At 66.2% G+C, this 132,482-nt stretch overlaps 7 protein-coding genes across 10 annotated transcripts in view; 6 read left to right on the top strand and 1 right to left on the bottom strand.

Moving 5' to 3' along the window:
• The window catches only part of CCDC22 (coiled-coil domain containing 22), a 10,611-nt gene extending 8,875 nt beyond the window's left edge, over positions 1 to 1,736 (bottom strand). The window contains 3 exon segments of the mRNA XM_054014947.1: positions 91 to 268; positions 662 to 744; positions 1,680 to 1,736. Coding sequence (XP_053870922.1) covers positions 91 to 268; positions 662 to 711 — 228 coding nt within the window. The 5' untranslated portion in view covers positions 712 to 744; positions 1,680 to 1,736.
• A 2,511-nt stretch (positions 1,737 to 4,247) lies between these two features.
• Positions 4,248 to 61,044, top strand: CACNA1F (calcium voltage-gated channel subunit alpha1 F). The gene is made up of 46 exons (XM_054014912.1): positions 4,248 to 4,346; positions 4,988 to 5,127; positions 5,458 to 5,600; positions 6,312 to 6,464; positions 6,774 to 6,970; positions 7,676 to 7,779; positions 9,281 to 9,465; positions 10,441 to 10,509; positions 11,231 to 11,318; positions 11,439 to 11,465; positions 11,844 to 12,004; positions 14,997 to 15,222; positions 22,091 to 22,298; positions 23,136 to 23,256; positions 23,485 to 23,575; positions 23,941 to 23,995; positions 24,629 to 24,686; positions 25,147 to 25,279; positions 31,961 to 32,090; positions 32,368 to 32,427; positions 32,545 to 32,651; positions 37,036 to 37,123; positions 37,392 to 37,499; positions 38,617 to 38,669; positions 40,993 to 41,139; positions 41,365 to 41,566; positions 42,323 to 42,481; positions 42,811 to 42,921; positions 43,163 to 43,246; positions 43,977 to 43,997; positions 44,294 to 44,422; positions 45,331 to 45,396; positions 46,083 to 46,174; positions 47,006 to 47,165; positions 47,946 to 48,073; positions 53,227 to 53,323; positions 53,440 to 53,542; positions 54,928 to 55,029; positions 55,335 to 55,465; positions 56,217 to 56,339; positions 57,343 to 57,575; positions 57,971 to 58,111; positions 58,524 to 58,687; positions 59,123 to 59,235; positions 59,964 to 60,263; positions 60,438 to 61,044. The coding sequence occupies exons 1-46, from the start codon at positions 4,263 to 4,265 to the stop codon at positions 60,708 to 60,710; spliced, it is 5,868 nt and encodes a 1,955-aa protein (XP_053870887.1). The 5' UTR covers positions 4,248 to 4,262; the 3' UTR covers positions 60,711 to 61,044.
• Positions 61,045 to 63,009: 1,965 nt separating this feature from the next.
• Positions 63,010 to 78,836, top strand: GRIPAP1 (GRIP1 associated protein 1). The gene is given in 27 exon segments (XM_054014948.1): positions 63,010 to 63,128; positions 63,646 to 63,712; positions 64,181 to 64,242; positions 64,505 to 64,531; positions 65,472 to 65,579; positions 65,702 to 65,782; positions 65,784 to 65,853; positions 66,595 to 66,779; positions 66,867 to 66,914; positions 67,035 to 67,066; positions 67,481 to 67,528; positions 68,435 to 68,534; positions 68,694 to 68,771; positions 69,616 to 69,708; positions 70,674 to 70,808; positions 71,171 to 71,266; positions 72,469 to 72,681; positions 72,942 to 73,055; positions 73,223 to 73,300; positions 73,455 to 73,550; positions 73,647 to 73,703; positions 74,006 to 74,105; positions 75,452 to 75,579; positions 75,874 to 75,990; positions 76,462 to 76,555; positions 78,248 to 78,399; positions 78,506 to 78,836. Coding segments are annotated over 27 exon segments (2,748 nt in total). The 5' UTR covers positions 63,010 to 63,086; the 3' UTR covers positions 78,833 to 78,836.
• A 330-nt stretch (positions 78,837 to 79,166) lies between these two features.
• KCND1 (potassium voltage-gated channel subfamily D member 1) lies at positions 79,167 to 98,707 on the top strand. Of its 3 annotated transcripts, XM_054014961.1 has the most exons (8): positions 79,167 to 79,183; positions 80,950 to 81,077; positions 84,160 to 85,718; positions 90,991 to 91,153; positions 91,285 to 91,368; positions 92,818 to 92,913; positions 96,528 to 96,769; positions 97,147 to 98,707. In XM_054014961.1, the coding sequence occupies exons 3-8, from the start codon at positions 84,604 to 84,606 to the stop codon at positions 97,346 to 97,348; spliced, it is 1,902 nt and encodes a 633-aa protein (XP_053870936.1). In that variant the 5' UTR covers positions 79,167 to 79,183; positions 80,950 to 81,077; positions 84,160 to 84,603; the 3' UTR covers positions 97,349 to 98,707. The 3 variants fall into 3 exon arrangements, with proteins under 3 accessions (XP_053870936.1, XP_053870938.1, XP_053870937.1); XM_054014962.1 differs by lacking the exons at positions 79,167 to 79,183; positions 80,950 to 81,077 and adding an exon at positions 83,379 to 83,422; XM_054014963.1 differs by lacking the exons at positions 79,167 to 79,183; positions 90,991 to 91,153 and having other exon boundaries at positions 80,911 to 81,077; positions 97,147 to 97,244.
• Positions 98,708 to 101,735: 3,028 nt separating this feature from the next.
• On the top strand, positions 101,736 to 119,977 carry OTUD5 (OTU deubiquitinase 5). Of its 2 annotated transcripts, none has more exons than XM_054014887.1 (9): positions 101,736 to 102,463; positions 107,483 to 107,576; positions 115,517 to 115,581; positions 115,921 to 116,077; positions 116,582 to 116,730; positions 116,990 to 117,175; positions 117,434 to 117,644; positions 118,275 to 118,388; positions 118,719 to 119,977. In XM_054014887.1, the coding sequence occupies exons 1-9, from the start codon at positions 101,915 to 101,917 to the stop codon at positions 118,835 to 118,837; spliced, it is 1,644 nt and encodes a 547-aa protein (XP_053870862.1). In that variant the 5' UTR covers positions 101,736 to 101,914; the 3' UTR covers positions 118,838 to 119,977. The 2 variants fall into 2 exon arrangements, with proteins under 2 accessions (XP_053870862.1, XP_053870864.1); XM_054014889.1 differs by having other exon boundaries at positions 102,356 to 102,463; positions 107,486 to 107,576.
• Positions 119,978 to 121,704: 1,727 nt separating this feature from the next.
• Positions 121,705 to 127,558, top strand: PIM2 (Pim-2 proto-oncogene, serine/threonine kinase). The gene is made up of 6 exons (XM_054014883.1): positions 121,705 to 121,874; positions 124,163 to 124,269; positions 124,926 to 124,976; positions 125,602 to 125,974; positions 126,172 to 126,348; positions 126,804 to 127,558. The coding sequence occupies exons 1-6, from the start codon at positions 121,835 to 121,837 to the stop codon at positions 126,971 to 126,973; spliced, it is 918 nt and encodes a 305-aa protein (XP_053870858.1). The 5' UTR covers positions 121,705 to 121,834; the 3' UTR covers positions 126,974 to 127,558.
• A 1,548-nt stretch (positions 127,559 to 129,106) lies between these two features.
• Positions 129,107 to 132,482, top strand: part of SLC35A2 (solute carrier family 35 member A2) — a 9,001-nt gene continuing 5,625 nt past the window's right edge. Inside the window, exons 1-2 of the mRNA XM_054014760.1 lie at positions 129,107 to 129,169; positions 132,101 to 132,283. Coding sequence (XP_053870735.1) covers positions 129,118 to 129,169; positions 132,101 to 132,283 — 235 coding nt within the window. The 5' untranslated portion in view covers positions 129,107 to 129,117. The remainder of the gene's footprint in view (positions 129,170 to 132,100; positions 132,284 to 132,482) is intronic.

The following is a 132,482-nucleotide window of genomic DNA, read 5'->3' on the forward strand; positions in this document are numbered from 1 at the left end:
CTGGGTTCTCTGCCCGGCTCTGGGAGGGGAGTGGGGGCCTGGTGGTTAGAGAAGGTGGGGGCTGGGAGCCCGGACTCCCGGGTCTCTCACCTGGCAGGCCTGGGCCAGGCTGGTGCCGACGCGGAACCGGGCCGACATGCCGGGGGGCAGCACGTGGCCAAGGCTGGCGCCCAGCGACGGGTGAATGACGCGGAGGCATCGCACTACCGACTCCACGATCAGCTCCGTGGTGAACTCCTGCAGGCTCTGCACCTCCTCAGGGACCTGCCTGTGGGGAGCCGGGAACCGCCATCACACAGCCCCCACGGCGGGCAGGGACCCGGCGCCACGCAGCACCCACCTCTGGGGCGCGGCAGCTAGGAAACAGCCGCACAGAACGCCGCAGAGGGATGGCTCGCCCAGCACTGGAATTCGACCAGCACTGATGGGTGGGGAGAGCACCCCCTGCCGAGCCCCACGCCCTGCCCCATGGCACCCCCCAGCCCCACTGAGCCCCCCACCCTGCTTCCTGCCCCATGGCGTCCCCCAGCCCTGAGCGCCAGGGGAGAGTCCCCCGCTGAGTCTCATGGCATCCCCCAGCCCCACTGAGCCCCCCACCCTGCTTCCCGCCCCACGGCACCGCCCAGCCCCCCAGCGCCCCCCAGCAGGGGGCAGGGCTTACGTTCCGGAGAGGCGGAGTGAGTGGATGAGGATCTTGTCAACCTCGTCCATAATGGGCGGGGAGGGGCCCCCAAGCAGCGACCCCTGGGGGGGGGGGGGAAGAGAGAGAGAGAGAGTGGGATTCGCACCCGGAACTGGGGGGCACAGCGGGGCTCAGGTAGGCGGAGGGATCTGGGGGGCACAGCTGGGGGGGGCTGTGCCGAGGCTGGGGGGCCGGGGGGCACAGCTGGGGGGGCTGTGCCGAGGCTGGGGGGCCGGGGGGCACAGCTGGGGGGAGATGTGCCGAGGCGGGGGGGCCGGGGGGCACAGCTGGGGGGAGATGTGCCGAGGCGGGGGGGCCGGGGGGCACAGCTGGGGGGGATGTGCCGAGGCGGGGGGCCGGGGGCACAGCTGGGGGGAGATGTGCCGAGGCGGGGGGGGCGGGGGGCACAGCTGGGGGATGTGCAGAGGCGGGGGGGCGGGGGGCACAGCTGGGGGGGATGTGCAGAGGCGGGGGGGCGGGGGGCACAGCTGGGGGATGTGCAGAGGTTGGGGGCGGGGGGCACAGCTGGGGGGGCTGTGCAGAGGCTGGGGGGGCGGGGGGCACAGCTGGGGGGGATGTGCAGAGGCGGGGGGGCGGGGGGCACAGCTGGGGGATGTGCAGAGGTTGGGGGGCGGGGGGCACAGCGGGGGGGCCGGGGGGCACAGCTGGGGGGAGATGTGCCGAGGCGGGGGGGCGGGGGGCACAGCTGGGGGATGTGCAGAGGTTGGGGGGCGGGGGGCACAGCTGGGGGGGATGTGCAGAGGCGGGGGGGCGGGGGGCACAGCTGGGGGATGTGCAGAGGCGGGGGGGCGGGGGGCACAGCTGGGGGATGTGCAGAGGTTGGGGGGCGGGGGGCACAGCTGGGGGGGCTGTGCAGAGGCTGGGGGGGCTGTGCAGAGGCGAGGGGGCGGGGGGCACAGCTGGGTTCAGGGGCGGAGGGATGTGGGGGGCAGAGCTGAGGGTCGGGGGGGTCCCGGGGGGGCTGGGTCACACTCACAGGTTCCCTCTTTGCGCTTCTGCGGCCACGGAGTCACAGGAGCTGCTGCAAGGGCCGCTGGGATGTGTAGTCCGGCCCCGCCCCCAGCCCGGTGCATGCTGGGATGTGTAGTCCGGCCCCGCCCCCAGCCCGGTGCATGCTGGGATGTGTAGTCCGGCCCCGCCCCCAGCCCGGTGCATGCTGGGATCTGTAGTGCGGCCCCGCCCCCAGCCCGGTGCATGCTGGGGTGTGTAGTCCGCCCCCGCCCCCAGCCCGGTGCATGCTGGGATGTGTAGTCCGGCCCCGCCCCCAGCCCGGTGCATGCTGGGGTGTGTAGTCCGGCCCCGCCCCCAGCCCGGTGCATGCTGGGGTGTGTAGTCCGGCCCCGCCCCCAGCCCGGTGCATGCTGGGGTGTGTAGTCCGCCCCCGCCCCCAGCCCGGTGCATGCTGGGATCTGTAGTCCAGCCCCGCCCCCAGCCCGGTGCATGCTGGGGTGTGTAGTCCGGCCCCGCCCCCAGCCCGGTGCATGCTGGGGAGTGTAGTCCAGCCCCACCTCCCTACCCCGGTGCATGCTGGGATTTGTAGTCCAGCCCCGCCTCCCCAGCCCAGTGCATGCTGGGATTTATAGTCCTAGTTATGGCCATGGTTGCTTAGTGAGCTCTTGGCCCAGGAGCGCCTGGCACGGGCTGAGTGCCTGGTCCCGGGTGCGAGACACGGGGCCGCCTCGGCCGGGCTGACCCCCGGGTGCAGCCAGAGCGCCAGGCTTGGGAGCTGGAGGCCCCGGGCAGCTCGCCCCAGGGGACCCGACGTCCCGCCCCGCGCCCGGCTCCTTCGCACCCGCTTCTTCCAGGCCCCGGGGGAACGGGGGTACCGAGTCCCCCCCACAATCCCCTTCAGGCCCCCAACTTTCTACCCTCGGCCTCACTCCCGCTCCTGGGCTCAGGGGCTCCCCCGTCAATTGAGAGGAGGGGGCTGGGGTCGGGGGGCCCAGCCCCACTTGTCCCAGGGCTGCCCATAGAACCAGTTCTTTGAGGGGGAGGGGATCGAGGCTCCCACAATGCACTGGGGCCAGCAAGAATCCTGGAGTGTGTGTGTGGGGGGTCTCCACTGAAGCTCCCAGAATGCACTGGGGCTAGGGTGACCAGATGTCCCAATTTTATAGGGACAGTCCCAATATTTGGGGCTTTTTCTTATATATGCACCTGTTACCCCCCCCACCCCCGTCCCGATTTTTCACACTTGCTCTCTGGTCACCCTAACCAGGTGAGCAGGATGTGGGGACCCAGGGGGCTCCCAGAATGCACTTGGGGGGAGGATTTGGGGGACCTGGGGGTTCCCAGAATGCACCGGGCGCGAGGGGGAGTGTGGGAGGCACATGGAGGATGCCTTTGCCCCCAGCTTTCACCACCACTCCCCCCCTCGGTGCCCGCCACCACCTAGGGAGGGGGGCCAGCTGGTTCCCCCCGCCCCACACTAGCCCGCGCTGGCCTCTGAAGCTAATCCCCCTTAATCCGCAGCCGAGCCAGGGACAGCGACGGGACGGAGTCGGAGGGAGAGCGGAGAGAAAGGGGGCACCAGGGGCTGCCGGGGAGCAGGGCCTGTGGGGCACCGGGGGGTATCTGGGGGAGAAGCCGGCACAAGGAACACCTGGGGGCACCCTATCACCGGCTCTCACCCCCCCACACCTGGGCCGGCTCCCCATGAGAGGTAGGGGGCTGGCAAGAGGCCGGCAGGAGTGTGGGGGGGTGTAGGGCATCAGTCGGGCTAAGAGGTTAACCCCCCCACCTGCTTCGTGGCCCCCCAAACCCAGGATGCCGGAGTTGGAGGAGAACGGGAGGGGTAAGCGACCCTGATGGGGGGGACTGGAGGGGGAGGCAGGGAGCTGGGGGGGGCTTCATGCGGAGGCACATACACTGACCCCCCCCTCCAGTGCCCAGCACCTCTTGGGCCCCCAGTTGGCACTAGGAGGGGAATTTATGGAGGGGTTGGGGGGCTATCGGGGCATGGGGGGGTGGAAGGGGAGGGGGCATGGAGGAGGCAGGGGGCCCTCAGGGGGCAGGACGGGGGGCTCTGGGAAGGGAGCTGGGATCTCTGCAGTGGGAGGGGTCTCTGTGGGGGGAGGGGTCTCCGGGGTCACCATGGGGGGAGGGGTCTCACCATGGGGGGGAAGAGGGCTTGGCGGGGGGGCACACCCTGACCCCTCTCCTCTCTGCCCCACAGCGGTCATCCCCCCCGACAGCCCAGGGTGGGCAGCGGAGGTCGGAGGGCCGGGGGCCGAGGCTGGCAGCCCCCCGCCCACCCCCCGCCGGCGCTTGCCCTCCGCCAAGCACAAGGCTCAGGGCAGCCCCACGGTGCCGCGCTCCCCCCGGGCCCTCTTCTGTCTCCGGCTCAGCCATCCCCTGCGCCGGGCCGCCATCAGCATCGTGGAGTGGAAGCATCCGCCCGGCTGGGGGCTCAGGGGGGCGGGGGGAAGGGATGGTGCTACAGGGTGGGGGAAGCCGGGGGAATGTGGGGGGGGCCACGCAGGCTGAGGAAGGGGGCACCCCCCCTGTTCGGATCCTTAACCCGCCCCCCCGCCCCAGGCCCTTCGACATCCTTATCCTCATGACCATCTTCGCCAACTGCGTGGCCCTGGGGGTCTATATCCCCTTCCCAGAGGACGACTCCAACACCGCCAACCATGACCTGGTGAGCCCCGGGAACCCCGGCGTCCGGCTCGTCCGGCTCCGCCCGGCCACCCCCGCGCCCCTCCCGGAGCCGGGCGGGGACCCCGGCGTCCGGCTCCCAGCCCCAGGGCAGGCCCTGTGAGCCCCTTGGTGTTGGGTTTAGCCTCGTTAAGAGCTCAGAGCTAATGACTGTCCTTAAGGAGTGCCGGGTCCCTGGGCAGACGTCATGGGAGTGGGAAGGAATTAGCGCGGGCGGGGGCAGGAGTTCCCCCCTGGGTTCTCTCACCAGCACTGGGAGGGGAGTGGGGTCTAGTGTTGGCGGGGGGGGGCTGGGAGCCCGGACGCCTGGGTTCTCTGTCTCCTTGTTTGTCCCAAGCCACGAGCTCTAACCTGCGAACTCGGCGGGGGGGTTGGGGGGAGCCATCAGTTCCCCTGCATGGGATTGTCCACCCCCTCAAGGCTCGGGGCCTGCCCGGACACCGGGGTTCCCCCACTCCTGGACACCCGGATCCGTACCCCAGCAGGAAAGCCCCCCAGCACACCTGGGTTCATTCTCTAGGATGCAGGGGGTGGTTTGGGTGTGGGTGGCTGACGGCCGGGGGTTGGTGCTGCCCGGACGCCTGGCTTCAATCCCCATCTCCGCCCCCCCCGCCCCCCCGACAGGAGCAGGTGGAGTACATCTTCCTCATCATCTTCACGGTGGAGACGTTCCTGAAGATCATCGCGTACGGGCTGGTCCTGCATCCCAGCGCCTACATCCGCAACGGCTGGAACCTGCTGGACTTCGTCATCGTGGTGGTGGGGTGGGTCCCCCCCGTCCCCCCCTAGTCCCCCCGTGCCCCCCTGTCCTCCCCAGCCCCCACCCCCCGTGGCTCCCCCACCCCCTGCCCGGCTCCCCAGCGCCTACATCCACAACGGCTGGAACCTGTACTGGACTTCGTCATCGTGGTGGTGGGGTGGGTCCCCGCCGAGCCCCCAACCGTCCCCAGCTGCCGTGCTGGGCCCCCGCCCCCCACGGGTCTCCCCAACACCCCGCTGCACCTCCTGCCGCCCCCCACCGCTCCGCTGGGCCCCCGCCGGCCCCCCCGTCCCCAGCCCTTGGGGCCCCCCCTCACCCACCCGCTCTCCCGCAGGTTGTTCAGTGTGGTCCTGGAGCAGGCGTCCCACAAGCCCGGGGACGCCCACCACATGAGCGGGAAGCCGGGCGGCTTCGACGTCAAAGCCCTGCGGGCCTTCCGCGTACTGCGGCCGCTGCGCCTCGTCTCCGGCGTCCCCAGTAAGGCCCGAGGGGGGCAGGGGGCTTGGGTTGAATGATGTCCTAGGACGCTGCCTCACTGCACACGTGTGCGTGGCAGTGCATGCCGTCGCATCGGCGAGTCGCAGTGCGTGTTGGCTCATTGCACGGTGGTGACGTGCACTGCGTTTTGCATGGCGTGACACTGCACAATGGTTCCCTTCACTGCCTGCAGTGTCACTGTGCAATGATGCATTGCACTGCATGCCAGTTTGTTGCACCCTGCTCTCATGCACTGCAACCCATTTTTCTGCAGTGTTGCATTTCACTGCATTCCTATGGGGTCACACCGCCCCGTGGCGTGTGGCACTGTGCGGTGTGAGGTCGCGCTGCCCCCTGGCGTGTGGCACTGCGCGGTGTGAGGTCACCCCCCCCGTGGCACGTGGCACTGCGCGGTGTGAGGTCACCCCCCCCCCGTGGCACGTGGCACTGCACGGTGTGAGGTCGCGCTGCCCCCTGGCGTGTGGCACTGCGCGGTGTGAGGTCACCCCCCCCCCGTGGCACGTGTCACTGCGCGGTGTGAGATCACCCCCCCCCCGTGGCACGTGTCACTGCGCGGTCACACTGCCCCAGTGCATTGCACCCCGTTTCGCGGCACAGCGTTGCCTTGTGCTGCACACTGCACACCTCTGCCGTGCTGCACCACGGGAGCCGCCCCCAGGCCTGACCCCCCCGCGCCCCCCTCCCCCGCAGGTCTGCACATCGTGCTCAACTCCATCATGAAGGCCATGGTGCCGCTGCTGCACATCGCGCTGCTCGTCCTCTTCGTCATCATCATCTACGCCATCATCGGCCTGGAGCTCTTCATCGGCCGCATGCACAAGACCTGCTTCATCCTCGGCTCAGGTACCCCCCGCCCCCCTGCCCCCCCGCCTGCCCGGGGCCCCCGCAACCCCGCCTGCCTGGGGCCCTGCGCCACTCTGCCCCCCCGCCTGCCTGGGACCCCCCGCCCCTCCCACCTGCCCGGGGCCCCGCTCACCCCCCACCCCCCCACCTGCCCGGGCCCCCGCTCACCCCCCACCCCCCCGCCTGCCCGGGCCCCCCGCAACCCCACCTGCCAGGGCCCCGCTCACCCCCCCACCCCCCCACCTATCCGGGGCCCCCCTGCCCCCCCCGCCTGCCCGGGGCCCCGCTCACTCTCCATCCCTCCCCCAGACCTGGAGGCCGAGGAGGACCCTTCTCCCTGCGCCTTCTCGGGGCACGGCCGCGAGTGTCCCCTCAACAACACCGAGTGCCGGGGCCGCTGGGAGGGGCCCAACGGCGGGATCACCAACTTCGACAACTTCTTCTTCGCCATGCTCACCGTCTTCCAGTGCATCACCATGGAGGGGTGGACCGACGTGCTCTACTGGGTGAGCCCCCTGCACCCCAAACCCCGGGTCCCCCTGCGCCCCAAATCCCCTGGAGCCCCCTGCACCCCAACCCCCTGGAATCCCCTGCACCCCAAACCCCAGGTCCCCCTGCGCCCCAAATCCCTGGGACCCCCAAACCCCAAATCCCTGGGTCCCCCCAACCGCCAGGGACCCCCCCTGCACCCCAACCCCCAGGTCCCCCTGCGCCCCAGCCGCCGGGTCCCCCTGCACCCCAAATCCCTGGGACCCCCCAAACCCCAAACCTTTGGGTCCCCCCTGCACCCCAGCCGCCAGGTCCCCCTGCACCCCAAATCCCTGGGACTCCTGCACCCCAACCCCCAGGTCCCCCTGTGCCCCAGCCGCCGGGTCCCCCTGCGCCCCAAACCCCAGGACCCCCTGCACCCCAAACCTCTGGGACCCCCTGCACCCCAACTGCCAGGGACCCCCTGCACCCCAAATCCCCTGGGACCCCCTGCACCCCAAACCCCTGGGGACCCCCTCACTCCCCAAACTCCCAGGAGTTCCCCTGCACCCCCTGCCCGCAGGGATCTCCCTGCACTCCAAACCCCCGGGGACCCCTCCAACCCGCCCTGGGGTCCCTCCTGACCCCCCTAGGCCACTATCCACAGTGGATCCCCCCGGGGGCTCCATGGGTGCCAGTCTCCCCCGCCCCCGGGCCCCCTCTGATCTCTGTCCCTCCCACAGATGCAGGACGCTATGGGGCACGAGCTGCCTTGGGTTTACTTCGTCAGCCTGGTCATCTTCGGCTCCTTCTTCGTGCTCAACCTGGTGCTGGGGGTGCTGAGCGGGTAAGGGGGGCGGCCGCGGAGGGGATGTGCCCAGCTCTGGGGAGGAGCTCAGGGAGGAAATGGGGCCCTTGTGTGGGAGGTGGCTTGGAGAGGCTCTGGGGGCCTGTGCAGCGGGGGAGGCATGTTCTAGGCATGTTGGGGGGGGTGCAGAGGAGAAGCAAGTTCTAAGCATGTTGGGGTGTGTGCAGAGATGTGTGTTCTAAGCATGTTGGGGCGTGTGCAGTAGGGAAATTTGTTCTAAGTGTGTCGGGGTGTGTGCAGAGGAGAAGTGTGTTCTAAGCGTGTCGGGAAATGTGCAGTAGGGAAATTTGTTCTAAGCGTGTCGGGGCGTGTGCAGAGGAGAAGTGTGTTCTAAGCGTGTTGGGGTGTGTGCAGAGACGTGTGTTCTAAGCGTGTTGGGGCGTGTGCAGCAGGGTTCTAAGTGTGTTCTAAGCATGTCGGGGTGTGTGCAGAGGAGAAGTGTGTTCTAAGCATGTCGGGGCGTGTGCAGAGGAGAAGTGTGTTCTAAGCATGTCGGGGTGCTGTCACGGGGTCCCCGGGCGATGCTGGAACTGCTCCCTACGAGGCTGGGCAGGACTCTGGGAGTCTCCTCTCGGAGCAGACCGTCTCCGGGGCGAGCAGCTCCCACGGCTTCACCTCCTGGGTCTGACCCCGGAGCCTTTGGCCTCCCCTGCCCCCCCGGGCGCCCCCACAGCGAGTCGCCCGGGTGGGGGCCTGGGAAGGCCAGGGGGTCCTGCCCCCCAACTCCGCAGTCAGTTGTGACTCTCAGCCCACCGGGGACACAGAGGTTTATTAGATGACAGGAACAGGCTAAACCAGAGCTTGTAGGGACAGAGACCAGGACCCCAGCTGGGTCCATCTTGGGGGGCAGGGAGCTTAGACCCCAGCCCTGGGGCTCCCTCCCCTTCCCCAGTCAGCTCCAAACTGAAACGCTCCAGCCCCCCCGACCCCTCCTCTGGCCTTTGTCCCCTCCTGATCCCTTTGTTCGCCAAGACCTTTCGCATCCCCTTGCCGGGGGGCCCAGGAGACAGGGCGTCGGCCATTCTCTGTGCAGACACCATCGCACTGGCCCTCTCGGGCTCTGCACCAATCACCCCCCCGATCCCCCACCTAGAGATCATGGGGGAAACTGAGGCACCCACACAGTATTCAGAGGAAACATTAAGAACAGTCCCACTTCGTCACAGGTGTGTACAGAGGGGAATCATGTGATAAGCGGCTCAGGACGTGTGCAGAGGGGGAGCGTGTTCTAAGTGTGTTGGAGGGTGCGCGGCTGGATTGTGTGTGCCATTGGCATGTCAGTTGTGTGGGCGGATCATACGCATGTGACAGGCCATGCAGCCAGATCGTGCGTGTCATTAGCATGTTGAGGCGTGTGGCTGGATCACGCAGGTGAGGTGCATCTCAAAGCACGTGCAGCTGGATCCCATGTGCGCACAGCATGTGCGTGTGCTTAGCATGTTGCTGCATGTGCCGGGGGTTAACCCCTTGCTGCCCACAGGGAGTTCTCCAAGGAGCGGGAGAAGGCCAAAGCCCGGGGCGACTTCCAGAAGCTGCGGGAGAAGCAGCAGATGGAGGAAGATCTCAGGGGCTACTTGGACTGGATCACGCAGGCCGAGGACATCGACCCCGACGACGAGGAGGGGGACCCCGAGGACAAGCACGCCCGTAAGGGACCCCCAGCCCGTGGTGCCCCTCACTCCCGAACCGCAGCCCCTGCTAGCCCAGCCCTGCCCCCCCCAGCTCTGCCAGTGCCCCTCACTCCCGACCCGCAGCCCCCGCTAGGCCGGCCCTGCCCCACCCAGTCCCGCCGGCGTCCCTCACTCCTGACCCGCAGCCCCTGCTAGCCCAGCCCTACCCCCCCCAGCTCTGCCGGTGCCCCTCACTCCCGACCCGCAGCCCCTGCTAGGCCAGCCCTGCCCCCCCCCCCGCCAGTGCCCCTCACTCCTGACCCGCAGCCCCCGCTAGCCCAGCCCTGGGTATCTGGGCCAGCGATTCTGCGCCCAGGCGAGGGGGGGTTAGCTGTAGCCAGCTGTGGCCAGGGGATTAGCGGGCAGAGAAATGAGATTTCCAGGCTGGGAGATTAGTGGCACCCGAGTCAATTGCCATCTGGGGGGAGATCCTGGCAGTGGGGGTGGGGCCGGCGGGGAAGAGATGGCGGGGGCAGAGCAGAGTCTGGTTTCTCTCAGCAGAGCAGGGCGGGGGCTGGGGACACTGCAGAGTTGTGTGTCCTCCCCCAGGGGTAGCAGGGGTGTGTCCCTGCCTCCAGTCGCCCCCCGCCCCCAGCCACGCAGAGTTCATTAACTCCCCGGGGCCTCCCTCGTTAGCCTCTCTGGATCAGGGACACTGCGGTCAATTGTACACCCCCCTCTCAGGGCCAGAGAGAACCCAGGAGTCCTGGCTCCCAGCCCCCCCTGCTCTAACTGCTGGGGCCCCTCTTGTATAGCGTGGGGAGCTGTAACAGGTGGGGGGTGGATCAGTCCCTGGGTCCTGTCACAACCCATGATGCCCTGGGGTGGGGTCACCTCCCTTTGTCACAACACTCACATCTGTGTGTCTTGTCTCTCATTCCCCACCCCCGCACATCCTCCTGTCCGTCCGTCCCTCCATCCCGTCCGTCCGTCCGTCCGTTGCTCCCTGGCGAAGGGGTGACCGTGGAAGACCTGACGGAGAAGAAGAAAGGCCGACTCCGATGGCTCCGTCACTCCAGCCATTCCACCGACACCCACAGTAACCGGCGCCTCCATCTCTGTCTGTCTGTCTGTCTGTCTGCGCCCGTGTGTCATCGCTCGGGGGGGGGACTCATGTCTCCCGCTGCCCATTAATATTCTGTTCCCAGCTCCCCGCCCTGGGGTCAATCCAGAGTCACCCGACTGCAATGGAGCCAGGGCCAGAGGCTGATCTCAGCTCCCTTGGGGTCAATCCGGAGTCACTCCTGATTGCAGTGGGGTCAGGGCCAGAGTCTGATCTCAGCTCCCGTGGGGTCAATCCGGAGTCACTCCTGATTGCAGTGGGGCCAGGGCCAGAGTCTGATCTCAGGTTGCGCAGGGTCAATCCGGAGTCACTCCTGATTGCAGTGGGGCCAGGGCCAGATTCTGATCTCAGCTCCCATGGGGTCAATCCAGAGTCACTCCTAATTGCAGTGGAGCCAGGGCCAGAGTCTGATCTCAGCTCCTGTGGGGTCAATCCGGAGTCATTCCTGATTGCAGTGGAGTCAGGGCCAGATTCTGATCTCAGCTCCCATGGGGTCAATCCAGAGTCACTCCTAATTGCATTGGGGCCAGGGCCAGAGTCTGATCTCAGCTCCCATGGGGTCAATCTGGAGTCACTCCTGATTGCAATGTGGGCAGGGCTGGATTCTGATCTCAGCCCCCCCCCAGGTCAAACCAGAGACACCCAGCCAGCCGTGGGGGCACTGATGGGGGAACTCACCCGTACATCTCTCCCCCAGCCAGTCTCCCCGCGAGTGAAACGACTTCCGTCAACACCGAGAACGTGGGTGAAGAGGAACATCATGCCACCTGCTGCGCCGTGTACCTGTGAGTGCGCGGAGGGGCCCGTGCTCCAGGGGCTGGGGGTATAAACAGGCCCCAGGTCCCACCCCAGAAGTGGCTGCGTTTGATTTGTCGTTTTGTTTCTTTTCTCTTCTCTTTCTCCAGAGGCAAAATCTCGAAGACGAAATTCTGGTGAGTGGGAGCGAAGGAGGGGGCGTCTCCGCCCTTCGGGGGGGGTCTGTATGGGGCCCAGCCTGACTGACCCCCTGGGGGGGCTCTGTCCCAGCTGTGGGGGGAGGGGTCTCTATGGGGCCCAGCCTGACTGACCCCCTGGGGGGGCTCTGTCCCAGCCGTGGGGGGAGGGGTCTCTGTGGGGCTCGACCCGCGGGGGGTCTCTATGGGGCCCAGCCTGACTGACCCCCTGGGGGGGCTCTGTCCCAGCCGTGGGGGGAGGGGTCTCTATGGGGCCCAGCCTGACTGACCCCCTTGGGGGGCTCTGTCCCAGCCGTGGGGGGAGGGGTCTCTGTGGGGCTCAGCCCCCCTGACCCATCCCCCTGCTTTGCCCCCCAGCCGCCGGTGCCGGCGCGTGAACCGGCAGCTGCGGAAGCGGTGCCGCCTGGCCGTGAAATCCGTCTCCTTCTACTGGATGGTCCTGATCCTCGTCTTCCTCAACACGCTGACCATCGCCTCCGAGCACTACAACCAGCCCGACTGGCTGACCCAGATCCAGGGTGAGCCCCGCACGCCGGGGTCCCTGCCCGGCTCTGGGAGGGGAAGGGGGGCTGGTGGGTTAGAGCAGGGGGGGCTGGGAGCCAGGACTCCTGGGTTCTCTCCCCGGCTCTGGGAGGGGAAGGGGGGCTGGTGGATAGAGCAGGGGGGGCTGGGAGCCAGGACTCCTGGGTTCTCTCCCGGCTCTGGGAGGGGAGTGGGGGCTGGTGGGTTAGAGTAGGGGGGCTGGGAGCCAGGACTCCTGGGTTCTCTCCCCAGCTCTGGGAGGGGAGTGGGGGCTGGTGGGTGTCATGGAGTGTGGGGGAGTCAGGGCCCTGCACCCCTCTTCCTGCAATTCCCCGGGACTCTCAGCCAGCCAGTAACACAGAAGATTTATTAGATGACAGGACCACAGTCCCAAGCCGAGCGTGTAGGTACAACCAGAACCCCTCAATCAAGTCCTTCTGGGGGGTTCAGGGAGCTTAGACCCCAGCTTGGGGTTCCCTGCGTTGCACTATCCAGCCCAAACTGAAACTACCCAAACCCCTCCAGCAGCTCTCTCCCCCCTCCCCTCTGCTCCTCCTCTCCTCTGTCCAGGTGTCACTTCTCCCAACCCCCCTCCTGGCTCAGGTAAATTCCTTCTCATCCCCAATGCAACCCCCCTGCAACATTCCCAGGTCAGTCCGCCCCACTCCCTGCTCGTCACACTGGGTTAGAGCGGGGGGGGATTGGGAGCCAGGACTCCTGGGTTCTCTCCCGGCTCTGGGCAGGAGTTTATTCTAGCTGCAGAGGTTCATAGCTGTGTGCCGGAGCAGGGAGGGGGCGGATTGACCTGGGGATGTCGCAGGGGAGTTTACCGGGACTGTCTGCAGAGGGGCTGGGATCTTGGGGTGACTTCACTTGAGGGACGATACCTGAACGTAAGTTGAGCGCGAGTGAAAACCCGGCTGACCCGGGGGCACTTCCCGGTACGCGAACAGCAGGAGGGGTAAGTATGTGTCCCAGTCCTGCGGGTGCTGGTCCGTAAAGGTTTTCAGCATCCTCTGTAGCGTCCCGTTGAACCTCGCCACCAGCCCGTTGGACTGTGGGTGAGCCACCGAAGTCACCCCGAGATCCCCCCCCCAATGCAGACAGTCTCAGCAAAACTCCCCTTCGACATCCCCAGGTCAATCCGCCCCACTCCGTCCCCCCCACCCGTCCCGGTCCCGATCCCACACTAACCCGACCTCTCGTATCCTCAATCCCAATCCCCATCTGTGATTCCCAGCCCAGTTGCCCGCCTGGGGTCTGCAGTGACCCAGCCCAGCTCCCCGTCACGACCGGAAAACCCCGTGCCAGTGGGGCCGGATCCCGGACAAAACCAGGCCTCGGGGATCTTCCATCTCCCCCCATGTCCCCGCCAGCCGATCCTAATCCCAGCCCCGATCTGCCCCCCAGTCCGGCAGTCCGCCAGGCCTCGGGGATCTTCCATCTGCCCCCATGTCCCTGCCAGCCAATCCTAATCCCAGCCCCGATCTGCCCCCCGTCCGGCACCCCGCCAGGCCTCGGGGATCTTCCATCTCCCCCCATGTCCCCGCCAGCCGATCGTAATCCCAGCCCCGATCTGCCCCCCTGTGACAATGCGGTTCTGGCGGAACCCAACTGAGAGTGCCAACTCAGGACAAATTGCTCAAATAGGGCAGTTACAGCCCAAGGCTGGGGTTTTTCCACCTCTATGGCACCAAACCAGCCAGACTAGGAGGACTTCGGTCTCATCCCACTGGCTAACCGCAAGTCTCACAAGCAATCTCCTTAGACACTCCAGTTTCCCAGTATCACCACCAGTGCCACTCGTTATGGGGACAAATGGTTATAAAAACCAATACCCCAGTAAAAGAAAAAGGTTCTCCTGATCCCAAAGGACCAAGCCCCAGACCCAGGTCAATGTACAAATCAGATCTTACCCACAAATCACGCTGCTGCCAATCCTTTAGAATCTAAAATCTAAAGGTTTATTCATAAAAGGAAAAAGATAGAGATGAGAGTTAGAATTGGTTAAATGGAATCAATTACATACAGTAATGGCAAAGTTCTTGGTTCAGGCTTGCAGCAGCGATGGAATAAACTGCAGGTTCAAATCAAGTCTCTGGAATACATCCCCCGCTGGGATGGGTCCTCAGTCCTTTGTTCAAAGCTTCAGCTTGTAGCAAAGTTCCTCCAGAGGTATGAAGCAGGATTGAAGACCAGATGGAGATGAGGCATCAGCCTTATATAGTCTTTCCCAGGTGTAAGATCACCTCTTTGTTCTTACTGTGGAAAATTACAGCAAAATGGAGTCTGGAGTCACATGGGCCAGTCCCTGCATACTTTGCTGAGTTACAAGGCGTATCTGCCTTCTCTCAATGGGTCCATTGTATAGCTGATGGTCCTTAATGGGCCATCAAGCAGGCTAGGCAGAGCTAATCTCAGCTTGTCTGGGATGTCACCCAGCAGCATAGCATAAGTTTGCCATACAGACAGTATAGAGCCAATATTCATAACTTCAACTACAAAACTGATACACACATATAGACAGCATAATCATAACCAGTAAACCATAACCTTGTCCTAGACACCCCATTTGACCCCCTTTATACAAGATTTGGTCCCAATACAAGACCTTGGTTGCAACAATGATCTATATGGTCCCAGTTTATGTCAATAACGTCACACCCCTGTCCGACACCCCGCCTGGCCTCGGGGATCTTCCATCTCCCCCCACGTCCCCGCCAGCCGATCCTAATTCCACCCCCGATCTGCCCCCTGCTCTGGCACCCCGCCAGGCCTCGGGGATCTTCCATCTGCCCCCATTTGTGTCGACTAGCCCCGGTCCTAGAGAACATGCCCGGCCTCGCTCGGAGACCCCCCAGATTACCCTAATCCTGGCCTTGACCGTGCTAACCCGGCAATCCCGGTTCGAGGCGCTGACCCACCCCGAGCCAGCCCCTCCTCCCCCGGGCGTCTGCCCCCCGAGTGACCCCCCCTCTCGCCCCCCAGCCTACGCCAACAAGGTGCTGCTCTCGCTCTTCACGCTGGAGATGCTCCTGAAGTTGTACAGCCTGGGCCTGCAGGCCTATTTCGTCAGCTTCTTCAACCGCTTCGACTGCTTCGTGGTGTGCGGGGGCATCCTGGAGACGGGCCTGGTGGAGCTGCAGGTCATGGAGCCGCTCGGCATCTCCGTGCTCCGCTGCGTCCGCTTGCTGCGCATCTTCAAAGTCACCAGGTCCGTGGGGGGAACCGGGCATCGGGGCCGGGCGTGGGGCTGGGTGTCGGGCGCTGGGCGTGGGGCCGGGCGTGGGGCTGGGTGTCGGGCGCTGAGCGTGGGACTGGGCATCAGGGCTGGGCGTGAGGCTGGGGGGCGGGCTCTGGGCTTGGGGCCGGGCGTGGGGCTGGGTGTCGGGCGCTGGGCGTGGGACCGGGCGTGGGGCTGGGTGTCGGGCACTGTGCGTGGGGCCGGGCGTGGGGCCGGGTGTCGGGTGCTGGGCGTGGGGCTGGGTGTCGGACGCTGGGCGTGGGGCTGGGTGTCGGGCGCTGGGTGTGGGGCCGGGCGCTGGGCGTGGGGCCGGGTGTCGGGCGCTGGGCATGGGGCCGGGTGTCGGGCGCCGGGCGTGGGGCTGGGTGTGGGGCTGGGTGTCGGGCGCTGGGCGTGGGGCCGGCCTGGGACTGGGTGTCGGGCGCTGGGCGTGGGACCGGGCGTGGGGCCGGGTGTCGGGCTGTTGCGGAGTGTGGGGGAGTCAGGGCCCTGCACCCCTCTTCCCGAGATTCACTGCAACTCTCAACCAGCCAGTAAAGCAGAAGGTTTATTTAAGGACAGGAACACAGTCTCAAGCAGAGCGTGTAGGTACGACCAGACCCCCTCAATTAGGTCCCTCTGGGAGGTTCAGGGAGCTTAGACCCCAGCTTGGGGTTCCCTGCGTTGCACCACCCAGCCCCAACCGAAAACTAAACTCCCAGCCCCTCCCGCTGCTCCTCTCCTTTGTTCAGTCTCCCGGGCAGAAGGTGTTAATTCTCCCCACCCCCGTTCCTGGCTCAGGTTACAGCTCAGGTAGCTTCCTTCAAGGGAAGTCCCACATCCCCACTGCAACCCCCCTGCAACATTCCCTGGTCAAATCTGCCCTGCTCCCTGCTCCGTCACATCTCTCCCCCCTTCGAGACTGAACTGAGCGGGGTCACTCTGACCAGTGACCTGGGGAAGTTCAGGGCTCCCTCTCCGGGACAACGCGTCCGCTATCAGGTTGTCAGGTCCCTTCACATGGACCACGTCCATGTCATAATCCTGCAGGAGCAGGCTCCACCTCAGGAGCTTGGCGTTGGCTCCTTTCATCTGGTGCAGCCAGGTCAGGGGAGAGTGGTCGGTGTGCACGGTGAAGTGACGCCCAAAGAGATATGGCTCTAGTTTTTTGAGGGCCCACACCATGGCCAGGCATTCCTTCTCGATGGCCGCGTAGTTCTGCTCCCGGGGTAGCAACTTCTTGCTCAGGTACACGATGGGGTGTCTCTCCCCCTTTTCGTCCTCCTGCATTAACACCGCCCCCAGTCCTGTGTCTGAGGCGTCGGTGAACACCATAAAGGGCTTGTCAAAGTCTGGGTTTGCCAGAACTGGGCCACTGACCAGAGCCTCCTTCAGCGTCCGGAGAGCCTCCTGGCACTCCTCGGTCCAGACCACTTTGTCTGGCTTCCCCTTCTTGCACAGCTCAGTGATGGGGGCGGCTATGGCGCTAAAGTGGGGCACGAACCTCCGATAGTATCCTGCCATCCCAATAAAGGCTTGGACCTGCTTTTTGGTTTGAGGAGCGGGCCAGTCTCTGATCACCTCCACTTTGGCTGGTTCCGGCTTTAGGCAGCCGCTTCCCACCCGGTGGCCTAGGTAGGATACCTCAGCCATCCCCACCTTGCACTTCTCCGGTTTTACGGTCAGCCCAGCCTTCTGGAGTCGGTCCAGCACTTGTCTAACCTGGGATATGTGGTCCTCCCAGGTCTGGCTAAAGACACAGATGTCATCGATATACGCCACGGCAAAACTCTCCATCCCCCTCAGTAGCTGATCCACCAGGCGCTGGAAGGTGGCCGGCGCTCCCTTGAGGCCGAAGGGCAGGGTCAGGAACTCAGAGCCCCAGAGGGGTGACAAAGGCCGATTTCAGCCTGGCATCTGCATCCAGCGGCACTTGCCAATAGCCCTTTGTAAGATCCATGGTGGTAAGGTACCGAGCACCTCCCAGCTTGTCTAGGAGCTCGTCCGGCCTGGGCATGGGGTAGGCATCGGCTACAGTGATGGCATTGAGCTTCCGATAGTCCACACAGAACCGGATCGACCCGTCCTTTTTGGGGACCAGCACAACCGGCGAGGCCCAAGGGCTGGAAGACGGCTGGATCACCCCCAAAGCCAGCATGTCATTGACCTCTCTTTCCAGGTCCTGAGCAGTTTTCCCTGTGGCTCGGAAGGGGGAGCATTTTATAGGCGGGTGCGATCCTGTCTGCACCCGGTGGACAGTCAGATTAGTGCGTCCAGGCTGGTTGGAAAACAGCTGTTGGTACAGATGCAGCACCCCTCCGATCTCAGCTCGCTGGGCAGGGGTTAGCCGATCAGAGAGGGGAATTGCTTCCAGGGGGAAGCCAACTCTTGTCCCAGGGAATAGATCTACTAAAGGGTCATCTCCCTGCCCCTCCCAATGTCCGCACACGGCCAACACCATATTCCCCCTGTCATAATATGGCTTCATCATATTCACATGGTACACCCGGTGGTGGTGTGCCTGGTTCGACAGCTCCACCACATAGTTTACCTCGTTTAGTTGCTTGACAACCTTGAAGGGCCCTTCCCAGGCGGCCTGGAGTTTGTTTTTCCTCACGGGGATGAGGACCATCACCTGATCCCCAGTGGCGAAGGCGCGGGCCCGTGCTGTGCGGTCATACCAGACCTTCTGCTTCCTCTGGGCTCTGGCCAGATTCTCCCTGGCCAGGCCCATGAGCTCGGCAAGTCGTTCCCGGAAGGTCAGGACATACTCCACCACCGACTCTCCCTCGGGAGTGGCCTTCCCTTCCCATTCGTCTCTCATCAGGTCCAGGGGCCCCCTTACCCACCTTCCATATAGCAGTTCGAAAGGCGAAAACCCGGTAGACTCCTGGGGTACCTCCCTGTACGCAAACAGCAGGTGAGGTAAGTACTTGTCCCAGTCCTGCGGGTGCTGATTCATAAATGTTTTCAGCATCATTTTTAGCATCCCATTGAACCTCTCCACCAGCCCGTTGGATTGGGGGTGATATGCTGAGGCCCAGTTGTGCCGGACCCCACATCTCTCCCACAAGCACCGGAGTAGGGCCGACATGAAGTTGGACCCTTGGTCCGTCAAGACTTCCTTGGGGAACCCCACTCGGCTGAAAATGGTCAGCAGCGCATCCGCCACAGTGTCTGCTTCGATGGACGATAAGGGCACTGCCTCGGGGTAGCGGGTGGCGAAATCTACCACCACCAGGATGTATTTCTTCCCAGACCGGGTCGTCTTGCTGAGAGGTCCCACTATGTCCATGGCCACCTTCTGGAAAGGCTCCTCTATGATGGGCAAAGGTCTCAATGCTGCTTTCCCCTTGTCCCGGGCCTTCCCCACCCTCTGGCAGGGGTCACAGGATCGGCAGTACTGCCGGACGTTGGTGAAGACCCCGGGCCAGTAGAAGTTCTGTAGCAGCCTCTGCCTGGTGCGCCGGATCCCCTGGTGCCCTGCGAGAGGGATGTCATGGGCCAGGTACAGTAGCTTGTGGCGAAACTTCTGGGGAACCACCAGCTGCCTCCTGATCCCCCACGACTCCACTTCCCCCGGGGGAGCCCACTCTCGGTACAGGAACCCCTTCTCCCACAGGAACCTCTCCTTGCATCCTCTCCTCATGGTCTGTACCACACTGAGGTCAGCCAGGCCCCTTAGCTTCCGCAGGGAGGGGTCCTTCTGCAACTCGGCCTGGAACTCGGCGGCTGGGGAAGGGATGGGGACCTGCTCCCTCTCGTCGGCTGGGTCGGAAGCCCCAGCCACCCCGAGGCCTGTCCTTGGGTGTTCCCTCCCCACCCGGGAAGGGTTCGGTGCCTCCGGTTGGACATCCTTCCCAAGGTCAGGGCGTAGTGCCCCTCGCCGGCTCTGGCTACGGGTCACGACTAAGGCGGTCTGGGGGCTGCTTGGCCAGTCCTCTAGGTCCCCCCCCATCAACACCTCAGTGGGCAAATGGTGGTGCACTCCCACGTCCTTGGGGCCCTCCTTGGCCCCCCATTTCAGGTGTACCCTCGCTACGGGAACCTTGAATGGGGTCCCGCCCACCCCGGTCAGGGTCAGGAAGGTGTTGGGCACCACCCGATCTGGGGCCACCACCTCGGGCCGGGCCAGTGTCACCTCTGCGCCCGTGTCCCAGTATCCATAAACTTTCTTCCCATCCACCTCGAGGGGAACAAGGCACTCGCTCCGCAGGGACAGCCCCGCGCCAACCCTGTAAACGGAGAACTTTGAATCCGGAGCATCTGGCCCCCTAGAGAAGCTGGCCTGGGGCCCTTCTCTCTCTTGAGCAGTTGATAAGCTGCCAGCCCCTCTTGCGTGAGAAGCCTGTCCCTCGTCCGTCTGGGCCTCTACCAAGTTAACCCGGTGCGGGTTCGGTCTGCTCAGTCTGTCCTTGAGCTTGGGGCACTGGGCCCGAACGTGGCCTCTTCGGCCGCAGTAATAGCAGCTCATGTCCCGTGGGTCCCCTCGAGCCGGTCGGTTGTCCCTGACGCTGGGCATTCCCCGTGGGAGGGGATTCCCCATATTCCCCCTTTGGGAGGCCCCAGGGTGACTCTCTCTCTGCATCGCAGCGGGCCTGTTCCTTTGGGGCTCCTCCCTGCCACCCCCTGACCGGCTCTTTACAAACTCATCAGCCAGCTGCCCTGCGTGTCGCGGGTTCTCTGGCTTTCTGTCCACCAACCACAGCCTCAGGTCGGATGGGCACCGCTCATACAGTTGCTCCAGTACCAGCAGTTTAATCAGGTCCTCCTTCGCCTGGGCCCCACCAGCCCACTTGCTGGCGTATCTTTCCATGCGGGCGGCTAGTTACAGATATGAGATCTCAGGGGTTTTATCCTGACTCCGGAACCTTTCCCAGTACATCTCAGGAGTCAGCCCAAACTCTCGTAGCAGGGCCTTTTTGAATAGTTCGTAGTCCCCTTTCTCTGCCTCTCCCAGTTGGCGGTACAATGCCACGGCTTTGGGGTCCAGTAAGGGGGTAAGGACCCGGAGTCTGTCCGCGGGATCAACCCGGTGCAGCTCGCAGGCCGTCTCAAAGGCCTCCAGGAAGTCATCCATGTCCTCCCCCTCCTTGCGTGGGGCCAGGATGCACTTATCAAAGCTCCGTGCAGTCCTGGGTCCCCCCTCACTCACCGCAGCCGGGGGTTCGCTGCCCCTCAGTCTCGCCAGTTCCAGGTCATGCTGACGCTGTCTCTCATTCTCCTGTCTCTGTCTCTCATTCTCCTCCCGTTCCTGCTGACGCTGTCTCTCTTCACGCTGATGCTGTCTCTCTTCATGCTGTCTCTGTTGTTCACGATCCTCCAGCTCTCTCAGTTTTAGCTCTTTCTCCCATTCCAGCCAATTCCGCTCCCCGGATGCCGAACGTCGCCGGGAGGATCCTCTGCTGGCCGGCGAGCTTCGCCGGGAGGATCCCCTGCTGGCCGGGGGGGTCACGGCGCCTTCGGTATTTGCTGGGCTCCTCCCCACCCTTCCCTTAGGCATAGGAAGGAGGGGTCTCGGGAAGCCCTCAGCAGCCGGCTGACCACTCCCCGCTGGGACAGACACTGGTGCCTGCGCTGCATTTGCCAGGCTGCTTCCCTGAGACACAGGGATCAGTTCATTCGCGCGATCTTCCGCCTCCAGCCGGGCAATGAGCTGTTCTTTGGTGAGCCTCCCAATGCACAGCCCCCTCTGCTTGCACAGCTCCACCAGGTCGCTCTTAAGCCGCTTGGCATACATCTTCCTGCTGGCCACTCACCGGCCTGTGTGCTCACAGCTCCCCACAGTTCCCAGGGGGACCCCTAGTGTGCCAGCCCTTCTCGAGGTCACCACCTCTCTGCCAGGGTCGAGCTGCAGACTCCTCCGCCCCTGGGACCACTCGCTGCGATCCCCCCGGGGGACCCTGTTACTGCAAAAGTCCTTCTCGCTGGTCACACACTCCCAGGGGTAATAACCATCTCTCTCTCACTCTTCAGCACGCCTGGTCCCCGTCCATCCCCCTTCGTTTTACTGCTCCCCAGTCACTTACTGCAGGAAGCGCCGTCCACGGGGTGCAGTAGATCCCACCTTTGCCACCAGTTGTTGCGGAGTGTGGGGGAGTTAGGGCCCTGCACCCCTCTCCGAGATTCACTGCGACTCTCAACCAGCCAGTAAAGCAGAAGGTTTATTTAAGGACAGGAACACAGTATCAAGCACAGCGTGTAGGTACGACCAGACCCCCTCAATTAGGTCCCTCTGGGAGGTTCAGGGAGCTTAGACCCCAGCTTGGGGTTCCCTGCGTTGCACCACCCAGCCCCAACCGAAACTAAACTCAAAACTCCTCCCACTGCACCTCTCCTTTGTTCAGTCTCCCGGGCAGAAGGTGTTAATTCTCCCCACCCCCGTTCCTGGCTCAGGTTACAGCTCAGGTAGCTTCCTTCAAGGGAAGTCCCACATCCCCACTGCAACCCCCCTGCAACATTCCCAGGTCAAATCTGCCCTGCTCCCTGCTCCGTCACACGGGCGCTGTGCGTGGGGCCGGGCGTGGGGCCGGGTGTCGGGTGCTGGGCGTGGGGCTGGGTGTCGGACGCTGGGCGTGGGGCTGGGTGTCGGGCGCTGGGCGTGGGGCCGGGCGTGGGGCCGGGTGTCGGGCGCCGGGCGTGGGGCCGGGCGTCGGGCGCCGGGCATGGGGCCGGGCGTGGGGCGCTGGGCGTGGGGCCGGGCGTGGGCCCGGGTGTCGGACGCTGGGCGTGGAGCCGGGTGTCGGACGCTGGGCGTGGGGCCGGGCGCGGGGCTGGATGTTGGGCGCTGGGCGTGGGGCCGGGCTGGCCACGGGCTGGGCCCCCTAACCGGCCGTGGGTCGCGCCGTCTCCCCCCCAGGCACTGGGCGTCACTGAGTAACCTGGTGGCCTCGCTGCTCAACTCCATGAAATCCATCGCATCCCTGCTCCTCCTGCTCTTCCTCTTCATCATCATCTTCTCCCTGCTGGGGATGCAGCTCTTCGGGGGCAAGTTCAACTTCGACGAGACCCAGACCAAACGCAGCACCTTCGACACCTTCCCGCAGGCCCTGCTCACCGTCTTCCAGGTACCCCCTGCGGCCCCCCCGCACCCTCTGGGACCCCCCCTGGAACCCCCACCTTCGACACCTTCCCGCAGGCCCTGCTCACCGTCTTCCAGGTACCCCCTGCGGCCCCCCCCGCGCCCCCTGGGACCCCCCCTGGAACCCCCACCTTCGACACCTTCCCGCAGGCCCTGCTCACCGTCTTCCAGGTACCCCCTGCGGCCCCCCCCGCGCCCCCTGGGACCTCCCCTGGAACCCCCACCTTCGACACCTTCCCGCAGGCCCTGCTCACCGTCTTCCAGGTACCCCCTGCGGCCCCCCTGGGACCCCCCCTGGGACCCCCACCTTCGACACCTTCCCGCAGGCCCTGCTCACCGTCTTCCAGGTACCGCCTGGGGCCCCCCCGCGCCCCCTGGGACCCCCCCTGGGAGCCCCCACCTTCGACACCTTCCCGCAGGCCCTGCTCACCGTCTTCCAGGTACCCCCTGCGGCCCCCCCGCGCCCCCTGGGACCCCCCCTGGGACCCCCACCTTCGAAACCTTCCCGCAGGCCCTGCTCACCGTCTTCCAGGTACCCCCTGCGGCCCCCCCGCGCCCCCTGGGACCCCCCTGGGACCCCCACCTTCGACACCTTCCCGCAGGCCCTGCTCACCATCTTCCAGGTACCCCCCCCCCCCGGGACTGCCCAGCCCCCTCCCCCCAGCCCCCCTGGGACCCCCACCTTCAATATCTTCCCGCAAGCCCTGCTCACCGTCTTCCAGGTACCCCCCTGCCCCCCAGGGCCACTCCCCCGGGACCCCCTGCTCCCTCCAGGGGGACATGGCAGCCCCCTGCCCCCACTGACGGCTGCCTGGCCCCCCAGATCCTGACGGGCGAGGACTGGAACGCGGTGATGTACGACGGCATCATGGCCTACGGGGGGCCCTACTTCCCCGGCATGCTGGTCTGCGTTTACTTCATCATCCTCTTCATCTGCGGCAACTGTACCCGGGGGGCTACAGGGGGCTGGTGGGGGCTACAGAGGCCGGGGAGGGGGCCGGGGGAGTTGACAGCCAGCTGGCGAGTAGTGGGGGCAGATCCCGGGCTGGGGGGTGGATCAGGAGCTGGTGGCAGGAGGGAGTCAGGCAGTAGCATGTGCGGGGGTGAGTGGATTTGAGGGGGGCTGGGACAGGGGTTCCCCCTGCACCCCCATTTCCTGAGCCCCCCCCCAGATATCCTGCTGAACGTCTTCCTGGCCATTGCGGTGGACAATCTGGCCGATGGGGACAACATCAACTCGTCCAAGGAGGAGGAGAGCAAAAAGTGAGGTGCCCGGACGCCTGGGTTCTCTCCCTGACTCTGGGAGGGGAGGGGAGTGGAGGCTGATGCGGGGCGGGGATGGCTGGGAGCCAGGACTCCTGGGTTCTCTCCCCACATCTGGGAGGAGAGTGGGGTCTAGTGGTTAGAGCAGGGGGGCTGGGAGCCTGGATGCTTGGGTTCTCCTCCAGCTCTGGCAGGGGAGTGGGGTCTAGTGGTTAGAGCAGGGGGGCTGGGAGCCTGGATGCTTGGGTTCTCCTCCAGCTCTGGCAGGGGAGTGGGGTCTAGTGGTTGGGGGCGGTGGTGGGCTGAGCGCCCGGATGCCTGGGTTCTCTCCCCATCTCTGCTCCGAGCCCCCCTGTTCCCCGCAGGGGGAAGGCGGCGGACGAAGGCCAGGGCAGCGGCACCCAGGACGGCAGCGTGATGGTAAGAAGTGCCCCCCCCCCCCCCGTTTCCCCTCCTCGCAGCCCCTTCTCTGTCCTCAGTTGGGGCCCCCTCTCTTCCGCCCTCTGGCTCCCCACTGGCCATAGTCCGGAGTCCCGGGTGCCAGGCGGGGACCCGGGGTCACACCCCCTCTCTCCCCACCTCGTTGAACACGCAGCACATGGGGGAAACTGAGGCACGCCCAGCGCAGCGCATTCAGACACCCCCCCACTTGGTCCTGCCCCCGGCGCGTGGTCGGCCCCCGGGGTCGTTTGGTACCAGGGGGTGAACAGCCGTTTTCGGCATGGGGGGCCGGGCCTCAGACAGCCAGGAGTGGGTCATGCCTGGGTCTCTGCAAAGAGCAAGCACCCTGTCGTCCCGTCCCCCCCCGCCGGTTAACCAGGCAGCATGCCAGGGAAACTGAGGCACACGCACAATACTCATCCAAAACTTTCTGAACAATTCCCTCTCCGTCACAATGGGGTTTGGCCTGGACGCTGGGGTTCACGCCAGGGGCAGGGGAGCTGTAATCCCCTGGCGGGGGTCTGGCTACCCCACCACAGCGCAGGGCTCAGCCCCTCCAGCAGGGGGGGCAGGGACACACACAGACCTGAGCTCCTACTGCCCTCTGCCCAGGTGCCGTGCGAGGAGGAAGAGGAGGAGGAGGACGACGACGAAGGGAGCGAAGAAGGAGGTAGGAAGGGCGGGTCTGACTTCCCAGCTGGGGGCGCCGTGGGGCAGGGCAGGGGGCAGGGCAGGGGGCGCTGTGGGGTAGGGTGGGGGGCTTGGGGGCACCGTGGGGTAGGGTGTGGGGCAGGGCAGGGGGTCGCTCTCCCCTCGGGCGCTGGGACCTTTGATCCGTGGCTGCTGGTCTTGACCCTACTGTATTTTTAGATCCTATCATGATGAATAGGAACCCGGACTCCTGGGTTCTCTCCCGGCTCTGGGAGGGGAGTGGGGGCTGGTGGTTAGAGCAGGGGGGCTGGGAGCCCGGACTCCTGGGTTCTCTCCCCGGCTCTGAGAGGGGAGTGGGTCTGGTGGTGAGAGCGGGAAGCTGGGAGCCAGGACTCCTGGGTTCTCTGCTCGGGGAGGGGCTGGCTGAGCCCAGCGGGGCCTGGCCCGGTCCCCACACCCGCTGCCCGTCTGCCCCGCAGGGGAGGAGACCGAGGGGGGCGACCAGGAGAGCCTGGCCGAGTCCCACCTGGACAAGCTGGAGGAGGCGCCGGCAGAGAAAGTCCTGCCCATCCCGGCCGGCAGCGCCTTCTTCATCCTGAGCAGCACCAACCCGTGAGTGGGGCCTGGGGCCTTCAGGGGGCAGGGAATGGGGTCTGAGGCCTGTCCCCTCTGGGGGGCGCCGGCTCCCATCGGCCCCAGGGCAGGGACTGGCTGGCTCAGGGGGGCTGGGAACGGGGTCTGAGGCCTGTCCCCTCTGGGGGGCGCCGGCTCCCACCCGGCCCCAGGGCAGGGACTGGCTGGCTCAGGGGGTGGGGAGTGGGGCAGGGGCCTGTCCCCTCTGGGGGGCGCCGGCTCCCATCGGCCCCAGGGCAGGGACTGGCTCGCTCAGGGGGGCGGGGAATGGGGCAGGGGCCTGTCCCCTCTGGGGGGCGCCGGCTCCCATCAGCCCCAGGGCAGGGACTGGCTGGCTCAGGGGGGCGGGGAATGGGGCAGGGGTCTGTCCCCTCTGGGGGGCGCCGGCTCCCATCAGCCCCAGGGCAGGGACTGGCTGGCTCAGGGGGGCGGGGAATGGGGCAGGGGTCTGTCCCCTCTGGGGGGCGCCGGCTCCCATCGGCCCCAGGGCAGGGACTGGCTCGCTCAGGGGGGCGGGGAATGGGGCAGGGGCCTGTCCCCTCTGGGGGGCGCCGGCTCCCATCGGCCCCAGGGCGGGGACTGGCTGGCTCAGGGGGGCGGGGAATGGGGCAGGGGTCTGTCCCCTCTAGGGGGTGCTGTTGTACTTAAAGTCCTGCACAGGATCTTTTCAGGGGGAATAAGACAAAACGCCACATTTATTAGTGATACATGTATTCATTAACACTGTATTATATGTATATAATATATTACACTTACACTCACACACACACACACACACACACACACACTCCGTTTTGTTGTTACCAATTAGTTGCTCCCCTTAACTTCACTGGCCAGGTGAGTTAGATGGGGGAGGGGGTGGAGCCGGGCTTCTGCCGATCCGGATCAATGCTCCCATGTTGACAAGACGAGACCCGGGGTCCTGTGCAAGACACCTCACTTTTATAGCAGCTTCCCTCTTATGCAAATCTACAGTTGAGGCTGTCTGGAGGTGTTGCCTTCCATGCCTTGCTCATCCACACCTCATTCATTCAACAGGGCAATTGATTAAGAGGGGGGGGGGGGGAGAGCTCTTGTTCTACTGCTAGCAAACAGAAATTTTTCTTCTATCTTATTCTATCCTTAGGGCTATAATATTATACCAAGGGCAATGCAAAGTTTCTAAATGAGGCTTTGATACAAAGTCCCATGAAAACAGAGGTTACATGTGGGTAGACCCACCACAAGGTTATATGAAGAGGCACAATGTAAAGTCATATGAAAATTATCAGAGATTTATCTACATTGTCCCCCTTTTGACCTCTCAAGAACAATTCTTGAGTGGTCACCATATAATTTTTTTTGTATTTGTTGCAAACAAACCAAACAATTATAACCAGGTGAATATAACTAAAACCATTAAAATTGACTAAACACCAGATATAACATAAACACAAATGCAAACAATTATAATTATAATAATTGGAAATACAACAAAACCATTACCATTACAATAATTGGGTACATTGACAAACAAAATGAGGCCCAAGTTTGATGCTGCAACAGCCATCAAACAATAAAAGTCACTGAGGTCAGGACCTTCTTGAGCACACACAACAAATAAGATTTTGTAGGAGTACCACAGTTGTTATGCAAGGTTAAGCTAAAATGTTGTAGAATTTCCTATTTTTAACAGTTGTTTGCAGAGGTTTCTGGGGACCTGAAAGATGGGGCCATACAATTATGGACCAAGGTCTTACAGGTTATGGGGGCCCAAGAACTACCCTTCAGGGCTTGGGGAAATAGAACCAGAGTGCATAGAGGAAAGTGTGGAATTAATAATAATACAAGCAAATGTAACTAACAATACAAATGTATTAATAACAAAAATTAACAACACAATGACTATTAGAGAACCTAACAAAAAATAAACCTGATGCCCTGGGGACCAAAGTGTTTTGGACACAAGTGGTGATTGATAAGTTGGATGGAGATGGGGGAAGAAGAGAGAGGAAAAGACATTTGCCCTGTCTAGTGTAGTATCCCCCCTCTCTCTCTGGACCCAATGCTAGCACAGGACACCACCAGAGACAGACACAGAACATGCAACACAGAACACTGAACACAGACTTTGTCATGACACTAGAACCATGGTATTTTATAACTCTTCAGCTGGTACCAGCTCTCCTGATGTTCTGGTTCAGAGCCTGAAAGATAGAAGCTTGGAAACAAATTAGCACAGTGCTTTCACCCTGGCAGAACCTGCTTGGTCTCTGCCACAGTGTGTTTGGTACTTGGGGCTGCACAAATGCTAATTAAGTGGTGTATTGCTTGTGAGTGTAAATCCTCCCTTTCTCTCAGTAAAAGGGCGTTAACACTCCATCTAGAAAAAAAATTCTGTTTTAAAATCTCCAGCCATTTTGCCATGGCCTGGAGATCTGAGGCACAAGCAGGCACTGTTGTTAACTGTTTCAATGGCATTCTGGCCCTGGGAGGAGGAATTTACCCAAATATCCCAAATATCCCCCTTCCCAATCTCCAGAGGGGTCCCAAAGGTCTGCCCCCTTCTGGGGTGTTAAATGTTTCTTCTCCTGATGTTACTGCTGCTGTAAGATTTGAGAGTGCTGTTTTAACTCTCTGTACCCAACCTGTTTTCGGTTTCTCTATCTGTTGCTTGCCTGGGCCCGATCCTGCTTTTTCCAATAAACAGTTCCTTTCCATGGGCACAAGCCTTGTTCCACTACCAATTTAGCAAGGAGGGTGGGCTTTCCAACTAGCCCCCACCCTTCCTGGTCCCATTTCTTAAACATTTTTTTTTAAATTGTGAAATTACCACAATATTACTTACAAAACAAACAAACATAAACCACACTACACTGCCCAAACTCCTATATCCTTCAGAGTTTGGTTTAACAGAACAAGATCTGTATCTTTAGGGTTACCATACGTCCGGATTTTCCCGGACATGTCCGGCTTTTGGGGGTTCAAATCTCCGTCCGGGGGGAAATCCCCAAAAGCCGGGCATGTCCGGGAAAATCGGGAGGGAGGGATGGAGGGCTCGGGCGGGGCCTCTTTGGCCAGGCCGGTGCGGGGCCGGGCCGGGGTCGCGGGGCCGGGGGCATGGTGCCGGGCCAGGCGCGGGGCCGGGCGGGGAGCCGGTCCAGGGTAGCGGGGGGGGGGTGCGCCGGGCCGCGGGGCCGGGCGGGGAGCCGGTCCAGGGTAGCGGGGGGGTGCGCCGGGCCGCGGGGCCGGGCGGGGAGCCGGTCCAGGGTAGCGGGGGGGTGCGCCGGGCCGCGGGGCCGGGCGGGGAGCCGGTCCGGGGTAGCGGGGGGGTGCGCCTGGCCGCGGGGCCGGGCGGGGAGCTGGTCCGGGGTAGCGGGGGTGTTGCGGAGTATTGGGGGACTCAGGGCCCTGCACCCCCGGCTTCCTGCGATTCACCATGACTCTCAGCCAGCCAGTAAAGCAGAAGGTTTATTTGGATGACAGGAATACAGTCCAAGACAGGTCTTGCAGGCACAGACAACAGGGCCCCCCTCAGTTAGGTCCATCTTGGGGTCCCCGGGCATCCCAGCCCAGCCCCCCTTGGGAGGTCAGAGCCATCTCTGCCCCACAGCCCTCTCTCCCTGCCTGCTTCCAGCACTCTCCTCCAGCGACCCCTCCCACAGCCTTTGTTCAGTTTCCCGGGCTAAGGAGTCGCCTCCCCTTCAACCCCTTCCTGGGTTCTCATGTTACACACTCAGGTATGCGCCCTCGGGCAGATCCCATCCTGCAATGCAGACTATCCCAGAACACTCCCCTGTCAGCATTCACAGACCACCGTGAGAACAGGCCCAGTTCGTCACAGGGGGGGTGCGCCGGGCCGCGGGGCTGGGCGGGGAGCAGGGGGTGCGCGGGGCCACGGGCCGGTCCGGGGTCGCGGGGCCGGGCCGCTGGGGGGTGCGCGGGGCCGGGAGCCGGTCCGGGATAGCGGGGGGGTGCGCTGGGCCGCCGGGGGCCGGCAGTGCTGGGCGGGCCGGGGGCGGTGGGCCGGGGCCGGCACCCCAGGGCCCGAGCCGACCCAGGCTGGCGCCGCCGGGGGGCCAGCCTGGGCCGCGCCTGCTCCCCCCACACCCCCCCTTACCAGCTTCAGGCTTCCCGCGAATTTAATATTCGCGGGAAGCAGGGGAGGGGGCGGAGACTTTGGGGAGGGGGCGGAGTTGGGGAGGGGGCATGGGCGGGGCTGGGGGCGGGGCCGAGGCCCCGTGGAGTGTCCTCCATTTGGAGGCACAAAATATGGTAACCGTATGTATCTTATGTTTTTAACCCACTTTGGGCCAGAGGGAGAGACGCTAAGCTTCCCTCTGTGGTTCATACACCAATTATACAAATCCTTCCCCGGATCAGAGTGAGAAACACTAAGTTCTCCTCTTTAGCTCAGTCTTGCTACGGCTGAGGGTGTATGTACCTCTACAACACAATTGAAACCTAAACTCCTATATCCTTCAGAGTTTGGTTAATTAACTGAAAGTTTACGCTCTTTTTCCTCTAGTGCCAGGCTTGCTAAAGCTGGCGGTGTGCACACCAGTTTGATAATAACTGTGGGTTCTATGCTTGCTCCCCATTTCGCATTCTCCACCAAAATGTTGTACTTAAAGTCCTGCACAGGATCTTTTCAAGGGGAATAAGGCAAAACGCCACATTTATTAGTGATACATGTATTCATTAACACTGTATCATATGCATATAATATATTACACTTACACTCACACACACACACACACACTCCGTCTTGTTACCAATTAGTTGCTCCCCTTTACAATGTAGATAAATCTTTGATAATTTTCACATGACTTTACATTGTGCCTCTTCATATAACCTCGTGGTGGGTCTACCCACGTGTGACCTCTGTTTTCATGGGACTTTGTATCAAAGCCTCATTTAGAAACTTTGCATTGCCCTTGGTATAATATTATAGCCCCTCAGGATAGAATAAGATAGAAGAAAATTTTCTTTTTGCTAGCAGTAGAACAAGAGCTCTCCCCCCCCCACTCTTAATCAATTGCCCTGTTGAATGAATGAGGTGTGGATGAGCAAGGCATGGAAGGCAGCACCTCCAGACAGCCTCAACCCTTGGAGAGGGGCTGGGAGCCAGACCCAAGGACAATAAAACGTGTCAAGTGGGCTCATTAAAGACAAGCAGACATACCGACGGCCTCGGGGGTTAGAAGCGAGCACCTTCTTTTGGAAACACCCTCTTTGCAGCATTGGGACAACACTCAAAAAGAAGAACAGGAGTACTTGTGGCACCTTAGAGACTAACACATTTATTAGAGCATAAGCTTTCGTGGGCTACAGCCCACTTCTTCGGATGCATCTAGAATGGAACATATATTGAGGAGATATATATACACACATACAGAGAGCATGAACAGGTGGGAGTTGTCTTACCAACTCTGAGAGGCCAATTAATTAAGAGAAAAAAAACTTTTGAAGTGATAATCAAGCTAGCCGAGTACAGACAGTGTGATAAGAAGTGTGAGAATACTTACAAGGGGAGATAGAGTCAACGTTTGTAATGGCTCAGCCATTCCCAGTCCTTATTCAAACCGGTGGCTATATTACAACAGAAAAACTTCAAAAACAGACTCCAAGGAGAGTCTTGCATCTGAAGAAGTGAGGTTCTTACCCATGAAAGCTTATGCTCCCAATACTTCTGTTAGTCTCAAAGGTGCCACAGGACCCTCGGTTGCTTTTTACAGATTCAGACTAACACGGCTACCCCTCTGATACAAGGAGAGACTGTTGAGCTGGAATTGATATGCAAACTAGACACAATCAACTCTGGTTTGAATAAGGACTGGGAATGGCTGAGCCATTACAAACATTGACTCTATCTCCCCTTGTAAGTACTCTCACACTTCTTATCAAACTGTCTGTACTGGGCTAGCTTGATTATCACTTCAAAAGTTTTTTTTCTCTTAATTAATTGGCCTCTCAGAGTTGGTAAGACAACTCCCACCTGTTCATGCTCTCTGTATGTGTGTATATATATCTCCTCAATATATGTTCCATTCTAGATGCATCCGAAGAAGTGGGCTGTAGCCCACGAAAGCTTATGCTCTAATAAACGTGTTAGTCTCTAAGGTGCCACAAGTACTCCTGTTCTTCTTTTTGCGGATACAGACTAACACGGCTGCTACTCTGAAACTCAAAAGAAAGCAGCACAAAGGACCAATGGACACAGACACAGAGTTTGAATCTGGTATAGATTTGCATAAGAGGGAAGCTGCTATAAAAGTGAGGTATCTTGCAGAGGACCCCGGGTCTCGTCTTGTCAACATGGGAGCATCGATCCGGATTGGCAGAAGCCCGGCTCCACCCCCTCCCCCATCTAACTCACCTGGCCAATGCAGTTAAGGGGAGCAAAACAGTGCCAGCTCCCACCCAGCCACAGGGCAGGGACTGGCTGGCTCAGGGGGCGGGGAATGGGGCAGGGGCCTGTCCCCTCTGGGGGGCGCCGGCTCCCACCCGGCCCCAGGGCAGGGACTGGCTGGCTCAGGGGGGCGGGGAATGGGGCAGGGGCCTGTCCCCTCTGGGGGGCGCCAACTCCCACCTGGCCCCAGGGCAGGGACTGACTGGCTGGCTGGGGGGGGCGGGCAGGGGGCGGTTCTGGTTCTGACCCGATCTCTCCCCTCCCCCCAGGCTCCGGGTGGGGTGCCACGCCCTGATCCATCACCACATCTTCACCAACCTCATCCTCGTCTTCATCATCCTCAGCAGCATCTCGCTGGCCGCCGAGGACCCCATCCGGGCCCACTCCTTCCGCAACATCGTGAGACCCCCGGGGGTGGGGGGCGGTACAAGGGGGGAGGGGGAAGGAGGAGGATGGGGGAGGGGCACAGGAGGGGGATGGATGGGAGGGAGGCGTGGGGGGGTGAGGAAGGGGGCTGGATGGGGCAGGGTGGACGAGGAGGGACACAGGGGACGGGGGAGGGCGCTGTGGTGGGGCAGACGGGCAGGACAGGGCAGGGAAGCAGGGTAGGGGGGGCTGCCCCACGTTGGCCGTTGACTCTCCCCCATGGCCTTGTCTCCCCCCCATCCCTGCTCAGATTCTGGGATACTTCGACTATGCCTTCACCTCCATCTTCACCGTGGAGATCCTGCTCAAGGTACTACCGGGGGCTGGGCGCCAGGACTCCTGGGTTCTCTCCCGGCTCGGGGAGGGGAACGGGGCCCAGGGGTCAGCACAGGCCTGGATTGACCCTCTTCCCCCACCGCCCTCCCAGATGACAGCCTACGGCGCCTTCCTCCACAAAGGGTCCTTCTGCAGGAACTGGTTCAACCTGCTGGATCTGCTGGTCGTGAGCGTCTCCCTCATCTCCTTCGGGATCCAGTGAGTGGGGCAGGGAAGACCGGCTCCCGGTGATAGGGGGGTGTTGCGGATTGTGGGGGAGTTAGGGCCCTGCACCCCTCTTCCCGAGATTCACTGCGACTCTCAGCCAGCCAGTAAAGCAGAAGGTTTATTTAAGGACAGGAACACAGTCTCAAGCAGAGCGTGTAGGTACGACCAGACCCCCTCAATTAGGTCCCTCTGGGAGGTTCAGGGAGCTTAGACCCCAGCTTGGGGTTCCCTGCGTTGCACCACCCAGCCCCAACCGAAACTAAACTCCAAGCCCCTCCCGCTGCTCCTCTCCTTTGTTCAGTCTCCCGGGCAGAAGGTGTTAATTCTCCCCACCCCCGTTCCTGGCTCAGGTTACAGCTCAGGTAGCTTCCTTCAAGGGAAGTCCCACATCCCCACTGCAACCCCCCTGCAACATTCCCTGGTCAAATCTGCCCTGCTCCCTGCTCCGTCACATCTCTCCCCCCTTCGAGACTGAACTGAGCGGGGTCACTCTGACCAGTGACCTGGGGAAGTTCAGGGCTCCCTCTCCGGGACAACGCGTCCGCTATCAGGTTGTCACGTCCCTTCACATGGACCACGTCCATGTCATAATCCTGCAGGAGCAGGCTCCATCTCAGGAGCTTGGCGTTGGCTCCTTTCATCTGGTGCAGCCAGGTCAGGGGAGAGTGGTCGGTGTGCACGGTGAAGTGACGCCCAAAGAGATATGGCTCTAGTTTCTTGAGGGCCCACACCATGGCCAGGCATTCCTTCTCGATGGCCGCGTAGTTCTGCTCCCGGGGTAGCAACTTCTTGCTCAGGTACACGATGGGGTGTCTCTCCCCCTTTTCATCCTCCTGCATTAACACCGCCCCCAGTCCTGTGTCTGAGGCGTCGGTGAACACCATAAAGGGCTTGTCAAAGTCTGGGTTTGCCAGAACTGGGCCACTGACCAGAGCCTCCTTCAGCGCCCGGAGAGCCTCCTGGCACTCCTCGGTCCAGACCACTTTGTCTGGCTTCCCCTTCTTGCACAGCTCAGTGATGGGGGCGGCTATGGCGCTAAAGTGGGGCACGAACCTCCGATAGTACCCTGCCATCCCAATAAAGGCTTGGACCTGCTTTTTGGTTTGAGGAGCGGGCCAGTCTCTGATCACCTCCACTTTGGCTGGTTCCGGCTTTAGGCAGCCGCTTCCCACCCGGTGGCCTAGGTAGGATACCTCAGCCATCCCCACCTTGCACTTCTCCGGTTTTACGGTCAGCCCAGCCTTCTGGAGTCGGTCCAGCACTTGTCTAACCTGGGATATGTGGTCCTCCCAGGTCTGGCTAAAGACACAGATGTCATCGATATACGCCACGGCAAAACTCTCCATCCCCCTCAGTAGCTGATCCACCAGGCGCTGGAAGGTGGCCGGCGCTCCCTTGAGGCCGAAGGGCAGGGTCAGGAACTCATAGAGCCCCAGAGGGGTGACAAAGGCCGATTTCAGCCTGGCATCTGCATCCAGCGGCACTTGCCAATAGCCCTTTGTAAGATCCATGGTGGTAAGGTACCGAGCACCTCCCAGCTTGTCTAGGAGCTCGTCCGGCCTGGGCATGGGGTAGGCATCGGCTACAGTGATGGCATTGAGCTTCCGATAGTCCACACAGAACCGGATTGACCCGTCCTTTTTGGGGACCAGCACCACCGGCGAGGCCCAAGGGCTGGAAGACGGCTGGATCACCCCCAAAGCCAGCATGTCATTGACCTCTCTTTCCAGGTCCTGAGCAGTTTTCCCTGTGGCTCGGAAGGGGGAGCATTTTATAGGCGGGTGCGATCCTGTCTGCACCCGGTGGACAGTCAGATTAGTGCGCCCAGGCTGGTTGGAAAACAGCTGCTGGTACAGATGCAGCACCCCTCCGATCTCAGCCCGCTGGGCAGGGGTTAGCCGATCAGAGAGGGGAATTGCTTCCAGGGGGAAGCCAACTCTTGTCCCAGGGAATAGATCTACTAAAGGGTCATCTCCCTGCCCCTCCCACTGTCCACACACGGCCAACACCATATTCCCCCTGTCATAATATGGCTTCATCATATTCACATGGTACACCCGGTGGTGGTGTGCCTGGTTCGACAGCTCCACCACATAGTTTACCTCGTTTAGTTGCTTGACAACCTTGAAGGGCCCTTCCCAGGCGGCCTGGAGTTTGTTTTTCCTCACGGGGATGAGGACCATCACCTGATCCCCAGTGGCGAAGGCGCGGGCCCGTGCTGTGCGGTCATACCAGACCTTCTGCTTCCTCTGGGCTCTGGCCAGATTCTCCCTGGCCAGGCCCATGAGCTCGGCAAGTCGTTCCCGGAAGGTCAGGACATACTCCACCACCGACTCTCCGTCAGGAGTGGCCTTCCCCTCCCATTCGTCTCTCATCAGGTCCAGGGGCCCCCTTACCCGCCTTCCATATAGCAGTTCGAAAGGCGAAAACCCGGTAGACTCCTGGGGTACCTCCCTGTACGCAAACAGCAGGTGAGGTAAGTACTTGTCCCAGTCCTGCGGGTGCTGATTCATAAATGTTTTCAGCATCATTTTTAGCGTCCCATTGAACCTTTCCACCAGCCCGTTGGATTGGGGGTGATATGCTGAGGCCCAGTTGTGCCAGACCCCACATCTCTCCCACAAGCACCGGAGTAGGGCCGACATGAAGTTGGACCCTTGGTCCGTCAAGACTTCCTTGGGGAACCCCACTCGGCTGAAAATGGTCAGCAGCGCATCCGCCACAGTGTCTGCTTCAATGGACGATAAGGGCACTGCCTCGGGGTAGCGGGTGGCGAAATCTACCACCACCAGGATGTATTTCTTCACAGACCGGGTCGTCTTGCTGAGAGGTCCCACTATGTCCATGGCCACCTTCTGGAAAGGCTCCTCTATGATGGGCAAAGGTCTCAATGCTGCTTTCCCCTTGTCCCGGGCCTTCCCCACCCTCTGGCAGGGGTCACAGGATCGGCAGTACTGCCGGACGTTGGTGAAGACCCCGGGCCAGTAAAAGTTCTGTAGCAGCCTCTGCCTGGTGCGCCGGATCCCCTGGTGCCCTGCGAGAGGGATGTCATGGGCCAGGTACAGTAGCTTGTGGCGAAACTTCTGGGGAACCACCAGCTGCCTCCTGATCCCCCACGACTCCACTTCCCCCGGGGGAGCCCACTCTCGGTACAGGAACCCCTTCTCCCACAGGAACCTCTCCTTGCATCCTCTCCTCATGGTCTGTACCACACTGAGGTCAGCCAGGCCCCTTAGCTTCCGCAGGGAGGGGTCCTTCTGCAACTCGGCCTGGAACTCGGCGGCTGGGGAAGGGATGGGGACCTGCTCCCTCTCGTCGGCTGGGTCGGAAGCCCCAGCCACCCCGCGGCTTGTCCTTGGGGTTTCCCTTCCCACCCGGGAAGGGTTCGGTGCCTCCGGTGGGACATCCTTCCCAGGGTCCGGGCGTAGTGCCCCTCGCCGGCTCTGGCTACGGGTCACGACTAAGGCGGTTTGGGGGCTGCTTGGCCAGTCCTCTAGGTCCCCGTCAATCCCCCTTCGTTTTACTGCTCCCCAGTCACTTACTGCAGGAAGCGCCGTCCACGGGGTGCAGTAGATCCCACCGCTGCCACCAGTTGTTGCGGATTGTGGGGGAGTTAGGGCCCTGCACCCCTCTTCCCGAGATTCACTGCGACTCTCAGCCAGCCAGTAAAGCAGAAGGTTTATTTAAGGACAGGAACACAGTCTCAAGCAGAGCGTGTAGGTACGACCAGACCCCCTCAATTAGGTCCCTCTGGGAGGTTCAGGGAGCTTAGACCCCAGCTTGGGGTTCCCTGCGTTGCACCACCCAGCCCCAACTGAAACTAAACTCCAAGCCCCTCCCGCTGCTCCTCTCCTTTGTTCAGTCTCCCGGGCAGAAGGTGTTAATTCTCCCCACCCCCGTTCCTGGCTCAGGTTACAGCTTAGGTAGCTTCCTTCAAGGGAAGTCCCACATCCCCACTGCAACCCCCCTGCAACATTCCCAGGTCAAATCTGCCCTGCTCCCTGCTCCGTCACAGGGGGCTCAGAGTGCAGTGGGTGAACGGTGCTGTATGGGGCTGGGGGGGAGGGAAGGGAGTAGCCAGGCCCAGGAAATGGTTTGGGCGCAGGAGTGATTGGTGGATGCAGTGGGATACGCCGGGCATGGGAAGGATTGGTGGGGGCCTTAGGATACACCGGGTGTAGAAAGGAATGGTGGAGGCGGTGGGATACGCCAGGGGCGGGAAGGAGTGGTGGAGGCGGTGCGATACGCCGGGGGCGGGAAGGATTGGTGGAGGCAGTGGGATATGCTGGTGGTAGTAATGAAAGGGGGCAGCAGGTACCGGGCAGGGGAGTTGGGGAACTCTCCCCAATGTCTCTGATCCCCACTCCTTCCCCAGCTCCAGCGCCATCTCTGTGGTGAAGATTTTGCGGGTGCTGCGCGTACTGCGGCCTCTCCGAGCCATCAACCGGGCCAAGGGGCTGAAGGTGAGGGGGTGCTGGGGGGGCAGCACTGGGGAGGCAGTGCTGGGGGGGGCTGTGTGCAAGGGGCTGGGAGGGGGTGCAGGCGAAGGGGGTGCTGGGGGGGCAGTGTGCAGAGGGCTGGGATGGGGGGCAGTGCTGGGGGGGCAGTGCTCGGGGGGAGGGGCTGCAGGCCCGGGGGCGCCGTGATGGGGCGCCAAAGGGCCGGTGTGTCCGAGGGGGCTGGGGGGGGGGTCGCTGTGTGTCTGGGGGTCTCACTCCCCTGCCCCCCCAGCATGTGGTCCAGTGCGTCTTCGTGGCCATTCGCACCATCGGCAACATCATGATCGTCACCACCCTGCTGCAGTTCATGTTCGCCTGCATCGGGGTGCAGCTGTTCAAGGTGAGCCTCTCACGGACTCCCAGGTCGGCCCCACTCCTGGCCCCGTGCGATCCCTGGGGCGAATCCCCGTCAGAGCGACAGCCCTTCTCAGGGTCCCCTCTCTCCCGGGGTCAGGCCCCTCCACCTCCTGGAGCCGCACCCCTCTGAGCCTTAGCACGTCTGTCTCTGCCGTGGGCCCCCCAGGGAGTCCCCTCGCTCTGGGGCCCCCCATCTCCCCGCTCCCAGAGGGAATAATGCCCCCCCCCGTTCTCTAGCCCGGAGGGACTCTCAGCCAGCGTCGCACAGGAGAGTTATCGAGTGTCTGACCCCAGCACAGGAAACTCTCAGGCCTGGCCCCCCTCAGCCCAGCACATCCCAGTCTCCCTGCATCCAGGGGGGCTCTGCCTGCTCCCCCTCTCCAGCCCAGAGCCCCCCTGCTCCCCAGCTGGGCATCTGATACCCCCGGCCCCAAGCCAGGGAAACAGGGTCACCTGGGCCCCTCTCCCCTCTTCTGTCCTCTGGCCGCTCGGGCTGGGACCGGCTGGTCCGGTCACCGGGGTCCTCTCCCTGCAGCCCATTGTCCCCCCACTGGCCAGAGCCGGCTGCGACTCCAGGTCACCAGTCGCTGGGGTCTCCGTTCTCCAGGCCGTAGGCCGAACTCCCTCTCCCCTCCCCTCGTTAAACCAGGGACACTGAGTCACACCCCCTCGGCGTGCAAACCATTGAAACCCCACAGAAAACAAGGAAACCCCCCACTTCGTCACAAGCCACCCACGGGCCCGCAGCCCCCCCCACAGTGCCCCACCCCCCCATGGGCCTCCAGCGCCCCACCCCACTGTGGGGCCCCCAACCTAGTGCCCCAGCGACCCCCCCCCCACGGGCCCACCCCCTGTGGGGCCCCCAGCCCCCCGCTGGCTCCCAGCCCAGCCGAGCCCCCTGCGAGAAGGTGGCGGAAGAAGAGGCAGGGGTGTTATGTGGGGCTGGAGGTGTGGGGCAGGTGGGGGCGGGAGGAGGTGAGGGAGCAGAGGGGGGTTATGTGGGTGTGGGGCTGGCGGGGTGGAGGGCGGGAGGTTTATGTGAGGCTGGGGGTGTGGGGCAGGCGGGGAGGGTCTGAAGCCAGCCCCATGGCTCTCCCCAGGGCAAGTTCTACAGCTGCACGGACGAGGCCAAGCACACACCAGAGGAATGCAAGTACGTCCCCCCCACAGCTCCCTCACCCCCCAGCCCTGCCCGCCCCCCCCGGCTCCTTCAGCCCCCCCACAGCTCCCTGACCCCCCAGCCCTGCCCGCCCCCCCCAGCTCCCTCACCCCCCCCCCCACAGCTCCCTCACTCCCCAGCCCTGCCCGCCCCCCCCGGCTCCTTCCGCCCCCCACAGCTCCCTCACTCCCCAGCCCTACCCGCCCCCCCCGGCTCCTTCAGCCCTCCCACAGCTCCCTCACTCCCCAGCCCTGCCCCCCCCAGCTCCTTCAGCCCCCCCACAGCTCCCTCACCCCCCAGCCCTGCCCGCCCCCCCCCGGCTCCTTCAGCCCCCCCACAGCTCCTTCACCCCACAGCCCTGCCCAGCCCCCCCCGGCTCCTTCAGCCCCCCCACAGCTCCCTCACCCCCCAGCCCTGCCGGTCCCCCCCCACGGCTCCTTCAGCCCCCCCACAGCTCCCTCACCCCCCAGCCCTGCCCGCCTGCCCCCCACGGCTCCTTCAGCCCCCCCACAGCTCCCTCACCCCCCAGCCCCACCCGCCTGTCCCCCCCAGCGGTGTCGTGGTCCCCGGGCGATGCTGGAACTGCTCCCACTGGCCTCAGGGCCAGCAGCTCCCACGGCTTCACCTTCCTGGGTCTGACCCCGGAGCCTTCGGCCTCCCCTGCCCCCCCCGGGCGCCCCCACAGTGAGTCGCCCGGGCGGGGGCCTGGGGGGACCCCTCCACTCCACAGTCAGACGTGACTCTCAACACGCCGGGGACACGCGGGGGAGCCAGAGCTCGTAGGGACAGAGACCAGGACCCCTCAGCTGGGTCCATCCTGGGGGTGGGGAGCCCAGACCCCGTCTCCCCAGCCAGCTCCAATCTGACCCCCACCACCCCCCAGCCCCTGCTCCAGCCCCCCCCAGCCGTCTCCTCCAGCCCTTCCAGCCCCTCCTCCGGCCCCCCGCCCCCTCCTCCAGCCGTCTCCTCCAGCCCCTCCTCCAGCCCCGCCGATTCCTCCTCCAGCCTTCGTCCAGTGTCCCGCCCCACTCCGTCACACCCGGGCAGAAGGGGTCACCTGGCCCCAGTCCCCCTGGGCTCTCATGTTACCTGCTCAGGTGTGGCTCCTCAAGGAGAGCCCCCCAGCCCCATGCAGCCAGTCCCAGCCAGACCTTCCCTGGTCCATCCGCCCCCCAGGAGTCAAAGAACCTGTCAGGGGTCGTGGGCAGGGGCTGGGATCGGGGGCTGGTTGCGGGGCTGTCAAGGAGTATTGGGGAACTCAGGGCCCTGCACCCCCGGCTTCCTGCGATTCACCATGACTCTCAGCCAGCCAGTAAAGCAGAAGGTTTATTTGGATGACAGGAATACAGTCCAAGACAGGTCTTGCAGGCACAGACAACAGGGCCCCCCTCAGTTAGGTCCAGCTTGGGGTCCCAGGGCATCCCAGCCCATCCCCCTTTGGGGGGTCAGAGCCATCTCTGCCTCCCAGCCATCTCTCCAGCCTGCTTCCAGCACTCTGGCTTCAGCGACCCCTCCCACAGCCTTTGTTCAGTTTCCCGGGCCAAGGTGTCACCTGGCCTCCAACCCCTTCCTGGGTTCTCATGTTACACGCTCAGGTATGCGCCCTCGGGCAGATCCCATCCTGCAATGCAGACTATCCCAGCACACTCCCCTGTCAGCATTCACAGACCACCGTGAGAACAGGCCCAGTTCGTCACAGGGGCCGGGGGTCAGAGTTTGGGGTCTGAGATTAGGGGCCGGGAGTTGGGCTGTTGTCGGGGTGACGAGGCCGGCGGGAGCTCAGGCCGGGGGGGGCGGGGGCTCTGGTTGTTAGGGTGACGGGGGGGGCTCAGGCCGGGGGGGCGGGGGCTCTGGTTGTCGGGATGACCAGGCCGGGGGGGGCTCTGGTTGTCGGGGTGACCAGGCCGGGGGGGGGCTCAGGCCGGGCGGGGTGGGGGCTCTGGTTGTTAGGGTGACGGGGGGGGCTCAGGCCGGGGGGGCGGGGGCTCTGGTTGTTAGGGTGACGGAGGGGGCTCAGGCCGGGGGGGCGGGGGCTCTGGTTGTCGGGATGACCAGGCCGGGGGGGCTCTGGTTCTCGGGGTGTCCAGGCCGGGGGGGGCTCTGGTTCTCGGGATGACCAGGCCGGGGGGGGCTCTGGTTCTCGGGGTGTCCAGGCCAGGGGGGGCTCTGGTTGTCGGGGTGACCAGGCCAGGGGGGGGCTCTGGTTCTCGGGGTGTCCAGGCTGGGGGGGGCTCTGGTTCTCGGGGTGACCAGGCCAGGGGTTGGCGCATCAGGGTCCGTCGTCCCCACCCCCGCCTGACACCCGCCCGCCCCCCAGGGGCACGTTCATCGTGTACAAGGACGGGGACGTGGGGCACCCCATGGTGCGTGAGCGGGTCTGGCACAACAGCGACTTCAACTTCGACAACGTCCTGTCCGGCATGATGGCCCTGTTCACCGTCTCCACCTTCGAGGGCTGGCCCAGGTGCGCCCGGGGAAATGGGGATCAGGGGGACCTGGGAGGCTGGGGGAGATGGGGGGGCTGGGGAGATGGGAGACCGGGGGGCTGGGGGGAGATGGGGGGCTGGGGAAAATGAGAGGGAGTTGGCAGGTCCCAGGGGAGCTGGAGGGTGGGGAGATGTGGGGCACGGGGAATGGGAGGAGCTGGGGGGATCCCTGGGGGTCCCCATCTCATCCCCCCACCCCCCAGCCTGCTGTACAAGGCGATCGACGCCAATGGGGAGAACCTCGGCCCCATCTACAACTACCGGGTGGAGATCTCCGTCTTCTTCATCGTCTACATCATCATCATCGCCTTCTTCATGATGAACATCTTCGTGGGCTTCGTCATCATCACCTTCCGCGCCCAGGGCGAGCAGGAGTACCGCAACTGTGAGCTGGACAAGAACCAGGTACTGCCCCACGGCCTGCCCCATAGCCTGCCCCCCGCCTGCCCTACGGCCTCGTCAGCCCCCCGTCACCTTCCGCGCCCAGGGCGAGCAGGAGTACCGCAACTGTGAGCTGGACAAGAACCAGGTACTGCCCCATGGCCTGCCCCATAGCCTGCCCCCCGCCTGCCCCACGGCCTCGTCAGCCCCCCGTCACCTTCCGCGCCCAGGGCGAGCAGGAGTACCGCAACTGTGAGCTGGCCAAGCACCGGGCACCACCTGTCCCCTGTCCCCAGTGTGGCAAGTGTGGGGGAGAGGGGCCTGTTTCAGGGGCAGGGTGTGGGGTACCCCATTGCCCCAACCCCATCCCCCAAGATGCAGTGCGTGGGGAGGGGTGCTCAGTGGGGGGGACCAGGCATGGAGGTGGGTCTCAGTGAGGGGGTGGCTCAGTGGGGCGTGGATGGGGGGGCCAGGCGGAGGCGGGCGGGGGCGGGTATGGGGCACTGCTCAGAGGGGGGCCGGCGGAGGCGGGCGGGGGGCCTGGCTCAGCGGGGGGCCGGCAGGGGCGGGTGTGGGGCACGGCTCAGCGGGGGGCGGGCAGGGGGCACGGCTCAGCGGGGGGCCGGCAGGGGCGGGCGTGGGGCACGGCTCAGTGGGGGGCGGGCAGGGGGCACGGCTCAGCCGGGGGCCGGCAGGGGCGGGCGGGGGGCTCGGCTCAGCGGGGGCGGGCGTGGGGCACGGCTCAGCGGGGTCCCGCCCCCCCTAACCCCTGCCCCCCAGCGGCAGTGTGTGGAGTACGCGCTGAAGGCCCAGCCGCTGCGGCGCTACATCCCCAAGAACCGGCACCAGCACCGGGTGTGGGCGGCCGTGAACTGCTCGGCCTTCGAGTACGGCATGTTCCTGCTTATCCTACTCAACACCATCGCCCTGGCCGTGCAGGTGCTGCCCGCGGGCGGGGCGGGGCCTGGCCTGGGGGCGGGGCCTGTGCTTTCATCTGGAGAGGGGGTGGGGCCTGGCCTGGGGGCGGGGCCTGGCTGGGGGAGGGGTCTGTGCTTTCATCTGGTGAGGGGGCGGGGCCTAGGGAGGGGCCTGGCTGGGGGAGGGGCCTGTGCTTTCATCTGGGGAGGGGGCGGGGCCTGGCTGGGGGTGGGGGCTGTGCTTTCATCTGGAGAGGGGGCGTGGCCTGGCTGTCTGGGGGCGGGGCTTGTCTCTCTGTCAGGGCAGGGGGCGGTGCCGGGCCCCCCTCACCCTGCCCCCCCCCCCCCCAGCACTACGAGCAGTCGCAGCCCTTCAACTACGTCATGGACCTGCTCAACATGGTCTTCACCGGCCTCTTCACCGTGGAGATGGTGCTGAAAATCATCGCCTTCAAACCCCGGGTAGGCGGGGCCGGGAGCTGGGGGCGGGGCCTGCTGGGGGGGCACCCGGCGCAATGTAGGGCGGGGCTGGACACAACGGGGCGGACCCTTGTGTGAGGGGGCAGGTCCTGCAATGATGGGGGTGGGGCCAGGCACAACAGGGGCGGGGCATTGTGTGAGGGGGCATGGTCTGGCAAGACGGGTGGGGGGGTGCGGGGACGGGGACATTCCCCCATGGCTGACCCCCCCGCCCCGTTCCCAGCACTATTTCTGCGATGCCTGGAACACCTTCGACGCACTGATCGTGGTGGGCAGCGTGGTGGACATCGCCGTCACCGAGGTCAATGTAAGCGCTCACCCTTCCCCCCCAAATCCAGAGCGTGTACCCCGGCATCCGGGCCACACCCCGGCACTGGAGAATCAGCCCCCACCTGGTCCCAGAGGGGTCCCCACGTGAACATCCCCCGCCCCGGAGGGGTCCCCGTGAGATTGGCCCCCGCCCCGGAGGGGTCCCCGTGTGAACCGCCCCTCGCCCCGGAGCGGTCCCTGCGTGATCACCACCCCGCGTGAACGTTCCCCGCGCCCCGTCCCAGAAGGGTTCCTGCGTGATCGGCCCCCCACCCCGGAGGGGTCCCCATGTGATCGGCCCCCGCCCTGGAGGGGTCCCTGTGTGAACCGCCCCCCGTCCCAGAGGGGTCCCTGCGTGATCGGCCCCCCACCGCAGAGGGGTCCCCATGTGAACGATCCCCGCCCCCCGCCCCGGAGGGGTTCCCGTGTGATCGGCCTCCGCGCCCCATACCAGGGGGCTGCGTGTCGCAGCGCCAGGCCAGGGGTCCTGGTGTAAAATGTTTGGGAATCCGCAGGGGTGGAACATGATGGAGAAATACCCGCCCCTCGGTCCCCCCCCACACACCCCCATCCTCTGTCCGTCCCCCCCCAACCCCCATCTGTCCATCCATCCATCCATCCCCCCACGTCGCTGTCTGTCTCTCATCTCTCCCGGGGCGGACGCCGCGTCTCATGGCTTCATCCTCCTCCTCCTCATCGTCATCATCACAACTCTATGTCCCCACTAGAATGGCGGCCATGTCGGAGAGGTAATGCCCCAGATCCCCCCCACGGGACTGGGGGGCCAGACCCAGACGAGGCTCTGGAGCTGGACGAGATGGGGGGGTGCAGAGGGGATGTCGGAGGGAGTTGTGGGGTAGCTGTGGGGCCTGGCGTGGGGGTCAGCAAGGGGCTGGCGTGGGGGTCGGGGGGGTGTCGAAGCCGGCGTGGGGGTCAGTGAGGCAGCGGGCGGGGGGGTTGGCGAGGCGGCCAGCATGCGGGTCAGCGGGGGGTCAGCGAGGGGTCTGCCGTGGGGCGCCGTGACCCACCCCGCCCTGCCCCACAGAGCTCGGAGGACAGCTCCCGCATCTCCATCACCTTCTTCCGCCTCTTCCGCGTCATGCGCCTCGTGAAGTTGCTCAGCAAAGGCGAAGGAATCCGCACCCTGCTCTGGACCTTCATCAAGTCCTTCCAGGTGGGACGGCGCCCACGGGGGGCGGGTGGACCCCCGGGCAGGGCCGAGGGGGTGTCCCGGAGTCCAGCCCCCCGTTCTCACCGCGCCTCCCGCAGCTGGCGGGGCCCTGGCCCCCCACTCCACAGCCCGCATGGGAGACCTAGCAAAGTCCATCTGGGGGGGACCCCAGGCCTGGGGCCCCTGAACCCTCCCCCCGAGTCCCAAACCGGAGGCTGCCCGGCCCCAGACCCGCCGGTTCCCCTCCTTTCCCGGGCAACAGGTTGCCTGGGCTGCACCAGCACCTCCGGCTGGGCCCCCAGCCCTCCGTTGCCAGGAGATGGGGTGTCGGCCACTGTTGGGGCCCAGGCGGCCACTCGGGTCACGCCTGCCCTCTAGGGGTCGCTGCACCTATCACACACGCTCATCCCCCCACCTAGGGACTTGAGTAACACGGAGGGGAAACTGAGGCACGCACATGGTGTTAAGAGGAAACATTCAGACCGTTCCCACTCCGTCACAGGGATGAGGGGTGTACACCTGGGAGGTTGTGGGGGTACACCCGGGGGGGGGATGGGGTTAGGGTTATGGGGGTACACACATGGGGGAGCAGGGGATACACTCAGGGGGAATGAGGGCTACACCAGGATGTTATGGGGGTACACCCAGGGGGTTATGGGGATAAACCCATGGGGGTATTGGGTGTACAGCCGGGGGGTTATGGGGGTACACCTGTGGGAGGGGCCTTCACGCTCCTTGCCCGCTGGATTGCCCCAGAGACAACCCTTCCCAGCATGCATCGCATGGCACCGCTGGGGGCCGCCCAGATGGAGCAATGCATGCTGGGAGCAGCCCTGGTGGACTCAGCAGGGGCTGGGTGGGGGGGCCGTGACCCCCCCATATTCTGACCCCCACCCCGTGTCTTTCCACAGGCCCTGCCCTACGTTGCCCTGCTGATCGCCATGATCTTCTTCATCTACGCCGTCATCGGCATGCAGGTGAGCGGGGGAGGAGCCTCGCACGGCTGTGCCTGTGCAACGCCCCAAGTGTGAACTGCAAGGCGGTGCCTCTGAGAGACGCCTGAGTGCAAGTCGTGCACTTGTGCAAGCCTGCAGCTGGGCAACACACTGCCCTGCGTGTGCAACGTGCACCCTTGTGCATGGCCCTGATCATGCACCAAAGCACGTGTGGCACATTTGTGCAAGGCTAGGACCGAGCGAGAAACGCTGGAGCATACACTGAAGACTTGCACACACCTCTGAGTCTGCAGCCCATTCGTGAGCATGCGTCACACACTTGTGCATGGCTCTGATTGTGCGACATGCACCCGAGGGTATCTCTGGCACATGCACATTGTGCTGTGTCTGCCTGTGCAAGGTGGAGTGTGCCTCGCACACCCAGTCCTGGGCTACACTAGTATCTATCACGATCAGACCCATGGGTGCTTGTGCAGGCCCTGAGTGTGCAACACATGCACACGAGTGTGCCTCCACGTGCACCCTGTGCTTAGGGCTCCAGTCGTGCGTCGTCCACGGGTCTCTGCCTGGCACGCAGGGGCGAGGAGCTCAGGAGAGCTAACCTGCGTGGCAGCGGGGAGCAGGAACGGTGGGGGTGGCGGGGTGCTGGGGGGCATTGGCCCCTTTTGGGGTGCCCCCGCCCCCGGTGACGTCCCGGGCTGTTTCAGACCTTTGGCAAAGTGGCGCTGCAGGACGGGACGCAGATCAACCGCAACAACAACTTCCAGACGTTCCCCCAGGCCGTGCTGCTGCTCTTCAGGTACCCGACGCCCCAACTCCCCCCTGGGGCCCCCAACTCCCCCCTGGGGCCCTGCCACCTCCCCCTGGGGCCCACGATGCCCCAACACCCCCCTGGGGCCCCCAACACCCCCCTGGGGCTCTGCCACCTCCCCCCGGGGCCCCCGACACCCCAACTCCCCCCAGAGCCCCCAACGCCCCCACTCCCCACCTCCCCCCGACGCCCCCAACTCCCCCCTGGGGCTCTGCCACCTCCCCCTGGGGCCCCCGACGCCCCAACACCCCCCTGGGGCTCCCAACTCCCCCCTGGGGCTCTGCCACCTCCCCCTGGGGCCCCCGATGCCCCAACTCCCCCCTGGGGCTCTGCCACCTCCCTAACTCCCCCCGATGCCCCCACTCCCCCCTGGGGTTCTGCCACCTCCCCCCGGGGCCCCCGACGCCCCAACTCCCCCCTGGGGCTCTGCCATCTCCCCAACTCCCCCCCCAGGGAGCCCTGATGCCCCAACTGCCCCCAGGAATCTGCCGTCTCTCCAACTTCCCCCCTGAGGCCCCCAATGTCCCAACTCCACCCCAGGGCTCCACTGTCCCCCCAACTCTCCACCCTGGGGTAGGCCTGGGGGGCGGCGTGGAGCTGGGTGGGGCTGGGGGCTGCTGTGGGGCTGGGCTGGGCCGGGTGCTGGGAGCGCCGTGGGGCTGGGCCGGGTGCTGGAGGGAGCAGGGGGTACCATGAGGCACCATGGGACTGGGTGGGGCCAGGTGCCGTGGGGCTGGGCCGGGTGCTGGAGGGGGCAGGGGGTACCGTGGGGCGCCACGGGGCTGGACGGGGGCCCAGCTGACCCCCCCGGCCCCCCAGGTGCGCCACGGGGGAGGCCTGGCAGGAGATCATGCTGGCCAGCCTGCCCGGGAAACGCTGCGACCCCGAGTCGGACGTGGGGCCTGGCGAGGAATTCACCTGCGGGAGCCACTTCGCCATCGTCTACTTCATTAGCTTCTTCATGCTCTGTGCCTTCCTGGTGAGCCCCCCGGCGCCCCCCACCTGCCCCCTGGGAACCCCTCGTCCGCCGGAGCCCCCTGCCCCCGGGCACCCCCCACCTGCCCCCTGGGCACCCCCCGTCCGCCAGAGCTCGCTGTGTCCCCCATGGGCACCCCCCGCCCTGCCCCTTGTCCGCCGGAGCCCCCTGCCCCCCGGCACCCCCCACCTACCCCCAGGGACCCCCCGTCCGCCAGAGCTCGCTGTGTCCCCCATGGGCACCCCCCACCTGCCCCCCGGGGACCCCCTGTGTTCCCCATGGGCACCCCCCGCCCTGCCCCCCGGTGCCCCCACCTACCCCCGGCGACCCCCCGTCCGTCAGAGCTCGCTGTGTCCCCCATGGGCACCCCCCACCCTGCCCCCCCGGAACCCCCATCCGCCGGAGCCCCCTGCCACCCGGCGCCCCCCACCTGCCCCCCTGGGACCTCCAGTCCGCCGGAGCCCCCTGTGTCCCCCATGGGCACCCCCCACCCTGCCCCTCGTGGGACCCCCTCATCCACCAGATCCCGGCCCCCCGTGGGCACCCGGCTCCTCCACCATGGGATCCCCCCGTCATCTGCCAGAGGGCCCAGGGCTCCCCATGTTCCATGGGCACCAGCCCCCCCAGGGCTACGCCCCTTTCCTGGGAGTCATTTGCCCCCTCAACCCCCCAATCTGCCATAATCCCCCAGTGCCCCCTATGCTGTATGGGCACGAGATGTCCCCCCATGGGGACCCTGCCCCCCCTCTTTTCGCTGCTTGACCTCTGACACCCCACCCCCAGATCATTAACCTCTTTGTGGCTGTGATCATGGACAATTTCGACTACCTGACCCGGGACTGGTCCATCCTGGGCCCCCACCACCTGGACGAGTTCAAACGCATCTGGTCGGAGTACGACCCCACCGCCAAGTAAGGGCCCTGCCCTGGACCCCCCAGCCCCTCAATGGTTCCCCCAGACCCCCAACCCCCCAATTCCCCCGGGCCCCCAACCTCCCTCAGCCCCCCGATTCCCCAAGCCCCCCAAATTCCCCTGGGACACCCCAACCCCACAATGACATCTCCAGACCCCCCCCAACCTCCCAATTCCCCCAGGTCCCCCACACCCCCAAGTTCCCTGGGACCCCTGTTACAGACTCACTGCTCGTGCCCCGTATGGTCCCTGGGGGGAGCCCCCTTCACTGTGACAGCCCTTCTCAGGGGTCCCCTCTCTCCCGGGGGTCCAACCCCTCCACCTCCTGGAGCCACATGTCCCTGTCCCCTTGCTCTGGACCCCCCCATCCCCCCGCTCCCAGAGGGGGTAACGCCCCCCCGTCCCCCCGCTCCCCAGAGGGAGTAACACCTCCCTCCCCATCCCCCCATTCCCAGAGGGGGTAACGCCCCCTTGGTCCCCCCCGCTCCCAGAGGGAGTGACGCCCCTCCCCCGTCTCCCTGCTCCCAGGGGGAATGAGCCCCCGATCTCTAGACCGGAGCCAGCGTCACACAGCAGGGTTTATCCAGTGTCAGGAAACTCCGGCCTCAGGCCTGGCCCCCCTCAGCCTAGCACACCCCGTCTCCCCTGCATCCAGGGGGCTCTACCTGCCTCCTCCCCCCAGTCCTGAGGCCCCCACCCCCCGCCCCAGCAGCTCCTCTCCTGGCCTTTGTCCTCTGTCCCAGGTAAACAGTTCGCCGGGCCCCTCTCTCCTCCCTCCTTTGTTCCCTCTGGCTGGAACCGGCTGACGGCTGAGCTGGGGTGGCCTCGTAGTCTCCAGGTCAGGAGTAGTTGGGGTTCCCCATTTCCAGGCCGTTGTCCGGGGGTCCCGGCTGCTAGGCGAGGTCACACCTGGTCCTCTGCACCAACAAACCATCTCCCACCACCTTGTTACACACGCAGCACACAGGGAAACTGAGGCGCACATGCTAGTCATGTACAACACTACAAAAATCCCCGGCTTCGACACCCCCCCCAATCCCCTGACTCCCCTGGGCCCCCAAGCTCCTCAGTCCCCCAGGAGCCCCACAACCCCCAATTCCCCTGGGCCCGTAACGATGCTGGTTCTGGTGGGACCCAACTGAGAGTGCCAATTCAGGACAAATCACTTAAAACAGGGCAGTTACAGCCCAAGGCTGGGGTCTTTCCACCTCTAAGGCAAACCAAACCAGCCAGCCAGAAAGGACTTTGGTCTCACCGCAAGTCACACAAGCAATCCCCTTACACACTCCAGTTTCCCAGTATCACCACCAGTGCCACTTGTTGTGGGGACGAATGGTTATGAAAACTGTCACGGACTCACAGATCGTGCCCACTCTTGGCCCCGTGCGGGGTGCCCCTTTCAGTGAGACAGCCCTTCTCGGGGTCCCCTCTCTCCTAGGGGTCAGGCCCCTCCACCTCCTGGAGGCGCACCTCTCTGAGCCTTAGCATGTCTGTCTCTGCCGTGGGCCCCCTCAGGGAGTCCCCTCGCTCTGGACCCCCCGGGGCCTCCACCCCCGAAGGGGTTGATGCCCCCCCCCCCCCCCCGTTCTCTTGCCTGGAGCGACTGTCAGCCAGTGTAACACAGGAGGGTTATTGAGAGTTGAACCCAGCACAGGAAACTCTCCGGCCTCAGGCCTGGCCCCCCTCAGCCCAGCACATCCCAGTCTCCCTGCATCCAGGGGGGCTCTGCCTGCTCCCCCTGTCCAGCCCCGACCACCCTGCTCCCAGCTGGGCATCTGATACCCCCGGCCCCAAGCCAGGGAAACAGGGTCGCCTGGGCCCCTCTCCCCTCTTCTGTCCTCTGGCCCCTCGGGCTGGAACCGGCTGGTCCGGTCACCGGGGTCCTCTCCCCGCAGCCCATTGTCCCCCCACTGGCCAGAACCGGCTGCGTCTCCTCAGCTGGGCCTCTGGGTCACCAGGTCGCCAGGTCACCGGTCGCTGGGGTATCCGTCCTCCCGCCATCGGCTGGGTCCCCACGTCCTCTCTCCGGTCCTCTGCAAAACACACTTCCTCTCCCCTCACCTCGTTACACCAGTAACACCCAGGGAAACTGAGTCCCACCCCCTCCGCATGCAAACCATTGAAACTCCACAGAAAACAAGAACACCCCCACTTAGGGTTACCACACGTCCGGTTTTTCCCGGACATGTCCGGCTTTTCGGCAATCAAACCCCCGTCCGGGGGGAATTGCCAAAAAGCCGAACATGTCCGGGAAAATGCCGGCCAGGCACTTCCCCTCCCGCGGCGGCTCTGCTCCTCCCCTGACTCTTAGGCTCTGTTTAAGAGCCGAGCGGTACGGGCTTTGGGCAGCCCCCATACCTTCGGACCCTGCGCTGACGGAGCCCGGGAGGGGAAGTGCCTGGCTGGGGGCGCAGGGTCCGGAGCCATGGGGGCTGCCCGAAGCCCAAGCGCTACCGGCTTCACGGTTTGCCGGGCAGCCTCCAGATCCTGCGCCCCTGGCTGGGCGCTTCCCCTCCTGGGCTCCAGCTGCGCTGGGGAAGCGCCGGCCGGGGGCGCAGGGTCTGGGGGCTGCCCGGCAAACCGTGAAGCCGGTAGCGCTCGGGCAGCCCTTTCCCCCTGGCTGGGAGTGGGAGGGGGAAGGGGGCGGAGTTGGGGCGGGTCTGGGGGCGGGAAATGGGCGGGGCAGGGGGGGTCCTCTTTTTTTATTTGTTAACTATGGTAACCCTACCCCCACTTCATCACAAAAACCAATACCCCAGTAAAAGAAAAAGGTTCTCCTGATCCCAAAGGACCAAGCCCCAGACCCAGGTCAATATATAAATCAGATCTTACCCACAAATCACGCTACTGCCAATCCTTTAGAATCTAAAATCTAAAGGTTTATTCATAAAAGGAAAAAGATAGAGATGAGAGTTAGAATTGGTTAAATGGAATCAATTACATACAGTAATGGCACAGTTCTTGGTTCAGGCTTGCAGCAGTGATGGAATAAACTGCAGGTTCAAATCAAGTCTCTGGAACATCCCCAGCTGGGATGGGTCCTCAGTCCTTTGTTCAAAGCTTCAGCTTGTAGCAAAGTTCCTCCAGAGGTAAGAAGCAGGATTGAAGACCAGATGGAGATGAGGCATCAGCCTTATATAGTCTTTTCCAGGTGTAAGAACACCTCTTTGTTCTTACTGTGGAAAATTACAGCAAAATGGAGTCTGGAGTCACATGGGCCAGTCCCTGCATACTTTGCTGAGTTACAAGGCGTATCTGCCTTCTCTCAATGGGTCCATTGTATAGCTGATGGTCCTTAATGGGCCATCAAGCAGGCTAGGCAGAGCTAATCTCAGCTTGTCTGGGATGTCACCCAGAAGCACAGCATAAGTTTGCCATACAGACAGTCTAGAGCCAATATTCATAACTTCAACTACAAAACTGATACATACATATAGACAGCATAATCATAACCAGTAAACCATAACCTTGTCCTAGACACCCCATTTGACCCCCTTTATACAAGATTTGGTCCCACTACAGGACCTTGGTTGCAACCATGTTCTATACGGTCCCAGTTCAAATCAATAAAGTGACAGACCCCCAGCCCCCTAACGACCCCAGGCCCCCAAACTCCCAATTCCCCCACACCCCAATTTCCCTGGGACACCCTGTGACGAAGTGGCCTTTATTCATCTGGTTATGTTGCATGTGAGTCTTACTGTCCTATACTAATACTGTGTGTGCCTCAGTTTCCCTGTGTGCTGCCCCAGTGCTTCGGGGGTGGGAATTGGGGGGGGTGATTTTGCTGAGGCCCTGGGGCAGGTGAGGCTGCCCAGGTGTCTGCACCTGTTAACCTGAGACCCAGGAGGAGGGTGCGGCCAGGTGACACCTTTGGCCCGGGAGGAGGGTCAAAGGGGGGTATCGGGGGGGGTCGGAGGCTGGCCGTCTGCGTGGGGGGCTGGACGGGGGAGCCCAGGGCGTCTGGTGCAGGATTCCCAAGATGGGCTTGGCTGAAAGTCCCTGATTTCTGCGCTAACGAGCTCTGCCCTACGCCGTGTTCCTGTGTTCCCGGCGGGCGGACAGTGGCGTCTGGCTGCGGAGTTGGGGGGCAGGGCCCCCCCAGGACCCCACCCGGGGGAAGTGCACGGGGGGCAGGGGAGGCCAAAGGCTCCGGGGTCAGACCCAGGAGGTGAAGCCGTGGGAGCTGCTGGCCCTGGACACAGTCTGCTCCGAGAGAGGAGATTTCTCCAGAGTCCTGTCTGGGTTCGTAGGGAGCAGCTCCGGAGCATCGCCGGGGACCCCGTGACACCCCCCAACCAGGGCCGGCTCTAGGCACCAGCCGACCAAGCACGTGCTTGGGGCGGCACCTCAGAAGGGGCGGCCGAGGGTGGGGTGGCGGGGGACGCTCGAGGGGTTTTTTGTTTTTGTTTGTTTTGGCCAGGCAGCGTGGGGGTGTTTCGGCGGCGCGGCACTGGGGGGGAGGGGGGGGCTTCGGCGGCGCTCAGGAGGGCGGGAGTTTGGGCAGCCCGGCCCGGCGTGGCGCTTGGGGGTTTGGGCGGCCTGACGTAGCGCGGCATTGGGGGGGGGGGGGCTTCAGTGGTGCTCGGGGGGGGCAGGGGTTTGGGCAGCCCGGTGCGGCAAGGCGCTGGGGGGGCGGGCGGGGGTTTGGGCGGCCCGGCCCGGCGCTCAGGGGAGGGGGTCAGCGGCGCGGCGCTGGGGGGGTGGAGGGTGTTACGGCAGAGCGGCGCTCTTCTTTTTTGACTGGGGCCGCAAAAAAGTTAGACCCGGCCCTGCCCCCAACCCCCAATTCCCGAGACCCCCACAACCCCCAGTTCCCCCACACCCCCAATTCCCCTGGGACCCCCCAATTCCCCTGAGACCCCCCACAAGCCCCAGTTCCCCCACACCCCCAATTCTCCTGGGACCTTCCAATTCCCCCTGGCCTCCCACACCCTCAATTCCCCTGGGACCATTCCCCCAGGCTCCCCACACCCCCAATTCCCCTGGGACCCCCCCAATTCCTCCAGGCCCCCCACAGCTCCCCTCCCTACTCACAGCCCCAGCTCTATCCCCCCCCCTTGCCACTCCCCCATCCACCACCAGGGGCAGCAGGCCCCCCACGTGGCACACAGCTCCCCTCACCTTCCCCCCACCCCATTTCTCTCCCCAGGGGCCGCATTAAACACTTGGACGTGGTGACTCTGCTACGCCGGATCCAGCCGCCCCTCGGCTTCGGGAAGCTCTGCCCCCACCGCGTGGCCTGTAAGGTCAGGACGCCTGGGTTCTCTCTCGGCTCTGGGAGGGGAGTGGGGGCTAGTGGTTAGAGTGGTGGGGGCTGGCTGGGAGCTCGGACACCTGGGTTCTATCCTTCCTCTCTCCGCAGAGGCTGGTGGCCATGAACATGCCCCTCAACGCAGATGGCACCGTCACCTTTAACGCCACCCTCTTTGCCCTGGTCCGCACCTCGCTGAAGATCAAGACCGAAGGTGAACCCCAGGGGTGTGGGGCAGGGGTACTGTGGGGGTCTGGTGTCTCTGGGCCCGGCCTGGCTCGGGGAGGGAGGGCTCGAGCGAGCGCTGTGGCGTGATCCATAGACCTCTGGGTCCGTACACAACCGGAGTCGATGGGGGCTGGACATGCTGGGGGGCAAAGAGTTAACTGGAGATGGGGGGGACTGGGATTCCCCCACCAGCCCCCTGGGAAAAATAATTTTTTTGGAGAACCGTTGAGCTACGAAATGCTGCAGGGGAGCATCATGGGAGTTGTAGTTCAGCTGCCTACCTTCTCGCATTCTCCTCCATGGGCTGGGAGGGGGTGGATGGACTACATCTCCCATGATGCACCACAGCCGCCTTTCTTGGTGAGTTCCTGCAGGGCATCATGGGAGTTGTAGTTCAGGGGCTTCATGGGCATCGTTCTGGTGCCTCACATTGCAGGGTCTCTCTGAATCAGGGTTCCCGGATGGACTACATCTCCCATGATGCACCACTTTCTCAAATGCAGCCACTGTGGCCCCATGCAGCCACCAGGGGCTTTTCTTGCGGCCACAGCCTCCTGGGTGGTGATGCGGGGGAAAAGCAGTGGCTCCTCCCATTGGTTCCCCACCTTCCCGGGGGCGGGCTTTGGGCTCCAGCCCCGGGCTCAGTCCCCCCCATCACCCTAACCCCCCCCTGCTTACGCCAGCCCCCCATCGCCCCGCGCCCTCCCCACCTCGGGCTTCATTTGTCCCCCAGCTTGGCTGCTGGGAAAAGTGATCGTAACAAACAGACTGATTTACTAGCCATCAAGTCTTAAGCGCCTTATTTGGGTTTCTATCGCGTGTGGGGCCAGTAACGGACAGAGACAACGGGACGTTATTGTTATCATTGAGTCTGCAAAAAAACCCTACACAAAGAACGTGCGGTGCGGTGGACGTGTTAGTATGTCAGGGCAGCCACCGGCAAGAGTCGGCCACCAAAAAATGTGACCTGAGAACTCCAAGTGGAGAGTCACTGCAAGGCATGATGGGAGTGGTAGTTTGGTGCCTCTCAGTCATCTATGAGTTGGGATCCCAGCTGGAATTTCATCTCCCAGGAGGCACCATGGTGTAGCCTCTAGGAGAGTCACTGCAAGGCATCACGGGAGTGGTAGTCCAGGGCCATTGTGGGAATTGTAGTTTTTTTTTGCCTCATTCCAACCCCTCCACCCCATTCTCCTGACCCAGCTACAACTCCCATGATGCCTCATGCTCTCCCCTCTTAGCTAGGGGAGACCGTCCCGCCACCGGCCAAAGTGCATCATGGGAGTCCCGCCCAGGAACCCAGCCCCACAGGGGGCCATGGGGCCTCTGACCTGTAGCTCACGGTGCCGGGCCTCCCATGTCACCCCCCAGGGAACTTGGACCAAGCCAACAAAGAGCTCCGGGCCGTCATCAAGAAGATCTGGAAGAGAACGAAACCCAAACTCCTGGACGAGGTGATACCTCCGCCAGAAGGTGAGAAACACCCACCACGACCACCACCACATACAGCCGGGGAGAGAACCCAGGAGTCCTGGCTCCCAGCCCCCCTGCTCTAACCACCAGCCCCCACTCCCCTCCCAGAGCCTGGGAGAGAACCCAGGAGTCCTGGCTCCCAGCCCCCCTGCTCTAACCACCAGCCCCCACTCCCCTCCCAGAGCCTGGGAGAGAACCCAGGAGTCCTGGCTCCCAGCCCCCCTGCTCTAACCACCAGCCCACACTCCCCTCCCAGAGCCGGGGAGAGAACCCAGGAGTCCTGAGCCCCCTCTCTCGCCCTGCAGAGGAGGAGGTCACGGTGGGGAAGTTTTACGCCACGTTCCTGATCCAGGATTATTTCCGGAAGTTCCGGAAGCGGAAGGAAAAGGGGCTTTTGGGGCCGGACGCCTCCCCCAGCAACTCCACTGCCCTGCAGGTGAGACCCCCATCCTGGGGACACAGGGCCGGCTGGGGGCGATGGGGGGGACACGGGGCTGGCTGGGGGTGGCGCCGGGTGAGTGGGACAAAGGGCCGGCTGGGGGCGGCGGGCAGGCGTGGGGGACACTGGGCCGGCTGGGGGCGGCGGGCAGGCGTGGGGGACACTGGGCTGGCTGGGGGCAGCGGGGGGCGGCGGGGGGGGACACGGAGCTGGCTGGGGCGGGACACGGGGTCAGCTGGGGGCGGCGGGTGGGGACATGGGGGTGGCAGGAGGGGCACCGGGGGGGGACAGGGGCCGGATGGGGGCGCCGGGGTGGGGGGGGACATGCGGGCGGGGGGGGACATGGGGGCGGGGGGTGACACCGTGGTGGCGGGGGGGGCGGGCGGACACAGGGGCGGCGGGGGGGGGGACATCGGGCCGGCAGGGGATGGCGGGGGACGGGACACGGAGCTGGCTGGGGTGGGACACGGGGCCAGCTCGGGCGGGGGGGACACGGGGCTGGCTGGGGTCAGCGGGCAGGCGGGGGGGCACTGGGCTAGCTGGGGGCGGCGGGCAGGCGTGGGGGGCGGGACCCAGGGCCAGCTCGGGGTGGCCGGGGGGGGACCTGGGGGCGGCGGGGGGAGGACACGGGGCTGTCTGGAGGCGGAGGGGGGTGGGACCCGGGGCCGGCTGGGGGCAGCGGGGGAGGACACTGGGCTGGCTGGGGGGGCACACTGGCAGCCGCCCCACGGATCAGGTCTCCCCCCAGGCCGGGCTGCAGACCCTGCAGGACCTGGGCCCCGAGATGCGCCGGGCGCTGTCCTGCGACCTGGAGGAGGGGGAGGAGGCGGCCGGGGAGACCCTGTGTGAGGAGGAGCAGCTGACGTGCCAGGTGAGACCCCCCCGTTCCCCCCCAGCACCTCCCGCCACGGCTCCCGGTACCGCCCCCCGTCTGCCCCCCTCCCCAGCACCCCGTCCCCCCCCCAGCACCCGCTTTCCCCTCCCGCCACGGCTCCCGGTACCGCCCCCGTCTGCCCCCCTCCCCAGCACCCCGTTCCCCCCCAGCACCCGCTTTCCCCTCCCGCCACGGCTCCCGGTACCGCCCCCGTCTGCCCCCCTCCCCAGCACCCCGCCCCCCCCCAGCACCCGCTTTCCCCTCCCGCCACGGCTCCCGGTACCGCCCCCGTCTGCCCCCCTCCCCAACACCCCGTCTCCCCCCAGCACCCGCTTTCCCCTCCCGCCACGGCTCCCGGTACCGCCCCCGTCTGCCCCCCTCCCCAGCACCCCGCCCCCCCCCCCCAGCACCCGCTTTCCCCTCCCGCCACGGCTCCCGGTACCGCCCCCGTCTGCCCCCCTCCCCAGCACCCCGCCCCCCCCCCAGCACCCGCTTTCCCCTCCCGCCACGGCTCCCGGTACCACCCCCGTCTGCCTCCCTCCCCAGCACCCCCCCCCCAGCACCCGCTTTCCCCTCCCGCCACGGCTCCCGGTACCACCCCCGTCTGCCTCCTTCCCCAGCACCCCCCCCCCAGCACCCGCTTTCCCCTCCCGACACGGCTCCCGGTACCACCCCCGTCTGCCTCCCTCCCCAGCACCCCCCCCCAGCACCCGCTTTCCCCTCCCGCCACGGCTCCCGGTACCACCCCCGTCTGCCCCCCTCCCCAGCACCCCGTCCCCCCCCCAGCACCCGCTTTCCCCTCCCGCCACGGCTCCCGGTACCACCCCCGTCTGCCCCCCTCCCCAGCACCCCGTCCCCCCCCCCCAGCACCCGCTTTCCCTTCCCGCCACGGCTCCTGGTACCACCCCTGTCTGCCTAGCCCCCCTGGGTGTCCCCCAAGCCCCCCTTTCCTGCAGCGAAGCCCCCACCCCCAATTAACCCCTCCCCCGTGTTCCCACAGATCCCAGAGGGACTGCTCGGCAGCGCCCCCGACCACCACCCCACGGCGCCCATCTCCGCCCCGTCCGAGGGGGGTGGGGAGCCCCTGGCCAACAGGCTGCTGGACCCCCGGCGCCCCTCTTCCGCCAGTCTGGCCAGGACCCCCAACGGCCCCCCCAGCTACGAGGAGAACGAGGGGGGGCAGGAGGAGCTGCCAGAGCTACCCCACATCCCCAGCAGGTGCCGCATGAGCAGGTACCGGACACCGGGGTTCTCTCCCTGGCTCTGGGAGGGGAGGGGGGCTGGTGGGTTAGAGCAGGGGGGGCTGGGAGCCAGGACTCCTGGGTTCTCTCCCCGGCTCTGGGAGGGGAGGGGGGCTGGTGGGTTAGAGCAGGGAGGGCTGGGAGCCAGGACTCCTGGGTTCTCTCCCTGCCTCTGGGAGGGGAGTGGGGGCTGGGAGCCAGGACTCCTGGTTTCTCTCCCTGGCTCTGGGAGGGGAGTGGGGGCTGGTGGGTTGGATCGGGGGGCTGGGAGCCAGGACTCCTGGGTTCTCTCCCCGGCTCTGGGAGGGGAGTGGGGGCTGGTGGGTTGGATCAGGGGTGGCTGGGAGCCAGGACTCCTGGGTTCCCGATGTCCGTGTGTCTGTCCAGGCGGAGCTCCGACGGGAGCTGTATCCCCCCGACGGTGCATGAGGAGCCCACCCCAGCCGAGGAGGACAGCGAGGGGACTGCGGGGCAGCAAGGCTACAATAGCCGGGAGGAGGACTCAGAGAGCCTGGCTTCTCGGGACAGGTGGGGCGCTGAGATGCAGCCACCTCTGGGGCAGGGCGGCTGGGGAACAGCCGCACATAACGCCTCATGGGGCGGACTCTCCCACGTTGGGATTGAGCTCGGACGCCTGGGTTCCCGCCCTGACTCTTGTGGGTTGGAACTGGAGTGGGGCTTGGGTTTAGCCCACCTCCTAGTGATTAGGGAGCACCCCCCACATTGCCCCACGGGGGAGCTGGACGGGGGGCGGGGCTCACTGAGGTGTTTTCTGTCCCTCTCTCTCCTGCTGCGTCCTTCTGTCCGTCTGACACTTTTTTGTCTTCCCTGCCTTCATTTTTGACCCCCTGGGGTTCGGCCCCAGATGCCGGGGTTCCCCCTTCCTCTCTTCCTCTGCCCCCTTCTTTCCTTTATTTCTTTCATTCCTTCTCCGGCTCAGGCAGCCGTGTCTGGGGGACGCCCGGCTCTACCGGCACCGCTGGAACAATGGCTATGGGGGGTCCCTGCCACTGCCACACCGCCGCCTCTCCAACGCCCACCCGGATGGGGGGCCTGGGGGCCGCCTGGCCAAGCGCCGACGCCTCCTGCCCCCCACGCCCGCAGGTAGAGGACTGGGGGGGCCAGGGCTAGCAAAGAGGAGGGTGAGGGGCCACAGGGATGGGGCTAGGGGGGTGGGGCAAACAGCTGGAAGTGGTGCTGGGGGCGGGGCAAGGGACAAAGATAGGGTGGTGGGTGGAGCTTGCGGAGGGGCTGGAAGGTGCAAGTGGTGGATTGTAAGGGGCGGGGCTAGGGGAGGGGCTGGAAGGTACATTGAGGCAGGATAAGGGGCGGGGCTATGGTTGTGGGCGGGGCTAGGGGAGGGGCTGGAAGGAACATTGATGCGGGGCAAGGGGCGGAGTTAAAGTGGGCAGGGGAGGGGAGATTTGGGGCTGGGGCAAGGTGGGAGGGGCAGGGGTGGGGCTTGATGGGGAAGGGGCGGGGCCTGTGCTGGGGGTGTGTGAGCGCTGGGGAGTAACGCCCCCCCTGTTGCCCCCCCAGGCCGGAAGCCGCCCTTCCTCATGCAGTGTTTGCAGAGCCAGGGCAGCTGTGAGGACATGCCCATCCCGGGCACCTACCACCAGAACGCCCCGGCCCGGCGCCACCCCCCCCAGGTACCCGGGGGGGCGGGGCTGTGCACAACCTGCACCTGGGGCCGCCTCTCGCACGGCCATTCGCACGAGGCGGCCTGCCCAGACGATCTGTGGCCGGCAGGCGTGCGAGGTGGCAGAGCCGGTGCAGAGCTCTCTCGGTCGCGGTGTCCCGGCTGGTCAGTGCTCGGGCCAGGCCCGGCTCTAGGCACCAGCACAGCAAGCCCGTGCTCGGGGCGGCACAATTCCAGGGGGCGGCACTCCGGGCAGTTGTGCTCTCGGTGCTTGGGGGTGGGGCAAAAAACCTAGAGCCGGCCCTGCTGGGGACGGGCACCTAGTGCCCGCTGGGGGGTGGGTGCCCCCTTTGGTGCCACAGGTCGTCTCCCAGCCTGTGTCCATAACAGCCAGAGGGCAGATGCTCTGCACGTGGGGCTGAGCTGCCGGGCGTGTGCGTGCGACGGTGCAACGGGACATTTGATGGTGCGATGGGGGGCTGAGTGCCCATGATGGTGCGACGTGGGGCGTGTGCAGGCGATGGGGGAGCATGTGTGTGCGATGGTGCAACGTGGGGCTGAGTGGCCATGATGGTGCAATGGGGGGCATGTGTGTGCGATGGTGCGACAGGGGGCGTGTGCGTGCGATGGGGGGCTGTGTGTTTGCGATGGTGCGACGAGGGGTGTGTGCGTGCGATGGAGGGGCATGTGCGTATCTGCTCCCCCCACATCCCCCCTCACCCCGTTCTCCCCCCCCAGGGCTACGGGAGTGCCGCCTCGTGGCACAGCACCACCCCCCCGGGGGACTCCTCGCAGGCATGGGCGGCGCCCCCCAGGCGGGGCCGGCTGCTCTACGCCCCACTGCTGCTGGTGGAGGAGGGGGGGCTGACGGTCAGGGGCTGGGGGGAGAAGAGCAGCAGCCGCAGCCTCCCGCCCCCCTCCCGCGCCCGCTGGGGGGCCCCCGAGCCGGACCTGCCCTGGCCCCCCTACGCCCATCTCCACGTGCCCAGCCCCGGCTACCACGACCAGCGGGGCAGCGCTGACAGCCTGGTGGAAGCCGTGAGTCGGGGGGCGCCGGCTGGTGGGGGGGCGGGGAATGGGGCAGGGGCCCGTCCCCTCTGGGGGGCGCCGGCTGGCTGTGGGGGGCGGGAAATGGGGCTCTGGGGGGCAGGGACCGGGGGCTGGCTGGGGGCCGGGCGGGCGCCTCGTCTCTCTGACTCCCCGTCCCCCCAGGTGCTGATCTCCGAGGGCCTGGGGCTCTACGCCCGGGACCCCAAGTTCGTGGCCTTCGCCAAGCGGGAGATCGCCGACGCCTGTCACATGACCATCGCCGAGATGGACAGCGCCGCCTCCGACCTGCTGAGCCGCGGGCGGGGGGCCGGGGGGCGCGGGGGCCCCCTGGGCAGCGATGGCGAGGGGGGCCCCCTGGGCAGCGACGAGGAGCCCTTCCGCTCACGGGCTGAGGACGAGCTGGCTGACGAGATGGTCTGTGTGGCCTCGTATTGACCGGGGCGGGGGCGCGAGGACCCCTCCGAGGAGACCGCCAGTCCCCCCCAGGACTCAGAGTTACGGCTGGACCCGCCCCCAAGGGCAGGGAGCTGTGGGAGACCCCCCCCCGGGGGCTGCAGCCAGGGGGAATGGGGGGCAGGAGAAGACACAGCAGAGGAGGGACTTCCCCCCCGAACGCAGCCCCCCCATTGCCGAGGCGGGCTACTGCCTTAGGGGTGGCCGTGCCAGCAGCCCCCCCACTTTGCTGAATCCACGCCCCCACCCAATGGGGAGCCGCCCCTGGGTCAGGGGGGCGGAGCTAGGACACTCCAATAAAGTCTCTTTGGAAGAAGTGAGGTCTGGGGTCTCCTGGTGGTGGTGGGGGGGGGGCGTCGCATGGACCCCCCAGCACAGGATATTTGGGTGGGGAAATCGCCTAGAGGAACAGGAGTGTGGCTGCATCTACCCCAATGTGAGCCCCCACTCCCAGGGAGCGAACTCAGGAGGCCAGCTCCCAGCCCCCCCTGCTCTAACCGACCAGCCCCCACTCCCCTCCCAGAGCCGGGGAGAGAACCCAGGAGTCCTGGCTCCCAGCCCCCCCTGCTCTAACCCACCAGCCCCCACCCCGAGATGGGGAGAGAATGGGGAGGGGGGATCTAGAGCCCCTGGAGGCCGCCAGCCCAGTAGCCGCCCCCAGAACAGACCCCTGGGCCTAGCCAGTGTTGTCGGGGGGGGGGGGGGGCTGCCCTCGCGAACCGATGGACAGTTGGATCAGACGGGTTCTTATCTCGTCCCAGCGCTGGGGGGGGGGAATTAGAGGGGGGCTCTCCCTGGCCCCAGTTAACCCTCTATAAATACCCACAATTCCTCCCTGATCCAGCCCCCAGCCCCCACCCCACATCAGGCCAGGAATGGAGGGGGCACATCTGGGGGTGACCCCTGGGGCCAGGAGTCCATCCAAATGCACCCGCCCTGCAGGGCTCACACAGGGATGGTTTGCCCAGTGCTGAGATGCAGCCAGCTCTGGGGCTGGGTGGCTGGGGATAACACTGCATGAGAATGGCTCGCCTGGCACTGAGATGCAGCCAGCTGTGGGGTGGGGTAGACCGGGAACGGCCGTGTATAATGCTGCACGAGACTGGCTCGCCTGGCACTGAGATGCAGCTGTCTCTCGGGTTGGGTGGCTGGGGAACGGCCGTGTATAACGCTACACGAGACTGGCTCGCCTGGCACTGAGATGCAGCCGCCTCTGGGGCAGAGCAACCTGGGAACAGCCGTGTATAACGCCGCCGGGTTTACTTGGCACGGAAGTCAGCGGGTCGCGGCGCCCGCGGCCCAGGGTGAGGCACGGGGAGGCAGGAGACGGGCGGGTGGTTCCCGGGGACGTGGCGAGGGTTGCGCCCGCTGGCTTGTGCGGGGCTGTGCCCGAGGCCCCTCGGCCGGGCAGCCCAGTGCCTAACTCCTCCCCTCCAAGGCCTTTGGGGACGCGGCCAGGCCCGAGCCCCCCGGCTTTCAACGCGGTCCCCGTCAGTGGGGCAGCCCCCCCCCAGGGGTCCCGCTTTTCCTGCGGGCCCCAGGCACAGTGCAGAGGGGAAACTGAGGCACACACTCCCCCAAATCCGCACAGCGTCACCCCCCCTCCCCCCGGCAGTGGTGGCGGGCTCGTTAGCGCTGCAGCCTCGTTCGTTAGCGCCAGGGTTAATTGGGCAGCCCCTGGGCCTGGCTGCTCATTAGTGCCGCAGCCTCACTAATTAGCCTGGGGTTAATTGGGAGCCTGGCCTCGGCTCCCCCCAGGGCCCCTTCGTTAATGACCCCGGGGATCTTGTTAATCAGGGTAATTAGCTAATTGGGGCTGGCTAATCAGCGCTAACGAAGGGACCTAGTAATTGGGTGGGTTTAAAGGGGCAGCCCAAGTCACTAATTATTAGTTAATTAATCCTAATTAATGGTTGGCACGAATTGGGGTGGGGGAGGGGGAGCTGGAGGACCAAAGAGGGTAACGTTCCCTGCCTGCATCTCTATGGTCACTGCGGTTCCGGGCTCATAAGGGGACGCTCTGCCCACGGGTGGCGCCTTAATCTCTATCGTGGTCACTTCCGGTTTTTCAGCGAGCGACGCTCTGTCCCTCGCGGCTCTCTGGGCGCTACTTCCGGCTTGAGCCGCTGCGTCTCTATGGTCCTCACTTCCGGTTTGTAGGGGGCGAAGGGCGCGACTCTATGATCCTGCGGCCCCTGAGCGCGACTACGGCGCCCGGCTCCACTTCCTGCTTCCGGGTGACGTTCCCGCCGGCCTCCCCCGGCAACTCTATGCTCCGCCCTTAAAGTCACCCGCCCCGTTCCAGGCAGCGCCGGGCCGGGGGCGGGTTTTTGTCCTCCGACGGGCGGGGGCCGGAACATGGCGCAGGCTCTGTCGGCGGAGGAGTTCCAGCGGCTGCAGGTGCGGGGGGGACCCAGGCGTCCGGCCCCCCCCCCGCTCCGACCCCCCCTCCCCGAGCTGGGGGGGACCCAGGCGTCCGGCCCCCCCCCCGCTCCGACCCCCCTCCCCGAGCTGGGGGGGACCCAGGCGTCCGGGCCCCCCCCCCCCCCGCTCTGACCCCCCTCCCCGAGCTGGGGGGACCCAGGCGTCCGGCCCCCCCCCGCTCTGCCCCCCCCTCCCCGAGCTGGGGGGGACCCAGGCGTCCGGGCCCCCCCCGCTCTGACCCCCCCCTCCCCGAGCTGGGGGGGACCCAGGCGTCCGGGCCCCCCCCCCCCCCCGCTCTGACCCCCCTCCCCGAGCTGGGGGGGACCCAGGCGTCCGGCCCCCCCCCGCTCTGACCCCCCCTCCCCGAGCTGGGGGGGACCCAGGCGTCCGGGCCCCCCCGCTCTGACCCCCCCTCCCCGAGCTGGGGGTGACCCAGGCGTCCGGGCCCCCCCCCCCGCTCTGACCCCCCTGTGCCGTGTGTGTTTGTTCCCAGGCGCAGCTGCTGGAGCTTCGCACCCACAACTACCAGCTGTCGGACGAGCTGCGGAAAACCGGCGCCGGTAACGGGGGGTCTGGGGGGGCAACTGACTCACCTTGGGGGGCCCTGAGCCTCTGCCCCGGCATCTCCCCGTCCCTGTTCCCCCTGAGCTAGTGCCCCGCTGAGCTGGCTTGTCCCAGGCCCCCCCTCCGAGCCAGTGCCCCCCAGAGGGGACAGGCCCCAGACCCTGTTCCCAGACCCCCCCCCCCGAGCCAGCCTGTCCCAGACCCCCCCCCCGAGCCGGTGCCCCCCCAGAGGGGACAGGCCCCAGACCCTGTTCCCAGACACACACACCCCGAGCCAGCCTGTCCCTGCCCCCTACCCCGAGCCGGTGCCCCCCAGAGGGGACAGGCCCCAGACCCTGTTCTTCCCCCCCCCCCCCCCCCCCCCCCGAGCCAGCCAGTCCCTGCCCTGGGGCCGGGTGGGAGCTGACACCCCTGGGGGGCCCACCCCCTTGCTGTGGTGTTTGACCTGGTCTCTCCCCCCACAGAACTGACCGGGCTCCGGCACCGTGTGGCCTTTCTGGATAAGGAGCTCGCCAAGGCTCAGAAGGTACCTGCCTTCCCCGAGCGGGGGCAGCGTTTGGGTGTGTGACAGCGCGGCCCCGATCCTGCCTCTGAGCACGGCCCACGGGGCCCTGCTCGCCTCACCTGCTCCAGGGTGCAGGGCCGGTGGGGGGGGACAGCCAAGCGTAACCCCCCATGGAGATGGTTTGCCTGGCGCTGAGATGCAGCCGCCTCTGGGGTGGGTGGGAGGGAAGCTGAGAGTCTGCGGCGTTGTTAATTACTCACTCTTCCCTTCTCTCTCTCTCCAGGCTCTGGGGAAAAGCAAGAAGGCTCAGGTGAGGCCATCCCGTCGGGAGCGGGAAAGCCTCGGGCGGGTAGGGCTGTTCTCTGTCACCGGGACCAGCGGGAGGCCCGTCACCGGGGCGCCTGGGCGCTTCGCGGTCTATAAACGCATTGATCTGGGCTTGTAAGCCGGTGCTATTGTCACTGTGTGCCAGACAGGGAAACTGAGGCACGGCTAAGTGACCATATTGAGGCAACAGCAGAGCACCAGGAGTCCTGGCTCCCGCCCCCTCCCCCCCCGCTCTAACCCCCTTCCCCCTCCCCGAGCTGGGGAGAGAACCCAGGAGTCCTGTGCCCCAGGCTGGCACCCTGCCCACTCAGCCCTCCTGCCCCTGGGGCAGCCGATCGACCCGTTGGGGTTCCCGGCTCTGGGAGAAGGGGATGGAATGAGTGGCGGGGGGAATTGGGGGGCAGAGTTGGGGTCAGGCTGGGGCATGTTGGGTGAAGGTGGCGGGAGGGGATGGATCTTGGTGAGGGGCAGAGCTGGTGTCTGGGCTGGAGGAGTGGGGCCTCTGTGCCCTGGAAGGGGGGGGGGCGGCTCTGTGGCCGGGGGGGTCACAGCCAGTGTCTGGGCTGGGGGAGTGGGGGCTCTGTGCCCTGGAAGGGGGGGGGCGACTCTGTGGCCGGGGGGGTCACAGCCGGTGTCTGGGCTGGGGGAGTGGGGGCTCTGTGCTCTGGAAGGGGGGGCAGTCTCTGGGGGGGGGCGGCTCTGTGGCCGGGGGGGTCACAGCCGGTGTCTGGGCTGGGGGAGTGTGGGCTCTGTGCCCTGGAAGGGGGGGCAGTCTCTGGGGGGGGCGGCTCTGTGGCCGGGGGGGTCACAGCCGGTGTCTGGGCTGGGGGAGTGTGGGCTCTGTGCCCTGGAAGGGGGGGCAGTCTCTGGGGGGGGGCGGCTCTATGGCCGGGGGGGTCACAGCCGGCCTGTGGCCCCCCCAGGAGGTGGAGGCCCTGCTCAGCGAGAACGAGATGCTGCAAGGCAAACTACACAGCCAGGAGGAGGATTTCCGGCTCCAGAACAGCACCCTGCTGCAGGAGCTGTCCAAGGTACCCGCGGGGGGGGGCTCGCCTGGGGGGGCCCGGGCGGGGGTTGGGGGAATGGGGGCTGGGCTCTCAGATCTGTGACGTTGGTTAACCTTTGACCCCTTCCTCTGGGTCCCTCGCTCCAGCTCTGCTCCCAGATCGAGCAGCTGGAGATGGACAATAAGCAGATGCAGGGGGGGGGCCCCCATGGCAGACGGGCCCCCGCCCCCCGGACCCCCGCCCGGCGAGTTCCTGAGGCTGCAGGCCGAGAACGCGGCGCTGCAAAAGAACGTGGCAGGTAACCTGGCGCTCTCCCCCGGCAGGCAGGGCGGGGTGCCGTGGGTGGGGAGAGGGGGGCTGGGCCGGCGGGCGCCGTGGGGCAGGAGCGGGGCAGTAACCAGGTCCCGCAGCCTTGCAGGAGCGCTTGGAGAAGGAGGTGGCCCGGCAGGCCGAGGAGCAGGGCTGGGTGCTGTGGGGGGCAGGGCCAGGGGCTGGGGGGCTGTGGGGGGCTGGGCCGGCGGGCACCGTGGGGCAGGAGCGGGGCAGTAACCAGGTCCCGCAGCCCTGCAGGAGTCTTGGAGAAGGAGGTGGCCTGGCAGGCCGAGGGGCAGAGCTGGGTGCTGGGGGGTTGTGGGGGGCAGGGCCGAGGGGCGGGGCCGGGTGCTGGGGGGCTGGGCCGGCGGGCGCCGTGGGGCGGGAGCGAGGCAGTAACCGGGTCTCTCAGCCCTGCAGGAGGCTTGGAGAAGGAGGTGGCCCGGCAGGCCAAGGAGCAGGTTGGGGTGCTGGGGGGGGCAGGGCTGGGTGCTGGGGGGCTGTGGGGGGCAGGGCCGGCGAGCACCGTGGGGCAGGAGTGGGGCAGTAACCAGGTCCTGCAGCCCTGCAGGAGGCTCGGAGAAGGAGGTGGCCCGGCAGGCTGAGGGGTGGGGCTGGGTGCTGTGGGGGGCAGGGCCGGGGGCTGGGTGCTGGGGGGCTGTGGGGGGCAGGGCCGGGGCCGGCGGGCGCCGTGGGGCAGGAGCGGGGCAGTAACCAGGTCCCGCAGCCCTGCAGGAGCGCTTGGAGAAGGAGGTGGCCCGGCAGGCCGAGGGGCAGGGGGGCGCCCCCCAAGCTCCGGGCCCCGCCGGGGAGGCTGTGGCCGGGCCGACGCTGCCCTCGGCGCTGGAGCTGAAGTGGGAGACGGAGCGGGAGGAGAAGAGGCTGCTGACGGAGCAGCTGCAGGGCCTGGAGGTCAGTGGGGGGCACAGCCCTGGGGGAAAGGGGGGTCCTGGGCTGGGGGCTCCCCTGGGTCTGACCCCCCCTCTGCTCTCCCCCCAGGCGGCCAAGCAGGCAGAGATCTCCCGGCTTCAGGACGAGCTGAATAAGGTGAGTGGGACCCCGGATCCCTGACCCGGTGTGTGTGTGGGGGTAGGGGCTGTGGAGTGGGGGGTTGTGGGGGGCACGTGGTGACCCCTTCCTGACGGCGTCTCCCTCCTCTCTCTGCAGCTCGCTGAGAAACTGAAGAAAAAGCAAGAGAGGTAGGGGCCAGGACGCCCGGGTTCTCTCTCCCGGCTCTGGCGGGGGGGGGGACGCCCGGGTTCTCTCTCCCGGCTCTGGCGGGGGGAGCGGGACGCCCGGGTTCTCTCTCCCGGCTCTGGCGGGGGGAGCGGGACGCCCGGGTTCTCTCTCCCGGCTCTGGCGGGGGGGGGGGGGAGCGGGACGCCCGGGTTCTCTCTCCCGGCTCTGGCGGGGGGGGTGGGGGGGGGAGCGGGACGCCCGGGTTCTCTCTCCCGGCTCTGGCGGGGGGGGGGGGGGGGGAGCGGGACGCCCGGGTTCTCTCTCCCGGCTCGGGTGGTTAAGCAGGGGCAGCCGGTGCCCCCTATGGGGCCGGGCCCCACACCCCAGAACCAGGCCGTTGGGGTCGGAGGTGACTGTGGGCTTTTGTCTCCCAGTTTCCTGCGGCTGCAGACGGAGAAGGAAGCTCTGTACAACGACAGCAGGTGAGACGCGCCCGCGGCCGCGGCGTTCCTCCGGCTCCCTGGGCGGGGCCGGGCGCATTGCGAGTGCGCGCACAGACACCCCCCGCAGGGCCCAGCCTGTCCAACAGGGGGCGCAGGGACACACACGCACCCCCGCAGGGCCCAGCCTGTCCAGCAGGGGGTGCAGGGACACACACACACACACACACACACACACTCACACACCCCCGCAGGGCCCAGCTCCTCCAGCAGGGGGTGCAGGGACACACACACACACGGCTCAGCACCTCCAGCAGGGGGCGCAGAGACACACACGTACGCACACACGCACCCCCGCAGGGCCCAGCCCCTCCAGCAGGGGGCGCAGGGACACACACGCACCCCCGCAGGGCCCAGCCCCTCCAGCAGGGGGCGCAGGGACACACCAGCAGGGGGCGCAGGGACACACACACACACACACACACACACACACACACTTTTCTTATTCTCTCTCTGCTCTGAATTTTTTATGACCCCGTGGGTTGTAAAGTAGCCGGTTAATAGTTTTGTCTCCTTCCCTGGCTCTGGGAGGGGAGTGGGGACTAGTGGTTGGAGGGCGCTGGGGCCCGGACTCCTGGGTTCTGGTGCGTCCTGGCTGGGTTTGCACCGTTCCGTAATGGCCGAGATCCCAGCCGGGGGGTAGGATGGTCAATGGGGTGGTATAAACCGCATCTCACCCATGGGTGGGCAGCAGTTGGTGTCCGCGGGGGCTGCGTCGGGAGCACCCACCGGGCACCTGGGAATGTCCCCTCCCTTTGGGGCCTGCGGCTGGGGGGCAGGTACCCTGTCCTGACTTGCCATGGGCTCAGCTGGGGGGGCTGGGAGCCAGGACGCCTGGGTTCTCTCCCCTGAGTAGGGGGGGACCCGTCTCTGCTATTCCTCCCCCAGGACCAAGCTGGCGGAGATCCAGCAGCGGAAAGACGAGGAGCTGAAATCGCTGCAGCTTCGCAACCAGAAACTGCACCAGGAGCTGCAGGCAGCCACGCAGGTGAGAGCCGGGGGGGGGGGCTGGGGCCTGCCCCTCCTCACGTCCCCGGGGCAGGGGCTGGTTGGGGGGTTCTGAGATCTCTGTGGGGTTCCGGGGGTGGGGATGGTTTGGGGGGATCATGGGGGGCGCTCTCCCAGTCCCTCCCCCTCTCCCCCGCAGGGCGCCTCTGAGGCGCGGGACCAGCTGCAGAGCCAGCAGAGGGAGCACGCGGACGCCCTTCACGCTCTCCAGGACCAGGTGAGGCCCCCAGCTGACCCCCGGGGTGGAGGCAGTGGAGCCCGGACTCCTGGGTTCTCTGGGTGGGGGCCGGGATCCGGTCCCCCCAGGGCCGTGTGGAGGATAGCAGCCGTTCTCCCCTGCCCCCCATTTCTCTAACCCCTGGGGCGGGCGCGGGGCCCAGCTCTGGTCTCTGGGCTTCGCCCCCCTGGTTCACCCCACAAGCTCCAGCCCCTTCCCGTGGGTCCCGCCGGCGCCCGCGTCTGCATTTCATGAACCCCCTTTTCTCGTCCGCCGGCCTCGGCCTTTCCTTTCCCCCGGGGGGGGTCGCACATCCCGGCCTCCCCTGGGGCGTTGTTCTCCGGGGGGTTTCTAACCTGGCTGCGTCCTGCTGAGTTCCTGCCACTTGGCGCTTTGCGTTTCGTGTCCTGTTTGGCTCGGCTCGATGTTCCCTCGCTGCTCAGCTGCGTTTTGCAGAGACCGGGACCCTTCGGTGCCTGTGTTTTCCGGGGCCCGGGGCCCGTTCTGCGCTTCACGCCGACCCCGGGTCCCGCTTTGAATTTTGAAGTTCAAAATCACGGATATTTTGGTAGTGATTTTTTCCCCCCTGATTGCTGTGTCCTCACGTGACCCTACGAATAGCCCCTTGCCATGGGGGCCCCGCCTGCCCCAGCCGCGGGAGAGCAGTGGCGTTACACGTGAGGTACAGCTGGGGAAACTGAGGCACTGATGGGGCATTGGCAGGGATGCGTTGCCGTCGTTCCTCTCCTCCTCCTCGGCTGTTCTCTGTGTTAACCTGCGTCTCTTCTCTTTCTGCCTGTCTCTGGGGCGTCTCCCCCTCCCCGCTCCGTGCCCCCCGGGGCAGGTGGCCTGCCAGAGCGCAGAGAGCCAGGAGCAAGTAGAGACGATTCTCTCTGAGAACGATGCCCTGAGAACCAATCTAGCGGCGCTCGAGCAGGTACCCGCTGGGACACGCTTGGGCAGGAGGCGCTCTCCCCCGGCAGTCCGGGCTGGGCGTTGGGGGGCAGGGGGGGGGGCTCGGCGGGAGGCACTCTCCTCCGGCAGTCCGGGCTGGGCGTTGGGGGGGCAGGGGGGGGCTCGGCAGGAGGCACTCTCCCCCGGCAGTCCGGGCTGGGCGTTGGGGGGCAGGGTGGGGGGCTCGGCGGGAGGCGCTCTCCCCTGGCAGTCAGGGCTGGGCGTTGGGGGGCAGGGTGGGGGGCTCGGCGGGAGGCGCTCTCCCCTGGCAGTCAGGGCTGGGCGTTGGGGGGCAGGGTGGGGGGCTCGGCGGGAGGCGCTCTCCCCCGGCAGTCCGGGCTGGGTGCTGGGGAGCAGGGTGGGGGCTCGGCAGGACTCTCAGCTGGGGCGCCTCTGCTCCAGTCCTGCACCCAGGTGGGGTTTGATCCAGGGACGGGACTCTCAAGCTCTGCCTCCCCCACCCCCCAGAAGCGGCTGCGTCACGGCGCCAGGGAGCTGTCCCTGGGCAGCGTTCTAGGCAGCTGTTCCCCACCCCAGAGGCAGCTGCATCTCCACACTGGGCAGCCCCTGCCCATTGCGAGTGACCCCCCAGCAGCACTTCGGGGCTGTTGCACTGAATTCCCGGGTTCTCCTGCTTGCTGGATTCCTTCCTCTGTCGGCGCCTGGCCCGGGAAATCCGCTTTGCTCCTTGCGTCTGGAGTCCGTGTCTGTGTCCCCTCTGGGCTCTTCTCTGCCCTGATCCCCCGGGTGGAGGGGGGCAGTCCTGTCCCCCCCCTCCCCCGTGCTCCGCCCTCCCCTGATCCCAGCTATTGGGGACCCCTTGCTTGGGGTCTGGGCGTCCCTGAGGGCCGGGTCCCAGCCCTGTCCTGGGAGATACCAGCAAAGCGCCGCAGGGAGGGGGTCTGGTGGCGGGGAGTTCCCCAGGCCGAGCGTCTCTCCGCTGTTCAGATCCAGACGTCGAAGACCCAGGAGCTGAACTTGCTGCGGGAGCAGAGCGCGGCGCTCGGCCTGGAGCTGCAGCAGAAGCAGAGTGAGAAGGAGGCGCTGGCCGGGCAGCGGGACGACCTCAGCACCCAGCTCCAGGTGCGGGGGACAGGACAGGCCGTGACGCCCGTGGGGCCTGCAGGGTCCTGGGCTGCCCCCGGTGGGCACTGGTTTGGGTTATTAATGGGGCCGTGTGGAAGGGCCGGGCCGCTGGTTTAATGCCCACGGGAGGCTGCGCTCTGCGTTCACCTGTGGAACTCCTCGCCTCGGGGCGGCCGGCTGCCCAGAGCAGCAGCTGGAGGCCAGGCCCGGCGATTAGCCTGGCACCTCTGTCAGCCGGGGTCTTCCCAGAATCACCGGCTTTGGTCGCTGGCCCCCCGGCTGAGCTGTGGGGGCAGTGGATTTATCGGGACCTGGTGTGTGTCGTCCCGTTCCTCTCCCCCCCCCCCCCCCCCCCCCAGGAATCCATCCGAGCCAACAGCCGCCTCCTGGAGCAACTGCAGGAGCTGGGCCAGGAGAAGGAGAAGCTGGTTGTGGAGCTGGAAGAGGCCAGGAAGGTGAGGGGTGGGGCGGGGGCTCTGGCTGTGGGGGGCTCAGCAGGGGCGCTCTCCCCCAGCACGCCAGGCCCTGGGGGGAATGGGGTGGGGGGCTTGGCAGGGTCAGGCCCTGTGGGGGCCAGTCTTGGGGGAGGGCTCTGGCCACGGGGCTCAGCTGGGGGGCCAATCTTGGGGGGGCACTCTGCCCGTGGGGCTCGGCGGGGGCACTGGGGGGCCAGTCTCTGGGGCAGTGGCCATGGGGCTCAGCAGGGGCCCTGGGGGGCTAGCCCCGGGGGGGGGCCATTGGCCAGGGAGCTCAGCGGAGGCACTGGGGGGCTAGCCTCAGCGGGGGGGGCACTGGCCGGGGGGCTCGGTGGGGCCACTGGGGGGCTAGCCCCGGGGGAGGGGGCACTGGCTGGGGGGCTTGGCTGGGGCACTGTGGGGCTAGCCCCGGGGGGCTTGGCTGGGGCACTGGGGGCTAGTCTGCAGTGGGGGCACTGGCCGGGGGGCTCAGCAGTGGCACTGGCCGGCTTGGCCCGGGGGGGAGGGCACTCGCCATGGGGCCCGGCGGGGGCACTGGCCGGGGGGCTCGGCGGGGGGCACTGGGGGGCTAGCCCCGGGGGAGGGGGCACTGGCCGGCGGGCTCGGCGGGGGCACTGGGGGGGCTAGCCCCGGGGGAGGGGGCACTGGCCGGGGGCACTGGGGGGCTCAGCAGGGGCTCAGCGGGGGCACTGGCCGGGGGGCTCGGGGGGGGGGGGGACTGGCCGGGGGGCTCAGCGGGGGCACTGGGGGGCCAGTCGCCGGGGGGGGCACTGGCCGGGGGCACTGGGGGGCTCGCCCCGGCGGGGGAGCGGGCACTGGCCAGGGGGCTGGGGGGGGCACTGGCCGGGGGCACTGGGGGGCTCGCCCCGGCGGGGGCTCTGGCCGGGGGCTCAGCAGGGGCACTGGGGGGCTTGCCCCAGGGGGGGCACTGGCCGTGGGGCACTGGGGGGCTTGCCCCAGGGGGGGCACTGGCCGGGGGGCTCGGCGGGGGCACTGGCCGGGGGGCTAGCCCCAGGGGGGCACTGGGGGGCTAGCCCCGGGGGGGCACTGGGGGGCTCGCTTCGGGGGGGCACTGGCCGGGGGGCACTGGGGGACTCGCCTCGGGGGGGCACTGGCCGGGGGCTCGGCGGGGGGGACTCAGCGGGGGCACTGGCCGGGGGCTCAGCGGGCTCTCCCCGCAGAGCGCAGACAAGCGGAAGTCCCTGCTGGACGCCATGGCGGTAGAGACGCAGCAGGAGAAGGGGCGGCACCAGGAGGCGCTGGCGGCCCTGCGGGTGCAGCAAGACAAGGAGGTGCTGGGCGTCCGGGCGCACTACGAGCGGGAGCTGCGCCAGCTGCACGAGGAGAAGAAACGCCACGAGGAGGAGCTGCGGGGGCAGCTCAAGGAGGAGAAGGTGCTTGGGCGTGGGGGGTAGGGAGCCGGGGCGGGGGACCTCTGGGGGGCTGGAGTTTTTACACACAGCTGCTCTGCCCCAGAGGTGGCTGCATCTCCACGCCGGGCGAGTCATTCCCATGCGGCGTTATGTGCGGCTGTTCCCCAGCTGCCCCACCCCAGAGCTGGCTGCATTTCAGCCCCGTGGGCTCTGCCCCAGCTGGGTGGGGTCACGCCTGTCTGGGGGGCGGGCGGTGATGGTGCCTCTCTCCCCACGCCTAGGCCCGGAGCCGGGAGCTGGAGAGTTCGCAGCAGACGGTGGAGGAGCTGCGCCTGCAAATCCAGTCCATGGATGGGGCCAAAGGCTGGTTCGAACGGCGGCTCAAGGAAGCGGAGGTGGGAGAGGCCCCAGGTCCCATTCCTGTCCCTGCCCTGGGGCTGGGTGGGAGCCGGCACCCCCTGGAGGGATCCGGCCCCAGATCCCTCCCTCCCCCCCGTCCCCGGCCGGTCTCCCTCCCCCCCGTCCCCGGCCGGTCTCACTCCAGGCGTCTCTCGTGTTGCAGGAGCTGATTGAAAAGCACCAACAGAACCACGAAGAGGCGCTTCGAGTGTGCAAGGAGCAGCACGCGACCGAGCTGAAGGTACGACTGGCTGCTGCCTTGCCCCAGAGGTTGCTGCAGCTCAAGCCAGGGAGACTCCCGGTGCGGTGTTATACACAGCTGTTCCCCAGAGGTGGCTGCATGTTCTGTGGGACAGACAGCCCTTTGACCCCTGGCTGCTTGTCCCTCCCCTCAGCTAAAGGACCAGGAGGTGGAAGCTACCAGGGAGCAGCTGCGGGCGGCCGAGCGCTCCCGGGACGAGCACGTGGGCACAATCAGCCGCCTCAGACAGGTGAGGGGCGGCCTGGGTTCCCTCCGGCCCCAGAGCCCCCCGGTGCGGGGTGGGGCGGGGCTGGGGGTGAAACTGACGCGGCCTTGTCTCTGACAGGAGGTGAAGGACACGGTGGACGGCCAGCGCATCCTGGAGAAGAAAGGCAGCGCCGCTGTGAGTGATCCCCGAGTCCCGATCCCCTCCGGCCCCGCCGCTGGAACCCAGGAGTTCTGATCCCCCCCGCTGCCCCCCGAGCCGGGACAGACCCCGGGCACTCTCCTTGCTATGACGCTGCTCCGTGCACTGCAGTGTGTGTGGGAGGGGCTGGCAGGTCGTGGAGTCCCCCCGGGGAGACGGGGTTAAACAGCAGCGCGCTCCCCATTAGTGTCCCTGCTCCCCCCAGCACCCCCTGGCCGGCACAGGGCTGCGCTCGGGGGCCCTGGGCCCTTTCAATTCTTGGCCCCCCTTCTCCATAGCTCAAAGACTTGAAGCGGCAGCTGCAGCTGGAGCGGAAGCGGGCGGATAAGCTGCAGGAGCGACTGCAGGAAATCCTGACCAACAGCAAGACCCGGACGGGTGAGCGGGGATGGGATACCGGGCCCCCCACCCCGTCCGGCACCAGGGCTGGGGACTGGCTGGCCCGGGAGGGGGACAGGGAACGGGACCCGGGACCTTCCCCTCAACCTCCAAGTCCCTTCCCAAGCTCCTTTGCACAAGTATGGCTCATCTGGCACTGAGATGCAGCCACCTCTGGAGCAGGGCAGCTGGGGAACAGCCACACATAACGTCACACGGGGATGGCTCGCCCAGTCTTGAGATTTAGCCACCTCTGGGGCGAGGCAGCTGTGGGGGGTGTAGCCACACAGTGAATCTGCAGTGATCTTAGGCTGTGGCCTGTAGGGGACGATGGGAGTGCGGCCTGTGAGCTGTTCCCTCCCCCACCATTAGGGGACAGTCCCACCATTCTCCAGTTGGCCAAGGCTTCCCAGAAGGGGGCGGGGGCCGTTTCAAAGGAGGAGCCTGTGGAACTCCTCGCCACAGGATGGCCCAGAAGGCCAAGAACTCAGCAAGCTTTAGAGCGGGGAGGGAGGCATATACAGACGTGGGGAGCGCCCCAGAGGAGCATGTGTTTGACTCGGTAGCTTTTGGGGCTGGGCCGTTCCTTGAATCTGCAGTTTCCCCTCCACGGCGAGACGCCATCGAGGGCGGCGTCTCCGGGGCCAGGTGCCAAGAGGCAAAAGCGTTCTGCTTTTCACTGGAACGTGGCAGGAGAAGGGGAGATCAAATATTAAACGCGTGCGTCGTTTCCGAGCCGGCCTCGCTGCCACGGGGAGCTGGAGCGTTAAATACGCTTCTGGGCATGAAATATTAATTCCCATGGCAAAGAAACACGTTGAAATGAAACGTATTTAGCTGGAGCGCCGAGCCTTCATCTCCCTCGGAATAACCGTCGCCTGTCTTAACGAGCCCCTCAATTTCTGTCCCCCGCTGCGGGGGGGCTGGGAGCCAGGACACCTGGGTTCTCCCCCCAGCTCCGGGAAGCCGTTATATGTGGCTGTTCCCCAGCTGCCCCACCCCAGAGCTGGCTGCATCTCCGCACCGGGCTCGCGGGCCCCATGCAGCATCGCAGCCCCCACCCCATTCGGCCTGGTTCATCCCTTCTCAGGCTGTGAATTATTCCCTCGCTGGTAGGGAATGGGGGGGGGGGGGGTCAGCTGGTATTTGGTTTGATGGGGGACCCCTCTGTTTGGAACGGCCCAGCAGGACGGTTTGGGGGGGCTGGGAGCCCGGACTCTGGGAAGGGAGTGGGGGCTGGTGGGTTAGAGCAGGGGGGCTGGGAGCCAGGACTCCTGGGTTCTCTCCCCGGCTCTGGGAGGGGAGTGGGGGCCCGGACTCCTGGGTTCCATGCCCTGTCTCCGCAGGGATTGAGGAGCTGGTTCTGGCAGAGATGAGCTCCCCCAGCCGGGCGCAGACGGGCGACAGCAGCAGCATCTCGTCCTTCAGCTACCGGGAGATCATGAAGGAGGGGTCCGGGCCGGGCAGCACCAAGGTGAGGGGCGGGGCTTCCTGCTCTTGGGTGCCAAGCCCCCCCCCATGCTCCTTTCCCCCTCCCTCCTAAAAGGGCAGGACCTCCTGTGCTGCCCTCTGCCCCTTCCTACTCCCTCCCTGCCCAGGGGCGTGGCCTCTGCTGCTAGTCCCGCCCCTTGTGTCTGGCTCCTCCCCTCCCCATTTCCCTCAGACTATGCCCAGCCCCGCCCCCATGGCAGGCCCCACCCTCTTCCCAATCCCCATCACCCCTCCCCATGGGGTCCAGCTGGCACTCAGGGCAGCTCTGCCCCCCCAGTCCAACACGGGGAGCCCCCAGGCCCAGCGCCCCGCGGAGCTGTCGGATGAGGAGATCTCGGAGCTATTCCAGCGCCTGGCGGAGACGCAGCAGGAGAAGTGGATGCTGGAGGAAAAGGTACCAGCCCTGCAGGGGGCGCTAGGGACTGGGGGGCGCCGGCCAGGGGCTGTGGGGCGGGAGTGGGGGGGTCACTGGCTCGCGCCGTGGCGGGAGTGGGGGGCGCTGGCTCGGGCCAGGGGAGGCTGCAGGGCGGGAGTGGGGGGCGCTGGCCGGGGGCTGCGGGGCGGGAGTGGGGGGCGCTGGCTTGGGCCAGGGGGGGGCTGCGGGGTGGGAGTCGGGGGTGCTGGCCAGGCCGGGGTGGGAGCTCCAGGGCGGGAGTGGGGGGGGCGCTGGCTCGGGCCAGGGGAGGCTGCAGGGTGGGAGTGGGGGGCGCTGGCTGGGGGCTGCGGGGCGGGAGTGGGGGGCGCTGGCTCGGGCCAGGGGGGGCTGCCGGCCGCGGCAGGCTGGGGGGGGGGCGCTGGCTCGGGCCGGGGGGGCCGTGGCGGGATGCGGGGGCGCCGGCTCGGATGCTCTGACCTGCCCCCACAGGTGAAGCACCTGGAGGTGAGCAGCTCGTCGATGGCGGAGGATTTGTGCCGGAAAAGCGCCATTATCGAAACCTACGTCATGGACAGTCGCATCGGTGAGAACCCCAGTGTCCGGGGGTGGGGGCGGCCGCGGGGGGGCTTCTCCCTGTCCCAGTGGGTTGGATTCATCGCCAGGCGTCCCAGAGGTTATGAGGCCAGGGGGCAGGGAGCCGGGGTGGGAGGTAAGTCCTGCCGCACAGCATGCTGGGAAAACCCTCCCTCACTGCCCCCCTCCCTCCAGGTGAGGTGGGGGCTGCGGGTGTCTGTTGGGGAGTTGTGTGGGGGGGTGCTGGTCACCCCCTCTCGCCCTGAGGGATGGACAGGACACTGGACTTGAGCGACCTTTGGTCTGCCCCAGTCTGGCCGCTCCCGTGCGATGTTCTGTGTGGCTGTTCCCCGGCTGCGCTGCCCCAGAGGTGGCTGCATGTCGGCGCTGAGCGAGCCGCCCCCATGCAGCGTTCTGTGCGGCTGTTCCTAGGTTCCCACGGCCTATTTGTTTTCTCCAAGTGGCTTCTGTTGCTATGGAACCCCTGAGCCAGCCGCCCCCCTGCCATGGGATGATTCGGGGCCGGCCCCCCCTACGGGGGAAAGGCCTCGTGTCCTGTTCCCCGCGTCCTGGAATTGTCCCCGTCCTGTGGCTCCTCATGGTCTGCCGGGCGCTTCCCCTCGCGCTCCCTCCAGCCGGGGTCATCTTGGCCCAGAGGCGGCTCCGGGCCTCCAGCCAGCCGGGCTCAGACCTGGCACCACGTCCCCTACAAAGTGGGGTGGGAGCCGCTCCCCAGAACATGGGGCAGCCGCGGGAGTGGGGCGTGGGCTGGGCGGGTGACGCGCTCCCCTGGTGGGCGGGGCAGCCACACACAAGGGCGCCCGGGGACAGCTCCCAGGTGCGGAGCTGCAGCCACCTCTGGGGCGGGGTGGTGAGCCAGGCGCCGTGGGGGTGCGGACGGGTCTGGCGCAGCCCCGGTATAAATAGCGGCTGCGGGGTCGTGTTCCCCTTGGCTCCGCGGCCGCTGGCTCCAGCCCTGAATGTTTAATGACAGCTAAAAATACCTCCCCCGCTTCCCTTCCTCTGTCATTGCCCTGCCCTGTGGGGGGGGGGGGGGGGTCCCAGGAGTCCTGGATCCCAGCCCCCACACCACTAAACCGTTAACCTAAATGGTTTGGGGGGGGGGGGAGGGGCCAGGACTCCTGGGTTCTCTCCCTGGCTCTGGGAGGGCAGTGGGGGCTGGTGGTTTGGGGGGGGGGGGGGGGAGCTGGGAGCCAGGACTCCTGGGTTCTCTCCCTGCTCTGGGAGGGGAGTGGGGGCGGGTGATCAGAGGAGGTGGTTAGACTAGTGGGGTGGGGCCAGGACACCTGTGTTCGTTCTTTTTGGCTCACTCCCTGCCCAGGGGTGCAGCCCCATCCGATCCCAGTTGATTGCCCAGCGCTGGGAGCCTTGGGGCTGGCTCCCCCCCCCCAGGTGTGTTGTGGGGTCTCGCTGGGGGGCGCAGGCTGGCTGACCCCCCCCCCGTTCCCCCAGAGGTGTCGGCGCACGGGCCCCTGGAGCGCGGCGGGCTGGGCAGCCCCCCGGGGTGTGTGGTGGGGTCTCGCTGGGGGGCACAGGCTGGCTGACACCCCCCCCGTTCCCCCCAGAGGTGTTGGCCCATGGGCCCCTGGAGCGCGGCGGGCTGGGCAGCCCCCCGGGGTGTGTGGTGGGGTCTCGCTGGGGGGCGCAGGCTGGCTGACACCCCCCCCCCCGTTCCCCCCAGACGTGTCGGCGCACGGGCCCCTGGAGCGCGGCGGGCTGGGCTCTGTCCTGCGGGACCTGGTGAAGCCGGGCGACGAGAACCTGCGGGAGATGAACAAGAAGCTCCAGAACATGCTGGAGGAGCAGCTCACCAAGAACATGCACCTGCAGAAGGTGAGGGGGCAGGGCCTGAGCCTGGGGGCGGGGCCTCAGCGTGGGGCCGGGGTGTCTCGGACTCCTGGGTTCTCTGCCCCTCACCCCTCTCTCTCGTCTCTTGCAGCACCTGGAGGTCCTGTCCCAGGAGATTGTGCGGCTGAGCAAGGAGTGCGCCCCCCTCCCCCCGAACGGCGCCGACCCCCCCCGGGGCCCCCTGACCCCCCCCCCACTGCACCAGGGGGCGGGGCCAGGGGCGGGGCTTGCCTCTTCCCAGGGCACTGTGTGCTCTGGCTTCATCCGCTGCCTCCTGCCCTTCCCCCGCTTCCCCCCATGGACTGTGTGTGGGGGGTGGGAGCTGTACCCCTGCAGCCTGCCTCTGCCCCCAGCTCCAGTACTGGGTAACTGCCCCCCCCCCCCCCACGCTCTGGACCCCAGCTCCAGTACTGGGTAACTGCCCCCCCCCCCCCCGAGCTCTGCCCCCCAGCCCCTCCCATCCCCCCCCCGAGCTCTGCCCCCGTCTGCCCCAGCCCTGCCCATGCCCCCCCGAGCTCTGCCCCCCAGCTCCAGTACTGGGTAACTGCCCCCCCCGAGCTCTGCCCCCTAGCCCCTCCCATCCCCCCCACGCTCTGCCCCCCAGCTCCAGTACTGGGTAACTGCCCCCCCCGAGCTCTGCCCCCTAGCCCCTCCCATCCCCCCCACGCTCTGCCCCCCAGCTCCAGTACTGGGTAACTGCCCCCCCCCGAGCTCTGCCCCCTAGCCCCTCCCATCCCCCCCACGCTCTGCCCCCCAGCTCCAGTACTGGGTAACTGCCCCCCCCCGAGCTCTGCCCCCATCTGCCCCAGCCCCTCCAATCCCCCCGAACTATGCCCCCCCGTCTGCTCCTCCCTGCCCCCAACTTCTCCCAGCCCTGGTGCACTTCATGCCACCCCCAGACTTTATCTGGGCTAGAGGGAGTTGGGGGGGGGGGGGGAGTAACTTCCCCTTAAGAAGCAGGGGAAAGAGGTGAGATTTCATAATGCCGCCTCCGCTGGCGGGAGGGGGAACCGCAGCCCAATTACGCAGGGGCCCTGTGAGGGGGAGAGGGGCTGCAGGCTGGGAGTGAGGGGCATCGGCAGAGCTGGGCGGGGGCCAGGGCTGGGCTAGCAGGGGCTGGGGGTCAGCAGTGAGAGGCACCCGCAGGGCAGGGGGACGGGGGGCTGTGGGTCGGGAGTGAGGGGCACCCGCAGGGCAGGGGGTTGCAGGGTGGGAGTCAGGGGCACCTATTCATCTTTTTGAGGTTCCCGCATCCCCCCCCCCCATGGGCTATTAGCTCCTTTACCTATCATGCTCTGCCCTGGGTTTGCTCTGACCCCCTTTCCTGCCCCCCAGACCCCTCTGCATGTGTCCCAATGCAAACACCCCCCCCCCCCGGCTCTCATCTGTACGACGTGGGTGTCGAGGACACTGCTGTGTGGATATGGCTTGCGGGGGGGCGGGGGCCTGTACGATATCTAATTGCACTTTCCTGGCCCGGCTCCGGGGCCCTTTAATGTGTCAGTGACGTGAACCGCGGTTAATGACGGAGACAATAAAGACGTGGACTCTGCAGTGCCCGCTCGGCTCCCGTCGGGGCGGGGCAGGGGCCGCTCTCCCCGGCAGTGCTGGGGGGCGCCGTGGGGCAAGGGCCTGGGAGGGGATCAGTGAGGGGCACTAGAGGGCTGGGGTGCAGGGCCGGGGAAACACCATCGGGCGGGAAATGCCCTAATCTTGTTTGTCCTTAAATTCCTCCACCCTGTGCCCCGAAGCCCCAGTCCGGGCAGGAACCCAGGCGTCCTGGGTTAATTCCCCCTGGAGCAATTCCAGGTTCCCCCCTTGCCCCGCCCCAGAGCTGGCTGCATCTCTGCGTTGGGCGCTGAGGCCGGGTTGTCGGATGCCAGCCGCTGCGGGCATCAAAGTGCTGCCTGGAAAGGATCCTACCCCCCCCCCCCCGTTCCCGGCTCAGCGCTCCCGGGGGCTTGCAGGGGGGGCAGCACAACACTGAAATAGGAATGGCTGGGCTGGTGATGTCATCCACGCCCCCCCCCCCCCAACCGTGTGGGGTAGGGCCCTGGCTCCCCCCCCATAAAAAAACTCTGACGGTGCTCCTAACTCCTGACCCACAGCCCCCCTCACCCCCACCAGTGCCCCTCACTCCCCACCTGCAGCCCCTCACCCCAGCCCCACCGGTGCCCTTCACTCCCGCCCTGCCCACCCCAGCCACACCGGTGCCCCTCACTCCCGACCTGCAGCCCCTGCCAGCCTGGCCCTGCCCCCCCAGCTCTGCCAGTGCCCCTCACTCCCGACCTGCAGCCCCTGCTAGCCCAGCCCTGCCCCCCCAGCTCTGCCGGCGCCCCTCACTCCCGACCCACAGCCCCTGCCAGCCTGGCCCTGCCCCCCCCAGCTCTGCCACTGCCCCTCACTCCCGACCCGCAGCCCCTGCGTCCCCCCCAGCCCCACTGGTGCCCCTCACTCCCGACCCGCAGCCCCTGCCAGCCCGGCCCTGGGCTCTCTCGCGCCCCCCCCCCATTTATAGACTAATTTTTTTGTCAGCCAAATCCAATGGTCTGTGGAGAAGGGGGCAGGACAGAGAACCCCCTTGAACCAATGGGAGGCCAGTTTTTCATCAGCCAATCATGTGGCAGCTTAAACTCTCCAAAGTTACAAAGCCCAATAACGAGGTGAGTTCTGGCAACAAGTGCCTGTTTGGTAGTTAGAGGGGGGGTCAGTACAGGGCAGGGACCCCCAACTCCCACGGATCGCTCCTGCTCTGCCAGCAGGGGGCGCTGGACGGAGACGCCCAGGGCGCGTGTCCTGCGGAACTACCGGCCACTGGATTTCGTCCCAGAGCCGGGCTGGTCTTGAACTGGGATCCCAGTGCAGCAGGGCGCGCGGGAGGCCGGATATTTGGTGTCTGGCTGCGGGTGCAGGGCCCTTGGAAGAATCAGCCGCAGCCCGGAGACCAGGGTAGATGGGCCCATGGGGTCAACAACGTAGAGACGCTTTTACCGCTTTCCCGGAGCACAGAGCCCAGAGGCCTTCAAGCCCCGGATCCTGCAGACGATGGGCCACGGGGCAGCTGCCCGGACACTTGGGACATCCCCCAGGGAAGATGGGGGGGGGGGGGGTCAAGGCAGAACAACCAGCAGGTCACAGGCGCAGAATGTTTTGACCTGCAGGGGGGTCTGGTGGGGGTGCGGGGGGGGGAGAGGCTGGGTGCCAGGACTCCTGGGTTCTCTCCCCGGCTCTGGGAGGGGAGTGGGGGCTGGTGGGTTAGAGGGGGGGGCTGGGAGCCAGGACTCCTGGGTTCTCTCCCCGGCTCTGGGAGGGGAGTGGGGGCTGGTGGGTTAGACGGGGGGGCTGGGAGCCAGGACTCCTGGGTTCTCTCCCAGGCTCTGGGAGGGGAGTGGGGGCTGGTGGTTAGAGCAGGGGGGGCTGGGAGCCAGGACGCCTGGGTTCTCTCCCCGGCTCTGGGAGGGGAGTGGGGGCTGGTGGTTAGAGCAGGGGGGGCTGGGAGCCAGGACTCCTGGGTTCTCTCCCCGGCTCTGGGAGGGGAGTGGGGGCTGGTGGTTAGAGCAGGGGGGGATGGGAGCCAGGACGCCTGGGTTCTCTCCCCAGGAGGGAGGGGGTTTGCCGGGTGGAGCGGGGGCTGGGTTCCCTGGCAGCAGGATGTTTTTCTGGGGCGCGTCTCGCTGGCGGTGACGGATTGGGGGCACAGCCGCCTGCCTGTCACCTGGGAGCCTTTGAAGGGCCCTGACGCCGGAGTCGTGAGATTCCTGCTCCGTCCCCGTGGCTGGCACCAGACTCAGCCGCACACAGAGCAAGGGGGAGGGGCGGCTGCTTTGGGGGAGCAGAGAAGGGGACATGGGGCCTGTCACCTCTAAGGGGCGCCCGCCCTAATCCTCCCCCAGGGCAGGGGGCTGGTCCAACGGCCCTGAGCCCGCCCCCCCACCAGCCCTGCCGGTGCCCCTCACTCCCGACCCGCAGCCCCCCCCCAGCCCTGCCCCCGCTGCCGGTGCCCCCCCCCGTCCTGGCTCTCAGCCGCTCCGGGTATCGATCTGCTCTAAGTGCTGCTTGTTTCCCATGTGCTGATGAAGGTTTGTTCCGACACTGGCAGCCCGGGCCATGCGGGGTGGGCAGTCGGGTGAGTCCCAGGGCCGGGGGGGGGCAGGGCCGGGGGGGGGGGGCTGCGGGGCGGGAGTGAGGGGCACTAAACCTGTTTGCGGATCCTGTGGCGACCCCTGGCTATGTCGGGTGTGGGCGGGGCTGGGCACCAGGACTCCTGGGTTCTCTCCCGGCTCTGGGAGGGGAGTGGGGGCTGGTGGTTAGAGCAGGGGGGCTGGGAGCCAGGACTCCTGGGTTCTCTCCCTGGCTCTGGGAGGGGAGTGGGGGCTGGTGATTAGAGCAGGGGGGGCTGGGAACCAGGACTCCTGGGTTCTCTCCCTGGTTCTCAGTCTGTGGACCCCTCCTCGGGTGCCTGGAGTTGTTGTGGGGGAGGGGTCCGGGGACTCCCCCCCCCTCCCCGCTCAGGCCCCCAAATTCTCCCTCTGCTCTGGGTCCCCCTGTCCCCGCCCCATTGGTGCCCCCTCAAACCTCATCTCTGCCCCTTCGATCCCCCTGCTCCCCCTCCCACCCCCCCAGAGATCCATCCCCCACCCCTATAGAAACATCCCCTATAGAGCTCTCTTCCCCCGCATCCCACCCCCCAGAGATCCATCCCCCACCCCTATAGAAACATCCCCTATAGAGCTCTCTTCCCCCGCATCCCACCCCCCCAGAGATCCATCCCCCACCCCTATAGATCCATCTCTCCCCCCCCCCCAGATCCCTCCATCCCTCCCCCCGCCCCCCCGGCAGCCGGCGCTGCGCTCTAAGCGCCGCTATCTCCCACCCCCCCGCCCCTGATGCAGGCGGGACCCGCTTCGCTCACACCCGCCGGAGCCCGGAGCGATGCGCTTGGGGGGGGCCGGGGCAGGGACCCCCCCAGCCCCGAGCCCGGATCGCCGCCCGCGGCCGCCGGAGAGAGGTGAGAGCGGCCGGGCCGGGCGGGTCTGTCCGAGCCCCCCCCCCCCCCCCCCGTATCCCGGATCCGCCCCCCCAATCCACCCCCCCGGATCCCGGATCCGCGCCCCCATCCACCCCCCCGGGGCCCCGGATCTGCCAGGGGCGCGGGGGGGGGGGGCTGGGAGCCGAGCTGCAAACCCTGGATAGGATGGAGCCACTTCCAGCCCCCCCGCCCCCCCAGACCCTCCACCTCTGGCAGCTTCCCCCCCCGCCCTGCCCCCACCCCCTGATCTGCCCCCCGCCCTGGCCCCGTATCCACCCCAACGCTGGGGTGTCCCTGAGTCGGGTGGCCCCTCCTGGCCCCCCCATCCCACACGGAGCATTTACTGTCCCCTGCGGGGGAGGGGGGGGGCTGGGCCCGGGAAAGGGCTCTGAGTAAGAATCAGAAACACCCACCCCTCCCCCACTGCTTGGTTAGGACTGACCCCCTCCAGTGGATCCCCCCCCACAAGCCAGGGAGAGAACCCAGGAGCCCCGGCTCCCCCCCCCCACCCACCAGGCCCCAGCCCCCTCCCAGAGCTGGGGAGAGAACCCAGGAGTCCTGGCTCCCAGCCCCCCCCCCCCCCCCCCCCGCCCATTCTCACCAGCTAGACCCCACTCCAGTCCCAGAGCCCGGGAGAGAACCCAGGCGTCCGGGCTGAGGTGTCCAATCTGCAGTTCTTGATTTTCTGTCTCACATCTCATCTCTCCTGCCCGCAGCACCCTGAGACGCCCCCGGCTGCCGAGCCCTTCGGGCCCTTTGCCAAGAGCCAGCGGCGTGGGGGAGCCCGGGACCCCCCCCATGCCTCGAGAGGGGGCGGCCGAGACCGGGGGGTACCTGAGACCGTGACCAGGAGCGACTCGTTTCTCCCCCTAGACCCTGGCTCCGTGCCCCACTGCGACTCAGGCCGGGTGCTCGTGTTTCGGAGACGGCTGAGCCCCGGGCAGGTCCCCACGAGGGACCCACAGCTAGCAGAGCCCTGGGTCCTGAGACCTGCCCCACCCTCCCTCGGACACAGCCACGTTTGGAGACAACCCCCCCTTCTGCCGGCGCCCCATCTCCTGGGTCCCAAGACCACTGCCCGGGCACCTCCGTCTTTGGCGCCCGCCCCGTTCTGAGCTGACACCCCCTCCCTGCCCCGGCGACCCCCGCGCCCGACCACCATGGCGGCCGGCGTGGCCACCTGGCTGCCCTTCGCCCGTGCAGCCGCCGTGGGCTGGCTGCCCTTGGCCAAGAAGCCGATCCCCAAACCGCCCAGCGACAAGCGGCCCCGGGGCGACGAGATCCTGGTGGTGAACGTGAGCGGCCGGCGGTTCCAGACCTGGCAGAACACGCTGGACCGGTACCCGGACACGCTGCTGGGCAGCTCGGAGAAGGAGTTCTTCTACGACGAGGACAGCCAGGAGTATTTCTTCGACCGCGACCCAGAGATCTTCCGGCACGTCTTGAACTTCTACCGCACCGGCCACCTGCACTACCCCCGGCACGAGTGCATCCAGGCCTTCGACGAGGAGCTGAGTTTTTACGGCATCATCCCGGAGCTGATCGGGGACTGCTGCCTGGAGGAGTATCGCGACCGCAAGAAGGAGAACGCCGAGCGGCTGGCCGAGGACGAGGAAGCGGAGAGCGCCACCGACCTTTCCTTGCCGCCGGACAGCACCGTCCGGCAGCGGCTGTGGCGGGCCTTCGAGAACCCCCACACCAGCACGGTGGCCTTGGTCTTTTACTACGTCACCGGCTTCTTCATCGCCGTCTCGGTGATCGCCAACGTGGTGGAGACCATCCCCTGCCAGCCGCCGCCCGGCCGGAAGCGCCAGCAGCCCTGCGGCGACCGCTTCCCCTTGGCCTTCTCCTGCATGGACACGGCCTGCGTCCTCATCTTCACCGGCGAGTACCTGCTGCGGCTCTTCGCCGCCCCCAGCCGCTGCCGGTTCCTGCGCAGCGTCATGAGCATCATCGACGTGGTGGCCATCCTGCCCTACTACATCGGGCTGGTGATGCCGGAGAATGAGGACGTCAGCGGGGCCTTCGTCACCCTGCGGGTCTTCCGGGTCTTCCGCATCTTCAAGTTCTCCCGGCACTCGCAGGGCCTGCGGATCCTGGGCTACACGCTCAAGAGCTGTGCCTCGGAGCTCGGCTTCCTCCTCTTCTCCCTGACCATGGCCATCATCATCTTCGCCACCGTCATGTTCTACGCCGAGAAAGGGACCCGCAGCACCAACTTCACCAGCATCCCGGCCGCCTTCTGGTACACCATCGTCACCATGACCACGCTGGGGTGAGTGCGCCCTTCGCCCCCCGCTCTGCTCTGCGATGGAGGGTCTCCCGGGACCCCGCGGGGAACACCTCTCCGGCTGGGCCCTGGCCGAGAGCCGGACGCGTCGGAACACAGCCCGGCATCTTGATGGCTTTGTTCCCGGGCGTTTGAGGGATTGACTCTGGAGTCCGGGCCCGGACTCTACCGTGGCCAGGAAATGTGGGGTGCGGCGGGTCCATGGGGCACCAGCATTGTTCTTCTTGGGCCTCCTGGGAGCAGAGTGCGAATCCAACCCGGGCAATTCCCACATGCATCGGATTCGGGACAGGCTGGGAAAGGGCTGAAGTGGGTGTGGGGGAGGGGTTGGGAGCCAGGATGCCTGGGTTCTCTCCCCGGCTCTGGGAGGGGAGTGGGGGCTGGTGGTTAGAGCAGAGGGGCTGGGAGCCAGGACTCCTGGGTTCTCTCCCCGTCTCTGGGAGGGGAGGGGGGCTGGTGGTTAGAGCAGTGGGAGCTGGGAGCCCGGACTCCTGGGTTCTCTCCCCGGCTCTGGGAGGGGAGTGGGGGCTGGTGGGTTAGAGCCGGGGGGGCTGGGAGCCCGGACTCCTGGGTTCTCTCCCCGGCTCTGTGGTTTGCCCCAGCAGTGATGCAGTAAGTTGCAGCAGTGCCCAGGAATCCTGGGGACTGTTAAAGAGACATGCGGTGCCCCTCACTCCCGACCCGCAGCCCCCAGCGCCTCTCTTTCGCTCTCCCCTCCCCCGCCGCTGGCCCGCGATGGAAGCTGCCATGGGGCTCTTGGGAAGAATAACGAGCTGAACAGACGTTTGCATCCTGGGCAGCCAGGAAATATCCACCCATTGCAGATGGCACCAGCCGTGCCAGGCCCGGCCTCCCGCCCACGAGTCCGCCCGCTCCAGCGCTGTGCCCTCCCCTCCCCTCCAGAGCCGGGGAGAACCCAGGAGTTCTGGCTCCCAGCCCCCCACTCTAACCCACCAGCCCCCCTCCCCTCCCAGAGCCAGGGAGAGAACCCAGGCGTCCTGGCTCCCAGCCCCCGCTGCTCTAACCACCAGCCCCCACTCCCCTCCCAGAGCCAGGGAGAGAACCCAGGAGTCCTGGCTCCCAGCCCCCCACTCTAACCCACCAGCCCCCACTCCCCTCCCAGAGCCGGGGAGAACCCAGGAGTTCTGGCTCCCAGCCCCCCCTGCTCTAACCACCAGCCCCCACTCCCCTCCCAGAGCCAGGGAGAGAACCCAGGAGTCCTGGCTCCCAGCCCCCCACTCTAACCCACCAGCCCCCACTCCCCTCCCAGAGCCAGGGAGAGAACCCAGGCGTCCTGGCTCCCAGCCCCCGCTGCTCTAACCACCAGCCCCCACTCCCCTCCCAGAGCCGGGGAGAGAACCCAGGAGTCCTGGCTCCCAGCCCCCCACTCTAACCCACCAGCCCCCACTCCCCTCCCAGAGCCAGGGAGAGAACCCAGGAGTCCTGGCTCCCAGCCCCCCCTGCTCTAACCAGCAGCCCCCACTCCCCTCCCAGAGCCGGGGAGAGAACCCAGGAGTCCTGACCCCCAGTCCCACCTGCTCTAACCCACCAGCCCCCACTCCCCTCCCAGAGCCGGGATAGAACCCAGGAGTCCTGGCTCCCAGCCCCCACCACCCAGGGACACACACACAATCCTCAGGTCACCGTACAAACTGTCCTTCCCTTACTTCCCGCCAGGGGGTGCCATGGGGGGGCACTATTACACAAGGGTGTGGCAAAGAGATGCATTGTGGGTAAGGCGGAGGGCAGGAGGAGGGGGCAGTTTGGGCTCTGGGCTAGGTGGGATGGCTGGAGGTTCACGCTGCAATGATGAAGGGAGGAAAGCGTCATTCTCCCCCATCACTAGGTTCAAGTGTTAACAGCCCCGATTGCGTGTCGGGTCCCACCACATCGATGGGGGCTTGGAGGAGATGTGCCTTCATGGTGAAGGGAATGGGGCGGTGCCAGGACTCCTGGGTTCTCTGCCCAGCTCTGGGAGGGGAGTGGGGTCTAGTGGGTTAGAGCAGGGGGATTGGGAGCCCGGACGCCTGGGTTCCATTTGTGGCCATGAGCCAGGGCCATCTGGGCCAAGCCCCCCTGGGTTGAGTCCGTTCTGCCTCCATAACTGTTGCCGGAAGTTTCTATGAAACAAGCTTCTCCTTCCTGTCCCAATCCATCGTGTGACGTGTCACGGACTCACAGATCGTGCCCACTCCTGGCCCCGTGTGGTCCATGGGGAGGGCCCCTTTCAGTGCGACAGCCCTTCTCGGGGGTCCCCTCTGTCCCAGGGGTCAGGTCCCTCCACCTCCTGGAGCCGCACCCCTCTGAGCCTTAGCACGTCTGTCTCTGCCATGGGCCCCCCAGGGAGTCCCCTCACTCGGGGCCCCCCATCTCCCTGCTCCCAGAGGGAATAATTCCCCCCCCCCGTTCTCTAGCCCGGAGGGACTCTCAGCCAGCGTCGCACAGGAGGGTTATCGAGTGTCTGACCCCAGCACAGGAAACTCTCCGGCCTCAGGCCCGGCCCCCCTCAGCCCAGCACATCCCAGTCTCCCTGCATCCAGGGGGGCTCTGCCTGCTCCCCCTCTCCAGCCCCGACCCCCCTGCTCCCCAGCTGGGCATCTGATACCCCCGTCCTCAAGCCCCCCTCTGTCCATTGTCTTCTCTCCAGGGAAACAGGGTCGCCTGGGCCCCTCTCCCCTCTTCTGTCCTCTGGCCCCTCGGGCTGGGACCGGCTGGTCCGGTCTCCGGGGTCCTCTCCCCGCAGCCCATTGTCCCCCCACTGGCCAGAACCGGCTGCGTCTCCTCAGCTGGGTCTCTGGGTCACCAGGTCGCCAGGTCACCGGTCGCTGGGGTATCCGTCCTCCCGCCATCGGCTGGGTCCCCACGTCCTCTCTCCGGTCCTCTGCAAAACACACTCCCTCTCCCCTCACCTCGTTAAACCAGTAACACTCAGGGAAACTGAGTCCCACCCCCTCCGCATGCAAACCATTGAAACTCCACAGAAAACAAGAAACCCCCCCACTTCGTCACATGGCGTTATGTGCGGTGGTTCCCCGGCTGCTCCGCCCCAGAGCTGGCTGCATCTCAGCGCCCGGCGAGCCGTCCCCATGTGGCGTTATGTGCGGTGGTTCCCCAGCTGCTCCGCCCCAGTGGTGCCTGCATCTCAGCGCCATCCCCATGCAGCGTTATGTGCGGTGGTTCCCCGGCTGCTCCGCCCCAGAGCTGGCTGTATCTCAGCGCCCAGCGAGCTGTCCCTATGTGGCGTTATGTGCGGCGGGTCCCCAGCTGCCCCGCCCCAGAAGAGGCTGCATTGAACACCCATCTGTGTCTGGGGACACGGCAGCTCCACGTTTTCTCCCTCCAGGCCCAGCCCACCCCCGCCCCCGCCCCACGCCGAGGCCTCAGTGGCTGCCCGGGTGTTTTGCTCTGCAGCAGAGCAGGCACGTGGCGTGTAACCGAAGCAGGGCCCTGCTGCAGCTCCACGGGGGGATGAATTATTTATCCACCGAGCGCGGGAGGCAGAGACAGCCGCTTGCCACAGCTCGCGGGTCTGGGGGGCAGGGCTGGCAGGGGCTGCGGGTCGGGAGTGAGGGGCACCGGCAGGGCTGGGCTGGCAGGGGCTGCGGGTCGGGAGTGAGGGGCACCGGCAGAGCCCGGGGCTGGGATCGGATCCAGGTGACCTGCCTTGGGCTCGTCCTGAGGCCGGGGGAGATTCCGCTGAATCGGCAACTTGCTCGGTGATCGCTGGGCTGGCGGCTGGGCGGGGAGGCTGGGAGCCAGGACTCCTGGGTTCTCTCCCCGGCTCTGGGAGGGGAGTGGGGGCTGGTGGGTTAGAGCAGGGGAGGCTGGGAGCCAGGACTCCTGGGTTCTCTCCCTGGCTCTGGGAGGGGAGTGGGGGCTGGTGGGTTAGAGCAGGGGGGGCTGGGAGCCAGGACTCCTGGGTTCTCTCCCGGCTCTGGGAGGGGAGTGGGGTCTGGTGGTTAGAGCAGGGGGGGCTGGGAGCCAGGACTCCTGGGTTCTCTCCCCAGCTCGGGGAAGGGAGTGGGGTCTGGTGGTTAGAGCGGGCGGGGGGGGGGCTGGGAGCCGCCTCCCCCATTTCTGTGCATCTCAGGCCCCAGGTGGCTCCCATCCCCCCCCCCAGTGTGGTCTCTCCCCCCACCCCCGGATCAGCCCCAGGCCCCCCCCCACATGCCGCAGCGCAAGGTTACAGCAACCTCTCGCCAGCCAAGCGGACCCGCTCCGCGCTGGTACCTGGGGACGTGTGAATATTTCATGTTCTCCGTAGTTACACACGGAGCCGGCCTAGAGCCGGGAGTTGGCTTCTGATTCCTCCCCCCCTCCAGAATCCCAGCCCTGGCACAGAACAGAAAATCCCCTTCCTGCCCCCTGGGCATCACCCTTGTCCTGGGGTCTGCACTGACCCACTAGGGGGCGCCGTGCTGCGGGGAGCGGGGCGGGGGCTGGGCGGGGGTCTCTCTCCCCTGGCAGTCGGGGCTGGGTGCTGGGGGGTGCTGTGGGGCGGGGGGTCTCAGCAGGGGGATCCCAGTGTCCTGGCCAGTTAGAACAAGCCACCACCCAGCTAAAATTCCCTGGAATTCCCAATTAAGATCAAATTCTTCTGTATTTGTTTGGCAGCTGGTCCCAGCCGCTCTGCCCCAGAGGTGGCCGCATCGCTGCTCCTGGCGAGCCGTCCCCTTGCAGCGTTGTGTGCGGCTGGTCCCCAGCTGCCGGGCCCCAGAGGTGGCCGCATCTCCACGCCTTGTGTTACCCGTAATGGGGAAGCTGTCGCCGTTCTCTGGCCACGCTCCGAGCCGTTGATTGATTCCTCAGCCCGTTAAATAAGTCATGGTGTTGTGGCGCGTATTTTATTATATAATCGCCGCTCGCCTGACGTGGATTAACAGCGTTTCTCCAGAAGCGAGTTCGCTTTCCCAAGCGCTCCATTACTAATTGCAACACTTCTGCCGTCTGTTATCCTCATGCGGCGTTATGGGTGGCTGTTCCCCAGCCGCCCTGCCCCAGAGGCGGCTGCATCTCAGCGTCTCCCCCACCCTGCCGGGGAGGGGCCCTGGAGCAGCGGGGCTGTGAGCTGCACGGGGCGGTTCACACCTCTGCGAGCGGCCGGCTCAGGCTCTCGACAGACTCCGGCAGCGTCACTTGGGTGGGGGGTTCTCCCCGACGGCAAGGGCTAGGAACGGACTTTTTTCAGCCCCCGAAAGCCGAGCTTCTGGCGCATTCGTGTTCTCGTTTCCCTTCCCACACACCCCCCCCCCGGCAGGTATGGGGACATGGTTCCCAGCACGATCGCCGGGAAGATCTTCGGCTCCATCTGCTCGCTGAGCGGGGTGCTGGTCATCGCGCTGCCGGTGCCCGTCATCGTCTCCAACTTCAGCCGCATCTACCACCAGAACCAGCGGGCGGACAAACGCCGGGCGCAGCAGGTCCGGGGGGGCTGCGGGGAGGGGAGAGTGAGCCAGGGTGGAGGGGGGTTGTGGGGCTGAGATGCAGAGGGGGGCTGGGGAGCTGGGGGGGAGGTTTGTGTCTGTGTCTCTGACCCTCCGTCCCCCTGCAGAAGGTTCGCCTGGCACGGATCCGGCTGGCTAAGAGCACCACGACCAACGCCTTCCTGCACTTCAAGCGGAACGGGGGCCTCCAGGTACCTACCCCCAGCACACGCACGCACACCCCTCGCACGCTCGCCGCCCGCACGCGCGTCCCGTTGCACTAGCAAACACCCCTGCATTGTGGCAGCACATGCTCGCCCAGTGGTGGGAGAGCACTCACTGCAGACGCCATGCACGCTCTCCCCCGCACACGCACCCCCCCAGCGCTGACACCCCCCGTGCACAATCGCACAGCACACTCGCCCTGCCCACAATGATGTTAGCACAGACCCTGTGCACAAACCCCCACTGCCTCAGTGGCACGGACACGACCGTGCACACTCAGCAGGCACCCACGCTGCATGCTCACTGCTCGCACTGTTGCACTAGCTCACTCAGGTGCACACTGGCTGCACATTCACCCTTCACACACTCACACAATTGCAGTAACACTCCCATGCACAATCACAGTGCACACTCACCCTTTACACATGCACACCATGTTGCGGATTGTGTGGGAGTTAGGGCCCTGCACCCCTCTTCCCGAGATTCACTGCGACTCTCAACCAGCCAGTAAAGCAGAAGGTTTATTTAAGGACAGGAACACAGTCTCAAGCAGAGCGTGTAGGTACGACCAGACCCCCTCAATTAGGTCCCTCGGGGAGGTTCAGGGAGCTTAGACCCCAGCTTGGGGTTCCCTGCGTTGCACCACCCAGCCCCAACCGAAACTAAACTCCCAGCCCCTCCCGCTGCTCCTCTCCTTTGTTCAGTCTCCCGGGCAGAAGGTGTTAATTCTCCCCACCCCCGTTCCTGGCTCAGGTTACAGCTCAGGTAGCTTCCTTCAAGGGAAGTCCCCCCTCCTCACTGCAATCCCCCTGCAACATTCCCAGGTCAAATCTGCCCTGCTCCCTGCTCCGTCACACACCATTACACATACACATGCACAACACACATTCACCACCACCTGCTTGCACTAAACCCATCATTGTGCAAGTGCAAGGTACACTCACCTCACACTTTCCACACACACAATTGCATTAATGCCAGCACACACACTCACAGTTCCGTTGGCACCCCCCACATCCTGCCCCAGTTGCACTGACACACCTGTGCACAGTCACTGCACACTCACCCCTTGCACTCTCACAGTCCCAATGCACACTGGCTGTACACACGCACACACACACACACACACACACCCTTGCACAATGCCAATGCAGAATCATCGCCCCCACCGGTGCACCACTGCACTAACATCACCATGCACAATCCCAGTGCACGCTCACAACTTGCACGCTTCCCTGGTTGCACTGACACACCCACGGCCAGTCGCACACCCTCCCTTACACGTGCACAGGAGTGCAGAACACAGCTGTGTTCGCTCTTCGCACGCTCCCCCCGCCAACTCTCCTTGTTCTACCCCCCCCTGCTCCCAGGCCCCCAGTAGGCCGTGCAGGGGTGTGCCTGGGGGGGTCTGTCTAGCTCTGATCTCCCCCACACAGGACCTGGGCAGCGCAGCTCATGCCTTGGCTGTGCGGAATTGTTCCACCTTCGAGCAGCAGCACCATCACCTGCTGCACTGCCTGGAGAAGACCACGGTGAGCGGGGGGTGGGGTCGGAGCTGGGGGGCGGTGTGGGGGGCAGGGGGTGGCTAGGGGGTGGTGGCAGAGATGGGGGGTGGTGTGGGAGGCAGTGGCGGAGATGGGGGCAGTGTGGGGGGCAGGGGGTGGCTAGGGGGTGGTGGCAGAGATGGGGGGTGGTGTGGGGGGCAGTGGCGGAGCTGGGAGCGGGGTGGGAGGCAGGGGGTGGCTAGGGGGTGGTGGCAGAGATGGGGGGTGGTGTGGGGGGCAGTGGCGGAGCTGGGAGTGGGGTGGGAGGCAGGGGGTGGCTAGGGGGTGGTGGCAGAGATGGGGGTGGTGTGGGGGCAGTGGCGGAGATGGGGGCGGTGTGGGAGGCAGGGGGTGGCTAGGGGGTGGTGGCAGAGATGGGGGGTTGTGTGGGGGGCAGTGGCGGAGATGGGAGCGGGGTGGGAGGCAGGGGGTGGCTAGGGGGTGGTGGCAGAGATGGGGGGTGGTGTGGGAGGCAGTGGCGGAGCTGGGAGCGGTGTGGGAGGCAGGGGGTGGCTAGGGGGTGGTGGCAGAGATGGGGGGTGGTGTGGGAGGCAGTGGCGGAGATGGGGGCGGTGTGGGAGGCAGGGGGTGGTTAGGGGGTGGTGGCAGAGATGGGGGGTGGTGTGGGGGCAGTGGCGGAGATGGGGGCAGTGTGGGAGGCAGGGGGTGGCTAGGGGGTGGTGGCAGAGATGGGGGGTGGTGTGGGGGGCAGTGCCGGAGATGGGGGCGGTGTGGGGGGCAGTGGCTGAGCTGGGAGCGGTGTGGGGGGCAGGGGGTGGCTAGGGGGTGGTGGCAGAGATGGGGGGCGGTGTGGGGGGCAGTGGCGGAGCTGGGAGGGGTGTGGGAGGCAGGGGGTGGCTAGGGGGTGGTGGCAGAGATGGGGGGTGGTGTGGGGGGCAGTGGCGGAGATGGGGGCGGTGTGGGGGGCAGTGGCGGAGCTGGGAGCGGTGTGGGGGGCAGGGGGTGGCTAGGGGGTGGTGGCAGAGATGGGGGCGGTGTGGGGGGCAGTGGCGGAGATGGGGGCGGTGGGGGGGGCAGTGGCTGAGCTGGGAGCGGTGTGGGGGGCAGGGGGTGGCTAGGGGGTGGTGGCAGAGATGGGGGGTGGTGTGGGGGGCAGTGGCGGAGATGGGGGCGGTGTGGGGGGCAGTGGCGGAGCTGGGAGCGGTGTGGGGGGCAGGGGGTGGCTAGGGGGTGGTGGCAGAGATGGGGGGCGGTGTGGGGGGCAGTGGCGGAGCTGGGAGGGGTGTGGGAGGCAGGGGGTGGCTAGGGGGTGGTGGCAGAGATGGGGGGCGGTGTGGGGGGCAGTGGCGGAGCTGGGAGCGGTGTGGGAGGCAGGGGGTGGCTAGGGGGTGGTGGCAGAGATGGGGGTGGTGTGGGGGGCAGTGGCGGAGCTGGGAGCGGTGTGGGAGGCAGGGGGTGGCTAGGGGGTGGTGGCAGAGATGGGGGGTGGTGTGGGGGGCAGTGGCGGAGATGGGGGCGGTGTGGGGGGCAGTGGCTGAGCTGGGAGCGGTGTGGGGGGCAGGGGGTGGCTAGGGGGTGGTGGCAGAGATGGGGGGTGGTGTGGGAGGCAGTGGCGGAGATGGGGGCGGTGGGGGGGCAGTGGCTGAGCTGGGAGCGGTGTGGGGGGCAGGGGGTGGCTAGGGGGTGGTGGCAGAGATGGGGGGTGGTGTGGGGGGCAGTGGCGGAGATGGGGGCGGTGTGGGGGGCAGTGGCGGAGCTGGGAGCAGTGTGGGGGGCAGGGGGTGGCTAGGGGGTGGTGGCAGAGATGGGGGGCGGTGTGGGGGGCAGTGGCTGAGCTGGGAGCGGGGTGGGAGGCAGGGGGTGGCTAGGGGGTGGTGGCAGAGATGGGGGGTGGTGTGGGGGCAGTGGCGGAGATGGGGGCGGTGTGGGGGGCAGTGGCTGAGCTGGGAGCGGTGTGGGGGGCAGGGGGTGGCTAGGGGGTGGTGGCAGAGATGGGGGGTGGTGTGGGAGGCAGTGGCGGAGATGGGGGCGGTGGGGGGGCAGTGGCTGAGCTGGGAGCGGTGTGGGAGGCAGGGGGTGGCTAGGGGGTGGTGGCAGAGATGGGGGGTGGTGTGGGGGGCAGTGGCGGAGATGGGGGCGGTGTGGGGGGCAGTGGCGGAGCTGGGAGCGGTGTGGGGGGCAGGGGGTGGCTAGGGGGTGGTGGCAGAGATGGGGGGCGGTGTGGGGGGCAGTGGCGGAGCTGGGAGGGGTGTGGGAGGCAGGGGGTGGCTAGGGGGTGGTGGCAGAGATGGGGGGTGGTGTGGGGGGCAGTGGCGGAGCTGGGAGCGGGGTGGGAGGCAGGGGGTGGCTAGGGGGTGGTGGCAGAGATGGGGGGTGGTGGGGGCAGTGGCGGAGCTGGGAGCGGTGTGGGAGGCAGGGGGTGGCTAGGGGGTGGTGGCAGAGATGGGGGGCGGTGTGGGGGGCAGTGGCTGAGCTGGGAGCGGGGTGGGAGGCAGGGGGTGGCTAGGGGGTGGTGGCAGAGATGGGGGGTGGTGTGGGGGGCAGTGGCGGAGCTGGAAGCGGGGTGGGAGGCAGGGGGTGGCTAGGGGGTGGTGGCAGAGATGGGGGGTGGTGTGGGGGGCAGTGGCGGAGATGGGGGCGGTGGGGGGGCAGTGGCGGAGCTGGGAGCGGGGTGGGAGGCAGGGGGTGGCTAGGGGGTGGTGGCAGAGATGGGGGGCGGTGTGGGGGGCAGTGGCTGAGCTGGGAGCGGTGTGGGGGGCAGGGGGTGGCTAGGGGGTGGTGGCAGAGATGGGGGGTGGTGTGGGGGGCAGTGGCGGAGCTGGAAGCGGGGTGGGAGGCAGGGGGTGGCTAGGGGGTGGTGGCAGAGATGGGGGGTGGTGTGGGGGGCAGTGGCGGAGATGGGGGCGGTGTGGGAGGCAGTGGCGGAGCTGGGAGCGGGGTGGGAGGCAGGGGGTGGCTAGGGGGTGGTGGCAGAGATGGGGGGCGGTGTGGGGGGCAGTGGCGGAGCTGGGAGCGGTGTGGGGGGCAGGGGGTGGCTAGGGGGTGGTGGCAGAGATGGGGGGTGGTGTGGGGGGCAGTGGCGGAGCTGGGAGCGGGGTGGGAGGCAGGGGGTGGCTAGGGGGTGGTGGCAGAGATGGGGGGTGGTGTGGGGGGCAGTGGCGGAGATGGGGGCGGTGTGGGAGGCAGGGGGTGGCTAGGGGGTGGTGGCAGAGATGGGGGGTGGTGTGGGGGGCAGTGGCGGAGATGGGGGCGGTGTGGGAGGCAGTGGCGGAGCTGGGAGCGGGGTGGGAGGCAGGGGGTGGCTAGGGGGTGGTGGCAGAGATGGGGGGCGGTGTGGGGGGCAGTGGCTGAGCTGGGAGCGGTGTGGGGGGCAGGGGGTGGCTAGGGGGTGGTGGCAGAGATGGGGGGTGGTGTGGGGGGCAGTGGCGGAGATGGGGGCGGTGTGGGAGGCAGGGGGTGGCTAGGGGGTGGTGGCAGAGATGGGGGGTGGTGTGGGGGGCAGTGGCGGAGCTGGGGGCGGTGTGGGGGGCAGTGGTGGAGCTAGGGAGTGGTGTGGGAGGCAGTGGCGGAGATGGGGGCGGTGGGGGGGCAGAGGGTGCTGTGGGCCGTGCTGAATCTCCACCCCCCCCCCACCCCCGCAGAGCCACGAGTTCACGGACGAGCGCTCGTGCAGCGAGGCCGGGCTGGGGGGCTCGGTTGGCGGCCGGACCAGCCGCAGCACCTCCTTCTCCTCCCAGCAGGGCAGCGCCACCTCCTGCTGCCCCCGCCGGGGCCCCCCGCGCCGGGCCCTGCGCCCGGCCCCCTCCACCGCCTCCGTCAGCCGCGCCAGCGCCCAGGAGCTCAACACCCTGCAGGGCCACAAGGGGCCCCCCGCCCCCCAGAGGTAACAGCACCCCCACACTGGGGGGAGGGGGAGGGGCACTGGGGGGGGTCTAGGTGCTCCCTACAGCACCCGCTAGGGGGAGCTGGCACCCCCCCCGCCCCCTGGGGTCTTTGTGCTGAACTCTACAGAGTAGCGCTGGGGTCTGCTGCCTCCTAGTGGACACGTGAGGAAAAGTGGCTGGGAGCCAGGACGCCTGGGTTCTCTCCCTGCTCTGGGAAGGGAGTGGGGGCTGGTGGTTAGAGCGGGGGGGGGCTGGGAGCCAGGACTCCTGGGTTCTCTCCCTGCTCTGGGAGGGGAGTGGGGGCTGGTGGTTAGAGGGGGCAGGCTGGGAGCCAGGACGCCTGGGTTCACTCTCTCTCTCCCTCCACCTCCCCCAGCCGCTCCAGCTTGAACGCCAAGGCCCACGAGAACATGATGCTGCACTACGACGGGCTGGACCTGGCGGCCGCTCTCACCAGCATCCCCACGCCCCCCTCCAACACGCCCGAGAGCCGCCCCCCCTCGCCCCACGCCCTGCCCAACTCCAGCCTGCCTGCCCCCTACCTGCCCCACCGCATGGTCAAGATCTCCTCCTTGTAAGGGTGGAGCGTGGAGCGGCTGTGGGGGGAGGGGGGTGCCCTGTCCCCTCTGCCCGCCACCAGGGCCCGGACACTGGGCTCCTGCCTGCCCCGGACACCTGGGTTCCACCTGCCTAAGGGCATCGTCTTCCACAAACGCTGGGGTGCCAGCTGCCTGACGGCCTGGAGTGGCCCGGATGCCTGGGTCCCCCTGCTTCGGTGCATGTCCTCACCTGGCTGCCTTGGTCCCAGGGACATCGTCTTCCACAAACGCTGGGGTGGTGGCATCTGCCTGAGGGTCTGGATTCCTCCCGGACACCTGGGTCCCACCCCCTCCCCCCTGCTTAGGCGCATGACTTCGCCCGGATGCCTGGGTCCCGCCACTGTAGCGACACAGTCTTCCACAAACGCTGAGGTGCCACCCGCCGAGGGACACAGCCTTGTCCGGACGCCTGAGTCCTGCCCCCCCCCCCCCCCTCAGCTCCCTGTTTGAATCAAAGCCATATCTCGGGGACAGCTATGCAAGACGGGCAAACGGGACTACTTCCAGGGCTGGCTCTAGGGGGCGGAAGGATACGGCACCTGGGTAAAGCCTTCGACCCCCCCCCCAACCCCACGCCACCGCCCCAGGGGAATGTGGGCAACAAACCTGGTTAACCCAAAGCCCTTGAATGGCCTGTCAGGGAGGGGAGTGGGGGCTGGGAGCCAGGACTCCTGGGTTTTGTCCCTGGCTTGGGGAGGGGCAGGTTTGGGCCAGAGATCGTTTGTGGAAGCAGCGAATCAGCTTCCACCAGGATTCAACCCCCCACCCCCCCTTGGATCAGACCCCATGGGCCATATAGCCCAGTGCCCCCCCAACCATGCCGCACTAGATCAGAACCAAGGACCTGTGGGGCCGGACTCCTGGGTCCCTTCCCCACCGCCTTGGATGGCCCCATCTACTCCCCACCAAAGGGGACACACCCAGATCTCACTTCCCCCCCCCCTCGAAATCCCAGCCCCTGGACTATGCATGTGTCTCTTCCACCAGCGGGGGGCGCTGTCCATGGCTGCCGACCACCACCTGCATGCATCTCCGTTCTAGACTCAGTGGGAAGGCTCCTCTTTGGGGGAGCAGAAAGGGGGTACCAGACCCCCCCAAATTCCACCTCCCCCCCTCCTTCCCGGGCCCTTGCCTAGGTACAGATTGACGGGGACCGGACGCCGAAGCCAACGACGTGCTCTGCTAATAACTTCATGTCTTCGATGGGACTCCGGCCACCTCTGATCCGCCTCACGGGTGCCGTTCTAGACATTCGGGGGTGGGCAGGACGCCTGGGTTCTCAGCTTGGGGAAGGGAGTGGGGGCTGGTGGTTAGAGCAGGGGGGTTGGGAGCCAGGACTCCTGGGTTCTCTCCCCAGCCCTGGGAGAGGAGTGGGGTCTAGAGGTTAGAGCGGGGGGGGGGGTGGGAGGCTGGGAGCCCGGACGCCTGGGTTCTCTCCCCAGCTCTAGGAGAGGAGGGGGTTGTCTCGGACCCCCAGCCCTGCCAACAGCCTGTAGGGCTGTTGTGTCCCTGACAAGAGTGGCAGCGGTATTCCCCTCACCCGGCACTGACAGTGGGGCGGGGGTTGCGAGGGTGGGCAATGCAGGGACGAATGCATGCACCCCCAGCACAGCGCTGCGGGGGGACAGCCAGCCCCGAGGACGGGCCAGTAGGGGGTGCTGGACGAGAAACAAGCCACGGGACCTGGGTTGGGGGTAGGTGCCCCCTAGTCCCATCACGCGCTCTGGGGGAGCAGGCACCTGATTGGTTGAATAGCACAACGCCCAATTCCTTGCATGGCCACTGGGGGGCAACGTGGAATCTGCTGCACCCCCCTCCCATCTAAAGCAATATACCCAGTGGGTACCCCCTCCCCCGAGAGAGCATCCCTATAGGGGGGAGTCCCGACCCCCCCACATACTTCCCCCTTCAATTTACCTCCAAGTCTACATGAAGACGAGTGGAAAAGTTGGGGCGGGGGGAGCCGGGACTCCTGGGTTCTCTCCCCAGCTCTGGGAGGGGAGTGGGTGCTAATAGTTGGCGGGGGGGAGGCTGGGAGCCAGGACTCCTGGGTCCTCTCCCTGACTCAGTGTGTGACCGTCAAGTCACTTCAACTCAGGTTCCCCTTTGTGTCCACAGGGGGAGAATAAAAGTGACCAGCTTTGGGGCAGGGAGCTCGGCAGTTTAACCCCTTAGAGGCCAGAGGCGCGTTCGAAGCACCTTGCATGTGGGGTGCGGGGGGTGGGCAGTACAGAGGCTGGGGGGCAGAGAAGATGGGGGTCGAGGGGCTGCCCTGAGCCCAGAGCGACGCCGCTGTTGTTGGAGCAAATACAGTGAAACGTGTTGAAACTCAGACCCCCGACTCCCGACCTTCCTTGGGGCGCGGGGGGCGAACTAACAGGGGGTGCGACACAAGGGGGCCCCTCTGGGGGGTGTCGGCTCTGGAGGGACCCAGGGCAGGGGGTGGCTGGGGACTGGGACACGGGGCCTATCCCCACTAGGGGGCGCTGGCTCAGCGGTGTGTGTAAGAGAGCCCGGACTCCTGGGTTCTCTCCCCGGCTCTGGGAGGAGAGTGGGGGCTGGTGGGTTAGAGCAGGGGGGGCTGGGAGCCAGGACTCCTGGGTTCTCTCCCGGCTCTGGGAGGGGAGTGGGGGCTGGTGGGTTAGAGCAGGGGGGGCTGGGAGCCAGGACTCCTGGGTTCTCTCCTAGCCCCCCCCCTTGGGGCTGGGTGGGTGGGTTGAATGGGTTAGTAGGTGAGAAAAAGGGGTGGGACTATTTTTGAGTGACAAGCACCTCAGCCAATCAGAGCGGCTGCCGCGCGGGCTTCTCCAGGGCAGGGCAGGGCTAGAGGGGAAGGGGGCCTTTGATTGGATGATGCCTTATAGCCAATCAAAATGGAGGCTTTTCTTCTTGGCCAATCAGAGAGCTGTCCTCTGATGTCCAACCAATCAGAGATGAGCGCTGTGCTCTCAGCCAATGAAATGTGGGCACCTGTCTTCCCAGCCAATCAACGTCATTTGCTGTTTCGTCGTCCAATCGGAGGTGTGGAGCCCGTCCAGCAGCCAATCAGAAGCGAAGGTCGATCCTTCGTAGCCAATGAGAGACGACGTATCAGACTCCTAGCCAATCAGAGATGGCTCCTTTGCGTTTCAGCCATTCGGAAATTGGTTCCTTGTCTCTCAGCCAGTCAGAAATGAGTACTCCACCTCTGAGCCAATCAGAAATCGGTTCCGTGGTGTACAGCCAATCAGAAATGAGAGCTTAACCTCTGCTCCAATAAGACAAGTCACTGTTACTAAGGGCGGCCCAGGTCCCGCCTTCCGCTGTGTCGTTGCTATGGGCTGTGGGCGGGGCTATTGTAGTGAGAAAACGGGTGTGGGTGGGACCTTCTTGATTGGCAGGTGAGCCGTGGCCAATCAGATAGTAGGCCCGTCAACTGTGGCCAATGAGCGTGAGGCCGCGCGTGGTAGCCAGTGAGAGCAGGGCAGTTTCCCAGGCGTGCGTAGTCCCCGCCCCCGGCGTTGCTAAGGGGCGTGACGGCGGAAGTGAGCGCGCGGGGTCAGGGGCCGGCTGTGTTGATGTTGACACTAGGCCGGGGCCGAGCGCGAGGGGCTGCCGCGGAAGCCGGGAAGGGTCAAAAAGCCGCAACGGGGCGGGGGAGGGGGAAGGAGCGGGCGAGCGAGGGGTTGATTCGTCTGCGTCCGGCCGCCGGAGGCTGCTGCCCCCCCCTCCCCCCGGGGTACTTTCGCCCCGACGACCCCTCCCTATGGGGGGGCAGTGAGAGTGTGGGGGAGAGGGAGCCCCCGGGGACCTCCCCCTTAGCCCCTCCATCCGGGTACCCCGCCCTCCCTAGTACCCCCCTTAGCCCCTCCATCCGGGTACCCCGCCCTCCCTAGTACCCCCCTTAGCCCCTCCATCCGGGTACCCCGCCCTCCCTAGTACCCCCCTTAGCCCCTCCATCCGGGTACCCCGCCCTCCCTAGTACCCCCCTTAGCCCCTCCATCCGGGTACCCACCATCCCCTTAGCCCCTCCATCCGGGTACCCAGCCCTCCCTAGTACCCCCCTTAGCCCCTCCATCCGGGTACCCCGCCCTCCCTGGTACCCCCCTTAGCCCCTCCATCCGGGTACCCCGCCCTCCCTAGTACCCCCCTTAGCCCCTCCATCCGGGTACCCACCATCCCCTTAGCCCCTCCATCCGGGTACCCACCATCCCCTTAGCCCCTCCATCCGGGTACCCAGCCCTCCCTAGTACCCCCCTTAGCCCCTCCATCCGGGTACCCCGCCCTCCCTGGTACCCCCCTTAGCCCCTCCATCCGGGTACCCACCATCCCCTTAGCCCCCCCATCCGGGGCCAGCCCCGCCCTCCCTGGTACCCCCCTTAGCCCCTCCATCCGGGTACCCCGCCCTCCCTAGTACCCCCCTTAGCCCCTCCATCCGGGTACCCAACATCCCCTTAGCCCCTCCATCCGGGTACCCAGCCCTCCCTAGTACCCCCCTTAGCCCCTCCATCCGGGGCCAGCCCCGCCCCGCCCGCCGGCCCAGCCGGGCCCCGCTCCCTCCCGGCCATGACGATCCTGCCCAAGAAGAAGCCCTGCCCGGCGGCGGGGGACGGGGAGCGGGACCCGCCGGGCGGCCCCCCCCGCGCCGCGGCCCCGGGCGGGGTGGGCGGCCCGGACCCCCACCCGCACCCGCACCCGCGGGGGGGGCCCGGCCCGGACTCGCACCCGCGGGGGGGGCCCGGCGGCGGGGGCGGCCCCCCCGCCGGCCCCGACCCCCGCGGCGGGGGGGCCCGATCCCGGGCCTCCCCTCCCCCGCCCCGCTGGGGGGCGCCCCCCGCCGGCTCGCCGCCGCCGCCGGGCCCCGGCGGGGTGGGGGGCGGCGGGGACCCGCTCGCGGGGCTGGACGGGGCCCCGCTGCTCGGCGCGGGCGAGGCCCGAGGCGGGGGCTGCTGCTCGGGGCCGGGGCACAGCAAGCGGCGGCGGCAGGGGGGGGCCGGCCCGGGCAGCAGCCCCGAGCGGGACGAGGCCGGCGGCGGCGCCGGCTGCAACAGCGAGGACGAGTACGAGACGGCGGCGGCCCGCGGGGAGAGCATGGACCCGGCCACCGTGGAGCAGGTACCCGGGGGGGGGTCCCCTGGGGCGGGGGTGGGGGGGGCCCTGACCCCCCTCTTCTGGGCTCTGGGAGATTGGGACCCCCCTGGCTATTGGGGGACCCCCCTGGCTATTGGGGGACCCCCCTTCCTCTGGGGTATCCGAGGGATTCCCCTTCTCTGAGCTATGCTGCAGAATGAGGGATTTCTCCTCCGCTGAGGGCTGTGGGGGGACCCCCTTCTGAGCTGTGGCAGGGATGGGGATCCCCTCTGAGGTATAGGGGAACCACCCACTGTACAGCAGGTATCCTGGGGGGCATTCTCTCCTTGGGAATGGGTGGACCCCCTCCCTCTGAGAGCTGGGGGAAGTGGGGAGACCCTCCCCTCTGACCTGAGCTGGAGGGGTGCAATGCCCCCTCGTTTGGGGGGGGGAAGGGAAGATCCTCCACTCCCTGATCTGGGGGAGGCACCTCCCTTTCAGATGTGGTGGTGAGCCCCCTTCCTCTGATATGGGGGCGGGGGCAGCCCTGCCTGGGGAGATGTTGACAGGCGACCCTGCTCCCTCTTGGGGGGGGGGGGGGGGGGCTCTGATCTGGAAGTGGGAAGACACCACCCCCATATGATGGGAGGGATGTAACAATCGGGCGGTGACCTTTACATTTCCCCATGGGGCCTCTCTCTATGTGATTGGGGAATGGGGGGCCGTGTCCGCCGGAGGGGAGGGAACGGGGGGGCCCCCTCTGGCACTTATCCTTGGCAGTTAGTGGGGGTGCTCTGAGCTGGGGGGGGTAACGCTGTTTTTCCAGCTGTACACTCATCCCATGTGGTGGGCGCTGAGGGGGCCCCTGTATTGTCACCCTATTAGTCTGCTGTTTACCACCTCTTATTGCTGTTTGGGTGCGGGTCCCCCCAAACGCCCCCCCCAGCACTCATTCTTAGTCACTGGGGGCACTTGACCTGTGAGCTCCACCCCACCCCACCCAGATCCAGTGGCTGGGATTCTAGGGACCCAGGCATCCGGGCCTGCTTTCCCTTTGGAGGTGGGATTCTAGGGACCCAGGCATCTGGAGGCTCTGGTCCCCCGAGCACACTGGGAACCCAGGCGTCCGGGGGCTCTGCTCCTAGCCCCCCCTCCTCCCCCTGAGCAGGGCGGGGGAGGGTTGGTCAGTGCCGCTGTTGGTCTGGACCGGGTGCCCAAAGATACGGTTGTGATCGGGCTGGTGCCAGGCGGGTGCTGGTTCACACAGGCCTAGGGGCCGATCCCGTGGGGTTTCTGCCACATGGGAGCCGGTGGGAGCGTAGCGGCCGGTTCCCCCAGATTGTCTGCGAAACAGGGTGGCCTGGGAGCGGGCTGTGTCTCCTTGTCTGGGGTCGTGTTCGTCCCTCCCTTCAAAACCCCAGTCTGCCCCGTCCCTGTGTGTCTTTCTCCTGCTTCCCAGAATATCGTGCTCTCTCTCCAGCTACCATCTGCTCACATGCCCTCTGCCCTCAGAGCAGGGTTTGAGCCCCTAATGGATCTCACGCACCCCCCCCGGCGCGCGAGGAAATGTTTAAATCAAGGCCGGCTGCGTCTCTAAGACACCTGCAGGGGTTAATTCAGGGCCAATCTCACGCCTGTGTTCTACAGAGGGTGTCTTTTGGCCTTGGGATCTATGAATTGCTATCTTTGTGTAGCTGGGGAAACTGAGGCACGGGGTAGCCTCGCCTAACGTCACATGGGGTGTCTGGCGCAGAGCCGGGATTGTGAGCCAAGGTCCTCTTGCGTCCTCATCCAGTGTCCTGAGAGACTGGGCCATCCTATCTCTCAACACGGCTTTGCAGGGGGCTGGGAGATGGAGGGAGGGGTGGTGGGGCTGGGAGGGTTCACTGCTGCCCCCTCCTGGAGGGGATGAGCCCTGTTCTGCACCAGGGGGGAGGGGGGCGGATTTATTCAGTCTCGTTATGTGCTCATTGCATGAGGGGAAAATCTAGCCCTCTCAATAGTGATTAAATAGTTAACACTGACAGGGGCTTTAATGTTGACACCCCAGTTAGAGTAACAGGCTACCCCCCTGCGAGCGATTGGCTCGGGTTCAGGCTGCGTCGGTTACGCTGGGGGCAGTTCACACCTCTGCGAGCGATCGGCTCAGGCTCTCAGCACATTCAGGGGAGGTTTTGCCCTAGATGGTACTATGTGTGTGTGTCCCTCGGTGTCCCTGCTGCCCCCTGCTGGAGAGGCTGAGTCCTGCTCTGTGCATGTGAGCGTGCGCTCACTAGATGGTGCTAGCGTAAGAGACACAATTCACCAGGTGAGCAAGTGAAACTAGCTTCAGCGTGGAACCCTAGCAATGGTGAAAAGTGAACTGTGTGTTGTTGTAGCATCTAGGAGCCCAGTCCTGCCCCAGGACCTCTTTGTTCTGGGTGCTCGACAGGATATAGTTGGTGTATTGTGGTAGTATGCAGGAGCTCTGTCCTGGACTGGGACCCCCTTGTGCCAGGCGCTGTATGTTATCTATTAGGTGTATTACGGTAGTGCGGGGGGGGGGGGGGAGGGGAGGGGCATTGCGCCAGGCGCTGTATGTTATCTATTAGGTGTATTACGGTAGCACCCAGGACACACACACACACACCCACCCATGCCAGGTGCTGCATGTTATCTATTAGGTGTATTACCTGTAGCACCCAGGACACGCTTCCCGCCTTGTGGCAGGCGCTGTGTGTTATCTATTAGGTGTATTACGGTAGTGCCCCCAGGGGAAAGCGCTGTATATCATCTATTAGGTGTATTACGGTAGTGCCCCCAGGGGAAAGCGCTGTATGTTATCTATTAGGTGTATTACGGTAGCATCCAGGACACACACACACACCCCCCTTCTGCCAGGCGCTGTATATTATCTATTAGGTGTATTACGGTAGTGCCCCCAGGGGAAAGCGCTGTATATCATCTATTAGGTGTATTACGGTAGCACCCAGGACACACACACACACACCCACCCATGCCAGGTGCTGCATGTTATCTATTAGGTGTATTACCTGTAGCACCCAGGACACGCTTCCCGCCTTGTGGCAGGCGCTGTGTGTTATCTATTAGGTGTATTACGGTAGTGCCCCCAGGGGAAAGCGCTGTATATCATCTATTAGGTGTATTACGGTAGTGCCCCCAGGGGAAAGCGCTGTATGTTATCTATTAGGTGTATTACGGTAGCATCCAGGACACACACACACACACCCCTTCTGCCAGGCGCTGTATATTATCTATTAGGTGTATTACGGTAGTGCCCCCAGGGGAAAGCGCTGTATATCATCTATTAGGTGTATTACGGTAGTGCCCCCAGGGGAAAGCGCTGTATGTTATCTATTAGGTGTATTACGGTAGCATCCAGGACACACACACACACACCCCTTCTGCCAGGCGCTGTATATTATCTATTAGGTGTATTACGGTAGTGCCCCCAGGGGAAAGCGCTGTATATCATCTATTAGGTGTATTACGGTAGCATCCAGGACACACACACACACACACTCCTTGTGCCAAGCGCTGTATGTTATCTATTAGGTGTATTACGGCAGTGCCCGGTGGCAGAGCCTTGCGCCAGATGCTGTACAAACACAGACCAGAGAGAGACTCCCCGATCCCACAGCCTGAACCCAGCCCTACCCCGGCCGCAGTGAGGTGGAATTACCGTTGCCCCTCCCCCCGCCCAGCGGACCTGCCCCCGGCAACGCGTGGCTCTGGGTTGCGCAGGACACTGGGGGAGATGTGGGTGAATCGTGCTGCTCGCCTGTTGGTTCGGGGCAAGACCCGCTCCAGGCGGAGTAACACAGGTCGGGGAGAGAGGCTCCGGCCGGGCCGTGTCTCAGTCCCGGTGCGTCACAAGTGGCAGCGCGGGGTATTGCTGGGGTAACTTGCCGACAGACAGACCCGTCACCCATCCCTACAGTCCAGGCGCGAAGGTGCCCACACGTAGGCCGACTGTCTCTCGGTTGTTGGCAGCTTGTCTAGCTGCACGTGCCGCCTGTTGAGTTGGGCTGTTGCAGGGGATTGTGGGATGGCACTTGGCCTAAGTGAAAACCCGCCAGGCGTTCCCCTTACGGGGTCTGGTTTGTCTAGCCGGGCGGGGGGTCCCCAATCCGGGCTGGCTTCACAGGGCCTGGCACTCGGGAAACCCCACCCCATCTGGGCTATGGGTCCTGTGGGATCTCCTCTCCCTGGGGCTGGGATCCCCCCAGCTGAGATCAGGGAAGGGGGACCGGAGGGGGTGCCTGGGACGGTACCCATTTGTGATGGACGTCTCCTAGCTCAGGTCCATTAATGCTTCATGTGGCGAGCCAAGATGGGGGGCCTGGTCCCACAGCTGAAGTTGGGGGGGGGGGATTTGTGTGGGGCTGGCCGACCCCCTTTCCCACTCGAGGGCCAGACAGAATCTGATCTGTAACCCAGTCCGTCCTGACATCACTGAGTGCCCGGGCCGTGGGGTGATCCCCATACGCAGCCGGGGGCATCAGCTGGACCACTGAGCTTAGCCCTTCCAGGGACTTGAGCTTGGATCCTGGCTCCCAGCCCCCCCCCCCCCCCCCCCCCCGGCCACTCTAACCACTAGGCACCAGTGCTCCGTAATATGCCATGTACGTACCCTACGTTGTGCCAGAGACTGGGGGCCTGGGCTCTGAGCGGGGGCCCTAGGAGCTGGGAGACAAGGTGGCTGGGCAGGGGAGTCAGGGCCAGGCACTAGGGGGCGCTGTGCTGTGGGGAATGGGCTGTGGGGCTCGTCCGGAGGCGCTCTTCCCTGGTAGTCAGGGCCGGGCGCTGGGGGGTACCATGGGCAGGCGGGGGCGGGGGCTCGGCGGGGAGCGCCATGGGCAGGTGGCGCCGTGGGGTGGGGGACTCGGCCAGGGGGTGCCGGGGGGCTCGGTGGGGAGCACCGTGGGCAGGTGGTGCCGTGGGGCGGGGGGCTCGGCCAGGGGGCACCGTGGGGCTGGAAGCTCGGCCGTGGGGTGCCGTGGGGCGGGGGGCTCGGCGAGCAGCGCCGTGGTAACTTGCTGACGGGCGTTCTCTTGTCTCCAGCAGGAGAACAGGTTTGAGAAGTCGCTGCGGGAGAAGAAAGGTTTCATCATCAAGCAGATGAAGGAGGATGGGGCTTGTTTGTTCCGGGCCGTGGGTAAGTCGGGTGTGGGGGGGATGTGGGGCACCCCTGTCCTGGGGGGAGCAGCCTGATCTCCTTCCCAGCCCTTCTGGGATAAGTTGGGGGAGCAGGTCAGGGTGGGGATGGGGGTCAGTGTTAGGGGGGCTGGTGGTCATGGGGACCTGCTGGGGAGCAGGTCAGAGTTGGGGTTCAGGCGTGATGGATGGGGGATTTGGGGCAGGGTTGGGGGTGTCATAAGGAATGAGTTTGGGGGTCAGAGTCGGGGGGGCATGAGAGAGGATTGGGGGGTCGGGGTGGGGGCCTGTGTGGAAGCCCTAAGAACGGGGTGTAGTAGGGTCAGGTTTGAGGGGGCTGGGGTCCCTGTGGCGAGATCGGGTGGTTCCACTAGGCCTTCACCCCGGGTTCCTGGAAAGTGGGTGCGGGGGGTGGGGGGTGTTCTTTGCTGCCTGCCAGCTGTTTTCAGGGTGATCTCTGAGTTGTGGGGTTCGTGGCCCCCAGGGCCTTGGCTCTGGGTTGGAAAAAGCGGGGGACGGGGGGCGGCTTTCAGGGGAGACTGTATGATGGTCAATCGGGGTCAGGCAGATCCCCAGACGGGCTTCCCGTGGGTGCTGACAAGGGGCGCGAGGGGAAATCGAGGCACGAGGAGCAGAGCTGGGGATAGGAGCCTGAGTCCCAGCCCTTCCCCACGAGTCCACACCGCCCCTGGGAGAAACAGGGAGCCTTGGCGCTGCGGGGTGCCCCGCTGCAGGTGAGGGGCTGAGTGGGGGGCTCTCTCCCCTGGCCGGCAGGGCCATGCTGTGGGGGGCGCCACGCTGCGGGGGATGGGGCAGGGGGCACTCCCCATGTCAATCATTGGCCTTCTATTGATTGACATCTCTAATCCCTAAATCCATCTTTGTCCCGCCCCCCAGGCCTTATGATTAGCTGCTCATTTGACCCATAGGTGTGTATGACCCCCCCCATATGGAGGGGCGGGGAATCAGTGACCCTGCCCCTTTCCCAGAACTCTGTTCTTCCCCCCGCCCCCAGAGGTGGGGGATTCCTTGATCGGGGGCCCCCCGATGGGCTGGGTGCTGCAGAGAGATTTCGGGTACACCCCGAATGAGATCAGGATCCCACCCCATATGACCGAACATAAGAACTGGGGGTAGTGCACAGCCTGCCCTCCCCAGAGGGGGCTACATCTCAGCACCAGGCGCGCCATCCCTGCAGGGCGTTTTGTGCAGCTGTTCCCAGCTGCCCCTCCCCAGAGGCGGCTGCATCTCAGTCCCACAGGCATGAAGTCTGTTACCCTGTCGGTGCCTTTTCCCGTGTGACCAGCAGGGGGCAGCACAGCCCTGGCATTGCCTTCTCCTCTGCTGGTCTCCTCTCAAGCCCACACACCCGCTTGCTTCTGCCATAAACAGCCTCCCTTCCCGCGGCCAGCACCCGCCCCCCTCCCCTCCTATCACCCCTGACGCAGCAAAGCAGGGCTGCAGATTGTCCCCGCCGCTGCGGGTGGGGGGAGCAGGGCACGTGCGGGGTGGGGGAGAATGAGCCAGGCCAGCATGATCTGTGGGGTTTTTTGGGAGGGGGGAGTAGTTTGAGGTAGATGCAGAGAGAACCCAGGAGTCCTGGCACCCAGCCCCTCCTGCTCTAACCCACTAGACCCCCGTCTTCTCCCAGAGCTGGGGGGAGAACCCAGGAGTCCTGGCTCCCAGCCCCCCTGCTCTAAATACCAGGCCCCCCTCCCCTCGCAGCACCGGGGAGAGAACCCAGGAGTCCTGGCTCCCAGCCCCCCCGCTCTAACCACCAGCCCCCCCTCCCCTCGCAGTGCCGGGGAGAGAACCCAGGAGTCCTGGCTCCCAGCCCCCCCTGCTCTAACCACCAGCCCCCCCTCCCCTCGCAGCGCCGGGGAGAGAACCCAGGAGTCCTGGCACCCAGCCCCTCCTGCTCTAACCCACTAGACCCCCGTCTTCTCCCAGAGCCAGGGAGCGAACCCAGGAGTCTTGGCTCCCAGCCCCCCCACCCTAACCCACCAGCCCCCCCCTCCCCTCGCAGCGCTGGGGAGAGAACCCAGGCGTCCGGGCTCCCATTGCTGGCGCTGGCTTGGCAGGGGGCTGGCGTGGCTGCTGAGTCGTGGCAGGGTTTTGCTGAGTCAGAGGAGGTTTTGCAGCATCATGTTTTGCTCCTGCTCTGCCCAGGCCTGGCAAGGCCTTGTCAGTGGTCGCTGCTCTCCAGACTCAGCCGCCCGGAGGGCCCCGCCCGGCCTCCGAACTAGAGCAAGGCGCCTTCCCACACTGCAGCTGGTCTCTCTGCCAGCAGTGGTGCGGCCATGGGGTCAGAACCCAGGCGTCCTGGCTCCCAGCGCCCCCACCCCTTCTATCCCTTTAGACACACTCCCCTCCCAGAGCCGGACAGAGAACCCAGGAGTCCTGGCTCCCAGCCCCCCATCCCCTCGCAGTGCCAGGGAGAGAACCCAGGAGTCCTGGCTCCCAGCCCCCGCGCTCTAACCCTCCAGCCCCCCCTCCCCTCGCAGTGCCGGGGAGAGAACCCAGGCGTCCTGGCGCCCAGCTCCCCCTGCTGTAACCTCTAGATGCACTTCCCACCTGCTTAGATTAAAGGCAGCCCTTGCCTCTCGTCAATTACACCTACATTTTCCCAGCAGCACGTCAGTTTCCTTCCTCTTTTGATGGGTTTTCCACCTGCCCCCCAGGTGGAACATTCCCTGCCCCGAGCATCAGCACCCGTCCCACACATCCTCCCTGGGTTAGAGGGGGGCTGGGAGCCAGGACGCCTGGGTTCTCTCCCTGGCAGTGGGAGGGGAGTGGGGGCTGGTAGGTTAGAGCAGAGGGGGTGGGAGCCAGGACTCCTGGGTTCTCTCCCGGCTCTGGGAGGGGAGGGGGGCTGGTGGGTTAGAGCGGGGGGGGGTGGGAGCCAGGACTCCTGGGTTCTCTCCCCGGCAGTGGGAGGGGAGTGGGGGCTGGTAGGTTAGAGCAGAGGGGGTGGGAGCCAGGACTCCTGGGTTCTCTCCCGGCTCTGGGAGGGGAGGGGGGCTGGTGGGTTAGAGCGGGGGGGGGTGGGAGCCAGGATTCCTGGGTTCTCTCCTTGGCTGGGGGAGGGGGTCTCGTGAGCACCGAGAAGTGACTGAAACCCCGGTATTAGAAAGCCTTTGTGGTGTGAGGGGTGGGGGAATTTCAACCACCCTGTTTTGAGAGAAACTGAAACTCGCAGGCCGATAAGGGGGGAGGCAGGTGACTGCTGCTCTTGCTCCGTTCTCAGTAACGCCCCACCCCCAGCGGCCCTTCACCCCTAACGATTAGCTGCCCCCAGGGGAAAGTCTTCACCCCTGCATTAGTGTCAGCCTTCCCTGACTCACTTCGCACTGTTTGTACGGCCACAGTGCCACTGGGAAACCAGCCCTCCCCCTGGGCCCATAGGACCTTCCTCCCCGTTTCTACTGCTTCGTCTTCCGTTCCAAAGGACCCAAGGCCGGCTCCCCGGGCGCTGAGCTGCAGCCATCTCTGGGGCGGGGGAGCCAGGGAACAGCCGCGCAGTGGGGTGTGCGCGCTCAGGGAGCGGGGGGGGCGGAAGCACCGCATGCACCACTGGCCGGCCTGCCTTCGCGGTTACTGACTTGTCCTCTTCCTCCAGCCACGATGGGGAATTTGGCTGCTAAGAATAGCCAGCACTTTACATACACTGGGCCCCTCCCGCCCCTGGGGGGTAGCTGCTTTCCCCCTCCACAGCAGAGGGTGAGGAGCAGGTAATGACGTGCTGACACTCCCATGCTCTAACCACTAGACCCCAGTCTCTCCCAGAGCCAGGGAGAGAACCTGTCTCCCAGCTCCCCCCACCCTCCCAGAGCCAGGGAGAGAACCCAGGAGTCCTGGCTCCCCCCACCCTCCCAGAGCCAGGGAGAGAACCCAGGAGTCCTGGCTCTCACTACATTCATAGCTCCAGTAGTGAGTGTTGACTTGGAGCTAGAACAGTTGCCCAGCTGCCCTGCCCCAGAGGTGGCTGCATCTTGGCGAGCAATTTCTAAATCCCTTTAAGCTGCGTGATCCTTGTGGGTGTCCCCACCCTGTGTACTGTTACCCCTGTGTGGCCAGGTGCATTGGGAGATTTCACACTCGCCCACGTGGGCTGATCCCCCAAGAGTGGTTAATTTGTTTGGCTGGAAACCCGGACAGAGGGCTGAGAGGAGGTGGCTGTTGAGGTAGCCGGGAGCCATCAGTGTATTCCGGGAGAGAGCAATCAGGCCGATCCTCGATGCGTCTGTTAGTCAGTAGGTGAGAATTTCAATCCGGGGGGAGACGCTTTTCGACTGGCGCGGTGTGATCTGGTGACACGGTGACAGCGCCGGGCCCCGGACACCTGGGTTCTATTCCCAGACGGGCTGGGTGAACTTGGGCAGCCCTGCTGTTGGGGCCTCTGTTTCTCCTCCCGCGTTTGTCTATGTCGACTGGAAACTCTCCAGGGCCGGGACTGTTTCTTGCTGTGTGTCTGCGCAGCACCCGCCCGGTGCCTGGCCTAACAGGAACCCCCGTCTTGGTTTGGGCAGGGGGGCTGAGTAGTGCCCCGTGCCATGGGGCCTGATCTTGGTCAGTGAGGTCTGTCCAGCACCGAGCGAAGACCGAGGCACTGATCTCACTTGGGTGGGAGATGGGGAGCGGGTGGGGCTCTGATCTCTTCCCGGGGGGGCCTGTCTGTGCAGCACCTGGCATAACAGGAGTCCCCTGTCTCAGCTGGCACTTGTAGGAGTCCCTGTTACACAAGGTGTGTCCGTCGTGGTTTGGGAACCCGTTGTGCCGGGCGCGGTGCATGGTATATTAGGTGTATTACGGTAGCGTCTCGGCATTCTCGGTTGTGTGAGGTGCTGTACATCATTGGACGTATTTCAATAGCGTCTGGAGAAGGCGCGCTCTGGGCCGTGGAGGGGAAAGCAGACGGGAACCGGGAGGCTGTGCCGCTCAGCGCTGTCGCTTGCCAGCTGGATGCCGGACCGGCGCAGTGAACCCAGTTCTGGCCCTTGGCCGAAAACTCTCAAAGTCTTACGGGCCGAGACCAGCGTCCGTTCGGGGCCATCAAAACCCCTTGGCCCCTTTCAGGGCGATGTGCTCCCGGATGGGGGCCCCCCGGTTCTTTTCACTCGGTTCAGCTTCCAGTTCCAAACAGCGGCTCTCCTCCAAGTGCCGTTTTTCTGCTTTGCAACCCTTCCTGCGCTGCCCCTTTCTTGCCGGGACGGGAGCCATTCCCCAGCTTCCTTTGGGGCGTTCGAGAGAACCAGCCCGTCTGCCCTCGGGAGCCATGAATTTCGGGTTTTGGCAAGTCTCTGTATTCAGCCCAAGTGAGCCGCGCTCACCCCGTCTCCTCCACTGAGATCAGCTCCCTGTTCCTGGACCATGGCTCCGAGGCGGGAGGGAGACGCGCCGGGGGCCTGGGCTGGAGGCGTCGTGGGCGGGGGTCGGCGGGGAGATGACAGCGAAGAATTGGGGGGCTCGACTGCGAGGAGCCGCCAAAGGGACGACAAGCGGCTGCCGCTGGAGGGACTAGAAAAGGGGATTGTTGGTTTGGCCTCGTTTGGGGCAAATCGCGTTCCCCCTCTGGTCTGGGGGGGTCTGTCAGCAGGCAGGGGGCCTGGCGGGGGGCGGAGTGGGGGGTGACGCGGGCTCAGGGGGAGGAGTTTCCTGGCTTCTCTTGCGCCCCTGGGCATTTCCGCAGCCGGCTAAACTCTGGCTCTCAATGTACAGTGGGCAGAACGGTGCCCTGAGCAGACCTAGCGATCTCGCGCAGGGACCTCCCTGCTCCAGGCATCATCAGTGAGGGAGAGAACCCAGGAGTCCTGGCTCCCAGCCCCCCTGCTCTAACCCACCAGCCCTTGCTCCCCTCCCAGAGCCGGGGAGAGAACCCAGGAGTCCTGGCTCCCAGCCCCCCTGCTCTAACCACCAGCCCCCCCCACTCCCCTCCAAGAGCCAGGGAGAGAACCCAGGAGTCCTGGCTCCCAGTCCCCCCCCCCCCCCGCTCTTCTGCAGTTCTGGAGGGGAGTGGGGTCTAGTGCATTGGGTGGGGGGGTGGGGGAAGCTGGGAACCAGGACTCCTGGGTTCTGTTCTTTGTTTTCCTCTCAAGTCTGGCTGTTGTTTGCCTCAGTTGCCCTTAGCTCTGGCCCCGCCTCCTAGTAACTGGGGGGGGGGGAAATAGTGGGGGGGCAAACAGCTGTGGTCTTTCACTTCCTGTTTTCGTGTGCCCCTTCGCAGCCCGCAGCGCGTTTTTGCCGAGCGTGGGTATAAATAACGTACGGGCCGACCGCAGCGCAGGCTTCTGGGAAACCCAGCTGGTCCCCATGTGACTGACGGGAGCTGCCGGCCAAGGCCCCCCCCCCAAACACCCCTCAAAACCCACATCCTTGTTTACATTGCAGCGGGGGGCGGTGAGTCACTGGCTCCTGTGATGCAGCACGCAGCACTTCAAGGTGCTAGGCCTCATGGGGTACCCTGTACATCAGCTGGATCCAGGACAGGCGGGGAACCCAGGAGTCCTGGGCCCTAAGCCGCTCTGCTCTAACCCACTAGACCCCCTCCCTTCCCAGAGCGGGGAGAGAACCCAGGAGTCCTGACTCCCACCCCCTGTTCTAACCCACTAGCCCCCATTCCTCTCCCAGAGCCGGGGAGAGAACCCAGGAGTCCTGACTCCCACCCCCCGTTCTAACCCACTAGACCCCACTCCCCTCCCAGAGCCGAGGAGAGAACCCAAGAGTCCTGGTGCCCTGCTCTAACTCAGATTCCTTGGAGGGGAGCAGAGTCTAGTGGTTAGAGCTGGGGGGCTGGCAGTCTGTAATTAGGAGTTTGCCTTTTTGATTTCCCTGCACTCCAGGTGCCATCTCCCCGGACAGGTCTCCTGGATCAGTGCCAGGGTTAGACAGAGGGTGGGAGTGAATGGCTGGTGTTCAGACTGGGGAGCGGTAAATAGCGGGGTCCCCCCGGGGGCTGCGCCGGGACCGGTGCTGTTCAACACATTCCCAAAGGGGCAAACGACTCGAGAGAGTCGAGTCCCCGGCAGCCAGCGAAGAGCTAGAAAGGGATGTCCCCGAACCGGGCGAGCGAGCGGAATTCAGCATTGAGACACGCAAAGGAAGCCAGATCCCAGCCGTGCCCCCAGACCTCTGGGGTGGAAATTCGCTCTTCCCGCTCCAGGAGCAGAGCTCGGCGGCACGGTGAAAACAGCCGCTCAACGTGCCGCATGCTAGGAACTGTGAGCAGAGGCATAGAGACTATCCTAGTGCTGCTCTGGAAACACCTTGAAGGCGGCGCCCAGGTGCAGTCGCCCATCGCAAACCAGATCTATTCGAAAGGAAAAGGTGCAGAAAAGGGCAACAAAAAGGATCAGGGATGGAGCAGCTGCCGTATGAAGAGCCGGGGCCGGTTCAGCTGGGAAAAGAGGCGACTAAGGGGGGATGTGACAGAGGTCTATAAAATCACGATGGGGCTGGGAATGGTGAACAGGGGAATGTTCTTCACCCCTTCGTGTAACACACGAACTAGTGATCTGCTGAGGAAATGAACAGGCACCAGGTTTAAAACAGACGACAGGAAGTATTTCTTCACCCAACGCTGTCGACCTGTGGAACTCCTTGCCAGGGGATGTTGTGCAGGCCAGGACACTCACTGGGTTCAGAAAAGAGCTAGCCAAGTTCCTGGAGGGGGGTCCATCAGTGGCTGTTAGCCAGGATGGGCAGGGCCGCGGACCCCCGCTCCGAGTGTCCCTAGCCTCTGACGGGCAGCTGCGGGGACTGGGCGATAGAGGCTGATTCACTCGGGAATTGCCCTGTTTGGTTCATTCCCTGTGCAGCGCCTGACGCCAGGCAGGACGCAGGCTGGATGGGCCCTGGGTCTGCCCCACTGTGGCCATTCGTGATGTCCCCCCACTTCCCCGCGTCTCCTGTTCCATCTCCCGACACCCCTCTCCTCTCTTCCAGCTGACCAGGTCTATGGAGACCAGGACATGCATGAAGTGGTCCGGAAGCACTGTATGGACTACCTGGTGAGCAGGGGCGGAGGGACAGAGCTCCGGGGATCCCCAGGGTGGCCACCTTAGCGTCTTCCCCTGTGGCAGGCCCCACGGGCCCCATGTCCCATTCCTCGCCCCCCTGAGCCAGCCAGTCCCTGCCTTGGGGCCAGATGGGAGCCGGTGCCCCCCAGAGGGGGCAGGCCCCTGCCCCATTCCCCGCCCCCCTGAGCCAGCCAGTCCCTGCCCTGGGTCTGGGTGGGAGCCGGCGCCCCCCAGAGGGGACAGGCCCCTGCCCCATTCCCCGCCCCCCCGCCGGCCAGTCCCTGCCCTGTATCACAGTCTCTCTCCGGCCCCGGGGCCGCCCCCCTGCAGATGAAGAACGCCGATTACTTCTCCAACTATGTGACTGAAGATTTCACCACCTACATCAACCGTAAGCGGAAAAACAATTGCCACGGCAACCACATTGAGATGCAGGCCATGGCGGAGATGTACAACCGGCCCGTGGAGGTGTACCAATACGGCACAGGTACGGGGGGCCCGGCTGTCGCTCTGGCTCAGTCCCCGTCTCCGCTCGTCAGGGTAACGAGAGGAGCCCCCCAGTCCTCCGACTCCTCTCTAACCCCCCCCACACACACACACGTGACATCCAGCCCCCGGCGCCGGCTGCTCACCGAAATCCCAGCTCAAAGGAGCAGAGGCCGGATCTACACCGCGCAACCCCCCCCGGCCGGCCTGGCCCGGCTGACTCGGGCTTGTGGGGCTGTTTCAGGGCTCCCGCCTCGCGGGGTGGGGGTGGGGGACACAACTCCCTGCTGTTTGACACCCCCCACACACACACACACACACACACCCCGGAGCCAGAGTCTTCCTCCGGGGACTCCCTTGTACTCCCAGGCCATAGATGGTACATTCCGGCTCGTCCCATTAGCCAGGACTCCTGGGCTCTCTCCCTAGCTGTGAGGGGGCCGGGGAGCTGGGAGCCCGGACGCCTGGGTTCTCCCCGCTCACAGGCTGTGCCCGCCTCTCGCAGAGCCCATCAACACCTTCCACGGCATCCAGCAGAACGAGGACGAGCCCATCCGGGTCTCCTACCACCGCAACATCCACTACAACTCCGTGGTGAACCCCAACAAGGCCACCATCGGCGTGGGGCTGGGTCTGCCCTCCTTCAAGCCAGGGGTGAGTGGGGCGGGGCTGGGGCCGCCTCTTAGCCAATGGGCTCTCTGCTTCTGGGGGGGCGGGGCTGGGTGTGTCAGGGCCAGGGGCCGGGTGGGGGCGTGTCACAGCCAGGGGGCGGGGCTGGGCATGTCACACTGGGGGGCAGGGCTGGGGCAGGGCCAGGCATGTGATGGGCGGGGCTGGAGGCAGGTGTCTGACAGACGGGGCGGGGCACTCTGTGGGCGTGGCTCCCTGACCCCGACCCCCCCCCCCCCCCCAGTACGCGGAGCAGTCGCTGATGAAAAGCGCCATCAAGACGTCGGAGGAGTCGTGGATCGAGCAGCAGATGCTGGAGGACAAGAAGCGAGCGACCGACTGGGAGGCCACGAACGAGGCCATCGAGGAGCAGGTGGCCCGAGAGTCCTACCTGCAGTGGCTGCGGGACCAGGAGAAACAAGCCAGACAGGTGAGGCCACGCCCCCGGCCACGCCCCCAGGCCTGGCCACGCTGGGGACTGGCTGGCTCAGGGGGGCAGGGAATGTGACACGGGGCGGGGAACGGGACGTGGCGGGGGGTGGGGAATGGGATACGGGAGGGGGATTGGCCGGTTGGGGGGTGGGGAAGGGGACGTGGGTGGGAGGAGATTGGCCAGATGGGGGGCAGGGAATGGGACCAGTGTGTGTGGGGGGGTCTTCGCTGCTCACCCCTCGCCTCCCCCCCCCAGCCCCGGAAAGCCAGCGCCACCTGCAGTTCGGCCACGGCAGCGGCGACCAGCGGGCTGGAGGACTGGAGCAGCCGCTCCCCGCGCCAGCGCAGCTCGGCCCCGTCCCCCGAGCACCCCGACCTGCACGGCGAGATCACCGCCCTGAAACCGCCCTCCCCGGGCGCCGCCGCCGCCCTGGCGCTGCCCAAGCCGCCCTCGCCCTGCGCACCAGGTCAGTGCCGCCAGGTTCCCTGCCCTCTTACCCAGGAGCTCAGAGTGGGTGATCCAGGAACTGCCCCAGTGCAGCCATTCCCCCCCCCCCCGCCCGCCTGCCTGCCCCAGAGGTGGCTGCATCTCGGGCCGGGTCCCCATGTGGCGTTATGTGCTGCCGTCCCCGCCCCCCACCCCAGAGGTGGCTGCATCTCGGGCCGGGTCCCCATGTGGCGTTATGTGCGGCCGTCCCTGCCCCCCACCCCAGAGGTGGCTGCATCTCGGGGCCGGGTCCCCATGTGGCGTTCTGTGCGGTTGGTCCCATCCTCCCCGCCCCAGAGCTGGATGCATCTCAACATCACATAAGCTGTTGCACTGCAGTGTTATGTGGGGTTGTTCCCCAGCTGCCCCGCCCCAGAGTTGGCTGCATCTCGGCGCCAGATGAGTTGTCCCCATGTGCCATTATGTGCCGCTGTTCCCCAGCTGCCCCGCCCCAGAGTTGGCTGCATCTCGGCGCCAGATGAGTTGTCCCCATGTGCCATTATGTGCCGCTGTTCCCCAGCCACCCCGCCCCAGAGGTGGCTGCATCTCAGGGCCAATGAATATACATTCAGCCTGTTTAGCCCCCCTCCCTCCATCTCTGCGTCCCCAGGCACAAGCAGTCAGTTATCGGCAGGAGGCGGCCGAGCGACCCCACCCTTAGTGTCCTTGTACCCGGCCCTGGAGTGCCGGGCCATCATGCAGCAGATGTCCCCTACTGCGTTCGGTGAGTGTCTCCCCCCTCCCCTCCCAGAGCTGGGGAGAGAACCCAGGAGTCCGGGCTCCCAGACCTCCTGCTCTAACCACCAGCCCCCACTCCCCTCCCAGAGCCGGGGAGAGAACCCAGGCATCCTGGCTCCCAGCCCCCCTGCTCTAACCACCAGTCCCTGAGCTGGGGAGAGAACCCAGGGGTCCTTTGCCGATGGCGAATAGGAGGGCTCTGAATGAGGCCACGCCCCTGAAGCCGCTAGCCCCGCCCCCGATGTGCACGCTGGGGGGGAGGGGGAGAGCTGGGGGGCGCGGGGTGCTCTGCCCCCTAACCCTGCCCCCTCGGCAGGTCTGACGGACTGGGACGAGGACGAGATCCTGGCCTCGGTGCTGGCGGTCTCGCAGCAGGAATACCTGGAGAGCATGAAGGGATCCCTGCACAGAGACAGCCCCGCCGACAAGAGTTGATAATGAATGGAGACTGTCGCCCCCCCCCCGGCCCCGAGCCAGGGCCCCCCCACGGCGCAAACGGAGCCCAAGAACCGGGGAGAAAACCCAACCGGCCGCCTGCGCTGTCGTCCCGTCTGGCGCCAGCTGGGGGCGCTGGACAGGAGCGAGGGAGCCCTGGAAACTACGTCTCCCCCCCGCCCCCACCGCTCTGGGTCTGGGGGGTGGACGCCGCAGACGGAGCCGGTCTCAGGCTGGATTTGGGGGGGTCTGCGAAGGGGGCGTCAGGCGGGGGCCTCCCTCCCCTCTCGTGGGGGTTGGGGGGCGCAGCAGCGGCGAGGGGGGGGCGGCTGAGCACGCCCCTGTATTGAAAGGGGGGAGCATGCCCCGGCCCCCTGTATGCCCCCTGACCTTCCCCTGGCGTCCTGCCCCTGACCCCCCAGCAGCCCCCCAGCTGCACGCCCCCGAGAAGCACCCCACTCTGCCCCCCTCCCGGGGGGAGCTACAGGCCCAGCCGGGGGGCTAAGCTCATGGGGCTGGTGCCCCGTGAGTGACCCCTCCAGAGCCGGTTCAACCAGCTGTGGAAAGACCCTCCCCGGTTGCCCCCCGGCCCTGCTGGGGGGTCCCTGGGGTTCCCCCCACTCAGATCCATCCAGTGACACCCCCCAGCAGCATCGGCCCTGGCTGCTGTGCCGGCCCTGGCCGGGCGCGGGGGCGAATTCCCGCAGCGGGTCACCCTGGCACCTAGCGCTGGCCGCGGCCTCCTGCAAGGCGAAGCCAGGGGAGGGGGGGCTGGGCACGGGAGCTGCTGGTTAATTCCTCCCCAAGTGACACCCCCCGCCAGGGCCTGATAATAGCGGGGGGGTGCTGTGGACTGGGGGGGCCAAGACACACGATAAGGCCCCCTGTTGTGCTACCCCAGAGCTGCTGGGGGGGGTCACCCAGCTGGGCACTGCCCTGACCCCCCTGCCTGAGACGGGGGCCCCGACCGGCCAGGTCCTGCCCAGGAGCGAGGCCCCCCCAGCCCACGTGCTGCCCCCAACACCACATGGGAAGGGGGCCCCGTCGAGCCCCCCACGGCGCCCGGGGCACAGACGCAGCGAGGGACGGTCCTGGCCCCCCAAAAACAGCTTCCAACTTAAAGAAATTGAATTGATTGTTTTCCATTTCGCACTGGATTTTCTTCACGGGGAGGGGGGGGCTGGTGGATTACAGCAGGGGGGCTGGGAGCCCGGACACCTGGGTTCTCTCCCTGGCTCTGGGAGGGGAGTGGGGGCTGGTGGATTACAGCAGGGGGGCTGGGAGCCAGGACACCTGGGTTCTCTCCTGGCTTGGAGGGGAGTGGGTGCTGACAACAGGGAGGGGGGTGACATTGGGGTTAGAGCAAAACACTGAAGCCCCCCTATGCCCCGGGGGGGTACCGGGTGTGACCTTTCATCACCCCCCCGTCTCTCCCTTTCACTCTGTTCCCTGCCAAGCTGCCCCGCCCCGTACCTGACAGTATCGGTCCCTGGGGGCTGTTTTGGTAGGACCTACACAAACTCCATCAAATAACTGCGGGGGCGGGGGGGGAATGGAGGTTTCCTTGCCCTAAAGATGTGCTGTGAATGGGGAGCCCCAGTTCCTGCCTCCAGGGACAGCCCAGGACAGGGCTGGGGCGGGTCCCTGCTCCAGGCTCTCCAGTGGGGGGGGGGCAGCAGGGCCCCTGAGGGTGCATGACCCACCCCCGGGGTCTGGGGGGAGCTCAGTGACCCAAGGGCCCTGCTACAGGCCCTCCCAGAGTCAGGAAAGAACCCAGGCGTCCGGGCTCCCAACCTCCCCCCACACCTGCACTCCAGAAACCAGGCCCCACCAGGGGGCTGCGGGTCGGGAGTGAGGGGCACCGGCAGCGCTAGGGGGGGCAGGGGGTCGGGAGTGAGGGGCACCGGCGGGGGCTGGGAGAGGGGGTCGGGAGTGAGGGGCACCGGCGGGGGCTGGGAGAGGGGGTCGGGAGTGAGGGGCACCGGCAGCGCTAGGGGGGGCAGGGGGTCGGGAGTGAGGGGCACCGGCGGGGGCTGGGAGAGGGGGTCGGGAGTGAGGGGCACCGGCGGGGGCTGGGAGAGGGGGTCGGGAGTGAGGGGCACCGGCGGGGGCTGGGAGAGGGGGTCGGGAGTGAGGGGCACCGGCAGAGCTGGGGGGGCAGGGGCGGCAGGGCCAGCGGGTCGGGAGTGAGGGGCCCCGGCAGGCACCGGCAGCGCTGGGCGGATGAAGACGGGCGGCTCGGACCAGTGACGGGCGGTTCCGCCGGCTCGGCGCTGCCTTTACCCGCCCCAGCGCAGGGGCCGAGCTCTGGCCTTCGCGGGGACTGGACGCTGGAAGGACTAACAGCCCCCGGGCAGCCGGACGCCTGGGTTCTCCCCGGCTCTGGGAGGGGAGTGGGGGCTGGTGGTTAGAGCAGGGGGGCTGGGAGCCAGGACTCCTGGGTTCTCTCCCCGGCTCTGGGAGGGGAGTGGGGGCTGGTGGTTAGAGTAGGGGGGGCTGGGAGCCAGGACTCCTGGGTTCTCTCCCCGGCCGTGGGAGGGGAGGGGGGGCTGGTGGTTAGAACAGGGGGGCCTGGGAGCCAGGACTCCTGGGTTCTCTCCCCGGCTCTGGGAGGGTGGTTGGAGCAAGGAGGGGCTGGCTGGGTGCTCGGACGCCTGGGTTCCCTGTCCCCAGCAGGTCTGGAAGCGGGGCTCACTTCTCGCTGAGGGTGAGGGGCGAGGCGCGGCGGCGGCGGCTGGTTGCCGCTGACCGAGTTCCCAGCAAACGCTGCGGCTCCGCTTCCGCCCCCCCCCCGGTCTCCCAGCGCCCCGATTCCTGGAAAATCACCTCAACATCCCACCCCGCCCGCAGCGCATCCCGGGGCGGGGCCATGCAAACGAGCCCGGCGCTGATTGGCTGGCGGCGGGGTTGTAGCGAGGGAGCCGCACGGCGCGGCGCGAGTCTGTCCCGAGCTGAGTTCGCGGCGCGGCGGGTCCGAGGCTGCGGGGACGGGCGGGGATGCGGCCCGCGGGCGTGGAGGGGCGCGGCGGCCCCAGAGGTGAGAGCCGGCCCCGTTCTCCTGCCCCACGGCCCCTCCCTTCCTCCTCCTGCCCCATGGCCCGTGCCCCACTGCCCCTCCCTGCCCCACGGCATCTCCCCACTGTTCCCTCCCCTTCTCCTGCCCCATGGCCCCTGCCCCACTGCCCCTCCCTGCCCCACGGCATCTCCCCACTGTTCCCTCCCCTTCTCCTGCCCCATGGCCCCTGCCCCACTGCCCCTCCCTGCCCCACGGCATCTCCCCACTGTTCCCTCCCCTTCTCCTGCCCCATGGCCCCTGCCCCACTGCCCCTCCCTGCCCCACGGCATCTCCCCACTGTTCCCTCCCCTTCTTCTGCCCCATGGCCCCTGCCCCACTGCCCCTCCCTGCCCCACGGCTCCTGCCCCACTGTTCCCTCCCCTTCTCTTGCCCCATGGCCCCTGCCCCACTGCCCCTCCCTGCCCCACGGCATCTCCCCACTGTTCCCTCCCCTTCTCCTGCCCCATGGCCCCTGCCCCACTGCCCCTCCCTGCCCCACGGCTCCTGCCCCACTGTTCCCTCCCCTTCTCCTGCCCCATGGCCCCTGCCCCACTGCCCCTCCCTGCCTCACGGCATCTCCCCACTGTTCCCTCCCCTTCTCCTGCCCCATGGCCCCTGCCCCACTGCCCCTCCCTGCCCCACGGCTCCTGCCCCACTGTTCCCTCCCCTTCTCCTGCCCCATGGCCCCTGCCCCACTGCCCCTCCCTGCCCCACGGCATCTCCCCACTGTTCCCTCCCCTTCTTCTGCCCCGTGGCCCCTGCCCCACTGCCCCTCCCTGCCCCACGGCTCCTGCCCCACTGTTCCCTCCCCTTCTCCTGCCCCATGGCCCCTGCCCCACTGCCCCTCCCTGCCCCACGGCATCTCCCCACTGTTCCCTCCCCTTCTCCTGCCCCATGGCCCCTGCCCCACTGCCCCTCCCTGCCCCACGGCTCCTGCCCCACTGTTCCCTCCCCTTCTCCTGCCCCATGGCCCCTGCCCCACTGCCCCTCCCTGCCCCACGGCATCTCCCCACTGTTCCCTCCCCTTCTTCTGCCCCATGGCCCCTGCCCCACTGCCCCTCCCTGCCCCACGGCTCCTGCCCCACTGTTCCCTCCCCTTCTCCTGCCCCATGGCCCCTGCCCCACTGCCCCTCCCTGCCCCACGGCATCTCCCCACTGTTCCCTCCCCTTCTCCTGCCCCATGGCCCCTGCCCCACTGCCCCTCCCTGCCCCACGGCTCCTGCCCCACTGTTCCCTCCCCTTCTCCTGCCCCATGGCCCCTGCCCCACTGCCCCTCCCTGCCCCACGGCTCCTGCCCCACTGCCCCTCCCTTCCTCCCTCCCTTCTCCTGCCCCATGGCCCGTGCCCCACTGCCCCTCCCTGCCCCACGGCATCTCCCCACTGTTCCCTCCCCTTCTCCTGCCCCACTGCCCCTCCCTTCCTCCCTCCCTGCTCCTGCCCCATGGCCCCTGCCCCACTGCCCCTCCCTGCCCCACGGCTCCTGCCCCACTGCCCCTCCCTTCCGCCCTCCCTTCTCCTACCCCATGGCCCCTGCCCCACTGCCCCTCCGTGCCCCATGGCATCTCCCCACTGTTCCCTCCCCTTCTCCTGCCCCACTGCCCCTCCCTGCCCCATGGCATCTCCCCACTGTTCCCTCCCCTTCTCCTGCCCCACGGCTCCTGCCTCACTGCCCCTCCCTGCCCCACGGCATCTCCCCACTGCCCCTCCTCTTCTTCTCCTGCCCCACTGCCCCCTTCCTTCCTCCTGCCCCACTGCCCCTCCCTGCCCCACGGCTCCTGCCCCACTGCCCCTCCCTTCCTCCCTCCCCTTCTCCTGCCCCACGGCCCCTGCCCCACTGCCCCGGCTCTTGCCCCACTGCCGGGAGGTGAGACCCGGCCCTGAGCCCTCCCCACTGCCCATTTCTCTCCGGTCCCTTTCACCCTCGCTGGCTGTGTCGGTCGGGGTGCTGGGGGGGCTCCTCTCCCCCATATCATCCCCCAGGTCTCTCTGGGGTCCCTTCACCCCCCCCCCCCGCTGGCCCCAACCGCCAGGCTCCCCCTCCGCAGAACTGCCCCTGCCGCGTCTCCCATTTCATTCCCGGGGGGCACCCGGCTCGGGGAGGGGAGTGGGGCCTATTGGTTAGAGCGGGGGGGGGCTGGGAGCCCGGACGCCTGGGTTCTCTCCCCGGCTCTGGGAGGGGAGTGGGGGCTGGTGGTCAGAGCAGGGGGGGTCTGGGAGCCCGGACTCCTGGGTTCTATTTTCCGTGCCAGTAACTCTCTGCCCTGCCGCAGGGAAGGACAAAGACGCCTTCGACGCCGTGTATCAGCTGGGGCGGCTCCTGGGCAAGGGCGGCTTCGGGACGGTCTACTCTGGTCACCGGCTGGCTGATGGACTGCAGGTGAGAGAACTGGCTGGCCCCGGGGGGCAGGGAATGGGGCAGGGGCCTGTCCCCTCTGGGGGGCGCCGGCTCCCATCAGCCCCAGGGCAGGGACTGTCTGAGTTGGGGGGCAGGGAATGGGGCAGGGGCCTGTCCCCTCTGGGGGGTGCCGGCTCCCATCCGGCCCCAGGGCAGGGACTGTCTGAGTTGGGGGGCAGGGAATGGGGCAGGGGCCTGTCCCCTCTGGGGGGCGCTGGATCTCACCCAGCCCCAGGGCAGGGACTGTCTGAGTTGGGGGCGGGGAATGGGGCAGGGGCCTGTCCCCTCTGGGGGGCGCTGGATCTCACCCAGCCCCAGGGCAGGGACTGTCTGAGTTGGGGGGTGGGGAATGGGGCAGGGGCCTGTCCCCTCTGGGGGGCGCTGGATCTCACCCAGCCCCAGGGCAGGGACTGTGAGTTGGGGGGCAGGGAATGGGGCAGGGGCCTGTCCCCTCTGGGGGGCGCTGGATCTCACCCAGCCCCAGGGCAGGGACTGTCTGAGTTGGGGGCGGGGAATGGGGCAGGGGCCTGTCCCCTCTGGGGGGCGCTGGATCTCACCCAGCCCCAGGGCAGGGACTGTCTGAGTTGGGGGGCAGGGAATGGGGCAGGGGCCTGAGCTCTGTCTGTGTCTCTCTGCAGGTTGCCATCAAACACATCGCGAAGAACAAAGTCGCGCACTGGTCCAAGCTGGTACGTTTCGTGGGGAGGGGCGTGAGGCAGTGATTGGATGTGGGGGAGGGGAGAGCTAATTCCGACACTCCGCTCGTTAGCTCAGGGTGCTCTCGCCGGTTAATTGCTTCCCCCCTGGAAAGCTCCACGTGGTGACACACGAGCAGTCTGCGTCCCCACTGCAGGCCTGGGGAGGTGAACGAGGAGCTGAGCTCAGCAAATTCCCACCAGGGTCCTCCAAACGGCGCTTTGATCCTTGGGACCAGGGTTTATGCAAATTAACCCTGTCTCCTCCTTTTCGATTGGGTCCAATTAAAGCGGGTGGGTCTATGGGCTGAAGGTGCTTTATCCTAGAAATCACTGCAACCTCTACTGCCCCCTGCAGCACGGCACCCCCAGCACCCGGCCATGACTGCCAGGACTCCTGGGTTCTCTCCCCGCTCTGGGAGGGGAGTGGGGGCTGGTGGGTTAGAGCGGGGGGGCGGGGGGCTGGGAGCCAGGACTCCTGGGTTCTCTCCCCAGCTCTGGGAGGGGAGTGGGGGCTGGTGGTTAGAGCAGAGGGGCTGGGAGCCAGGACTCCTGGGTTCTCTCCCCGGCTCTGCAGTGTGAGGCCCAGCCTCACTCTCCCCCTCCTCTCTCCCCACAGCCCAGTGGGCTCCGAGTGCCCCAGGAGGTGATGCTGATGAAGCGGGTGTGCGCCAGGGGCGGGCACCGGGGCGTGATCCGCCTGCTGGACTGGTACGAGACCCCCGAGGGGTTCCTCCTGGTGCTGGAGCGGCCCGAGCCCTGCCAGGATCTCTTCGACTACGTGACGGAGCGGGGGCCCCTGGCCGAGGGGCAGTGCCGGCGCTTCTTCCGCCAGGTGCTGGAGGCCGTGCGGCACTGCCACGCCCGGGGGGTGGCACATCGGGACATCAAAGACGAGAACATCCTGGTGGAGCTGCGCACCGGCCACCTCCAGCTCATCGACTTCGGCTCCGGTGCCCTCCTGCGGGACACGGTCTACACGGAGTTTGACGGTGAGGGGCCCGGATGCCTGGGTTCTCTCCCCACCTCTGGGAGGGGGGTGGGGAGTGGTGGGTAGAGCTGGGAGCCCGGACGCCTGGGTTCTCTCCCGGCTCTGGGAGGGGTGTGGTGGGTAGAGCTGGGAGCCCGGACGCCTGGGTTCTCTCCCGGCTCTGGGAGGCAGCACCGCTTACCCCTGCGCCCCCTCCAGGCACCCGTGTGTACAGCCCGCCGGAGTGGGTAGGGCTGCAGCAATACCACGTGCTGCCGGCCGCCGTCTGGTCCCTGGGGGTCCTGCTCTACGACATGGCCTGCGGTGACGTCCCCTTCCAGCGCGACGAGGAGATCCTGGCCGCACGGCTCCACTTCCCGGAGCCCCTGCCTGAGGGTGAGCGCCCCCCGCTGACTCCCTCCTGCCCCCCCGTGCCCAGCGCTGGCCCCGCTGCCCCCCTCTGTCCCCCTGCGCCCAACGTTGCCCCCCTGTGCCCCCTGCTGGCCTCCTCCTGCCCCCCTGTGCCCAGCGCTGCCCCCTATGCCCAACACTGCCCCTGCTGGCCCCTTCCTGCCCCCCTATGCCCAGCACACTGCCCCCCTGTACCCAGCAGTGCCCTCACTGGCCCCCTCCTGCCCCCCATGCCCAGCGCTGCCCCCCTATGCCCAGCGCTGTCCCCTGTGGCCCCCTGTGGTACTGCACCCTGACACATCTCTTTTCATTCTTTCACACTCCCCCCCCCCCCCCCTTTTTTTTTTTAATTTCTCTGGATGTCCAAAATGATCAGTTGGGTGGGGTCTGGGAGCCAGGACTCCTGGGTTCTCTCTAACCTCCTTGCTCGTTCCCCCTAGGCTGCCAGGATGTGATCCGATGGTGCCTGTCCCCAGAGCCCTCAGACCGACCCACGCTGGAGCAGCTTCTCCAACACCCCTGGCTGCAGCCTGATCCCCAGTTCCAGCCGGAGGAGGAGCCACAGAACCCGGCGCCCCCTAGGGGCACCGCTGGCAACAGCAGCTGCTGAAAGACTTGGATTTACCCCGTGTCTCTCTGCCAGGATGGGGACCCACCCCCATGGGGAACACTTCAGCCTCGGGCAGCTGGGCCTGTGGCCAGCTGAGATCAGAGTTGACCTGGTTTTACAGGTGTCTAGAGCTGGGGAGAGAACCCAGGAGTCCTGGCTCCCAGCTTCCCCCCCCCCCCTTCTAACCACTAGACCCAACTCCCCTCCCAGAACTGGGGAAAGAACCCAGAAGTCCTGACTCCCAGTTTCCTCCCCTCCCCCGCTAGAGGTTTGGATTCTGGTCCCTGTCGAGGATCAGCCGTGTCTCTGTATGTGTAAATACTTGTGTATTGGCGTGAGCTGGGCTCCCCTCAGTACCAGCCCATGAGGGGGGGATGAGGCTTGGGGGGGCTCTAGCCCCCCCATTTCCAGCCCCTCCCATGCTCCCTAAGGTGTGGCTTGCTGGGTTGAGACTGAGGTATCTTATCTAAGCTGCTTAACGGGCCCCGATGCAGGGGACCCCGGTGCCAGCGTGACATTCAGACCAATTCTGTACAGGATTGAGAGGAAGAAAAATCTATTTAAATAAAAGAGGTTTTATCTTTATCCAGGAAATCCTTGTAGAGTCAGTGATTCCTCTCACTATGGGGAGGTGGGAACCCAGGAGTCCTGGCTCCCAGCCCTGCCCCAGCTCTAACCCTTCAGACCCCAGTCCCCTCGCAGAGCCGGGGAGAGAACCCAGGCATCCCAGCTCCCAGGCCCTGTCCCACACTAAAGGTGTAGCTCCAGCCAGCACTCCCGGATCCAGCAGTGACACACACATTTACCATGTGTCACTTACGTCAGCCCGATATTTACCTACCTTCCCCTGTGCACACCAGCTGTGACAACAACCGCGCCCCCCAACACCTGCCAGCGTTTCATGTCCCCACCCCAGCCACACGCTTCCCACTCCCCACAGGGGCTTCAAAGGGGATGGGGAATGGGGCAGGGGCCTGTCCCCTCTAGGGGGTGCCGGTTCCCATCTAGCCTCAGGCTGGGGACGGGCTAGCTGGGGGGGCTGGGACATGGGGCCTGTCCCCTATAGCCTACCGGGCCGGCCACTTTTACACCCTGTGGTGCCCAGAAGCAAAATGGCCTCCCCTGAGAGACTTCTTGGCCGGCGTAGCCCCTGAGACGTGTCGTGTGAGAAGCCGAACCAAGGAGCTGGGTGGCTGGAGGGGAGCTTGGGGGACGGTTCACTGCCACAGGGGTGTGAGCTCTGGGGCTGGAAACCAGGAGTTTGCGCTGGCCGAGTGGGGGGACCATAGAGAGCAGGGGGGGCTCCGTAACCTACCAGCCCCCACTCCCCTCCCCAAGCCAGGGAGAGAACCCAGGAGTCCTGGCTCCCAGCCCCCACTCCCCTCCCAGAGCTGGGGAGAGAACCCAGGAGTCCTGGCTCCCAGCCCCCCCTGCTCTAACCACCAGCCCCCACTCCCCTCCCCAAGCCAGGGAGAGAACCCAGGAGTCCTGGCTCCCAGCCCCCCTGCTCTAACCCACCAGCCCCCACTCCCCTCCCCAAGCCAGGGAGAGAACCCAGGAGTCCTGGCTCCCAGCACCCCCGCTCTAACCACCACCAGCCCCCGCTCCCCTCCCAGAGCCAGGGAGAGAACCCAGGAGTCCTGGCTCCCAGCCCCCCCTGCTCTAACCACCAGCCCCCGCTCCCCTCCCCAAGCCAGGGAGAGAACCCAGGAGTCCTGGCTCCCAGCACCCCCGCTCTAACCACCACCAGCCATCCCTGCACGCTATAGTGCCCCCAGTGGGGATCTGCTCTAGCCAGCCCCCCCCCCCCCCCACGCTCTCTATGGTCCCCCCCACTCAGGCTCCGCTCTAGCCAGCCCTCCCCGCTCTCCATGGTCCCCCCCACTCAGGCTCCGCTCTAGCCAGCCCCCTCCCCGCTCTCTATGGTCCCCCCCACTCGGGCTCCGCTCTAGCCAGCCCCCTCCCCGCTCTCTATGGTCCCCCCCCACTCGGGCTCCGCTCTAGCCAGCCCCCTCCCCGCTCTCTATGGTCCCCCCCACTCGGGCTCCGCTCTAGCCCCGCCTCTCGCGGTGGGGCGGAAGCGGAAGCGGGGATGCGGAAGTGGCGGCGGGGCGGGGTCCGGGGGTTGCCGGGCAGTTGCCACCATGGCAGCGGCTGGCGGGGCCGGAGGCGGCGGGGACCAGGCGGCCGCGGGGGGTGAGACCCGGGGCGGGGCGGGGCGGGGAGGCTCTGGGGGGGCAGGTGGCGGGGGGCCCCGGGGGGGGTTGGGGGCCCGGGGGGGGGCGGATCCCAAGGAGAAGGGGGGGGCGCAGCGGGGGGCCGGTGCCAGTGGCGGGGTTAAGGAGCAGCAGGGAAGTGGACATGGGGGGCACGTGGGCGGGGGGGGCGGGTCTAGCTGTGATTGGCGGGTGCAGACACTGGTGCGGGTGGGGGGAAGCCAACGCCACGGGGGGGGGGGGGGGGTAGATGCCTGGGGGGTCCCTGGGGGGAGGGCGGCGTTGCGGGGGGGGGTTGTGGCTCATGCTGCAGTGGGGAGATGCCGGGGGCAGGGGGTTGATGGGGGAGCGGCTGCTGGGGGGGGGCAGTTTCCGGGGATGACAGACACTGCAGGGAGGGGGGACACTGAGGAACCGGGGGGGGCGCATGGACACGGGGAAGTGGGGAGGGGAGCCCGGGGGGGGCAGACCCTACAAACGGGGGGGTTGGTTTAGACCCTGGGACAGCGTGGGAGGGAGGCTGCAGTGGGTCTGGGTGTGGGGCGGGGTGCAGTAGGGAAGACCAGGGAATTGCTGCTGCTGAAGGGGGAGCGTGTGGGGTTGGACATACGCAAGGGGGGTGTCTGGTGTACAAAGAGGAGCTCTGGCCCCCATGATGAGCAGGGCGGGTTGCACAAGGGGGGGGATGGAGAGAGAGATGGGGCGGGAGTGGGATTTCCTGCTTTTCTCCCCACTCGGAGGTGCCGTTACGGGTAGCTGTTCCGCAGCTGCTCCACCCCAGAGGCAGCTGCGTCTGTGTCGTGTGAGCCATTCCCGGCGTAGTCTGCCGGATTTCCCCCTCACGGTAGCACTGGGCCGGCCTGACCGTTCCTTGGATTGGAATGTGGTCAAGGGAGGGAAATTCCCCACCCTTTTATCGTATTTCCTGGTTTGACTCCGGACAGGTGTGTGTTTGCTTAGCCGGCTGCAGCAGGAAGCCAGTCACTTTACTGCATCTGGTTCCCTTCAGTTGATGCCAAATCCCCCCCTGGGCACCTGAAGTGCTGCCCGTCTCGGTGCCAGTCTTTCTTCCGGGACTCAGGAGTTGAAATTAGCGGCGATCGATCACGCTGGGAAGCAACATCTAGATCGGATCATGGGCCCACCTACCCGGTGTCCTGCCTCCGACCAGAGAAATCCTTGTCTCCCAGCTCCCGAGAGCTATTTGGCCCCTGCCCCGATGGGCGCAAATCTTTGGTGGTGGTTGACAGTTTCTATTATGGTAGGGTCTACAATCAAACTTCCACTGTGCTCGGCGTGGATTCTTTCGATTCCGGTCGACGCCATGCAGATTTCTGTGGTGTTAGGGCCTGGCCAGACAACGGGCAGAAAGCCCCGTCTTTTGTTTCATTAGAACGTCTTTGGCTGCTGAGTGGGGAGCTCATCATCTGTGAACAGGAGGAGAAAGGCCTGAGCTGTGGGGAAAGGCCCGGTGTGTCTCCAGACGAGACTGGGACATATTAACGCCATGGGACGAGGGCCTCCTCCGGACGCCTGTGTTCTGTTGTGGCCAGCCTGCATCCGAGGAAAAAGAGGGGGGCAGAGGAGGGCTCATCAGGGGAGCAGCGAGCTGATCTCGCCATGGGCGGCTGCAGGAGCGGGTCTAGTTGAGCCGAAAACACGGGCTGATGAGGGGTGGGGATGAAGCACCAGGGGAAGAGCTACTGACGCTAAGCGACAACCCCAGCTCAAGAAGAAATGGGGATAAACTGGCCAGGCAGTGATTGAGGAAGTTTTGAACCACCCGAGGGAGAGGACGAGCCATCCCTGTGCAGCGTTATGTGCAGCTGTTCCCCAGCTGCCCCGCCCCAGAAGTGGCTGCATCTCAGTGCCGCAAGCCCCCTGAATGCATCCTGCGTGTGGTGGGGCCGGGGAGGGGGAAGCCTGCCTTCAGCATGTGCATTAGATCAGTGTGCAAGGGGGCGTCGCAGGATTTTGGCATTGGGGGATTGGCTGGGTGCAGCGTTGCAGGGAAGGGGTGTGTGTGGAAGGCCATGGGGGGTCTGATCTGGGGAGGGGGACGCCAGGCGGGCTGGGCCCTGGGTCTGATGCAGGGGGGACGGACGCCAGGCGGGCTGGGCCCTGGGTCTGATGCCAGGGGGGATGGACGCCAGGCGGGCTTGGCCCTGGGTCTGATGGGGAAAGGGGGGGACGCCAGGCGGGCTGGGCCCTGGGTCTGATGCAGGGGGGGGACGCCAGGCGGGCTGGGCCCTGGGTCTGATGCAGGGGGGGGACGCCAGGCGGGCTGGGCCCTGGGTCTGATGCAGGGTGGGGGATGCCAGGCGGGCTGGGCCCTGGGTCTGATCTGGGGAGGGGGACGCCAGGCGGGCTGGGCCCTGGGTCTGATGCAGGGTGGGGGACGCCAGGCGGGCTGGGCCCTGGGTCTGATGGAGGGTGGGGGATGCCAGGCGGGCTGGGCCCTGGGTCTGATCTGGGGAGGGGGACGCCAGGCGGGCTGGGCCCTGGGTCTGATGCAGGGGGGACGGACGCCAGGCGGGCTGGGCCCTGGGTCTGATGCCAGGGGGGATGGACGCCAGGCGGGCTTGGCCCTGGGTCTGATGGGGAAAGGGGGGGACGCCAGGCGGGCTGGGCCCTGGGTCTGATGCAGGGGGGGGACGCCAGGCGGGCTGGGCCCTGGGTCTGATGCAGGGTGGGGGATGCCAGGCGGGCTGGGCCCTGGGTCTGATCTGGGGAGGGGGACGCCAGGCGGGCTGGGCCCTGGGTTTGATGCAGGGTGGGGGACGCCAGGCGGGCTGGGCCCTGGGTCTGATGGAGGGTGGGGGATGCCAGGCGGGCTGGGCCCTGGGTCTGATCTGGGGAGGGGGACGCCAGGCGGGCTGGGCCCTGGGTCTGACCCGTCTCTGTCCCGCAGGGAACCGTCGGTTGAAGTACATCAGCCTGGCGGTGCTAGTGGTCCAGAACGCCTCCCTCATCCTGAGCATCCGCTACGTGCGAACCCTGCCCGGGGAGCGCTTCTTCGCCACCACGGCCGTGGTGATGGCTGAACTTCTCAAGGGAGCCACCTGCCTGCTGCTCATCTTCATCCAGAAACGAGGTAGGGGGGGCAGGGCAGGGCAGGGGGCGCTTTCCCCTGGTAGTCTAGGCCAGGTGCTGTGGGGAGCTGGGCAGATAGGTAAGCCATCCGCTGGCAGTCTGGCCCGGGCGCCGCGGGGGGCTAGGCAGTCCGAGCCGGGCGGGCGCCACGGGGGGGCTAGGCAGTCCGAGCCGGGCGGGCGCCACGGGGGGGCTGGGCA

The sequence above is a fragment of the Malaclemys terrapin genome (genome assembly GCF_027887155.1).
Source record: "Malaclemys terrapin pileata isolate rMalTer1 chromosome 20 unlocalized genomic scaffold, rMalTer1.hap1 SUPER_20_unloc_1, whole genome shotgun sequence".
In the NCBI taxonomy this organism is placed as follows: domain Eukaryota; kingdom Metazoa; phylum Chordata; order Testudines; family Emydidae; genus Malaclemys; species Malaclemys terrapin.

Bases quoted from the DNA above. Each gene is read 5' to 3' on its own strand.
- CACNA1F (XM_054014912.1), top strand. From the start codon at position 4,263: ATGACCATCTTCGCCAACTGCGTGGCCCTGGGGGTCTATATCCCCTTC. The intron at 37,500-38,616 runs GTGAGCCTCTCA...GGCTCTCCCCAG, and splicing joins TCGGGGTGCAGCTGTTCAAG to GGCAAGTTCTACAGCTGCAC. The intron at 58,688-59,122 runs GTAGAGGACTGG...TTGCCCCCCCAG, and splicing joins CCTGCCCCCCACGCCCGCAG to GCCGGAAGCCGCCCTTCCTC.
- KCND1 (XM_054014961.1), top strand. From the start codon at position 84,604: ATGGCGGCCGGCGTGGCCACCTGGCTGCCCTTCGCCCGTGCAGCCGCC. The intron at 91,154-91,284 runs GTCCGGGGGGGC...GTCCCCCTGCAG, and splicing joins ACAAACGCCGGGCGCAGCAG to AAGGTTCGCCTGGCACGGAT. The intron at 92,914-96,527 runs GTGAGCGGGGGG...CCACCCCCGCAG, and splicing joins ACTGCCTGGAGAAGACCACG to AGCCACGAGTTCACGGACGA.
- OTUD5 (XM_054014887.1), top strand. From the start codon at position 101,915: ATGACGATCCTGCCCAAGAAGAAGCCCTGCCCGGCGGCGGGGGACGGG. The intron at 116,078-116,581 runs GTACGGGGGGCC...CGCCTCTCGCAG, and splicing joins GGTGTACCAATACGGCACAG to AGCCCATCAACACCTTCCAC. The intron at 117,645-118,274 runs GTCAGTGCCGCC...CTGCGTCCCCAG, and splicing joins GCCCTCGCCCTGCGCACCAG to GCACAAGCAGTCAGTTATCG.
- PIM2 (XM_054014883.1), top strand. From the start codon at position 121,835: ATGCGGCCCGCGGGCGTGGAGGGGCGCGGCGGCCCCAGAG. The intron at 125,975-126,171 runs GTGAGGGGCCCG...CGCCCCCTCCAG, and splicing joins GGTCTACACGGAGTTTGACG to GCACCCGTGTGTACAGCCCG. The intron at 126,349-126,803 runs GTGAGCGCCCCC...CGTTCCCCCTAG, and splicing joins CCCGGAGCCCCTGCCTGAGG to GCTGCCAGGATGTGATCCGA.